The following is a 116,689-nucleotide window of genomic DNA, read 5'->3' as shown; positions in this document are numbered from 1 at the left end:
GGGGAGGGGAGTCTGCATTTTTACCATAGACCTGGGAGTTCTAGAGCTTCCCAAAGACAAGAATGAGAGAGATTTCTGCTCCCCTACCTCTCCAAGGGAATGTATTTGAATCTTTGGGCTGAAGGTGGACACGGCAATGGGCGTTTCTGCAGGGCCATGTGGGCCCCAGCGTAAGTCCTGTGGTGTGCTGGTAAGTCCTGTGGTGTGCTGGCCTCAGGCAGTAGCATTGCAGAGAAATTTGGTGGAAAGGCTGAAGCCTTTAGAATAAAGCCTTCTGCTTTAGAATGTCCTCAGGTGGAGCCCGGGGCATCGCAGGTCAAATGAGGAAAGCACACTGGTGTCCCCTCTGGGGCTTCCTCATAGCACCAAAAACTATAAACTTTTTCTATCACATACTAAGTAACAGGCATGGGTCCAAGTGCCTGACAGGATCTGACACATCAGTTTGTCAGAACTCAAGGTGATAGGATCATCGCTGGTGAATTCTTAGATGAGGGTTCTCAGACTGGGGGAGAAGAGGGGTCCGGGTGGATCCATAGCACAGTGAGTGGGGTAGAGCGATGACATAGTGGGTAGGGCACTGGCCTTGCACACAACTGACCCACCTGGGTTCAATCTCCAGCATCTCGTATGGTTCCCTGAGCACTGCCAGGAGTGATCCCTCAGAGCAGGGCCAGGAGTGAGCCCTGAGCACAGCTGCGTGTGATCTCCAAACCAAAACCAAACTAAGAGACTCAGGGAGAAGAGCAGCTGAAGGCCACAGTACCCCAGAAGCAGGCTGGGCCTGGCCTTCAGTGACCCTGAGGCACAATCACCTCCCTCAGCTCCAGGGGCCTTTCTCTCTCCTGCTTCTTCCCTCCTTTCTTTCCTTCCATTCTTCCCAAGCAGTGGACAGGATCCCAGGGCCGCTCCTAGGGGTACTTGACCCATGCAGACACTTCAACACTCCAGTGTGGTGATGTTGTGTCTTGGTGATACTGCCCCATGGTGGTGTCGTACTCAGGAGCCACCAGGGCTATACTCAGGGTGGGGAACTGGCATACGGTCCCAGGAATAGCACTCTGGGTCGCATGCATACCCGTCCTAGGCTCCAGTCAAGTGAGGTACCTCCCTGAGCCACCAACCAAAAGGACTTATTCTTCTTCTAGTCAGGATGAGAAGATCTCTGTGAAGCAACAGGCAGAAACAATTTTCCACTGTGTGTTGAGGCGGGGCTCTTCTTAAAAGACCACCTTCTTCAGGTCATACGGGGACTTAAAATAAAACCTGCCCACTTGTTTGAAAACCTCTAAAGTATTTGAATACCTCCCTCCTCACTCACCAACTCCATCCTTATTGCTTCTTCTCAGTTTCATTAGCATCAAAGTTCCTTCTTTGCCAGGGTAGGTGTGGCTACTGCTGGTCTAGAACATTCTTTCACCCTCCCCTTGCTTCAAATGATTCACCCCTCATGACTTCCTTTCTAACATTTCCTCACCAGTCCTTCTAGAACCATTTGCTGAAAGTATAGTGTTTTCTTAGTCTGTTTCCCAAGGCCTCACTTCCTTGATGTTGATGATTACGATTCATTAACTTCTTTATTCATGTGTCACTGTTGATCTCTGTCACAAGCTTGAGAGCACTCTGAGGTGGCAACCATGTTTGGTTGTTCACCCTCACCCAGTTCCTGTCAGGCAAAATAGTGAACACTCAATATTTGTTGAAGGAGTGTTTATTTTCTTCAACTGTGTACAAATGAGGACTATACTTAGCATTATGTAGCATTGTAAACTCACCTGACTGTGGCTTTGCCAGAGCAGGATTTTATTTCTGTCACATAAGGAGACATGACCTGAGGTAAGTAGTTCAGGCTACTTCTATGACTTCTTGAAGTACTGGCCTGGGTCACATCTCAATCCCTTGTCCAGCATTCTTCTGTCTTGGCACACCCATAGACCAGCACCATACCAGTCAACCAAGTCAGTTGACCAAGGCAGATTCCTTTTCGTGCCTGTGGACCTGTGGTTTAAGGCACTGCTCTAGTCTGCTATTATTGTAGGACTGAACTCCAGACAAAAGGGGTCAGGGGCATAAATTAGGAGCCAGAGGAGTTGGTGGATCCAGAGGCTTAAACTTACATCCTATTGATTGCTTCTGTCTCATGTGGCCACGTCCAGCCGCAAGGGAGACTGGGAAAGTGTTTTCTTTGTTGCTGCCCACAATGAAAGAAGCAGACATGGAAAACAGTTACTGGGAAGAGAGCCAGTAGAGTCTGCTGTAGCTTCTCTGAGGGCTGGGGAGGATCTGTAAGCGCCTTCAAATCTATTTCTTTGCTCCAGTTCATCATAATCATCAAGCCACAGAACTTTCCAGAAGAAAGATTCGTTCCAATGTTTTTAGTCCAACTCTCTCATTTTGTAGTTGTTAAGACTGGGGTTTCTGGCTCACCTGACTTGCACGGGCCTCCCCTGAGCCCAACAGCTGAGAGAAGGTTAAAGTCAGGTCGTCTGGCCTTCACAACTGAAGGGTCTCCTTTGCAAGTCCTAGGCAAGAGATGTCCATGTGTGCGTGTGTGGTTATTTTTATTTAAAACAAAAAACCCTTAGGCTTTCAGTATACAAGCTTTCAAGATATTACAGAATAATTTCTTTTTCATCACATCTGAAAAATATTTTTTATTTTCTTCAGTATAGAACTCTAAACAGAAGCTTGGTTTTCCTATGTTCTGCTTGGGTTTTTATTTTTTTCCCCTTTTTCCCTTTCCAACAAACTGCTCTTTTTAGGTCTATTTTTTCATCCTTTTCAACCAGTAAAATTTATGAGCATTTATTTAAAAGAAAAAAAACACTGGAAAAACTGAAGAGAGAAAGAGTGATTATACATATGGAAAGCTATAAAGAACCACAGTGAATGTGCTGCGGTTATTGCTCTCTTACAAAAACAAACCAGGCAGGCAGTTTGGAACGTGAAAGGGAGCTGTGTGAGGGCAGAGGCCCAGAGTGATGGGCTCATGGCCGGGGGCCAGCGAGACCACTAAGAGGCCTACTGGTCATTCCCCCCTCCCCCTCTCCTCCTCCACCTCCCCCTTGGTCATGCCAGACCGGGTCAGAAAATGACCTTATACAAAACAAAACAAAATAAAAATTTGAAAAAGCGTCTTTCGAAAACACCAGGTCCAACAGCCACTTTGTGTAGGCCGAGAGAGAGGCCAGGGAACGTGGGGGCCAGTCAGGGCTTCCCACACAAGGGAAAACCACAGCACCTCACAGACTTTGGGGGCTCAGGAAGCTCTCTGAGGGGGGTTCTCTGAGGAACAACTCTAAACTGTCTGGCCTTCAGACGTGCTCCATCCCTAATCTCTGGGACAGCCCTTGGGAATGTCCCTCACTAATCCCCCACATCCTGAATGTCTGGTCGGCATCTCTCTCTCTCTCTCTCTCTCTCTCTCTCTCTCTCTCTCTCTCTCTCTTTCTCTCTCTCTCTCTCTCTCTCTCTCTCTCTCTCTCTCTCTCTCTCTCTCTCTTTCTCTACCAGCTTTGCCAAGCTCTCCACCCAACCTTCCCACCCCTCCATTCCCCAGAGCAGAGTCCCAACCACAGAGTGACATGTCACAAATGTTACTTGGGAATACAGAAGGGGAATTCAACGTAGCCAAGTAAACACATCAACTGGAATCGGATGGTGGGCATTGGATGCGGTACTCGTGTGGATTTTTTTTTTTTTTGTAAAATAACCCCTATACTCTTCTTCACCTTGACCCTCTGACTGCTCCCCATGGCTGGGGCAGTTTATCCTGTCCCCTTGCCCCCACCTCCGAAGGTAAGAAAGCCCCTCCAAGTGCTTCCAGTTCCTCTCTCAGGCCTTATAAGAAGCAAATAATCCCTCCACTCTTTCCCCTTGTGCCTCATGGTATATCCCTTTGACGGCCACCTTCTTCCACATCTCTATGCTGAAGTTGAGGCTCTGATCGGATGTTTACTAAGGACTTCATGGTGTGCTTCTCTCTTCAGGGGAAGCGTCACCCCCACCCCAGCTGCAGGGAAAAATTCTGCCTCATTCTGGAGACAAACACCAGTTGCCACTTTAATGTGACAGTTCCAGGACTTCAAAGCCAACGGACAAAATAGGCTCTGCTGGATGCTTGGTTATGGGAGAGAAACATGAGGAGGCCACAGAGGAGACTTGTTCCACTCAATTTTCCTTGAGGGCCCCAAGTCCTGAGAGAGCCCCCCCCCCACTTATAGCCCTGGTAGGATGTGGCCCCACGGTGTGTTTGCCTCTCACACGTAGTTCTATTCTGAACTTTCCACAAGACAGATAGCTCTCTCTAAGCCCAGGGTCACCACAGCTGTCATGGGCTGGGAGAGACAAACACAAATGTCCTAGAACTGCGACACACCCCATTCACTTCAACTCCTTTCTCTCACTGCCGAGGAAACTGAGGCCCAGTGTGGGCAGGAACCTGCCCCCATCACAGAATGGGCTGGTGGCCCTTTGCTAGGGCAGGTGTCTATGGCCCCATTCCTTCACGTCTAAAGTTAGAGATATCTTTTTTTTTTCTTTCTTTCTTTTTGGGCCACACTCAGCAATGCTCAGGGGTTACTTCTGGCTCTGCACTCAGGAATTACTCCTGGTGGTGCTTGAAGGACCATTTGGGATGCCGGTGATCGAACCAAGGTCAGCCGTGTGCAAGGCAAACACTCTACCCACTGTACTATTGCTCCGGTGAAGTTAGAGATAACTTGGCATGAGTTCTGCACTTTTTACATAGTCATGTGTGACAGAAACAAAACACCAACCGAGAAAAGCTGAGGAAGAAACATGGACTTCATTGTCTTAGGGCTGGGGGGAATTCCTAAGGGAGAGTGGGGGGTGCTATCTGCTGGGCAGGGAAGATGTCCACTGAACCCCACCCCTCAGCTGTCCCAATCCTCACGGATTCCTTTTGTTATGGATAAAGGGCTACCAAATACAACCTAAAACACGCAGACTGAAGAGAACAAGGCACAGGCTCCCGCAACCAGCCATTCCAACTCTTCCTCTGTGCTATCTGCAAGGGCAGCTTTCCACTGCCCACCTTTGAGACCTGCCATGGACGCGAGGGAATGGCTCTCTGTATGCCTCTTTAATAATTCAGTCTCTAGACTAGGCTTTAGTTAGGGGAATGTTGAGCATTAGAGCCTCTACATTAGAGCACTGGGGCATTCTTCAACCTTCTCCTTCCCCGCCTCCTCCTCCTCCCCTTCCCCCCCTCCCCCTTCCCCTACCTCTCCCCCTCCCCCTCCTCTTCCTCCTCCTCCTTCTTCTTCAGATTTTATTGAGTCACCATAGTTACAAGCTCTTCAGCCATCTTCATCCTAGCAATGAGCGGTTGTCCAGTTTGTGTACTGCACAAAGGAGTTTAGCTACAAGGATGTGGGGTGGTGCCTCCCAGAGCTGGTGGAGTGTCTTTCTCCATTTCCAAGGCTAGGAGAGATGGTATAGTGGTTCGGGAGGAGCAGTCATACCCAGTTCAATTCCTGGCATCACCTGGTCCCCTAAACATCACCAGGTATGGTGGTCTCCAGCACAGCAAGATCTGAGCAGCACCACATCCTAGGACTCTCCAAGTTGAACTGTCAGCCCAGTTTTCCAAGAACCACCATGAGTGAAATTGGGACCTCCTGAGCACTGCATGGGAGGCCTGTCCCCTAAGAGGCCTGACCCTCCCAAGACTTCTCTAGGCTAAAATTATATTTTCTGCCTTTAGACAATAAAAACATTAAAAATTTTTAATTTTTTTTATTTTTTATTTTATAAGGTAGTTCACAATATTTGATTACATTTAATATTCAAATACCAATCCCACCACCATTACACCTTCCCACCACCATTTTTCGGATGCTTTCATCCTGAACCCCAACCCCAGCCTCAAAGTAGAACTGAAATAATAATTTTGTATTGTTTGTTATGAAAACCACTGAAAATGCTACAAAAAAGTTTCCTTAGAGGAAAGAATGAAGACTGTTGTATTTCACTCAGGGACTATTAAGTCCTTCTATAAAAGATCACTAACATGTTGTTAAAGATTGATATATATATAAATTTCCCTCTAAGATTGGTTGCCTCCTACTTTAAACTCCATCAAATGTGGTGCGATACTCTTGGAGTATGGGTAGTTTGTGGTACGAAGTGTCTTGCGGTCCAGGAATCGGTTCACTCATGTGTGAGGTTTAGCCTGAGTGTGTGGAGAGCGACCATAAGCATGGTGGCAGTTGAGTTCTGGATGTTTTGGCTTCCAGGGCTGGGTCCCTTGCCCCCTTTCGGGTGCCCTGAATGAAACAGCCTGGCGCAGGGCCTGGCAGTGTGGTTATGGCGAGTATCATGTTTTGCTCCTTTCGGGGAGAGAAGGACACGTGAACTGGTGGCTGATGATGAGGTTATCTGGCCACAGTCAGAGGGGGCTTATGGGCGTGACTGCTGAGTTGGGGGAAACAGGGGGATACGGGCAGAGGATCCCCATTCCCAGTTCTTTTAAAGCTTGGTAAGTCTCTCAACTCTTAGTTACTTAGTGTTTTTGTTTGGTTTTGCGGCCACAACTTGTTGTGCTCAGGGCTCTCTCCTGGCTCATTACTCAGGGATCAATTCTGGTGGGGCTTGGGGGACCACATGTAGTGCTGGGGATCAAATCCAGGTCAGCAATGTGCAAGACAAGGGCCGTACTGCTGGACTATTGCTCCAGTTTCAAACCTCTCCATCAAAATGTTTTGTTTTATATTTTTCTCTCACAGCAACAATAGCATACCCAAGAAGTGAAAACAAAACAAAACCAGGGCTGGAGCGATAGCACAGTGGGTGGGGCGTTTGCCTTGCTTGCAGCTGACCTGGGTTCAATTCCCAGTATCCTATATGATCCCCTGAGCACCACCAGGAGTGATTCCTGAGTGCAATGCCAGAAGTAACCCCCGAGTATCGCTGGGTGTGTCCCACAAAGAAAAAAAAAGAAAAAGAAATTAAAACAAACAAACAACAACCCTGTATTCTTTCATATCGTTCACTCCAAAGTGGAGCAGCAGACTTGACCCTATGTAGAGAGAAGCGCCTGGTATAGAGAGTGGAGAGAAGTTTCTAGAAGCTGCCCGACAGCTCTTCCCCCACATCTCCTAACAAATCTGGATCCTGTGACCACCTGTGCACAGATCACGTGCAGAAGAGAAAGGGATTCCTCCATGGCCTTATGTCACCCTGGACATTGTTCCCGTGCTGGGTGACCTTCCCAGGAGGGAGGGCCTGGCCACGGTCCAGGCGTGCTCAGCCAGTAGAGCAGAGGGAGGCCCCGGGAACACCGTCCGTGTGGCTGCTGCTAGCACCTCTTTTATTTGTGTCCTGGCCCCTGGGCCCTGGCCTTGATGCCAAGGCCAGCCTGGTGGTTTCTTTCTCATGCTCGCGGGGCTTGGTCTTTTGCCTGTTCCTTGGGCTTTCGGCGGCCGGCCTTCCTCTTGGCTCTGCTTTGGACCGATGTGTATGAAATGAGTCCGTGGAGGGTGGGGTGGGGTCCCAGCCGTGGTCTTCCAGATCAGGTTCCCGTTCTAGCCAGTTGGCCTTTGCCAGGAGGCAATGTTCTGCTCCCCTGGGCTGCTTTGGAGGGACCCAGGGAATTCGGCTTCTACCAGCAATCCAACTTCCCTCATCCACTTCCTGCCAGCACCAGCCTCATTTCTGAATGACTCTTTTCCAAGCTGGCACGAAAGTTAGATAAAAATGATTCTTGAGTATTTTTGTCCAAGAGCAGGAGGCCGGCTGGCAAGGCAGTGCCCTTGCCCTGCTGTTTTCCAACAGGCTTGTCTTCTCCCGAAGGGATTCACAGAAGGTCCAAGCAGAGCCTGCCTGCTCGCCCACCATCCCTCAGAGCACGTGGGAAACAGATCCGAAATGACGAGATGGCTTCACAATTCGGAATGCAGACAGAAATTCGGCTTTCCCAATGCAAATTCGAGAAAGGCTCTCCAATGTCTTCTTCCCTGGAAGAAACCAATGAGAACACGGCAGAGCACCAGGCCTTGAGAGAGGAGGGGAGGAATGGGCTGGAAGTGGCTCTTGGTCAGAGAAAAGTCAGAGTGTCTCTGACAGGCAGAACTGATACCCCAGGAGCAAGTATGGAGCAATATATAGCAGTCTGTGCTCAGCTCTGAGGACCATGATAAACACCCTAGCAAAAACCTTTTGGGGAGGGCCCAGGTTCAAGTGTTTCCTCCCTGGCAGAGTCCCTCCCAGACCCCCCTGTATGTGCACAGAGAGCCAAGGGCACAGACCCTGCAACTTTTCATGTTCAAACCCCACCCCGAACCCCGTCACTGCCCAATATCGCCGAGACCCCTGCATTCTCCTTTTGTCTTTTTCTATTTTCCTTTTCAGTTTGGGGACCACACCTGGTGATGCTCAGAACTTAACTCCTGGCTCAGTGCCCAGGAGTCACTCCTGGTGGGACTCAGGGGGGCTGCGCGGTACCAGGATGGAGCCAGGAATCAGGGTTGCCCCCGCAGACGTGCCTTGTGCCTACTGTTCCAGGAATAGCCTGTAGCACAATGAGCCCATGAAACATCATCTGACCTCTTTCCTTTCACCTCTGCTTTCCGACTGAGCCCTTGAGATCAGGGACATGCCCATGAGGATGCCATAGGCTGATGTTTCCGGTGCCCTGTGGTGCTGAGGTCACACTCACACAGCTGTCCCCAGCTAGAGGCTCAACTTATCCCTGGAGTGGGGATAACAGGAGAGGTCCCTGACTTGCAGTGTTGGCACCAAGTGTCTGCATCAGCCCAGAAGATGGTCCTCAGAACTCCCCGAGGCCACCCACCCCATCTCCTCCTCCCCACTCTCTCCCCTAAAGCACAGGGAGGACCTCCCGCCTTCTCCTGTGCCCCCACCCCCGCCCCCATCCTTTAGTCCTGGCTCTGCACTAAGGAATTACTCCTGGTGGTGCTTGGGGGACCATATGGGATGCTGGGAATCAAACTTGGGTCAGCCGCGTGCAAGGCAAACACCCTACCTGCTGTGCTATCACTCCAGCCCCCTAGAACATAGTTCTTTGACAGCATCTGTCTTCCTCACCCACCCCTGAGCTCCTGAAACCAGGTTCCGATCTGCTTCGGGCATCACCGCTGTATGGAGCACAGAGTCTACCCTGAAGAAGGGACAGTTGACTAAGCCAATGAAGCAAGAGACAAACAACCAGGGGGCCAAGGTGTGAGAGAGAAGAGCTCTGGGGGGGGGGGGGGGCGTGTTTCCCCAGGGGACAGGCCTGGCTGCTGGCTGGGTGAGGGACGTGCTGATGGAGGCCCACCGGCCGCAGTAGAGGGGTTTGGGGTAGCCTCTCTTTAGGGCTCTTCTCTGCAGAGAGTTATGGGGGCTGGCCAGGTGTGTGTACAGGATTGGGCAGATTAGAGCAGGAAGGGCCACCCTGGTGGTGGTGAGGGTGCTGGCCCAAAGCCCAGATGTGGCACTGGGTACCAGCTGGTTCTGGGGAGCCCACTGGGCCCTGTGGAGCAGGGTGGATTCTCATGAGCTGTCCCTGCAGTGGGATATCTTTTCGCCAGTTCTAGGTGCTTCTCTGGATGCTGCTGGTAGTGGTGGTGGTGGTGGGCTCTGGGTTGAGCCCTGGGATCTCACCACTGTGCTTTCTGGCTACGTTTCTGCTCCTTTCCAGCACCTTCTTAGGCAACCCCCAACATCAGGGCCCTGTGGCTGTGCGCGTGTGGGGATCCTGCCAGCACCCTACCAAGGTCACGGGGGCCGACAGTGGGGCTAGGGCAGACTCTGCCCAGGTGAGAGCAGCTCTGAACAGAGTCAGGGAGAGGGGTCCCCCTTGGCTCTGTGTTGAGGCAGGGGACGCAGAAGGCCCCTGTTGGTCCCAGTCTCTCCAGGTGCCCGGGACTCTGGGCTTTAGGGCCCTCAGGCCCCATCTGCCCCTCGAGGCCTGGCTTATCTCTCCAGATGCCCAGTTCCCTGCGCCTTTATCAGGGAGGGTGAGCAGGCAGCAGAGTCAGAACCCCGCCCCGTGGGACCGGGCCCAGGTGCTGGGGGGACCTGCCCCCAGTCCAGCCTGGGCACCTCCTCACCCTCCAGGGCACTCGGAACCTTTAAAAGGCTGCGGGAGGCCCTGACGGACTCACTGACTGACCTTCACGACCAACGGCAGCATGAGGGCGCTGCTGATTTTCAGTGTGCTGCTGGGGGCCGTTTTCGGCCAAGATGACTTTGTGGGGTAAGGGTGTTCCGAGGAGATCTGGGGAGAGCTCGGCCTCCAGCCAGGGTCTGGAGGAGACAGGCCCAGGGGAGGCCGCCAGCTGAGTGGGACAAGGGCTGCGCCAGGCTGGCCCCAGGGACAGTCTCCAGGGCCCTGGCGAAATCTCGACTCTGAGCAGCGGAGACACGAGCAGGCCGGGTGGGATGGGGAAACCGTCTATACAGGAATGGGGGCAGCAGTCCCGTGCACACAGTCATGTCCAGAAGGGTCCAAGTAACCCAGGCCTCCCATTGCTAAGAGTCGTCAGGTTTCTTCTTGCCTGAGACATATGTGTAGGTATGCGCATGTGTGTGCGTGTGTGTGTATGTGTGAGAGAGAGAGCATTGAGTGCGTATGTGGGCATAAGCATGTGTGTGTGCATGCATGTATGCATGTGTGTGAACACGTGTGTGTGTGTGTGTGTATGTGTGTGTGTGTGTGGACATGTGTGTGCTTGTATGGTGGTCAGGGTGGTCGCTACCGCCCCACACCCTCTCACTCCCCGCTCCCGCTCTGCCCAGGCACCAGGTGCTCCGAATCTCAGCGGCCGATGAAGCCCAGGTCGAGAAGGTGAAGGAGTTGGAGGAGCTGGAGCACCTGCAGGTCAGGAGGAGGAGGGAGGATGTGCTCCCCAAGACCTTAAGCACCCAGGGCTACGGGGCCCAGACTTTCTCACCTCAGTCCTCCAACCACTGTTAGCTGACCAGTGGGTGGGCTGAAGAGACAGGGGAAAGGTGCTCACCTTGCAGACAGCTGGACAGCTGACCCTGGTTTGATCCCCAGTGCCCCGGACGGTCCCCCGAACCCTGAGTGCAGAGCCAGGAGTAAGCTCTGAGCACTGCCAGATGCAATCCCAAAAGCAAACATAAAGAAGGATCACAGGGGCCGGAGTGATAATATAGTGGGGAGGGCATTTGCCTTGCACGCGGCCAATCCGAGTTCAATCCCTGGCATTCCATATGGTCCCCTGAGCACCACCAGGAGTAATTCCTGAGTGCAGAAGCAGAAGTAACCCCCAAGCATTGCTGAGTGTGACCCAAAAAATAAAGAAAAAAAAAAGAAATGATGATCACAACCCCCTGGCCCAGAATTTTATTGCCTCTGCGCACCTTCGGAGGGAGGTGCTCACAGGCAATAAAATGAGGGAGCCTCAGTCCCCTTGCACAGCCTAACGTGCCTCCACTCGGCTTCCTGGTCATTCCTCTGACCACACTAGACATCAGTGCCCCAGAAGGAATCTCCATCCCCCTCCTCCGTTCCTCAGACGCCCCCTCCCAGCCCCCCGCCAATCTTGACCCCCCCATCCCCCATGTCCTCCCGTGCTCCCAGCCTGCTCTGCGGACAGCCTGTGGTGACAGGGCTCTCTTACCTTCCGCAGCTGGACTTCTGGCGGGGCCCTGCCCGACCTGGTTCCTCCATCGATGTCCGAGTGCCCTTTGCCAGCGTCCAGGCCGTCAAGATGTTCCTGGAGAGCAGCGGGCTCAGCTACAGCATCATGATCGAGGACGTGCAGGCGCTGCTGGACGAGGAGCAGGAGCAGATGTTCGCCTTCCAGTCTCGGGCCGCCGACACCACCACCTTCAACTACAATACCTACCACACCCTGGATGAGGTGCGTCCTTCTACCCCCTCCCCCCGGTCTCTGCACCCCACAGGCGGGCAGCTGGAACTGTGGGGCTGGGTTTGTAGCAGGCCGAGCTGTAAAGGGAGGTTGGAGGTGTGAGGGTCCCCAAAGCCACTCAACTCACCTTCCACCTGCCCCTCCTTTCTCAGATCTACAGCTTCATGGACATGCTGGTGGCCGAAAATCCCAAACTGGTCAGCAAGATCGAAATTGGCAAAACCTATGAACAGCGCCCCATCTTCGTGCTGAAGGTAACGAGGGCCCCAGCCCTGGGAGCAGCCACGGCCGTGCTGGAGAAGATCTGGATTCCTGTGGCGGCACAAACAGACGCCCATCATGAATGTTAGGGGTCACCCAAGGGTTTCCCATCACTGTAGGAAGTTTCCCAGAGACACCCCAGAACTAGTGATGGAGCAGGCTGACGCCAAGAAGTCTGACTATGTCCTATGAGGGCAAGAGACCAAGCTTTGTGTGGTCCCCGTCCAACCCCCAGCCCCTGTATACCCCACCTGAGCCAGAGACAGCCAGTGTGTGTGTGTGTGTATGTCGGGGGTGGGGGCTTGTTACCTTCACCATGAACGTAGGGGGCCCAGGAGACCATCCACTGCTTTCTCTCCCCATCCAGTTCAGCACCAGCACCAAGGATGAGACACGCCCCGCCATCTGGATCGACACAGGCATCCACTCCCGTGAGTGGGTCACCCAGGCCAGCGGGATCTGGTTCGCCAAGAAGGTGAGCCTGGGGCAGAGCAACGGAGTCCTCGGTGCCTGTGCCCTTGGGGGTCCCATGCCGTGACACCCATCCTCCTGCTCTCCTGCCTCCCCAGATCACCGAAGACTACAACAACGATAAAACTCTCACCTCCATTCTTAACACCATGGACATCTTCCTGGAGATTGTCACCAACCCTGATGGTTATGCCTTCACCCACAGCAAAGTATGGCCGCTGCCTCCTCCTCCTCTTCCTCCTCCTCTTCCTCCTCCCCCTCCTCCTCCCCCTCTTCCTCCTCTTCCCTCTCCTTCTCCTCCTCCTCCTCCTCCTCCTCCTCCTCCTCCTCCTCCTCCTCCTCCTCCTCCTCCTCCTCCTCCTTCTCCTCTTCCTGGGCCCACAGAGCGCCTCACCCTGGACTCTCACTGGAAGTGGGAAGGGACAGACAGTTCTGAGCTCCGAGTGTGTCCTGCCTCGACGTTCCTCACACGGGATGCTGTGGCCCCGGGGGTGCAGCAGGAGCCTGAGCTCTCTCGATCCCAGTAGTCATTGGCTCCCTCTATCCTGCATCTTGCCCCATCTTCAGATATTGCCCCAGTGGCCCCAATTGGGGGGGGGGCGGTTCCTGCAGGGAGGGAACCAACACCAGATTTGCTTCCTGTCTGTGGTTTTATACAACCAGAGCACCCTGCAAACCAGCACAGACACACGCATGAGGTGGAGGTGGGGGAGATTCATGCCCTTTTTATACCCCACACGTGTAAGTGCCCCATTCTCTAGAACGACTGGTTCGTCTTTCTCCCTGACCTCCCGATCCAGGCTCCGTCTATGCCCGTGGTCCAGACCAGCATCTTAGTGTGACACCCTCTGGCTTGCGGGGACCTCCTTGTTCCCTAAGTGGAGACAGGCCCAGGGCTGGAACTCAGCGGGATGACATCTCCCTACTGCTTTTCTTTTCCCAGAATCGTCTGTGGCGTAAGACTCGCTCCCATTCTCAGGGCACCGCCTGTGTCGGGGCTGACCCCAACAGGAACTGGGATGCTGCCTTTGGAAGTAAGATCCTGGGACTTGGGAGGGGGACCCCCAGAATGGCTTCATCCCCATCTTTGGTCTCAACCCCCAACCCCTGCCACTCGCTTTTTTTGTGCCCTGCGGTGAGGAGAGGGCGGGGGTGTTGGTGGCCTCCTCTGAGGGGCTCAGACCTTTGCTTCCACCTGGACAAAGCTCCCAAGTGGGACATTGTGAATCCCACCTTGGGGACTTCTAGCCTGATCTCAGTCTCTTCCGTCCACGGCCACTTTGCTGCCTGAACTTTCCTACCCCCCTGCGCATGCCTATCAGCTCTGCCCACCCCCTCCCGGAGCCAGAGCATGAGCCACCCCAGCTCACCCTGAACTGTGCCAGGCTGGGTGCAAGCAACACCACCCCCTCTTCCCCCACAGAGCCCGGAGCCAGCGGCAACCCCTGCACAGAAACATACCATGGCAAGGCCCCCAACTCCGAGTCGGAGGTCAAGTCCATCGTGGACTTTGTGCAGAAGCACAAGGCCATCAAGGCCTTCATCTCCATCCACAGCTACTCCCAGCTCCTCCTCTACCCCTACGGCTACACCAAGGAACCCGCCCCTGACCACCAGGAGCTGGTAGGTCCCAACTCCCAAACTAAGGGTCTGGAGGGCCAGTCATCGGCCCTACCTAGTACCTCTGCTCTCCTGGGGATCCCCAAAAATGACAGGGCAGACTAGACTGCTGGAGGAGTCTGCTCGGGCATGTGGCAGGGACAAGGCTGGACTGAGTTTGTGCCACGGGCCCCCAGGACAGAGCTGCACGTTGGATGGGGAGGGCAGAGGTGGGGAGAGGAGAGAGCGGGTGTCCTGGTGTGTGTGGAGGGGGACCCTCTCGGACCCAGCAGACCTGGGTCTCTCAGCCAGGGGCTGGCTTCTGTAGACTTCCTTGCCCAAATCTCTTGTCCAGCCCTGCCCTCAGGACCCTGCCCCGGCAGGGTTCTACTGGTTATGATGGGTGGTCTTGCTCTGTTCTCTCCAGGACCAGTTGGCCAAGGCTGCAGTAGATGCCCTAACTGCAGTGCACGGGACCAAGTACAAGTATGGCAGCATCTACACCACCATTTGTAAGTGGTTGCAGGACCTGGAGGGGGTGTTTGTGCTATGGCCCCAGGTCAGGGGGCAGCTCCACTGGTGTTTCCTGCTCAAGGTGGTGGTGGTGGTGGTGGGGTCCCTCCCGCAGGAAGTAGCCAAACAAGGTTTGAGGCTGAGGGCATTGGTGAGAGGTAGGAGCTCCGCCATGTCTGGCTATGGTGCTGGCAGCTCTGTCACCCTGCCTTTCTTGGCAATTGGAGGGGGGGTCACTGTCACTGTCACTGTCCTCCACTATTGCTCATCAATTTGCTCGAGTGGGCCCAGTAATATCTCCATCGTGAGACTTGTTGTTACTGTGTTTGGCATATTGAATACATCACAGGGAGCTTGCCAGGCTTTGCTGTGCATACGAGATACTCTTGGTAACTTGCCGGGCTCTCCAAGAGGGGCGGAGGAATCGAACTCGGGTCGGCCATGTTGGCCACATGCAAGGCAAACGCCCTACCCACCGTGCTATTGCTCCCCCAGCCTTCGACTGCGGCTGGTTTGACTTGGGGTGACTTTCAACTTCATGCAGAGTGGGGCTGGGGAGTTCCGCTGCCTTTGCCCATCCATCCCCAGGAATTTCAGCTGAGAGCCACCCTCTGATGCTCTTCAGTGGGGGGATTGGATTTACCCCCACCCTCCTCCGGTTTGCTGGTCCATGCCCGGCCCCGTGATGTGCGGCTACGTAGGACGCCGCCACCTCCAAAGGGAAAATAGTCGCCACAAAAGTTTATTAAGCACCTGCAAGCCACCAGGCCTTGCTCCGTGAGCTCGCTCTGCAGAAACTGCTTGTCAGCAGGGACCCTGCCCAGAAACACCAGAATGCCACATGTTTCTGAGCTAAAAGCAAGGGGGAGAAAGATAATCTAAACAGAGAGTGGGTGAGGTGGATGGCGAAAGGGCAGGTCTCATGGAGGGAGTAAACCATGGCCAGGGGTGCAGAAAATGAGGGAAGGAGCTGAGACAGTCTGTGTGCGGAAGAGCCTTCAAGGCAGAGGAAACTTCTAGAACAAAGATTCTGATTCTACCTGTTTTGGTTTTTTGGGGGGTAGGGGTTGGGGCGATGGGGTGGGAGGGTGGGAGGGAAGGATAGGTAAGGAGACCCAATAGACTCTCAGAGAAGGGAGGGAATTGGGGGAGACAAGACAAGGGGTAGCAAGCCCTGGGTGACCCCCTGGAACAGACCAGGGAAGCAGAACAAAAGCATCTGAGGCCAGACAGATGCAAGAATGGTTACCGTCCTCAGACTTCCTGTGCACTCAGACATGGGGGAGTGAGGGTCACACCCTCACCCAGGGCTGGCCTCACAGTGGGGATTTTCTTGCAAATGGTCTCAGCCCCAAGTTCCAGTTGGCAGGTTTAGTGCTGATCTGAGGGCCTGGGACGTGGCTCAGCACTGGCCTTGCTTGTGTGAGTCTCTGAGTTCCACCCCAGCTCTGGAAAAATGAACGAACACACCCTGATGGGAGTCCTCCTTCCTCCCTGCCTCCCGAAGCCATTAGAAAATAGCTTCTCCCTCCCACCCCTACCCCCCATCTTTAAATGCAAATCTCAATGGTTTCCATTCAAGAAGGCTTTCTCTGGGCCCTTTGCACTTTCCCCTGCAGACCAGAGCTGGGGACCGATGGGGCGGGGGCGGGGGGGGGGGGCGCTAAATCTTGGTTACCAAAGCGAGTAACTCTTGGTATATTTGGAGGCTTGACTCAGGCATCTGTTAGATTAAAGTGAAATCCCATGGGGGGAGCGACGGGAGCTGTTGCAATCAGAGGAATTTCTTGCATGCCCAGTGTGAGGGGCCCAACTGGCCAGCCTGAGTCTCCTGGGCTGAGACCCTTTGGCAGGCAGGAGCTGCTTAGTCAACAGCAGGCACTTGGGAGAATCTGGTCCCAGGAGCCATGGCCTGAGGCGCCGGCCTTTGGACCATTGGCCTCACCCATAGAAATGTTTCCAAAGGGACTGACCCTTCCTCTCCCATTGACTGCTCTTGCCACAGACCAAGCCAGCGGGAATACTGTGGACTGGACCTATGAACAGGGCATCAAGTACTCCTTCACCTTTGAGCTCCGGGACACCGGGCGCTATGGGTTCCTCCTGCCAGCCGCTCAGATCGTGCCCACCGCCGAGGAGACATGGGCAGCTCTCATGACCATCATGAACTACACCCACACACACCTCTACTGAAAGGAGTCCGGGACCCTCTCGGCCTCCTGCCCTCTGGCCCTTATGGGGCAAGCAAATAAAATTTAGTGTACAGAGAGCAAAGTCTCGGGGCTGGCTTGTGGGAATGCGTATGGCGTGCCTGCCCTTTTCAAGCTGGGCAGAAGTGATTCCGCGTCTGCAGGCCTCCCTGGAAATGTGTGGGTGGTTGGACTAGATGACCCCGAAATTCCCCTGCATTCCAAGTCCTGTGAAGCTGTATCCAAGTGGCGGCTGGTTTAATTAGACCACCCTGAGCTCAGTTCGTCAGTGGGGTGATTTGTTCGGACCTTAGTAGTGAGCAGTAGCCACAGCTGCTAACCAAATGCCTGACCCCCCGAGGGGCAGAGGAATTCAGCTCGTACAATGGTCTAGCTGGCTGAATCCATTCCTCGACAAAAGCAATAACCTTGAGTATGAAATAGAATCATCCTGGTGGCCCTGGCTGTCCCAAAGAGATGTAGTCAGGCAAAGTAAATTTCTGTCCAGCAAAATATGACCTCCCACTCCCGAATTGAATAAGAATAAAACGATTCGGTTCCGTGCAATGGCCTGCTGGAGAGAGAGAACAGGACCTTTTATTAATTGTCACATGTCTTTAGGGATGCAGACAGTTTCCTATTTGTTCCTTTTATTGTATCTTCTCTGCACAGAGTCTGTACACCCTCTTCTGTTCCACTCTCCATTTCACGATTCTGGAACTTTCTTACACCAGAGGGTCTCCTGACACCTTCCCCAGATCCTATCTTGAACCTGACTTTCCTTCCTTGGCTTAGTGATTTGGAGGAGGTGAGTTTATACCAGATGTTCACACTTTACTAGGGCATCTCAATTGTTTTCCAAGAAGAATCTTTTCCTTTCAAACATTATAAGATGTGACCAAGGAGCAGGACCTGAGGCTCACCAGAACAGTCAGGAAGTCTGTGTGTGTCTGTGTGTGTGTATGTGTGTGTGTGTGTGTGTGTGTGGTGCATGTGTACATGTATATGTTATATTGTCCATGCGTATGTGAGGGAGGGAGGTCCATGGGGTATGTGCATATATGTGCATGTGTGGGGAAAGGTGGTGCATGGGGTATATGTGTGTGTCCAGGAGCAGTGCATGAGGTGTGTGTGTGTGTGTGTGTGTGTGTGTGTGTGTGTGTGTGTGTAATGTGTGTGGGGGGAATCCATGGGATATTTGTATATGTGTATGTATATGTGTGTGTGCAGGAGGGGTGCATGAGAGGTGTGTGTGGAGGGGACTGCTTGGGGAGGTGTATATCCCTGGGCACAGAGGGGTGTCTCTGACTGTATATACCAGCAGAGCTGTTACCGGCAGCTTCACTGACCGTAGGGAGATTTTTCACCTTGAAGTTTATTTGAGTTTTGCTTTTGCTACCAAAGACAGCATATTTGACTATATGGTATACACGACTACACACACACACACACACACACACACACACATGCACACACACACAAGAAAATAGTGTTTCCATCATTAACAGAAAAAAATGACCAAAATATTTCATAATTCTTCCCCTTTAAGTCATCCTTTGGGAAATATTTCCCTTCCATCTATTTAGCAAGAACTTGCTGAGAAGCTGAAGTCCATTTTACTGCACAGTTTGTACAAATGAAAAGCTGGTCTTATTTATTTGTTTTTGGTTTAATAAAGACTAATAAGCAAAAAATATTAAGTTAGCAAGACAATCTATCATTTCACGAAACGAAATGACATTGATGCTTCAAAGAGCGGAATTGCTTAATTGAGAACAAGCTGGGCTCCCTGATAGCGGGGAACACGTTGGCATTCTGGCTCCAAACCCATCAGCGGAACCGGGTGGCAGCGGTGCTCGACAAATATTTGTTGAATGGATGTTCTCCACTTTTACTAATGAATTCATACATTTTATAATCTGCATATATTGAGACTTGCAAGTTATTTTGAATCCCCAAAAACGTGGTTTAGAAAGGAAGGCCCTGAGCAAGCCAGAGACTTAGGAAAGCTGACAGGAGCCAAGGAGCAGAGTATCAGAATGAAAAATCCATGAGTGGCAACTGCATTATTTTTTTTAATTAAAAAACAAATTTTTGGGCCATACCTGGTGGTGCCCAGGGCTCTGAACTCAGAGGTTGCCTCTGGTGAGGATTGGGTACCAAATGGGGTGCTAGGGATCAAACAAGGGTCAGCACCTTACCCACTGGACTATCTCTCCAGTCCCATCTGCATTATTGTAACACTTCATCCCACCCAAATCCATGGCCAGTCCTGGGCACTTAAAATTGTAATACATGGTTGTTAAATGGAGACACAGAAATAATTAATGCTTCAAAAAAATTTTTTCCCAGTGTGGGAAGAGTTGTACATTTTACTCACAGACATTAAAAAACATATTTTCTTTTTTTAAAAAATAAATCTCTGGGATATATATATATACACACACACACATATATACATATATATAAAAGCATAAAGCTGAAAGAGAAACAATACTTTTAGAAAAGACCACAGCACATATGAAAAAGCATTAATAACCTTGAGGGAGAAAGCACTCTTGGAAGTAAAAGGGGTTAAAAAAAAAAAAGACTAACGATTCAAAAGAAAAATAGGCAATTCCCCCAAGAAGAAACACAAAAAGCCAATAAAAGTATGAAAGATACTGATCCTCTGGGTGATTTTTTTGCACATTAAAGAAAAACAGATATATCATTTTTCTCCCATCAGATTGACAAAGAATAAAAAGACTGACAAGCCAGTGCTATCCAGGGGATGAAGAAATAAGGGCTGTCGTCCGCTGCGTGGTGGGGGGATGGATTCATCCCACCTTCCTGGAGGGCAATTTGGCAATATAAATCATCCCCTTCAGCGTGCTGCCTCCCCACCTTCTCCCCCAAATCCACTAGCAAGACTTCATGTACGTGTATGATGTTAAATGTAAAAAAATTAAATGGGAGGAAAAGAAGATGGCTAGATTGCTGCATCGAGCTCAAGATGATGCATTTTGACTAGGGAAGGCTGTGAAGCCGTTCTGGCCCGAGCTGATGTGGAGAAATGGTCACAATATACTGAGAAAAGCTGTCGTGTGATGGAAACAGCCTCAAATTGGATGGTGATGATGGCCGCACGGCTCTGTACAAATATATGATCTCTCTAAAAATCATTGACTCATATGCTGAAAATGGGGGAATTTTATGGTACGTGATTTATACTTCCGGAGAGCTGTTAAAACTAAACCAAAACAAAAAGCAGCTGGCTACAGCATAATATGTTGAGGATATATGCCATTTTTGGATTTGAAACCCATGCCACCCCCCCCCCATTTCTTTGTTAGGAGACAGTGCTCCAGTAATCACCATTCTCTTAAGTCATGGTTGGGGTGGGGTGTTCCTCTTCACGCTTTTCTGAGTTTCTTTCAGGAGGTTGTAGAATCCCACACCAAAACCACTGTTTCAAACACACAGAACCATCTGTGTCAAGTTAACACAGCCGCTCACCCACCATCTCAATGGTCGTCTTCATTGGTGCCTCCATTCTCTTTTTGTAAGTTGTCGGAAACTCACGTCTTCTGCTCTGAGTCCTATTGACTCACCTTTGCCAGAACAATGCAGGCGGTCGTAGCTTTGCAAACACAGCCGAGTCTCCATCACAGAAGAAGACACAGCCAGTCCCAGGTCCTACACGTTCTGGGGCAGTTCAGGGCAAGGTTCCCTGCTGCCTTTTGGACTCACATTCAGTCCCATCAGCAATCTGGGGACTTGAGTATGCTAATGCCTAGTCTCCAGGCTTCTTAACCATCTTTATTTTTATTGATTTTGTTTTTACTTTTTTGGGTCACAACTGGCAATGCACAGGGGTTATTTCTGGCTCTGCACTCAGGAATTACTCCTGGCAGTCGGTGCTCAGGCTGGAGTGGTAGCACAGTGGTAGGGTTTGCCTTGTGTGCAGCCAGCCCGGCTGAGCCGGGTTCGATTCCTCCGTCCTTCTTGGAGAGCCCAGCAAGCTACTGAGTATCTTGCCCGCAAGCTACCTGTGACATATTCAATATGCCAAACACAGTATGCCAAACACAATAACAACAAGTCTCAAAATGAAGACGTTACTGGGCCCGCTCAAGCAAAAATCGGGAGGACAGTGTCTGTTTGTTTGTTTTGGTGCTCTGGGGACATATGGGATGCTGGGAATCGAACCCGGGTCGGCTGCGTGCAAAGCAAATGCCATACCCACTGTGCTATTGCTCCAGCCCCACCATCTTTATTTTTAAATGAACTCCTCTGACTTTTTACTTAGCCCACTGGTCCTCCAGGTGAATTGTTCAGGTGGTCTCCAGCTTTCTGTCCTGAAGTTCAAATGGAAATGTTCATTGAATACAATCCAGATATGACCTCACCCGCTCCCTCACTCAGTACAAGGTTCTGCATCATCTTGGCAATGGTTGCAAGGATAAGTGGGACGAGGTGAATTTGAAGATGAGCCCCAACTCCAGCTCTGAGGACTCTAAGGACAGAAGCATCATTCTGGGAACGCACTCAGAACCAGACGCCTCTCCAGAAAACCAATATAACCAACCACAACATTCAAATGGGCCAGGCAGAGAGCTCAGAAAAAGCGGCTCTGCGCGCCCATCAACTCTGAAAGACCATCAAGGGGTAATGAATGCTCTCCGAAGCTCCAGGCTCGGCATTAATCTGGCCACGCAAGCTGTGAGCATCCTCTAATAACCCCAGAGACAGAGAGACGGCCCAATGTTTATGGCCAATTTCAATGGTGAAAATTAAAAGTCTTCTACTTAACCACAGAAGTGGTGCTGAGCGGTGCACGGGGAACAGTGCTGGAGAATAAGAGCTCCGTTAACAAGGTCTGCAGCCTGGATATCTGCCCTGGAGTCCTCCTGGGATAGCCTGGCTAGCCGCCAGGAGCCAGTTCCCACAATGTACCTTCCGGCCTGAAGCAGGAACATCAGCTCAAAGGCAAGAACAGACCCAAGGCCACTCATATCAGTGTTGGCTGGCTGGCTGGACCGCTCTCCGTGGTTTATTGAATGAGTGGCCTATTATCTGCTAGTAAATGGAGCAAAAAAGTTTTTGACTCAGTTCCTTGAGAGAGGCCTCAGTGGTGTTTTTGGTACCAATGACAACCTCAGACACTCAGCAATTTGCTGTTCTCCAGACAGTGCACTTAGACAGACACGCAGTAGAAGGGTGGCCATCAAGCATTCCCCGGAGCAGATGGTTCCGTGGCTGCCTTCCTCGGGAAGTGGAACCTCAGGGACAAAGAGAGAAGAGCAGCCAACAGCCCAGAGAGTGTTCCGTTCTCCTCAGCAGACTGGGGGCGCCGGACCAGCGGCGGGGAACCAGGGCAGACTATAAGAGGGACATCCCTCAGCGCCATCCAGGCTCTCACCTTCTCACTCCGTGACTCACTGTGGGGTGAGCTTTAACACCCAACTGGGCCCCAGTCTCTGTAATCCACTGAAAATGGGGGCACCTTCCTACAGTGAGGACTGTAGGAGTCAACACATTGTGAAGACTCTGGGAAGGCTGATGCAGAGTGGGTCATCCACAAATGCCTGTGTGTATTATTAGCACTCAAGAGCTGGAAACCTCCAGGATTTGTGGGGAGGGGTGGGGAGAGAGAGAGAGAGAGAGAGAGAGAGAGAGAGAGAGAGAGAGAGAGCGACAGAGACAGAGACAGAGATAGAGAGACACAGAGACAGAGACAGAGGACAGAGAGACAGAGACAGAGACAGAGAACAGGGCAGGGGCAGGGGCAGGAGGAGAGAGGAGGGTGTGCAGACTGGATTTGATGGATTATGAAGGCACCTCAGAGCTTGAGGGGCATGTGAAAACAGCTCTGGCAGACACGAGAGCCACAGAGCAATAATACTAAGGCTCTGGGCGCCTTCTGCTCTGGGTCATCGGAAAGTCTCCGGTCCTGAGAGGCTCTCCCTCCATAGCAGGACAGAGGAGAGGACAGAAGAGGGAGCTTGGTGGCACAGCCTCTCAGGCTAGCTCCATCCGTTCCCTCATCCCTCATGCCCACACAGCAAGGGCTGGCAGGAAGGGCTGAGGGTCTCTGGAAGTTGATGGTCGATAGTGTTTCAACTCTAAGACACAGTGACCTTCTTCAAAACAGGCAGGCCAGCCACTGACATCTTTCCTGTTTTGCTTTTGGACCCCACCTTAAGATGGTCAGGGCTTAGTCCTGGCTCCCTGCTAGCTTTCTTGTTTTTGTCTTGGGGCCACAGTCCACGATACTGAGAGGTTACTCCTGGCTCTGTGCTCAGGGATCACGCTTGCATATGGGATGTCGGGGATTGAACCCAGCTCAGACAAATGTAAGGCAAGTGCCTTATCCACTGTGCTTTCCTGTCCCTGAATTAGCTTTTAATAAATGACCTCCATCTGCCCTGGGACTGTGCTGGAGTCTCAGGTTGTTATGTGTAGGGAAGTCCCTTCTGCTTTCAGAGTAACGGCATCAGAGTGGGATGGAGGTGTGACAGACGGAGTTTGGGAAACACCCCTAAGATCCCCCACTCAAGCCACCCAGAATCTAATGTTGACCAATGTCCGGCTGCCTGGTTTGTGCCGTCACTGGCCTGCGAACCACTTCCTGGGCATTCCAACAAGGCCGGCAACTCCAGCCGTTCCAGGAAAGCCTTAATACCCAAAAGCACTCTGAGCACTTAAACACTGCTTATTTATGGGTTTTAATAGGAAAAATGTATGCTAATTGAAAAAATTAAAAATGCAGATGAGGTACCACCACCATGTCCACAGAACTAATGAATTTGAATCCACATTTCAACGTTCCTTAAAAAACAGAAAAATAGGGGGGTGGAGTAATGGCACAGCGAGTGGGGCATTTGCCTTGCGTGTGGCTGACCCGAGCTTAATCCCTGGCACCACATACGGTTCCTCCAAACACTGCCATGTGTGATCCCTGAGACAGAGCCAGGAGTCAGTCCTGAGCACTGCCAGCCCCCCCCAACTAATTAAATAATAATAATAGTGATAATAATAATAATAACAACACCATCTTTGGAAGACTTGTGAAGAAAATAAAATGTCCATGAAAGACTGAGAACATACTGGAACCGGGGAAAAGAAGGCTTGTAATGATTAACTTTCTGTGTCGAGTGCTATGGCTCTGAATCTGGGCGGACAGAAATTAATTATTCCCCCTTAAAAAAGTCAGATCACATAAAAGACAGAATCTATAACCAATATGGAACATGACAGAACCCAAAACCCACACAAGAAAAATTACCCACATATTTCTTCCTAGCCTACGACTCTGATTTCACTTCTATCCCACAAGGGAATGAAGAGAAAAGAAGGTCTTCTGTTTTGTTCTGTTTGCTTGGTGAGCAGCCTAAAGACTTAGGAATTTTCATGCAATCTAAATGGCACCATAGGAAAAAGGAAAAAAAAAAAAGCAACTCATGAACGCTCTTTGTGTCTGCTGAACTCTGATTTCTAGCTCGGTCTAACTGGTGGTGGTGCTGGCTCTTTCTACTAGAGGGGCAATGGTAAAATTGCATCAAAACCACTTAAGACACTCAGATCACCCTTACCTTTCAATAGATTCAACTGGACATCATTACAGCCCAAGGCACCCTTCCTTCCTTCCTTCCTTCCTTCCTTCCTTCCTTCCTTCCTTCCTTCCTTCCTTCCTCCCTCCCTCCCTCCCTCCCTCACCCCCCTCCCTCTCAAGTCAATGGCCCTTGAAAGCATCAGGCATAGGATTTAGACTCTAGTCTTCACGGTGGCTTGGATAGAGCCAGAGCTGTGATGGATAAAGGACCTCCTGTGTGCAGGACTGGGGGGGTGTTGGCACCAGTGTCCAGGTAGGTGGGGCTCCTGGATCCCCCAAACACAGACTTGTCTCATGTATGGTTTTTAATAGGAAAAATGTATGTTAACTTAAAAAAAAAGAAAATTCTGGGTGTGCAGATGCTGGCTGCATCCGGGCTGCTGCCCTTTGTACCTGAACATGAAGAGGAGGTCAAGGTGTCTGGGCCACAGCATGCTGCCCCCCCCAGCCCCCGCCACCCCACACTCATTACAACCATTTCCTGGTTGATCCACTGATATCAAGTCTCCAGGCCTTTCTAGGAGCTGCAGCACGAATGGGGGGGACCCTTTCAAGTCTCCTCCACCCCATGCTCCCCCCAGGGGGCTGACTCGAAGAGCAAGAGACCTTTTGGTTGGGACCTTTCAGATGAATTGACACCACAAATGAGTGACTAGGTACTTTAATTTTCAGCATTCATCGTTGCACAGAATATCATACATCACTTAAATAACACATATCAATGAATCCCGTGAAGAAACTGTTGGTGAGAACCGTTGGAGCGACACCAGGTGCATGGCAGGGTAGAAATGGTCTAAGTGCGACACTGCACAGGACTTTGGGGCACAGACACTAAGAATCCTCACTCAAAGGGCGTTGCCACTACGGACAAGTGTGGAGAAATAGGCCCTGCCCACTGCCCCATGTGGACACACACAGGGACGCTAATAGGTGCGTGACAGCCAGTGCCCACCTGGACACAATCGTTTTTCAACACGCTAGTGTCATTCGGGGCCGGATGGGAAAGCAGAAAAGGAACAAGGAGACGGGAACCATTTACTTTCAAAGTGGAATCCAGTGTGGGGAATCTAAACTCCTGTCAACTAGAAAATGAAGTTTATTCTAGAGAGACAGAAAAGAAAACAAACAAACCTGCTTTCTTCTTAAAAACAACAACAAAAAAGTACAAGTATCTAAAATGGCTGCAAATCTTGTCCCTGCTAGGGGGAAAAAAATCAAATGTGGAAAATCTGCATTCCTCACCCCCCCACCCCCAAACCTCCACTGGAAAGAAAATAAAAAGCCAGAGCATTTGGCATTAGCAAAGGCCTGCGCTAAGTTCTCAGGCAATAAATTTATGGGAAACGTGAAGGCTGCTCATAAAAGCTATGTGTACGTTGGCTGAATTTTGCACAAGATTCTTGAATCTTGTGGAAAACTGGGCGCGGCTTGACATCCGAACAATGTCCCCGGTCTGTTTGATTTCTAAAGCTGCGGGAAATGTTGCACTTTGGAAGTCAGGGAGAGAAGAATGAGCAGACTCAAGCAGGACTGGGCTGAGTCCGAACGTGGTTTTTCCACAAGGCTCGAGGAAATATTTATTATCTTTACTTCTCTTACACACACACCGCCCCCCCAACCCCCGGCCCCTGGAAATACTGTGGGACCTTTCTTCTTTTTTTTTTTTTTGATGGAGGTGAGAAAATAGCCCTGCTCGGGCGGTTCTTACCCGCCGCACTCACCACCCAAGGATAGGCAATTTTCAGTTGGCTTTTCAGACACGGGTTGCCATGACAAAGAGCACAATTTATTCCTTAGTCCCTTATCGCAGCTACAGATCACAGACCATAAAAATTAACAAGGCTCTTTCCCTTTTCCCCGATAATTTCAGAGTTCCTCATCCTCACCTGAGGTCTTTTGTTCCCCCAATTAAATGGAATGAATGTCAGTCATCTAGCAATTCAATTAATGCTGATTTCAAAATTCTGGCCCAAACCAGAATCTATAATCACAGCCTCCTAATCACTGCTCAGTCTCGAGAATGAAAAGCAAGCAGGAAATTGCACTAATTACTCAATTAGACTAATACTGTATTTTAAAGCGAGGGCTTAAGGGGTTGTCAGCGCTGACAAAGGACCCCGGAGTCGTCCTCACCTCCGTGGCGCTGCCGCCCGCCTGGTCCAATTGAAGGCGATGTTTTCAAGTGGCCATTTCATTTCTGCTCATCTCCCGGGGACCCAAGCCCATGGCTGATAAATGGGCCTCAGATGAGAGAGTGGGGAGGGGTGGGGTGGGGGGCTCTCCCGGGGCTCCTGCAGGATGGAAATGCTTCCCTGGGATGGGGGGGTGGTGTGAGGTCCCCCTACAGAAGGCAGGGAGGGCAATGGGCCACCGGAATGGCTCTGGGAACTGGAGAGCAAGAAGGAACATTCTGGAAGCCCAAGCACCATTTTCCGTCTTAAAACCAAGCCATGCTGGCTTCCAAATTCCTGACAGAGAGTGTGTGGGGGAACAGGGCATCCGTCCACCTGGCAGGGGGCCCGGGGTGGTGGGGGGAGCGGGAGGCTGAGAATCTCCCACAGCCCTTGGATGGCTTCTTGGAGGTGTGCAGGGGTGGGCGCGAGGCCTTCCCGGAGAAGGTTCATGAGACGGGGAACAGGGAGAGGAACAGGGCCCGGTAGGTGGAGGGGCGCAAGGCAGAGGGCGTGAAAGGGTTTCTAAGACAACACAGGCTCGGGGGGCCCAGACAAGGCCGAACCTTATCACAAACAACGACACCAGCCTACAACTAGGATCCTTTTGGTGCCCCCATCTTGGCGCCTCGGAGATGCTGCACACATGGGGCGGACACTCGAGCCCGTCGCGTCTGTGGTTTCAGTGAAGATCCTTCCCCACGCTGCACGCGGCGCAGGAGGCCACAGGGAGGCGGGCAGCGGGGGCCCGTGGTGAGGCCGGGGTCTCCCCCTCCGCGGCAGCTCCCACAAATGACCGACTTGGGGGATGGCGGGGAGGTGGGGTTCCAAAAGGCGACAGGCGTTTATTCGACCCGGACAGGCGTGGTCTCTACTTCCACGGCTTGCCTTGCAGGTGGCCACTGCCCAGCGACCGGGCACCGGAGCCGCTGGAGGACAGGCTCTGACTACAGCGGGAGCCTGGCCCCTTCGTGTCTCTCCCATGGGTGCTGGTGTGGCTCAGCCGGCCTGCAGGGAGCAAGAAAACAGGGGGCAGAGCTGCAGGGTGACTCGGGCGGCAATTGGCCGAGGGCTACTCTTTCGCGGAGGCGCTATAAACCCTTTAGGAGGTCGAGTGGTTCTCGGCCTCCATGTCAGGCTAAGGCCTCCTGTTACCCATGGAGCCACGGGAAGAGGGATGTGGCAGGGAGGAGGTGCTCACCACTCCTGTCCCCGGCTGCCTGTGGCTGGCTCTCTGTCCTCCCTGGGGAGCAGGGGCCACCGGAGGAAAGACCGGGACAAGCTGTGAGCCCCCATGGTTTGGACTAAAGCAGCCGGCAGAAGCAGGGCATCTGAAGGCCTAGGTTTTACCTCAGACACGTTTTCTGCAACTGCTAACCTCTTAACTCTTCCTCTCCTTCTCTCTGTATTCCTAACACATCCTCCCCTACACTTATCTGCAGAATCCAAATATATTAAACACAATCTGGGGTCGTCTGTGTGCACACACACACACACACACACACACACACACACACACACACACACACACACACACACCCATGTTCCCCTACACTTATCTGAAAAATCTAAATATATTCTTGGAGTCAAACTTTCCATAGTACTCGAGTGAGGGGACGCTTAAAAGCCGCAAATCCCTCGCTTCAAAGAACATGGGGGCCTGAAGGTCCCAGGGGCTTACTGGGATTGTCCGTGAGCCCCAGGCCCTCTTCCAGGTAATACTCGATCTTCTTTAAATCTTCAGGGGTGAATCTCCACTTATTCTCGGCGGGGAGAGGAGGTACTTTGGGGCTGGCTCTCTTCCGGGCAGAGCCAGGAGGGTGGGTCTGCAGGCAGGACACCGGCAAGGAACCCGTGATCAGTCCTTCTGGAAACTTCTGAGCTAAGACTTTCAGACCTGGGTTTGGGAAAGCGTCCGAAGAGAGCATGAATACGGGTGAGGCCACAGCGAAGCCTGTGTGTCTTCCCCCTGCCCTGTCTGCTGCCCCGACCCCCCGGAAAGAGGCAGTGCGTAGGCAGGAGGCCGAGCCCAAGGGGATCCAGTGCCCAGAGTATCTAGCACCCCAGCTCCTGCACAGAGCCCAGCAGGAGGGGACCCTGGCCTGGGGCTTCCTCTCAGCGCACACCTGGTTCCTCTTTCCCTGCAACTCTGAGGGCTGAGCTGGGTGGGGAGGCCGGGTGGGGTGCGGGCCGCACGGGTCAGGGACTCACCTCCGGAAAGCATGAAGAGGTTCTCAAAGCCCCGCTCGCACATGGTGGTAGCCGCCTGGCTGGCCAGCCTCTCGTCATCGTCATAGAGAATGATGATCTTGCCGTGGGCATTTTTCTGGGCCCAGAGAGTCAAGGTTCCCCAGTGTTGAGCTAATCCAGGCAGGTCAGTAAGAACCATCCCCAAGAAGCCAAGAGGGCGCCAGCCCAGCTTTCTGAGTTTGGGGGACAACTGAGGCCCAGCCCACCTTTTCCCCATGGAAATCACACTTTTTTGAGCTGGTCTTTCCTTCTGTAAACTAAGGTTGCCTGGCTAAGAGCACAATTTCCAAGCTTCGGATACTCTTGCCTTTTTAGCCACAAACCCAGAGAAGTACGGATGACAGGCTCCACCGCACAGCAGAGGAAAGAGGAAAACCAATGGGCCTCCTGCCTCCTTATTACAAGGGCAAGGAACCGAGCCACAAAGAGTTCAAGAGGGAGGAATGGTTGGCGAAATCCAGTGGATCTGAAGATGGAGATTCATGTCAAAAATGGAGCAAGAGGGAGCTCATACTACACTGCAATGTGAAGAGTGTGTGTGTGTGTGTGTGTGTGTGTGTGTGTGTGTGTGATTCCAAAACCCAAGACACTGAATTATATACACCATGTTTCTACTTTGGAGAAACAAACTATATTTAATATATTATATTTATATATATTATATATGTCTAATTTCAAGATTTCAGAGCATCCTTGATTTTCCTTAGGCCACAAACGCAATCAACCTAAATGCCCATTGTTATAGTTGGTTGGATAAAGAAGTGGTAGAAAGGGTCAGAGCCATAGTACAGTGGGGAGGGCACTTGCCTTGTACACGGCTGACCTGGGTTTGGTCCCTAGCAACCCAAATGGTCCCCCGAGCACTGGCAGGAGTGATCCGAGGGCAGAACCAGGAGCAACCGCTGAGCATCACCGGGTATAACCCCCAAATGAAAAATGAAACAAAATCAAGAAGTGATAGAGGACAGAGCACAATGTGGCCTGCCTCTACAAAAGAATGGCATTATGCCTTTGAGGGCAAAATGAATGCAGCCTTGAGGGGATGATGTTATGTGAAATAAGAAAGGAAGTGAAAGGGCATGCTGGTTTCACTAATAGATGATAAATAAGCACAGAAAATGAACTGGCGAAACCCCAACAGGACTGAGTCCATGGGCTGGTGGAAACTATGGTGGTTGCTGGGGTGGGTGGGAGAAATGCGCAGGGAATGGGGGTTTGTGATCTCAGATGGCTCTGATTTTCGAGGTGTTGAGTTATATATGCCCCTGGCCTCTATGATTCTGTAAATCAATAAAAAGGAGGAATTCTTTTTTTCAATTTTTAAAAAAATGTTACAGAGAAGTTAGGCTGTATTTTTTTTAAATGTTTCAGAGTAATTTTTTTTTTTTAATGTTACAGAAAAGTTAGGCTGGATTAAAAATATACGAATGTATTGAGTTGTTCAGATGCATGATTTTTTGGAGATTACAAGTTTTGTTTTTTAAAGAATATTTTTAGCTTGTATGATTTTTGATGAGCAAACACAATTTTAAGAAGAAAACTTTTATTTTGGCTTTTGGGCTTTGGAGGTACTTAAGGGGCCACTCCCAAAACTTGGTGCTCAGGAGTCGCTCCTGGGGGTGTTCACCTGGGTCTTGTGTGGTTCCAGGATCACATGGAGGTGTCCTTATGTAACACATCTGTTCCAGTCCTCCTCTCGGATATATGCCAAGCCCCAAAAGAAAAAATAATTCTAACGGAAGGGAAAAATAATCTTGGGACTGTCATTGGATCATAACCACTAAACTAGACTGTTTAAAAATTTTTTTTTTTAATTTTGCCTTAATTCATCAGATACTCAGCAACACCCTAGAATCCAAATCCTCAAACAGGGATACCAGAGAGATGGTACTTGCCTTGTCTGTGGCTGACCCAGGTTCAACCCCCAACACCACATATGGTCCCAGAGCATCACCAGGAGCACAGATCCCTGAGCACAGAGCCAGGAATAAGCCACCAGGTGTGGCCCCCAAACCAACAACAACAGCAACAAACAAATCCTAAAACAGCCTAAGCTAATAATAAATATCAAAAGACGTTTCTTGCTAGGAGTGTGAAATCACGATAAAATTCGATTCTTACAAGCCCCACACCACCCAGCTCTTTTTAAAAAAGACAACAAAGGATACGTATTCAAGAATATCATTTGAGTAAGGATTCATTGTTCTAGAGAGAGTCGCAATTGGGTAACTGTAAGCTGCAAAGGAGAAGTAAAAGCTTAGGCGGTGGGGCGCACAATTCCTGGCTGGGTCAGGGTCTAAGGAAGAGCGAAATGCAATTCCGAATGCAATTCCGAAAGCAGTGAGCTCTCATCTAAATTCTTCTGTGAAGGAAAAGAAACAGGACACCACACAGGACAGGAAGCTCCCCATCACCTCCTGACCCTTAGCCTCGGGGCGGGTTCTCTAATGGATCCCCCTAATCTAAGACTTCCTGAATAGCCGGCTGAGGATGGGGACAGCCACAGCCCCGGCCGGCCTGGACCAGAGGCGGGCTCTGCCCCTACACAAGTCCCTGCCCTGCCTGTTCTCACCACCAACGATGTGGCACAGCTGGTAGGAGTCTCTGTCCCGCACGTCCAGCAGCAGGAAGGGGCAGTCCGGGTAGGGTCTGTCCTTGGCATTGGGTTCCTCTTTCTTCACCAGCCCTTTGTCCAAGTCCAGCTCCCCAACGCCACTGATGACGCTGCAAGTGACAAAGGAGGTCAGCAGACTCGGGGGAGTGGCTGACGGCCAACCAACAGCACTTTCCCCAGGGAGCTAGAGGAGGGCTTCCTGTCATGTCCCAGGACCTTAGGGTGCAAGGGAAGAGGGGACATGACAAAAGGAAAATGGACACGGGCGGCGCTGTGCTGTGCTTGCCTCTGAGGACAAGACATGACGGACGCTGAGTCTATGACCTAGGCCCCTCCGAGGGCTCAGAGCAGGGCCCCAGGATACTGGAGTGTCAGGGACTGCTGGGTGTCTGCTGCTCCCAGCGACGAGGCCAGTGTTTTGAGAGGATAGGAGGAATGCACGGTCGGGCCAGTGGGATTTTGAAGAGTGTCTGAGCAAAAGGAGAGGGGCTAGAGCGATAGTATAGTGGGTAGGGCATTTGCCTTGCACGTGGCCGACCTGGGTTCAATCCCAGGCATCCCATATGGTCCCCTGAGCACTACCATGAGGTGCCTTTGACCCTATTCAAGAGCAATTCCTGAGTACAGAGCCAGGAGTAACCCAAGCATTGCTGGGTATGACTCAAAAAGCAACTCTGCGCCCCCCCCCAAAAAAAAATTAAACAAAAAGTATGAGGAAAAGAAGAAAAAATAAGGCTGAGAGGCTGGAGAGATAGTGTAGCGGGGAGGGTGCTTGTTTTGCAAATGGCCAATCTGGATTTGATTCCTGGCACCACATATGGTCCCCTGAGCACTGCCAGGAGTTACTCCTGAGTACAGACAGAGGAGCAAGCTCTGCTCATCAATGGGTGTGGCCCTGCCTCCAAAAGAAATTAAGAAGTAGGTTGATAGGAAGGGAAAAGGAAAGGCATTTCTATGTGGGATATATATATAATGTGAACTAAAAGGTCTTCAGGATCTCAGATACACACAGTGATCAAACATAGAGTCTGAACCTTAGTGTCTTCAATAATTACCTGCAGTTAACAGAATTTTTATAGGTTACTTATTTTGTATGTTGCAAAGTGATGCAGGGAAACGCTTTAATTTTTCATTTCAATTACTAAGGGTTCTGGCCCACACCTGGCAAGTGCTCGGGGCTACTTCCAGTGCAGTGCTTGGGGAACCGTGTGGCACAGAGGTCAAATCTGGCCTCCCACAGGCAAAGAACATGCTCCAGTCTTTTGAGCCCCCTCCCTCACCCCAAACAGAATTTTTGATCTGGTGACATTCATAATGAGATAGAAGAGAAAATCAAGAGTTGAACATGACTTCAGTATGGAGAGTTTCTAAAGGCCATACGTTCCACGTAATGAGATGGGGTGGAAAGATGAATCAGAGCAGTGTTAGTAAGGGCATCCTTCCCAACAAACGGCAAGCAGTGAAAGGACTGCAGTGGCCTAGGAGGATGATGTCTAGCCTATGTGGATAAGGAGATGCACACGCCCATCCCCATCAGTGTCCAGTGGAGGCCCTCTCCCAGCAGATGCGGCTCCGCACTGCGCTGGACACACACGTCGGCAGTCTGCATGTCTGCAGTGGTGTTGTGTACAAACCGGGCTGAACTCACGGGGAAGAGAACCTACCTAATGTGAAACCACGACTGGGTGGCAGTCTTCTTGGTTTATCCTGCTTTAAATGCAATTTTAGCATTCCTGCACAAAAGCTGCCGTGATACGAATGACAACGGTAACATCAACAGCTGCAACCACAGTGGTCTGGATGATACCAGTTCTTCCCCTTTGTCTTTGTTTTGCTTTTTTTGGGCCACACTGGTGGGGAACATATGGTGCCAAGGATCAAACCCAGGTCTCCCTCATGCAAAGCCTGTACTATGGCCCTCTGAGCTATATCCCGGGCTGAACACACTTTTCCAGCAGAACTGCTTTACGTGTAAAAGGGACAGACATGTGCTGAACACTGGCAGAGTCTTATAGTTCAAGCTAATCTTTGCCAGAGGATGCAGCACTCAAGAGCACGGAGAGAGGAGTAGCAGCTGTGTGGAGTTTGAGGACTGCCGCCAACGGCTGAGCTCAGGTGCCTTTGACCCTATTCAAGAGCAAGTTCCAAGTGAGAGACTCAAACTTTCTTCTGGTTCTGGATAGGGGCTGATAAGTTGCATGGATGGAAATACGGGTGTGGGTGGGCAATCATTCTATTTTTTTTGGCTTCTTGGGTAACACCTGGCGATACACAGGGGTTATACTCTTGGTGGTGTTCAGGGGACCATATGGGATGCTGGAAATTGAACCCGAGTTTGCTGCATGCAAGGCAAATGCCCTACCCACTGTGATATCGCTTCTAGCCCTGCGATCATCTTCTTGAGGTCAAAGACAGTTGAAACTATAAGGCTTTTTTGTTTGTTTTGCCTGGTTTTTTGTTTGTTTGCTTTTTTGGATCACAACCAGCAATGCACAGGGGTTACTCCTGGCTCATGCACTCAGAAATTACTCCTGGCGGTGCTCAAGGGACCATATGGGATGCTGGGAATCGAACCTGGTTCAGCCACGTGCAAGGCAAACGCCCCACCCGCCGTGCTATCACTCCAGTCCCGAAACTATAAATCTTTTTTTGGGCTTTTTTGGGGTCACACCCGGCAATGCTCAGGGGTTACTACTGGCTTTGCACTCAGGAATCACTCCTGGCGGCACTCAGCGGACCATATGGGATGCCGGGAATCGAACCCAGGTTGGCCGCGTGCAAGGCAAACCCCCTACCCGCTGTGCTATTGCTCCAGTCCCTTGAAACTATAAGTCTTAATAGTGAACAACAACCTATAGAATGGGAAGGAAGAGTGAATGTGAGCATTCCCCTGGGCAATCTATTCTCTCATTAACTGAGAGTGCTGAGAATGGATCTAGGAGGTGGCAGGGAGAGAAAGAGGGAGAGAAAGCACAAGGCAGGGAGGAAAATGGGAGCATTCACCGCTGCCTGTCCCTTTCGAAGGTCTCGAAATCACAGAAATTGGTTTCTGAGGCTCATTAGCAGGAAGGTAAACGCGGAGGAAAATGGAAGGGAAGGGGCTTGTGCTGAGCCAAGTGAGTCCAAAGGACAAGGACAAACCCTGAGCAACCTCACTCCTGTGTGGGACAGAAAGGAACAGAGGGAACAGCCCATGGCTCATGAAAACAAACCCCGAGAGTCTGTCTGTCGAACCGAGGGCTGACTTGGGGGTCGCAGCTGGGTGGTAGTGGGAAGTGGCAGACAAAACATTCACACCATTGCCCATCATGACATCTCCATACCAGAAAAAAAAAAAGTCTGGCATGAAAGAAACTCAACCAAAACATAAGAAAACATGCATGCAGCTGGCGCACCTCTGAAGGGTGGAGCGGCCGGAGTCCCCAACACTTGAGCTGTTGATGAACTGGACAGGGCTCGGTGCCTGCTCCCCGGGGCTCTCTTTCCCGTTGGTCCTGGCTGCGATTTCTGCGTCAGGTTCTGGAGTTGCAGAGTCGTTGTCTGAAAATGTGCAAATAAACACAAACACTTCAACATGTATTTAGTCACAGCATCCGCGAGGACTGCTACTTCCCTGTGAGGTGGTCCCACTGGGGGCTGGTGGATAAAGCCCAGGGTCATGCCCAAGCGGCTCCGGGGGTGCCCTGCGTCTAAGCTGGGCAGGAATCGCCACTGTCCTCTCAGGGGATGGGTGGTGGGAATTCTCTCTCTTTACCCTATAGGGAGTGATTTGTCATTTCTATCGGACGGGGACAGCTGGCTCGATGGCACGGAGGATTTGTGTAGGGACTGGCAGCATCTCAGCAAGAAGTAGGGTGGTGGTACCAAGTTTAATTAGTGATTGCTCTATTTTTCACCAACGCACACAGTTGATACAGTAGTCACATTAAAAAAAAGTTTCTGAGAAAGAAATATTAATGAATAAGTCTTAGTTTTCACCCTTAAGCACAGACAGCTTTAAGTATTGTGATAAAATGGGAGGTATAGGCACAGCAAGCTTGCTAAGTATTAAGTGTAATCTTCACTGTTTTGGTCATACCTATTTTGGGGAGGACAGGCGATGGTGCTACTCCTGGATCTGTGCCCAGTGGTCACTCCTGGCAGTGCTCTAGGCACCATATGTGATGCCAGGGATTAAACTGGGATGGCCAGATGCAAGGCACTAATGTGCCTATAAATTCCATGGATAGAAAAACTAGTTATTTACACTCCTGCATTTGGCAGACATTTCCCCATGAAACAGCCTAGCTGAAACTGTTGTTTCAAGGAAAACCACTGATGATACGCTTATGGCCGTAATTAAAAATGTGCACAAGAATCAGAATTTTGGAAACTACTCGCCACCACAAGTTTCTCTCTAGCCTGGATAGCTTTTCAGGTAAGAGAGGCAGTGAGAGTAATAAATATACTTTGGGGGAATGCTCTGTACTGAAATTTATCAACATCTGGAAGGTCTTCATAACTCTGCAAACCAGTATTTTCCAAATGGTTAATGATCGATGCTGCAAACTAAGTGTGGTAAAATCTATTCAGGAGTGCAAGGCAGACGTGGATTTTATGGGAACAGGATATGAAAAGTCCATTGATATGGTTTCAGAGTCCAAATTACATACAACTAATCTCTAAGCAGCTACCAGCTGTCAAGTTTTGGTACCATAGCAAAGAAAAATATCCACAATTATCTCAGAGGAAAATGAAAATGCCCCTTATTTTTCAACTTCAGGCTTCCCGAGGTCAGGTTCTCTCCTACTCTTTGACCCTCAGACAGAATTTGCAATGGATCCCATGCAAGACATGGGAACCAGCTGCCTTTTATTAAATTTACAAAAAAGGCAGAACATTGCCATTCTCAGTGATTTGTTTTGGAAATGTAGTACTTTTACATAGAAGCATATTATATTTGTAAGGGGTTAGTGCTGTTAAAGTGAAACAGTATATAGATATTAAAACTTTAAAATTTTAAGAACAGAACAAAATTTCTTTGAGATCCTTAATTTTTATTTAAAAACTTAATAATTGTAAAGCCAGTGAGGGAGATTGACACTAAAAAGTTTGAGAATTTATTGTGTTAACCAGTATAATGAGAGAGGAAATAAAAATAAGGGGCTTAGTTATTAAAGAGGATACTGAAATTTAATTTGCATCTGATATAATGTGCTAGAAACTACAAGAGACTCCTATGAAAATAAGAGTAGTATGTTATTAGATTAAAAAATGTACTGACAAAATAATCAGAAAACAACATGAACAACCTTTTGCTTGTAGTAATAACTGCAAATATGAAATGTACTCCCTTAGAAGAGAAATCTGGTAGGAAGTGTAAAGGATCCGATAAAGCGCAGAAGCCCTTTAGAATAGTCTCATAAAAATTTTACTAAAGAAGATGTAAATAAAGAATGTGACATACCTTGCGGATCCCTGACTAATGACTAAAGGTAAAATGATGTTAATATTTTCCACATTTAAATTTTAGCCTTAATTCAAAAAACAATGAAGTTTTTTAAAGGTTTAAAAGGATTTCAAACATGAAAAGAGAAACACAATACATACACACAAACACACACACACACAACTTAGGGAACTAGCCTTATCATCTAATTAACATTTATTGAAAAGATATGTCATTGAAACAAAGCAGAACTATGATCAGAACAATGGAATAGTGAATACAGTAACTAATCCTAAACTATCTGTAAAGGCAATACTTTTTCTTTTTGGGATTTTTTTTTTTTTGGCTTTTTGGGCTACACCTGGTGATGCTCCGGGTTTACTCATGGGTCTGCACTCAGGAAGTACTACTGACAATGCTCAGGGGACCTTGGATGCCAGAGATTGAACCCAGGTCAGCCGCATGCAAGGCAAACACCCTACTTGCTGTACTGGCCTCTACTGTGTTGTACTGCGGCTCTGGCCCCCTATTTGTTTTTTGGAGGGCCATATCCAGCGATGCTTAGGGGTAACTCCTTGCTCTATGCTCAGGGATGTTCAGGGATCACTCCTGGAGGCTCAGGGAACCATACAGGGTGCCAGGGATGGAACCTGGGCAGTCATGTGCAAGGCAAGTGCCCTACCCTCTATACTATCGCTCCAATATAAATGTTAAAAATGAGATCACAATTAGAGGGAAAAGGGAAGACTATTGAATAAGTGGTTCCGCAAGCTGTCAAATAGCTAAAAAATCGAATTTAGGTAATCCCCTCACCATCATTATCTAAAATGCTAGAGGATGGATTAATGTAGGAGGCAGGTTTAAAAAAAAAAAAGAACCAAACAAAGAACTAGAAGTCAACATAGATAAATACCTCCTCTTATTTGGGATTTTGTGAATCTAGTGCCATCAAAGGAAACACACGAAAGGCTAATGGGTTTACCCGTGTAACAAGACAAACCTCATATATATTGTCAAAAACCCACACAAAGAAAATTAGCAAGTGAATAACAAATTAGGAAAAATACCTGTGACACAGAGACATGAAGAAAGATTAATACACGTAATTTATAAGAGGCTTTTTAATAAATCAGCTCTTTAATTGAAAAGGGATCATGTGTACAAACAAGGTAAAAATGAAAAGAAGATGAAACTGTTATTAAGGAAAGGACGTTAGCTTCTTCCCTGGGCAGAGCTGTAGGCCTGAGGCCTCATACTCTGAGGGTCACCTTCCGAAGCAGCTTCCAAAGAGAAAACTACCGTATTTCTTTTTTTTTCCCCTTTGGTTTTGGGGCCACACCTTGGGTTACTCCTGGCTCTGCACTCAGGAATCACTCTTGGTCATGCTCAGGGGATCATAAGGAATGCTGGGGATAGGATCTGGGTTGGCTGTGTGCAAGGCAGGTTTTAGTTCCTCCTCTATTTAGACATTCAGGATAATGCCATACATAGCTCTATACTTTGGCTTCTGTTTTTTTTTTTTTTTTTACATAATAATATTGCTTGGACACTGTTTTAAATCACCAACTAAGATATGTTTTAGTGATGGGGCACAAGGGTTAGGGCTTTGATTGTACTGGTGACATGGGTGAGGGGTATAGCCATATATCCCAAAACACAGACTCAACTGCACTGAAAACATGAGACCTAAGCTCAACCAGAGAACTTGGTAAAGTGCCTGGTGGGGAGGTGTGAGAGGGAGTATGGAGACACTCCTGGAGGGGAGCTGACACTGGTGGTAGGATTAGTATTGAATTATTATATGCCTAAAATGCAACTATCAATACCCTTGTAAGTCATGTTTCTTTAATTACATAAAATACTTCCTGGGTATTAAAAAAAAACTAGAAAACGGAAGAAAAAAGATGATTTTAATAGTCATTTTCAAAGCTGTATTGGTTTCCACTGAATAAAGAGCTCATTATCATAGTGGCGCTTTCACAAATCAGGAAGTCTAAAGACAAACATCCCATTAGGAAAAAAACAAAACAGGAAAGGCAAGTAATGACTTCAAAAGAAAAAATATATACAAGCAATTAATACATACATTCAAAGCTTAATTTCTCTATCAAAGAAATAAAAAATAAAACCATTAGACACCAACCTAGCAATTATTTATCAAACTGGTAAATATGCAAGATACACTAAGATGGAAGAAACAAATCTCATCCACTCCGTCTGGAATGCAAACTGTTAGTAGAACCACTCTGAAGCCACTGAGGCACCAGCAGAATGTCTAAGAATGGATTTAGGCCAAGGGTCCAAAAGCACAATGCAGAAAAGACATCTGCACTCTTAGGTTCATAGCATTGCTATTCATGATAGCCAAAGCCTGGAAAGAACCCAAGCGCCCAAGAACTGACTGATGACTGGAGAAAGAAATTATGCTCCATATACACAAAGGGATACTATTTGGCCATCAGAAAAGACGAAGTCATGCAACTGGCTGCTATGTAGATGGATCGGAAGAGTATCACGCTGAGTGAGATCAGTCAGAGGGAGAGAGAGAACCGTCAGACTCAGAACCATCTCTCTCATACGTGGGATATGAAGAAACTTCCTAGGGGAATAACAAACGCCAGAAGGCTGAAAACAGGAGAACTGGTCTTCAGCAGGACGCTTGCCACGGGGACAGGGGTTGGAGGATGGTTAGGGAAGGGAACACTAGGGAAATGGGGGAAGGGAAAAGTACCTCTGGCGGGGGGGGGGGGGGGGGCGGGAGGGTAACTGGAGACATTGGTAATGGGTAGCGGACTCTGGTGAAGGGATCGGTGTTGGAACATTGTACAGGAGATGGTCAGAACCATTCGAACAGCTATGGATTATTTTATATGAGTAAATATTACACAAAACCTGCAACCCCTAACAATAACTAATATGTTATGATATAATCAAATGACAGGCATTATATGACTACAGAACCTGACCTTCAAGCTTCTCAAGTGTATTTAAGAGCATAGGAAAGTAGGCCTGTTAAAATGTTCACTGAAAATAGCATGATACAAATCTAGAAACAAAGAGTAATTACTTGCATTGGTAAGTAATTAGATAGCAGGAAGAAAACCAAAATGTTAACACTGATTTTATTTTCTTCTTTATTTATTTTACAGTTTGCTGGGGAATTTAATTTTTTTATTTGTTTTTAGGAAAAAACAAACATCATAAAAGGAGACTCTTTTATTCCTTCAATGATAGCTAATATGCATATAGATACAATCTATTTTCCAGGCATTCCTGAGTGAGTTATTATTCTGTGTACAGCACTAGAAAAACACTAATATTACTCACACATTATGGTGTCCGACTTTACAAGAGCCTATTTTGCTGAGCAAATTTATTTCAGAAGAGAAAATTGCATGTGCCCATATGTTCTGGCACTATAATCTCAACAATGAATTAAAGGACAAGTCCAGGTTAACCAGGTTAAAATTGGGAGTGCTCAGATGAGGAGACTCGATTATCTCTGTTACAAAGAGCCCTTCTTCCTCTGCCTGGTGAGAGGCATCTGTCAACGATAAATTCCTGTCTTTTTCAGATTCTCTTTATCCTGCCTAACAAAAACAAGCCAGGGAGATGACAGCCGAGTTGCACAAATCCAGCGTTCAGACTTCCTGAGAAACTTGTCTTGAAATCAGAAGTCAAATTCCTGGCCTACATCAACCTTAACAAAACACATTCCCCCGTCAGTAAACAGCCCCATATTGATGGCTGAGAGCTCTGGGATCAAATGAAGACCTTAACTCTGGGAACTCTTTTCAGGCGCAGACAACTAAGGGGTTTTGTGTTCGGCTGGCTCGGTGCTGGAGAAAGGAAACCTACCTCATTTGCTCACCTTATCTCTTAGCAGACATCTCCTCCTCCTCACACAATGGTCGGACAGGACTATGCAATGCGCCAACCACGCTTGCAGTCTGCTCTCCTCTACTTCTTTGCTCGGGCGGCTCTTCGACCCATCGTAACCTCACCCTTCCCTGGCGCCTGTTGAGAATCCGCACTCCCCATCCCTGACCTAATTCAAAAGGCAGCCACCCTCCGTCCTGAGGTGGCTTTTCGTTCCCCAGAACTCCCACTTGCTGCGACATGTGGCGGTCACATGACCGGAAAGCTATATATTTGATTCCTACAATCATTCTCCATGGGCTTTGGTAGCTGGAGCAAGCATCTGAATCTCTAAGGTGTGGGAAGGCCTCTCACCCGGGAGATCTAACTTCCTTCTGGAGGTATAGAGAATAAAACTTCCCGTGAGAAAACTCAGATGAAGCACCCTAGTGGAACACATATTCAACATGTGATTCGTCATCTGTCAGTCTTTTGTTATGAATTTTTGCTGTATTAGTTATTCCTAGTCTGGGGTTCTGTTATCATCCCCTCAATCAATATTCATGTGTGCACATGTGCGTGTGCATGCGTGCGCGCGCACACACACACGTACATGTGGACTGACAATAAAGTTTTGACCAACAAAGAAAAAAATCGTCTGTAAGCAGAGCCGTGCTTTATCTGTATTTGCAATCACGTGGTATCCAGTTCTGTGACCTGCACACAGAAGGTACTAGAAATATGACTGAAGAAAGTAATCAGTTACAGGAAATACATCAAAAACTACCAATGCTCCAGCCAGAAAACCAGATGGTTGGAAGAAGAAAAAGAATTAACAAGGAAAAGTACCAGCTAGCAAGCAACTTCTTGGAGAGGAACATTTCATTACGAGTAGATACATCAAAGTTCCCAGGCCCTGTGAACACTGGGCACATGTGGCCAGGGTGGGTTCTCCCCACCCTCCATCCCCCCCGCCATCAAATGGTCAGTCGGTTACTTCCCCCACACCTCAGTCCTCATTACCTTCTAGCCTTTGAATCTCCTCAGCTGTCACTTCCAGTGTTTGATCAGATAGGGAGGCAACTTGGATGACCTGATAGAAAAAATAATGAAACGTGTGGTTGAGTGTTAGGTTTGCTTTTAGACAGAGACGTTCTGTCTTTGACAAAAGAGGAAACTTCAAACATCAAAGATCTCCTGCGGCAGAGCCTCCACTGGAAGAGGTGCCTCGGGCCTCCTTCCCTGGGAGGTGCAGACCATGATAGTGCAGACCATCCTTCCAGACAGCAAAACAGTGAATAAGATACTGAATGGATAATTCAGGACGAGATAATAAGAGCTTTAAAAACACATCTACAAATATTCTAATTCTGACAATAGTTATTTCTTGAAAAGCAATGTTTACAACAAGAGAATTGTATTAGAAATGCTTCATGCAATGAAGAAATAAAAAGCAATAATGGACACATTGTCTTTGACTATGTACACTTATAAAAGGTTTTTGAAGCACTTTTCACAAGTTAGCTCAATACCAGATCTACTTTAAGTAACAGACAACAACAGATCGTTGCTGTAGTTTTGGGGCCAAACCTGGCTGAGCTCAGGATTGACTCCTAGCTCTGTGCTTGGGGGACCATATGGGAATAGAACCCAGGTCAGCTGCATGCAAAGCAAGCATCCTACCCCTTGTACTACTTGTCCCAGCCCCAGAACTTTTGTTAAAGGTCCAGAAAGACACTGTGTCCATCATTTTTCCAAGTCTTTTATTTTTTAAATGTTTATTTATTTATTGCTTTCTGGGTTACACCTGGAGATGCACAGGGGTTACTCCTGGTTTTGCACTCAGGAATTACTCTTGGTGGTGCTCGGGGGCCCATATGGGATACTGGGAACCAAACCCGGGTCGGCCGCATGTAAAGCAAAATGCCCTACCTGCTGTATTATCACTCCAGCCCCATCATTTTTCCAAATAAGAGAATGACTTGCCTGAGGTAACCAAACAACTCACCAACAGAATGACTTTGGGAAGTAAAGTGCAATTACAGAAGGGAAATTTCCCACAAACAAAAATGTCCAAATAACCTGGAGTCCAAACTCCTGGATTCTAAGTGAGCAAATTAAATGAACAATGAAAAATAAAACTGTCCTCCCATTGTTCATTGATTTGCTCCAGCGGACCCAATAACGTCTCCATCATGAGACTTGTTGTTACTGTGTTTGGCATATCAAATACGTCACGGGTAGGTTGCCAGGCTTTGCTGTGCGGGTGAGATACTCCCAGTAGCTTGCCGGGCTCTCCGAGAGGGGCAGAGGAATCGAACCCACGGTTCACCCGGATCGGCCGCGTGCAAGGCAAACGCCTTACACACTGTGCTATTGCTCCAGCCATCAATTTTATTATTCAAAAATTGACTGCTATATCCTACTTATAAAATTTAGGGGCCTAATTTTGGAATTTGAGTAGAGAGGGTGGGGTCTTTCCTTGCCACGTTGGCTCTAACTTCAATCCCCGGCACTCCATATGGTCCCCTGAGCCTGTCAGGAGTGATCCCTGAGTAAGAATCAGGAGTAAGTCCTGATCACTGCTGGGTATGACCCCAAACCAAAAACAAACAAAAAATCTTACTAATGAGAAAAATTTCACTCCACCCTCAAGAATGAATATATCTGACACATCAATTCATCCTCCCATAGGTAGCACTGTAGCACTGTCCTCCCGTTCATCGATCTGCTCGAGCGGGCCCAGTAACGTCTCCATTGTGAGACTTGTTACTGTGTTTGGCATATCGAATATGTCACGGGAAGCTTGCCAGACTTTACTGTGCGGCGAAATACTCTCAGTAGCTTGCTGGACTCTCCGAGAGGGGTAGAGGAATCAGACCCAGCTAGGCCGGGCTGGTGGCTTGCAAGGTAAACGCCCTCCCATAGGTGAATTATGGAAAATCCTAAGGAACCTCTTTGCAAACATTACCCAGCGTTGAATTCAGAAACACTAAAAGAAGCACAATGACAGTCCATAGTCCAGCGGAAGATCATGAAACTCACCAGCTGGGCAAAAGTTGTAACTTTAAGTCTCTTGAAAAGTTCATCTTTTTTGTATCTATAATCTGAAAAGCAAAACAGGACAAATATGTTTTTTGGTTTATTTTGTTCTCAGGAGTGGGAGGACTTCTTTCTAGTCATCAAAGGGATTCAGTATACTTTTCAGGTTTTACAAGCGTTACATCATCTGATTCTCACTAAAGCCTCAGAAGGAAGTATGGCAGGTATTATTACCATCTCTTCATTTTGTTCCCTTTGCTTTGTCTAAAGTAGGAAACCGAAAGTCGAATTTATTAAGCCACATTTTTTTCCTGTGTGTCTCAGCCTCTATTCCTTGCCTTTAATCTCCTCCTCTACCATTATCCTTTCATTATGCCTCACTTTGACCATCCTGTAGAGCATGCATTTATGTAAGATGCTTTAAATCCCTTCCAGAACAAAGAAGGAATCTGCATCTGCAGTTTACAAATGAGGACAGAGACTGGGAGAAGTTGAGCTGCCCAGCTCAGAAAGCGGTAAGATACTTTCATCCTACTATTAAAACTCTGCTCTGAACAGAGAACAACTTTATATCTGAGGCTACAATGACAGCGATCCAGGGCAATGCTCCCCGACTTCCGCCCTAGGACACACACCTGGCACAAAACTATGACTGCTCCAGATCATCTCCTATGCCAATAAACCAACCTGGAGACCGGCAATGTGAATGGTTATTCACGACAATGTGAAGACTTAAACACAGCTGAAAAAATGCTGTTAAAAATGGTCAAGATGGCAAATCTTATATATATATATTTCAAACCAAGATTTTTTTAATTTTAATTTTTTAATTTTTATTAATGAAACACCATGAGGTACAGTTGTAGACTTACAAATTTTTGTGCTTGGGTTTCAGGTATACATTGATCAAGTACCCATCCCTCCACCAGGGCCCATTTTCCACCACCACCAGTCCCAGTATCCCTCCCACCCCCATCCTCCCATCCCACCCTACCTCTGTGGCAGGGCATTCCCCTTTGTTCTCTCTCTCCTTTTGGGTGTTGTGTCAAACCAAGATTTTAAAAAACAACCTAAGGCTTGCTCTTCAAGCCCGTGTTCTCCCTTGAATCCATGTCTCGCTTGCTTGTCCCGATGTTTCTTGGCTTGTCCACTTCACCGGGAGAAGCCCATGATCTCTCTTGAACACATACTCTCTCTCTCACCTCACATCTTTCCAAATAAGTTTCCATTAAAACTACCTTGCTTCACACACAAAAACCCAATCTGAAATATCAACTTTGATGCTGGTCACTGCTATCTTCACAGTTCTGAGCCAGGACTCAAATGGGGGGATTTTTTTTTGCACTTGTGTTCACGTCACATTAGTCTGTTTTTTTTTTTTAAATTTAGCCAATCTCAATTTGTCTAATATCTGTCCCCGCCCCGGCCCCCACAAGAGCAAAGTCCACAGTTAGTGTCCTCAGACTTCTTGGAAACTGACTGCCATTGCTGAAGAGCTTTCAATGCGACCCTTCCATCTGCCCTTACCTCCTCCTCTGGGTTTTAAAATATGTATTTAAATACAGCCTCATTATTTTAGAATTACTAAAGATTAGCTGGATAATGACTATGACCTTCACAGCAGAAATGCCTCATAAACCAAGACTCCTAGCAACAAAGGAAAGGATTAAACATACTCTAGATTATTTACCTGGCGTTACTAATCGTTGCCATGAATTTTCACAACTAGCACGGACTAGAGCGTTCCTTCGGAGGACGTGCTTGAGGGGCTTACCCCACCCCTCCCCCCTCAGACAGTGTGCCACCTCAAAAACTTGCCATCTGTGAACATGCCAGGATTCTCAGGGGGAGTCAGAGCCTCTCTATTCTAAAGTGTCTTCAAAGAGAGGAATGTAGTGGTGAACGGGCCCGTTATTTCTAGAAAATCCTCCGAATAGCTTCTTTTGGGGACAACAAGGTAACAGACCTGGAAACCAGGGCGATTCGAAAACCCGCCAGGATGCTGCTGACTCAAGTAGGCCAGAAAGAGGTTTAGGAAAGTGCAGCTGAAAAGCACCAGCCTCCCTCTGATTCCCACCGAGAGGCCCTGACAGAAACCAAGATGGCAATACGTCAGCCAATGAAAACAGCTTTCAAGTAGTTCTGCACTGTGGCATCTACCCGCTGATACTCTTCTGGTGTAATGACACAGTCTGAAATCCTTCTCCACCCTAATAAGTACACATGAAAAGTCCCCTTAACCAAAGAGAAATCACTTGAAGCAAATATACACAAAACCAAACCACCAGGCTCGGCTGGGTACCAGGATGACGGGCGGTTTAAGGTCCTTTCCCGGACGCTGGTGAGGCCTGAGCCCGACATACCTGGTTCTGGTTTGGAGGGACAGCCATCATGAGGACTTTCTGACATCCTGCCTTGGAGATAAGAGGTCAGACCGGACGCCTGGCAGTGCGTTTTAATCTTATTTAAAAAAGGAGGGCTTGGACAGCTGTCGGGCAGTGCTCGCGCGGGCGTTTGGAGCTTTAAGGATGGAGCTCCGGCCACTTTGCCTTCGCCCGGCCACCACGGAGGCCAATCATCCTTGTCTCGGGCCTGGTGTCAGGTTTTGCTTCTCCGGTAAGTTGGGACTCAAGAGTCTGCCTCTCTCGAGTTACTGGGAGGACAGAGGCCTGACTATCTAGGATGCCTCACACTGGGTCCAGGGCACGTTATCGAACCACCAGCAGCCAAGAATAGGCTTTGTGATGGTCAATAGGCCCCAGTGTCTCATTTCTCCGGGCAGAGCTGAAAGAATCTTCAGGTTACAAAGGAATTCTGAGTGTTGTGGGGGAGAAGGGGTTCTGTTCAAACAGTTTAGCCCGGGGAAGTTGGGGCTCACGGTGGGGGGGGCAATCAAAGGAAGGAGCAGGGGCAGGTCTGTGACTTCACAGAAAGGTAACCCAAGAATGGGGAGGGTCTAGGGTATCACAGAACAAGGCAATGTTCACCTCCCCTTCGCCCCAGTGGGACGCCTCCAACTAATGGAAGAGAAGGAAATCTCCAAAGCACAGACGTGAAGTGACTCTAGCCAGGCGGGCATAGAGTGTGTGAGCCCAGGTCATCGGAAGCTCGGTCTCAGGGAGGCAGCCCTGCAGCTTGCATTTCCTGGGACTCTGCCCCACAGGGAGCCCAGGGGAGAGAACCTCCCTTTAAAGGGCCTTGAGCAAAGAAACCACACTGTGCTTTTAAGAAATGTTCTACACGGGGTTTGAGCGCTCAAGGGTAGAACAGGTAGTTTTCAAGGGCCAACCTGCAGGTGGGGGAGGGGGGAACTCCTGTGCTGGCGCTCGATTCCAAATGGAGAGGAGGCGACAGAGATGGCAACCCCAAATAGAACCTTGCCTGCCCTGGACAAATTAAGGACGACACAGTGGAGGGAGGTGAGTAAGCAAGGTGCCTCCCACCCCCACCTCCCCCACTCCCCCCCATACAGTTAAAGGTTTCCATGCATCCTTAAGTATCTGTGCTCATCTGTATCGCACAGCTGACAATAGAGAACATGACAATGCATAGAAGGACTATGAAAAGGATACCGTGGTGTGACCCATTAAAAAAAAGGAAGAAATGTCTATTACATTCATCATGAGAGTAAACCTGGCTGGTAACAGAGTTGGTGTCAAGCTCTGTCTTCTGCATTTTGGGGTTTGTTTTCTTCTTCCTTTTTCCCTTTCTTTCTTTCCCACATCTGAAGGTGCTCAGGGGTTACTCCTGGCTCTGCACTCAGGAATCACTCCCAGCACTGCTCAGGGGACAATATAGGATGCTGATGATCGAACCCAGGTCAGCTGCATGCAGGGCCAGTGCCCTATGGGGTCTCTCTCTCTCTCTCTCTCTCTCTCTCTCTCTCTCACACACACACACACACACACACACACACACACTTTTAATCTTTGGTGTCATACCTGGCGTTAGGGCTTACTTCTGGTTCTTTGCTCAAGGGATCACTCCCGGGGGCCATAGGCTCAAGGGACCATATAGGATGCCAAGGATAGACCCCGGGTTGGCTGTGTGCAGAGGCAAGCACCCTCCCTGCTGTGCTATCATTCCGGCCCCATGCAGTTTGTGGTTTCTTAATCCTGCAGCAATTCCAATGGAAAAGAAACATCATTCTTTATACGGAAAGTCCTGGTGACTTCTGGATCAGGAATATTCTCTTCCCAGAAGATGTATCGAATCAGAGCCAAGTCTGGGATGGTTATTAATCGGAGACCCTCTCCATTAGCTAAATACTCCCCGTGCATTGAGTCCTCCTACTGCAGATGGGAGCGGATCCATCTTAGAAAATAGCTGTTTCTATTTCTCTGTAACGGCGGCCTTGGTGGGCACATGTTACATTCTCTTTGGACAGAGATTGAAAAATTATGATTCTGTGCAAGGGCAATGCACTTGAGGATGAGTAGCATATCTTTGCAGAAGATTAGTTTTTTTAAAAGGATGTGCATGAAATATGATTTTTAATTAAAAGAAAGCAGACTGCAATGAATTTATAATGCAGAAATCTTTTTTTTTTTAAAGAAGCAGCTCTCAAACCTCTAAGTCTTTCATGAATATCGTCTAATTTATACTCAAAACTCGAAGGAGTGGCTGTTAACAAGAGAAGACATTAATACTTCCACCTCAGGTCTAGAGAAAGTAAGAAGGCAGGAAAGTAAAAAGGCCATGAAGACCACAATGAAATGAGAAGCTGGGCTTTTGTTGCTTAACAAATGCTCACCCCCCATCCCAATGTGCACATCCTAGGGGCTGAATCAGCCCCCACCCCCCAACAGCCCGGCACAGTATCAGGCGCGAGCCCAGAGGGGCCTCTGTGTTCCCCACATCCAACTGCCGCCTCTCCAAGCACCGGTGTGGTGGAGCACAAGTGGGGGTGCTAGTCACCTGCTGGCGGAACTACAGGGTCCCATTATCCCCCAAACCATCAGAAGCCGTTACTCACTTTTTTTGATTTCTTCTAGCTTCTCAATGTACTTAGTCATACTGTTTCCTGAAAAGAGAACGAGGATTTTTAGATAATGCTTCGAAGGAAAGAAAATGAGTAACAGTGCAAACAATGGAGAACAAGTACTCCGTACCGCCACGGCCCTGCCAAGAGCCTGTTCCTAGGGAGTTATAGTAGGCAAATAGTAAAAACTATTTACTCCCAAAATACTCTCTGTACAACACAGCATCATTTACGGGGGGGGGGGGGGGGGGTGGAGGGGAGGATGGGGGGGGACGGGGGGGGGGGGGGACGGGAATCAAGGTAAATGTTTTGCTTGGATATGTTTAAGCTAGCCCAAGTTCCAGGCAGTAGAGAAGATTTTGTGTGTGTGTGTGTGTGTGTGTGTGTGTGTGTGTGTGTATTTTCAATGCTCAGGCAGCTGTTCTCAGCCAACCAGGCTGGCAGCTCGAAGCTCAGTTCCACGGATGTGGTGCTGATAAGACCCTGTGGCATCATGGATAAGCTGGGCTACCCGGGTGGGGCCTCCAGGACCAACCACACCCCATGGTGCTCAGCAGATGAGGTGGTCCCCGGGACTGAACCAGGCTGGCTGCACACAAAACATGTGTCTTCCACTGTACTACCTCTCTGGCCCCCTTGTTTTTTGTTTTTTTAAAGTCAAGGCTTTCTCCTTCTTTCCCTCCCTTCCTAAGTGTATAATGGGAAAAAATATACAGAGATAGAGAAAAAAGAAAAGCAGCAACGATTCCTACCCCACAGTCTAAAGTGTGCCATTAAAGGCTCCCACTGCCCCCAAAAGCCATCTCTCCTCTCTCCGGCTTGGCAGTTAGCTTCTCTTTCCTGAGCTTGGTCTTCCACGATTCATGCTGATACTGCATGCTGAACTAGACCACACAGCCTGTACACTGGGCTGCGCTGTGGATTTGAATTGCTGAGAAATTCAACGTTTTATAGTTTGGTTCTACAATGCTTGGTCCTCGCCAAGGTGGTTTGGAGAGCGTTCCGGCACTGACCCTGGGCCAGGATGCCTCGGTTTCTGAATGCGCTCCAGTCCAGCTCCCAAAGAGGGCCTCCTGCTCCTGGCGAGCCCGGCTTCGAGCTGCCTTGAGGCAACCCGGCAGGCTCAGTGGGGGCACCCAGCAGGAACAGCCAAGGAGGGGCCTTCCAGATAATTTCTCATTTTCAAACGGTGCCTCCAAATTTTCGGCCCCAAGAGGATCAGAAGCCAGATTCAGTCCCCACTTCAGACAAAAGGAATGCTTCTAATAGGTGGCACGGACCTGATGTTTTTAAAAGGACTATTCTGAAATGTCCTTTAATGTTCAGGCAGAAGCGGAGAAGGAAAGCTCCTGCTCCGAAACCCAAAATACATTTTCAAAAAACACAACTGAGGTCATTTGTTATTATTAAATCTTTACCATGAATTCATCATGGAATAACATTCCACTGAGTAAAGAAAACAAGGGTTGGGTTTTTGTTTTGCTTTAAAAAAATAAATAAAAAATTAAGATACACTCTGGGAAAGGGCTAGAGAGCAGAACCGGTATAGTTGGACACCCAGACCATGTATTCCGGACGCCCACGGCTGCCTGGAGAGCCGGCACCTCTCCCAGACATACCAGGAGGATCTACACAACATCCAGGGGCAGGAGCAGAACCCTGAATGGGTCCTGGCTGAGCTGTGACCGTCCCCTTAGGGGAGCCCATGTCTTCTTCCTACCCCCCACGTACAGCCAAATAAGTCGGGAAGCAGCAGAGACAAACAGTGCATCACTGGGCCTTGCAGAGCCTTGACACAGCTTCCGGTCTCTTCTGGAGTCCCCCACAGTCACGTGCTGTAGAGGCAGCGGAGAGTTTCCCTCGAGGAGGGCAGCTACGGACAGGCTTCTCTTTGGGGGGGCTCACACCCTGCAGTACAGAGCCAGGCCTTGTTCCTGGCTCCGAGCTCAGGGACCACTCCTGGCGCGGCTCGGGGGAACTATACAGGGGTACCGGGGATTGAACCCAGGTCGGCTGCATGCAAGGTAAGAGCCCTACCCAGTGCATTAACCCTTGGGCCCAGCTCCGGGTGGTCCTGCCAGAGAACTGAGCCAACAAAACGATGAGTGACTTGTCCAGGGACACAACTGTCAGCAACAGAGTCGGGACTCAATTCCTGACTTGGGAGAACACGGGGCTGCTCTGCTTGTGGTGTGGCTGGTGCTGTGAGACAGGGTTTCACTGTGAGAAGGCTCACTTTTCTCACACAGCAGGGGGGTAACCATTATGTGTTCTGCACTCCATCCAGGAGGCCCGAGTTGCAAGGGAGAGGGAGCTGCAAGCCTTTATCACGGACACACTAACTCCTGCCAGAGTCTACCATCCTTTCTCAACTGATCATTAGCATCTTCAGGGGATTTTCAAAGCACTTCCTCAAGTGCCTGCAGAGCCACACAACAACCCTGGGAGGTGGGCTGTTGTTTGTACTGTTTGCTTTTCCCACTAATGGAGCAGGTAGAGAAATGAAGTACCTTTTCAGACTAGACATGCATTCTGTCCAGTGGGGGTTGGGGAGGGGAGAAGGGAAGAAAAGGGAGGATTGCTGAATTGCTGTAACTGGAGAAAAGAAGGGCTGGCCAGCAACACACACACACACACACACACACACACACACACACACACACACACACACACTCTAAATGTGATTTCAGAAAGCATGCAAACCAATATTCATCCCACTTCATACATGATTTACACAGTAACTCTACACCTTACTGCACTGATTTAATTTCACCTGGAAATCATTTTTTGATTACCTTCTTAAAAGGCTAGAAATGAGTCAATTCTATCACTCCCTTATAAACACATCTTTAGAAGGAAAGACACGATGGGAGAATCAATGAGTTTTCCTGAAAACTGAAATTACACATCACTGCCAGATCTATTTTTCTAGAGGAGATATTTAACAAACAAACAAACAAACAAACCAGCATCAATGGCTCCCCGTGGCTTACTGATAAAATCCTCACTCTAGGGCTGAGGGTGCCAACGTCTTGTCTTGCCTACCTCTTCAATCTTGCCTTAATTACTGAATTTGACAAACTCTCTGCTAGTCTCCGGTTCTCAGACATGTCACCTTGTCCACATAATCATAATAGCTCACCCGGCAGTGAGTGACCTTTCCCTCCACTGAACTTCCACAGCGCTCAACTTCCTACTCACCAGGCATCTATCATCGCCCTGCTTATTTGTGTACAAGTCTTATCCATCTTATTATTCTGAAAGCCCAAGATTATTTACAAATACACACATCCGAGCAGTGAGCATGCACACACACACAGACTAGCTTAGGTCTTTCACTGTCTATTAAAGGAGGCATTAAAAATTACTTGCTGGGGCTGGAGTGATAGCACAGCGGGTAGGGCATTTGCCTTGCACGCAGCCGACCCGGGTTCGATTCCCAGCATCCCATATGGTTCCCCGAGCACCGCCAGGACTAATTCCTGAGTGCATGAGCCAGGAATAACCCCTGTGCATCGCCGGGTGTAACCCAAAAAGCAAAAAAATAAAAATAAAAAAAATAAAAATTACTTGCTGACATGGCCGACCTGGGTTCGATTGCCAGCACCCCATATGGTCCCCCGAGCACTGCCAGGAGCAATTCCTGAGTGCATGAGCCAGGAGTAACCCCTGTGCATTGCTGGGTGTGACCCAAAAAGAAAAAAAGAAAGAAAAAAAATTACTTGCTGAATAAAATATGCTATGAGGATCTAGCTAAAAAAAAAAAAAAAAAAAAAACAAGGGGCTGGAGTGATAGCACAGCGGGTAGGGTGTTTGCCTTGCATGTGGCCAACCCGGGTTTGATTCTCAGCATCCCATATGGTCCCCGAGCACTGTCAGGAGTAATTCCTGAGTGCATGAGCCAGGAGTAACCCTGGTGCATTGCCGGGTGTGACCCAAAAAGCAATCCCCCCAAAAAAACAAAAAAAAATCTTATAATAAAATAGTTCTTAAAGTACTCAAACCCAATTTGGCTTGAGCTTTCCATATACCTCATTTTCTTAAAACTAGGCACAACACGGTAACACGATTTTTTATACAATATCATCCCACTTAAGGATTCAGGTAACCTAGAAATTTCCATGGCAATTTTTAGTGTCTACTTAGGTCATACTTTAAGTTGCTACAAAAAAAATAGATAAAAAGAGCTTTCCGGTTACAATCACGAGCAAAAGGTGCTATGCAAAATCAGAGTACAATCATGAGTGACTTCTTCACTGGATTTCTCCCTTTTGTTTTTCTATAATTTAATAACATATTTGTACTGAGCCAGTAAGAAAAGCAAGTGATTCTGAGCAGCAGTAATCTAAAGTGGGTAAGATTTATAAGGTACAAACTCAGTTGCTAAGAGACAACTCTATTGCTTTATTTTTCTTCAATATTCCCCTCCTCCGTGGAGAAGTTCTTTGGGCTCAGAAGGAGCAGAAAGCATGAAAAGAGACACAGTGGTCTTTTGTTAATCTCAATAAGTTGTACGAGGATATAGTGCTTTCTGGTTTATAAAGGGCTTCCCCCTGCTCCCCCCATACACACATATATTTCTACCTTTTGACACAAGAAACAGAATTAAATACCAAATGAAAATGAAGCGTGCCTAGTCGGGTAATGGGTCTGAGTGCTTCGGACCCAGGCTATTAGCAACTATTCAGAAAAAAAAAAGGTCAAGACTAAATAGGTGGGGAGGAAGGAAAGGAAATGACTCATTTGTGTGAAGGCAACAAAAGATGAATTTAGAGGAGGAGGAGCATGGTAAGACTCAAAATCTTCAGAACTGCAGGTAGCGAAAGAAATGGGAAATGAGCTTGGATCTGGGTTGAGAGGAGAGGTAGCCAGGAGCTCAAGGAGTGCGGGAGACGGCAGGGAACGGCCCTGGCACAATACCATAGGGGCCAGAGTGGGGCTCATGGGTACTCAGGACATCCTGCAGTGGAGCCTGAACAAAACACCGTCGGGGATTTAGTCAGAAGCAAAATCCATTCACGGCACAGCCGGGCAGCACTGGGGCCCCGGCAAGATATACGCAGGCACCTATGGAACCAAAGAGACATTGGAAGCTCGCAGGGATCCGTGCTGCCGGCCACGGTTATACGTGGGTGACCGAGTTTATGAGAGAGGTGGAGACAGGGGCAGTGAAAATAAAAATCGCCTCTTTGCCCTGGAAGAAGAGAGCAGTCCTTGAAGAATCCGGATTTAGGTGAAGACAGAAGATACCAGAAAAATCTTGATTTCTCGTGACTAACTGAATTGCTCACTGTTTGGTAAGGAAAGGCGCCTAGAAAATGGGAGATGCTCATTGTCGCCTTTGCTCGTTTCCCTGCTCCGATGGCAGAGCTCAGAAACAGCCCTCAGATGGGAGCGCCTCGCGCGGACGTGGGTCTTGGGGTCACTTCTGTATTTTCTTAAGCAGGCCTCATTCTTTCACCTTATGGCACTCGTAAAAATGATGGGATTTGTGTAAACACGGGGCAGTGGGCTGTGCCAGGCCCTGGTGGCGACTTGGAGGGCTGAGAAGACCTATGCTTAGTCCTTAACCCACAGGCGGACCAGGCGGGAAAACTTGCTCTGCACACAAGAGGCCGGATGTCATAAATGCAAAAGGAAACAATGTTCGGTATTTTCTTTAAGGTGATCATAGTTCGTTTCTGAGTTTCAAACAACAACAAAAAATACGATTTCTCTTTCCCACGGTGACCCAGTGATGTGAACATGCCTTGAGTCTGAAGCAATGAAGCTGCCTTTGGCCTGTCCAAAAGCGATTCTGAAACTAGTTTGGGAGATTCTGATTTCCGGGGAGAAGAGGGAAAGGTACCTCTCGCGCCTCCTCCAGCTAAGGACCCACCCCCCCCAAACCCGGGCTAGTACACAAACTGGGAGGATATTTAAGCTGCTATGTTTCTGGCTAAGGACACCTCTTTATTCAGAGCGTATAAAGGAACTCCTAACTCAGCAATAATCATTTTTCAAATGGGCCACCACTGACTCGGGCAGCTATTTCTCCATATGAAAATGTGCTTCCCCGTCATTAGGAAGGAGCAGATCAGAACCACGACAGGGCTTCCCACCTACAGTGCGGCTCCCATGGAAATGACCCCAGCAACCAGCACAGTGGTGGCCGCGGAGAAAACCTCCCACACTCCACCACAGAAGGGAAGCGCCGAGGCTAAACGGGGAGACAGTCTCGCAGCGCCTCAAAGAGTGGAGCGGCGAGTTAAGATCGGACCAACAATTCAACTCCTAGGTTTGCAACCAAGAAAAATCAAATGCATGTGCTCACCCCACCCCACCCCTAAACTTGTCCACGAATGTTTACATAGCAGCATTAGTGTCCTCCAGAGTGAACAAATCAAATGCCCTCAAACTAAGGGGTGCATAAACAAAAATGAGGAGAGTGTTATTTCTCAGTAAAAAAGTGATGAAGCTGTGATCCACGTTACCAGATAAACAGAGTGAGGGAGAGCGGGGCTAAAAGAAAGAAACCGGACACAGGCCAGGGGGTGGGGGGTTGCCAGGGAGAGGGGGGGAGTCCACTGAATGTAAAATGTTCAGGACGGGCAGACCCACAGCTCTGGAAGAGATGAGAAAATAAAAAGAAGGGAATAAAAAAGGATGGGGGAAGGAATGGGAAGGATAGTCCCTGGGCATGGGATTTTTTTTTTTAACTGGAAAAATGTCCTACAATTAGATGGAAGGATGGTTTCACAGCCTGTGATTATACCAAAATGCTCTAAACTTGGGGCATGAACTCCATGGTATTCAAATTATATCTCAATGTATGGGGGGAAAAAAACCTCACTTCAATTAGAAAAAGACTGGACAAAAATCAAACGAAAGCACTGGACATTCCATATAAAGCAAAGGGGAGGAGATTCTGAAGGTAGGAGAGGAAGTCGGACCAGACAGGGGCCTGAGGGCCTGAGGAGGCCGTGGTGGCCCATTTATCCACAGTTCTGTTCGCTTTCGTGTTCGTCTTTTGCCCCTTCTACACTAGAATTGGAGTTAAAGAAGCCAGGAACTCAGAAACACCAACAGGTGGACAAAGAACCCCAGACAGACTCTCTGCAAAGATGAAACCTGTCACCTAATAACCACCTTATTCCAGGCAGCACCACTGTCAGCTGAAAGAAGGCTCCATTTCATCCTTGGGTTGGGTTGAGGTGCCATCCAAGTTCCAGAGAAAGGAGGAAGAGGGTGGGCCCAGAAAAGGGCTCCAACTTTAATAGCTAAAGACACCCCAAGGGGGTTGAGCGCTAGTACAGCAGTAGGGCATTTGCCTAGCAGAGAGCAGACCTGGGTTCATATGTGAACGCAACCCTGACCACCGCTGCTGGGTGTGGCAGAAAAAGAAAAACAACAACAAGAAAATCCTCTCCAAATGTGGCAAGTGGCGTGCCTACAGATGGATACAGAAGCCAAGGACTCGCCCAAGAAAGCTGCACAGTGCTGCATCACAATAAAAGTCCTGAAAACAAAGGAAGAAAAAAATCATCTTTAAAAGCAACAAGACCAGAGCGACAGTATAGCGGGTAAGGGCCTGGCTGACCTGGGTTCGATTCTCAGCATCCCATATGATTCCCTGAGCACCGCTAGGATTAATTCCTGAATGCAGAGCCAGGAGTAACCTCTAAGCATCATCGGGTGTGACCCAAAAAGCCAAATAAACAAACAAACAAAAACCAAAAAGCAAGACATCCTGGCTATATGGGGAAAATTATTAATATGACATCAGATTTCTCATCAGAAATCATGGAAGCCAGAGGAAATGGTACAATTATCTTTCAGGTGCTTTGAGCAAAAAGCTCTTTGCCCATAATCCCCTACCCATTTTTTTTTAAGGGCCCTTTAGGAATGAAGGAAAATCAAGACGGTCTCAGAAAAAGGAAATCTCGGAGACTGTCTCCAGTCCTCCCACCCCACCCCACGTCTTAGAGAATGGTTCAAGGAAGTCTCTAACCTGAAGGTAAACAAACCATAAAGAAAAGGAGTCGTTGTTATAGGTCAGTGGATGTGGCCTGTGGCTTGGTGCAGCCTTGGCCAGGCAAGCATGAAGAACAGCAGGGGTCGGAGAGAGTGTGTGGTGGGTAGGGTCCTTGCCTTGCATGCAGCTCATCCAGGTCTGATCCCCAGCATCCCATATGCCCTGAAGCCTGGCAAGGCATAATCCCGAAGCCCAGAGCCAGGAGTAAGCCCGGAGCACTGCTGGGTGAAGTCCCCAAACAAAAATAAAATAAAAAACAACACGTCCCCCAAAAGAAGGAAGAAAAATTAAAAAAGAGAGAAAAGCAGGAGTATGTGTATATACATTATTTTATTATTATATATTATCTCAAGTGACCATGAGACTTAAAAATATATCAAGACAAGCCATGTCCTGGGCACTAAAATGACTATCAATAATTTTTTTTAAAGGGAAATACACAGAATGTGTTCTTTAATAAAAAAATCAAATTTGGCTAGTATCAAATCAATAACTGAAATCTCCAAATACCTGGAGCAAAACAATACATTTCTAAATAATCCATGGGTCAAGAGAAAACTTCAAGGAAAACTTTTAAAAAACACACTGAACTGAATAAAATTTTAAAATACATTGTGTCAAAATTTGTGGGACATAGCTAAAGCAGTGCAGAGAGACAGTTATGGCACTAACTGTATGCATTAAAGAAGAGAAAAAGTTTTAAATCAATTATGTGGGCTTACTTCTAAGATCTAAAAAGTAAAGCAAAGTAGAACCACAGCAAACAGGAAGGAAAAAAATAAAGATAAGAGCAAAAAAAAAATCAATAAAACTGTAAACAGAAAATAGAGAAAATTAATAAAACCAGGACTTAGATCTTTGAGAGGATCGATAAAGTAAACAGACCTATAGGAAAGAAAAAGAGGAAGAAAGACATAGATGATCAATATCAGATAAAAACAGAAGGTATTACTTCAGACACTACAGGCATCAGAAAGATAATAAAGGAATGCTACAAATAACTCTCAACATATACATTTAAAAAGTTAGATGAAATATACTGATTCTTCAAAAAACAACCATGACAACAAACCCAATGTAAAACAAATAATCTTTTTTTTTTTCTTTTTGGATCACACCCGGTGATGCACAGGGGTACTCCTGACTCTGCACTCAGGAATTACTCCTGGCGGTGCTCAGGGGACCGTATGGATGCTGGGAATTGAACCTGGTCAGCCACATGCAAGGCAATCGCCCTATCGGCTGTGCTATCACTCCAGCCCCAAAACGACTAATCTTAACACACTCCCATAACCATTAAAAAAATGAATTCAAAATTTTAAAACTCCCAACAGAGAAATCTACTAATATATACAGTTTGTTGGTGAGTTTTGCTACATAGTAATGAACACCACAATAGAGTCTATTCTAGAAAATCAAACACTTCCCAACTCATTTGAGATCAGTATTACCTTATTACTAAAACAAGATGGTCAAAATAAAACTACAAAGCAGCATTTCTCATTAATACAGATATGAAAGTCTTAATATAATTCAGCAGGATATAACAAGAATTATACACCAAGACTAAGTGGGGCTTATCACATAGAAGCACATCTGGTATTGGAGAACCCCCCGGTACAACCCATCAAATTGACAAGCTGAAGAAAATCATCATCTATCAATTGATGCAGTAAAAGCATTTGATAAAATTTAACAATCATTCATGACAGAAACACTTAGAAAAATAGTAATCGAAGGAAATTTCCTCAACCTGACATAACTAATATTATATTTGATGGAAGGCTGAATTGCTTTCACTCTAAAAAGACAAGATGTTCACTCCTACTACTCATCTGACATGTTTCTTCTACAAGTTCCAGCCAGTACAATACGGCCACGAAGTAAAATGAAAGACTGGAGAGAAACAAAATTGTTCCTTAAGTATGGAAAGGACATAATCGTCCATGCTGAAAAGTCCAGGAATCTATTTTAAAACTTCCTGTGCTTATTAAGTTAATTTAGCCAGGTTCCAGGACACAGATAAGCATATAAAAATAAACTGCATTACTCTATACTAGAAATAGCACATGGATACCAAAATTTAAATACAGTATCATTTATAATCACCATCACCCACCCCCAATTAACTGCTTATGTATAAAACCAACAAAACTTGTACATGACTTATATGCTAAAAAACATACAATGCTCATGAAAGAGACCAAATAAGATCTAAATAAAGTAAAGTAAAGTAAAGGCCCTCCCGTTGATCATCGATTTGCTCGAGTGGGCCCAGTAACGTCTCCATTGGAGACTTTGTTGTTACTGTGTCTGGCATATCGAATACTCTCGGTAGCTTGCCGGGCTCTCTGAGAGGGGCGGAGGAATCGAACTCGGGTCGGCCATGTTGGCTGCGTGCAAGGCAGACGCCCTACCCGCTGGGAGACACATATGTAAATGGATTGAAAGATACATAGTAAAGATGCCAATTTTCCTCAAATTTATGCAGAGGTTTAATCATAGCAATTAAAAATAAATCTAAGTATAATATCCTAAAACTTGAGTGGAAAAGCAAAAAAAAAAAGGTTAAAATAATTGTGAGAAAAAAAGAAAAGTGGGAATGATCAGTCTAAACAATGCTCAACATCCCTGCACTATATAGTTTCAGTAGTCAAGACTGTGCTGTTGGCAAAGTAAGGGTACATGGATCAATGGGATTGAAACAGGATCCCCATAAGAATCTCAACTGATTTTTTTACCAAAGTGAACATGCAATTCAATGGAAGAAAGGTAAACTTTGTCACAAGGCTAGGGTAAGTGGACACTGGTAAGCAAAAGTCAATCTTGATCTAAGTCAAATACCTCATTCAGAAATACGTCAAAATGTATCATGGGCTTCAGTGTAAATCCAAAAGCCATAAGGCACTTAGAAAAAAAATACATAAAATCTTTGGCATCTAAGCTAGGCAGAGTCCTTAGAGTTGACAACAAAAGCATCATATAAAAAACAAACACAGTGTGTGAATAATATCCAAAGACAGTAGGAACAAGGGCCAGGAGGACTGGTACACGGTAGGAAGCTTGACTCAGTGAGGGACCTGGGTGGCAGTTAGGACAGATGAGGGACCACTATGACAATGATAACTGGAAATTACCACTTTGGACAAAAACTGAGGGCAGAAAGGAGGTAAAGTGATATGCATGATAACCTTTCAGTAACAGTATTGCAGACCACCATGCCCAAAAGGAAAAATGAGAAGGGGAGAAGAGGAGGGTTGGGGGTTAGGCAGGAGAGAAATTGGGGACATTAGTGGCAGAAAATGCACACTGGTAAAGGAATGGACATTGGAACATTGCATGACTTGAAACTCAATCATGAACAATTTTGTAACTGTGTTTATCTCACAGTGAGTTAAAAAAAAACACTTTTTTTAAAAAAGCATCATCCATGATTTAAAAAAAAAAAAAAAAAAAAAACAGCTCCCGGAAGAAGAACAGTGCAGTCTCCTGCCCCTGCGCCTGACTGTCCTCGCCGCCGGGGCCCCTTGGAGGGGAGCAGGTTGAGCTTTCCTCCCCGCCCTGACCAGGGCTCCAGCAGCCAAAGACCTCCAGGACCAGCCACCATCATGCTGAGACCACTCTCCGCACACATGAAGGTACTGGCAGAGGGACAAAGTCACGCGGGTTCCGGGGCCAAGATCTCCAAGCCTACTCGGATTTGGGCCGAGCATCCTCCACCCAGATCCTCCAAATTCCAGTAGGCGGGGGTCACACCCACCAACTGGCCCCCAGGCGCCGTGTAATCCCATCAGCGGCCAAGACTCAGAGACTATAAAAACCAGCTCCCAGAAACGCGAGGCCGCGAATGCGCCCGCGCATTTGGTGTTGGCACCATTGTTTTAGTTTAGCAACTCTGATTGATGGTATAGCACTGCAGCTCTGATTTGCATTTCCCTAATGGTTAATGATGTTGAATGTCTGTTTGTATGCCTGTTTGCCATCTGTAGCCCTTCTTCAGGAAAACCTCTGTCATGTCTTTTACCTGTATTCTAATTTTTAACTGTTGAATTTTCAGTGTTCCTTATATATCTAAGTTGCTAGGCCTTTTGTTTGGTACAGGGTTTTCTGATTGTTTACTCAGCGTGTATCTTGTCTTTTCAACCTCTTTAACAGGGCTTGGTTTTGTTTGTTTTAATTTTGGTGAAGTTAGTTTTTTTTTTTTTTCAGTTTTTCATGGATGATCACAAATCACAAATCATCCTGTTAATCGTCGATTGCCTCGAGCAGGCCCCAGTAACGTCTCCTTCATCCTAGCTCTGAGATTATATTCAAGGCTCTTTAGGAGAATGAGACATCTTATTATCTCATTCCTACTTTGGACAAACTGGCAGGCTACTGAATGTAGCCTGCCCACACGGCAGAGTCTGGCAAACTCCCTGTGGCGTACCCAATATGCCAAATACCAGTAACAATGATGGGTCTCATTCTCCTAAAGAGCCTTGAATATAATCTCAGGGCTAGGATGAAGGAGACGTTACTGGGGCCTGCTCGAGGCAATCGATGATTAACAGGATGATTTGTGATTTGTGATCATCCATGAAAAACTGAAAAAAAAAACTAACTTCACCAAAATTAAAACAAACAAAACCAAGCCCTGTTAAAGAGGTTGAAAAGACAAGATACACGCTGAGTAAACAATCAGAAAACCCTGTACCAAACAAAAGGCCTAGCAACTTAGATATATAAGGAACACTGAAAATTCAACAGTTAAAAATTAGAATACAGGTAAAAGACATGACAGAGGTTTTCCTGAAGAAGGGCTACAGATGGCAAACAGGCATACAAACAGACATTCAACATCATTAACCATTAGGGAAATGCAAATCAGAGCTGCAGTGCTATACCATCAATCAGAGTTGCTAAACTGAAACAATGGTGCCAACACCAAATGCCAGTGAAGATGTAAAGAAACTGGATCATTCTTACATTGTTGAAGAGAACATAAAATATGGTGCAGCCAATATGGATGAGTTTGGCAGTTCCAGGGCCAGAGATATAGTACATGGGGAAGCAAGGAGCCGACCTGGGTTCAATCTCTGACATCCTACATGGTCCCCCCAATCTTCCCCAGCGGTTATCCTTGAGCACAAAGTCAGGAGTAAGCCCTGAGTATTGCAGGGTGTGGTCACCAAACAAACAAACAAAAAAATCTGGTAGTTTCTTAGAAACAAAAATAAACTATATAAAATATAAATGCAAGTAACACATAACCAGCTGCTGAATTTCTGGGAATTTATCCCAACAAAAAGAAGCCAAATTCACATAAGCTCATCCATACCTGAATTTTTACAGCACCCGTATATGTTATAATGAAGAAGAGATAATCCAGATGCAGGTAAATGGTTAACACGTAGTTCCTCCACTCCATAGGAATGTCAGCAAAGGAGTGAACCACAGATACACAGAACCACCAGGACACCTCTCCAGAGACTGAGGCTGCAGGAAAATGCCAATCCCAAACACTGCATACCCTCTGATTCATGGATACAGCTCTTGTGAAATGACATGGTGACAGATGCAGGAAGAGATGAGTGGGCTCAGGAAAGAGTGTGGGTGTGGTGGGCGGCATATGTGGCTTTCAAAGGGCAACACAAGGGCCTCTTGGAGGGCTTGACCCATTCCATAATATAGGCTCAATCAAGGGGCAGCATCACAGCTATGGTCCTATGCTTCTGGTTTGTAAGAAGTTACCAAGGGAAACAGTGTGAAGGTACGTGGAATCTCTGTGGAATTTGGTAGTATTCCATGTACCTCTGCAATGACCTCCACTGCATCACTGTCACCTCACTGTATCACTGTCATCCCATTGTTCACTGATTTACTCGAGTGGGCACCAGTAACATCTCCATTCGCCCCAGCCCTGAGATTTTAACTCCTTACTCATCTTTCCCAACACTGCCATATTGGAGGCTCTTTCAGGGTCAAGAGAATGAGATCCGTTACTGTTACTGGTTTTGGCATATTGAATACGCCACGGGTAGCTTGCCAAGCTCTGCTGTGGACCTCCAAATAAGAGGGTTTTTTTTAAGAAAAGTATCAGTTTAAAAATCTCACAATTCAAAAGGAGATAGATAACTGTGATTCATAATTTTAAAAGACACAAAATGAAGTGGTCGAGCCTAAGCCCCTTTAAGAAAGATGCCTTAGTTCATCTTTTGAGGAGTTGGGCTCAAATACCTCAATTAAAAAAATTAATTTCAGATAGGGCTGGAGCGATAGCACAGCGGTGGGGCGTTTGCCTTGCACGCAGCCAACATGGCCAACCCGAGTTCGAGTCCTCTGCCCCTCTTGGAGAGCCCGGCAAGCTACTGAGAGTATCTCTCCCGCACGGCAGAGCCTGGCAAGCTACCCGTGACTTATTCAATATGCCGAACACAGTAACAACAAAGTCTCCAATGGAGACGTTACTGGGCCCGCTTGAGCAAATCGATGAACAACGGGAGGACAGTGACAATTTCAGATATTTTGATAGATGTGTTTTGAGTCTAATTTGGTGACAAATTAGGCACTGAGGAGAAAAAAAAAGTTTTCACTTACAAATCCCAATTCAACTTCCCAAAGAAAACAATATGAAGGCAGAGACAAATCTATATATTTGAAATAAACCTCAGCTTTTAAATTTTTTAGTTTTAAGAAGGAATGAAAGATTCTAAAGAAATGCATTCCCTATTCCTTGGGGCACTTTTCATCCACGTGTTTATATCAAAGAGTAGTTTATTCCCAAAGGGTGGGTGACAGATGGAGAGAAGAGAGGTAGAGCTGGAGGTGTTTGGCGGGATCTTTGGAGAAATGAAGCTGGGGAATGCTGCAGGGACAACAGAGAACTTGGGCCAGAGCTCCCCAACCTCATCCTGCATACAAATCCAAGTTCGAGCTCCTTTACTGAACCTCAATACATCATGTCATTCCTGTGCTACAATTTCCTCCTCAAAGATAGAGTGTATGTGTATATATATATATATATTTACCTCTCATTAAACAGGCTAATTGCAAGGATAAATATCTGCACAATGCAGAAATGTTTGGGGGGGGAGGCCCCAAGAAAAGGTATCTGCAAAATGCAGTTCAATGAAGCACTTAATTTTAGTCTGTTTTATGTGAGGAAATATGCATCATGGCAGATAATGATTTTGGAGGGAACTGGAGACAGAAAAAGACAAAATGAAGGAGATGTAGATGGAGTCAACATCCCAGTCTACTTTCTCAGTTGTCCTGCAATTATCGTTGGGAAATTCAGGATTGCTAAAGGCATGCAGTACCACCATCCTCTAGCAAACCTGGTGTAATAGAACGGATTTTCTCCAGCAGGCTTTAGAAGATTGTGCAGGGGGTGGGGGGAAGAGGAGGGAGACACCTACACTAAACAAATAAACAACTCAAAACCTCACAAGATTACAAATCCACCAGGGACCTGGGGAGTGGTCTTTATTATGGCACTGAAAAATGCAAAGGACATAAAAAAATAAGCAGTAACACACTCTCAAATCTCATTTTACCTGAAATGCAGCACTAATTTAATTTTGTCTGGTATTTCAGTTACTCACTCAAGTCCATCTGCCTCCACTTGAAGTTAAGCTCTTTGATTGCAAAAATCATGATTCACACTCATCCTTATACATCCCATAATCCATAACTTTGCATGTAATTGGCACTCTTCAAACACTGAATCAACAGACGTGCACATGTATAATCTACTCCCACCATTCACGGGAATACTCTTACATGCTCCAAAATGGAGACCACCCCTTCTGACTCTACTAAGCCTTAGTCCCGCAACTTACTGAACAACATTTCTTCGGGATTTACAACAAGATGTGAATTATGGGAGTGGACATGCTTATGTGAGTGGACATGTTTCAAAGGTAAATCCTCAGGCAAGACAGTACGAAGCTTTGGGCTACAATTTATGGCAAATCAGGCATTACTGACCTACTGTTACTGTTAATAAGGGTCGATTGGTTTTTTGTTTGTTTGTTTGGTTTTTTTTTTTTGCTTTTTGGGTCACACCCAGTAATGCACAGGGGTTACTCCTGGCTCATGCACTCAGGAATTACCCCTGGCGGTGCTCAGGGGACCATATGGGATGCTGGGAATTGAACCTGGGTTGGCTGGGTGCAAGGTAAATATCCTATCCGCTGTACTATCACTCCAGCCCTCGATTGAGTTTTTAAGTTTTCATTAGTATCGTCTTTACTCACCAGTGTCCAGTCTTGTCTTGACATGTTGGTACTTTGGGTTCCGTGGTATCCTTTTGGTCAGATACTGGGGGGGGGGGGGGGGGAAGGAAAGAAAATTCACAATCAGTGGGGAGTGGGGTTAATGCCCAGGTAAAGGCTGGCCACACTGGGAAACTGAGTCAAATACTTAAAAAAAAAAGACAAAACTGAACAAATGTTTAAATCCCATCAGGTGTGGAGATGGAAGGGTTTGGCTCGGTCCCACTGTCCCTTTTGGTTTTCTCTCAGTCTCTCCCTGGGTGAAGATGGTTATCCTGCTTCTGTCAAAACACTTCAACATTCGGTGCATGGCATTGTGCAGTCAGGAACACAGCTCTTCGAAACGACTTCTGACACACAGCCCAGTGGCTCTCCCAGGAGTCCCCTCCAACCCACTGCGGCCACCCAGGACACACCACCCACTTTGGTCCAGATGCCACTGTCCCTTGGGTACATTTTATTTTTCCTAAAACAGCTTTTGAGGTCACCTTCTCTGGGAGCCATCTTGGCCTTATCCACAGTTCCCCTAAAATGGGGTCCAGGGTCGCAGATGTGCCAGGCTGGGCCCCATCCGGCAGCTTCCTCCCGGGTGGCTGAAACCTGAGGCCCCACAGATGTCACTGGGATAGGAGCTGCTTAAGCAGCTGCTTAGGCCTGGCGTACATTCGGGGGAAGTTTACGGTTCACGGAAATGCCTCTGCCCAGGGTGTCCCTTGGTCTGTGCTCTAGGAGTGAACCCCAACTCCAAGCAGAAGACAAAGACCCAGATTGCCAGTGGCCTTGTGCATGCCACTGGGGGGGGGGGGGGGGGGCGGAACGAATGCAGACATTCCCAAGCATTCTGTCCTGCTCAAGGTCTTCTTGGGTTTTGCCCTGTTTGTTTCTCCTGGCCTATGTATCAGTAGTGAACTCCTCCCAGCAGAATTGGGAGCTGTGGACTAGAGAAAGTTCAGAGTGGATTCATCCTTTCCCACATATTTCCATGCGCATTTACCCTAATGTCCCCTCAAATGTCCCACACTCATCCAGTGCTCGAAATGTTAACCAAGGCCTGCCTGGAGTGCCTTCCGTCAATTCTTCCGTGGGCAAACCTGACCTTCCTGGGCCAAGCTGCCCGCAGGGGGGAAGGCGGCACTTTCTTTCCTGCCTCTCAGGCTGCTGACCGCCTGGTACCACTGTTTCTTCCTTGGCCATCTATCTGCCTTGGTCTCAGTTTCCTCAGAGGCAGGGGCAGGAACTTGCTTCAATCTGTATTCACCCGGAAGGAGAGCATCGATGCTTTTACTGATACTCAGTCCACAAGAGAATGTTGAGAACAAAGACTGTTTCAGCTAGACCAGAACGTCAGACTTCAAAAACTGTTTCGGTTGCCCTTGCAAAAACATCATTAACTGTAGTAGGCCATGCTAGGAGGATGGAACAACAGTTTATTGACAAAAATACCAGGGTACAAGCTCTGCAGCTTGCGGGAGGTCCAGGCTCAATGTCCAGGAAACACAGTTATCCCCAGCACTGTCAGCAGTGGCCGCAGAGGCCCCGACCTCCCAAAAGAAACAACTTGTCCAATGACCCCAAAAGTAGTAAATACAAAGGGTACAATCAATGTCTTACAAAACATGTTGGTCAGATTTTGGAAGAATTTTCTTTTATTGGGAGCCTATGCAGAGTGACTTTCTAAAAAAATTCATTTCTTTTTTAATTGAATTACTGTGAGATAGACCCTTACAAAGCTGTTCATGATTAGGCTTCAGTCAAACAGTGTTCCAACACCCACCCCTACACCAGTGTACGTTTCCCAGCACCAGTGTCCTCAGTTTCCCTCCCATCACCGCCCCCCGCCCATGCCAACCTGCCTCTATGGCAGCACTTTTCTTCTCTCTCTCTCTGAATGGTTTTTTAATTTTACCATTAAGAATATATATTTAAAAAAAAAAAGGAGCCAGAAAGATAGTACAGAGGGTAGGGTGCTTGCCTTGTATGTAGCCAACCTAGGTTCAATCCCCGGCATCCCATATGGTTCCCCAAGCACTGTCAGGAGTAATTCCTGAGCGCAGAGCCAGGAGTCATCTCTGAGCACTGCTGGTGGTGACTCCAAAACAAACTGAAAGACCACCAAGCTCCTTTCTCCATCCCATCAGCAGCTGTTGTCTGACAAGACAGTGTCTCTCATCCTAGCTCCAACAACTTCCTACACAATGAAGAAGAATTAAGACGTCCTCAGACTGAAAGGCGAACTGTAGGGTGGGTTCCCCCGCAGAGGACAATCTCTGGGCAAAAAGAAAACAAAACCGAGCCAGCACACACACAAGAAAGCATGTGCCTGCCTGGTAAACTGAGTCAAGAAAAGCGAATAGTCAAATTCCACGAGGCAAAGACATTTTCTTTTCTCCTTCTGCGTGCTCTTTTTTTTTTTTAAAGAATGATTTCTATATGCTCTTCCTGTTTTTGCTTGTTTGCTTTCCCCCTAGAGTTTTTCCTAGCAAAGCAATTCTTGAAAACTTCCAAGCTCCTCTCTGCTGAAGCGGGGTGGGGGGTTAGTTCTCAGACCTCAGCCAACATAGCTGAGGAATGAGGGCGTCTCGGGGGAGCAGGTGTGGCAGCAGGAGAATGATGGGGGGAGAGAGTGTGGACAGCTGCAGGCTTGGCTCCCCCACCCCCGCCCCCGGTTTTCCCTTACAGTCACTAATGAGAAATCCATATGGCAGGGCCTCCCCTTCGGGTCCCACCCCGGCGTCCGAGCGCGAGGAGGTGGCGCCCAGCCTGCCTTCAGTCTTGCTGTGGGGCTGGACTGTTCCTTGACCTACTGACCAAATGACTTTCCTTTCCCCCATCCAATGACACACACAGGATGGAATGGTGGCGCGTGGAAGAGCTGAGAAAAGTGGCAGCTCCTGGGAAGCCCACCCACTCGTTGCCTAGAGCCTCATTCTGCTGACGCCGTGCTCGGGCCCACGGGGAGTGGGTTCCCTGTGTCGGAAAATAATACCATCCTGGCCTTCCAGTGGCTGGCACAGATGCAGGGGGAGAGGGGCACGCTAGAGGAAGATGCTGCATGCATGACGGGCACAGGCTGGGTGCAATCGGGAACAGTGAAGTGGGCACCTGAATCTGCAATTAAGACAGCCCAGAGCCTGTCCAGAGGGCTGGCCTCCGAGAGAGCCAGGGATGCCAGTGGCTGAAGGAGTCTGGGTGGGAGGTAACTGGGTCCTGGCAAATGGGGGACAGAGCCACTCTCAGAGGGTCTGGGGTCCACGTGAAGAAATCTGGAGGTGGGGCCCGAAAGCTCGTTCAAGGATCAAGGTATTCCTCTTGCATTCCGCAGACCCAGGATTGGAAGGCTGGTATGCTTACCAGTGTACCACCAAGGCCAATGGCCCCACAGATGGTCCCGAGCACTGCCAGGATGACCCCTGAGCACAGAGCCCGGAGGAGCCCCGAGCATTGCAGCGTGTGGTCCCACCACAAAAAAAAAAAAAAAAGAGAGAGAAACCTGAGATCCATGGCCTTCAAGCATTCCCACTGCCAATGCTGGAGAAATATCAGGCTGTTGGGAGTGAGGGAGAGAGGGGAAAGGTGGGCTGGCTGCTAGTAGGGTCTAGTTTGGAGGAGACAGAAGTGCCCATAGGAGTGATGCCCATGACAGGAGAGGTGTCCACCACCAAGAATCAGCTGGCCCCACATATCAACCGTGGTTCATTTCCGAAAGTGGGGAGGATGATTATGTTTGGGAACTAGTGGTGTAGACGATTGGAAGTCATGGAAGGAGCCCTGAGAAGGGTTCAAGGGATTCTATTTCCATTCTAGCATGGTTACTTTGCTGGTCAGTGGAGAAACAAGCCAGACCCTGGTCAAGGACAGAGGTGGGTAGCAGACTGCTGTGGGGGGAGGAAGGATGGTCCCCGGGAAGAGACGGGAGAGTTTCCCAAACCCTCTAAGCTGTACAATCACTTAAAACTGGCATAACAGAGATGGAAGGGGACCAGAGACTGAAGGGAAAGCAGGTAGGTGTGTGTGTGTGTGTGTGTGTGTATACGCACACGCACACACACACACACACACACACGCACGCACACGCATGCATACACGATAAAAGAAGCAACAAACTGGCCATCTGGACCTGGAACTCGGGAGAGGGGTCTGTGCTAGGAAAGACAGGAGGACTGGGAGCTGCTGGCCTGTAGACAGCAGACAGGAACAAGATCACCCTGGAGTGTGTAGATCAAGAACAACACCCCCCCAATAAGCCAGTTTGGATGAAGAAAAGCACCATGGATGAGACTCTCAAGAGATGAATAGAGCATGCATTGGGAAAAACAAAGTAAGTTTCAGGAACAAAGAGGCGGGTTTACCTTGATGGATATAGTCAGGTCAGAGAGCACAAGGTCAAATAGGAGCAAGCAAACAAGAAAGCAGGTTGGGGCTGGACCACTGGACCACCAGGTGTGGCCCCCAAATAAAAACAAAAACAAAGAAAACCCCCCAAAAATCACAAAAATAAGAACACAGGTAAACTAAAACAACAACTGAGAAATGGGCTTTAATTGAGCAAATCAGGTCACTGCTGATTAGCTGGATGAACACCGATACTGTAAATGACAGGAAAACCAGCAGACTAAATGAATGAGAGGAAGCAAGCAAAGAGAACAGCAGCCACGTAGTCTCTGGTTTTCCTTCAAAAGTTGCTGAGGGGGTCGAGAGAGAGAGTACAGCATTTGCCTAACACGTAGCAAACTGGGGTTCAATCCCCAGCACTACACATGGTCCCCCAAGCTCCACCAGGAGTGTTCTCCGAGCACTGAGCCAGAAGGACCCAAACACAAGAAACAGAAAGTGGCTGAGGAGTAGCTTTTGTTGTCTGGCAAGAAAGGAGAAACCTGTGGATGTTCAGAGGCTAATGGGCTTGATGAGAGCTTGCAGAGAAGGTGGGGAGGATGAGGGAGGCCCAGGGACAGGCAGAAGTTCAATTTTAAAGATACATAGTTCTGGGGCTGGAGCAATAGCACAGCGGGTAGGGCGTTTGCCTTGCATGCGGCTGACCCGGGTTCAATTCCCAGCATCCCATATGGTCCCCTGAGCACCGCCAGGGGTTATTCCTGAGCGCAGAGCCAGGAGTAACCCCTGTGCATCACCGGGTGTGACCCAAAAAGCAAAAAAAAAAAAAAAAAGATACATAGTTCTATACAAACACTTCTACAGACACATCTTCATGCATGTACAAGCAGATCAAGACCCTGATGAAAACTCATCAGGAGGGTGGAAATGGAGAAAGTTCCTATTCTTGATACCATCACTTGCTGGCCAAGAGAAACTGCAAATGCCAATGACCTCTTGAGGGTTCCCAGCTCTAAGAAAGGGGGACAGGAAATAATGTCCTCCAGAGGAGGAGAGGAGGGAGGGAGCCCTGAGCACTGAGTCAGGAGTAGCCCCTGAGCACTGCTGCTGTGACCCTAAAACCAAATAATAATTAAAGCCCCTCAGGTTTCCACACCCTGCTGCAGCTACTTAACTTTTCCTCTGCTTTCAAGACCCAACACCCCACGTCTTCTAGGAAGATGCCTCCCAAGAGCCCGCTGGGTAGATCCTTACACACTGTGCTTTAAAAAAAAATTTTTTTTAAACTGAATCACCATGAGATAAATTAAAAAACCTTCAAGGTCAGGTTTCAGTCATACAATATTCCAAAACACCCATCCCTCCACCAGCCTACATTTCCCACCACTAATATCCTGCCATATGCCTCCTGCCACATTCCCAGGGTTTGATCCTCAACACCACATGACATACTGAGCATCACTGGGTGTAGCCCGGGCGATCCCAGAGCATCACCAGGTGTGGCTCGAGAGGAAGGTCTTGGTGATTCTATCACTGTAGAGACCAAACAGCCTTGCAGACTCGAGTCCTAGCAATCAGTCACTTGACAAGGGTGTCTGAGTAGCTCTGAGAGTGGGCAACATATCCTTGAGAAACACTTTGGCGGTCCCTCGCCCCCTCCCTTTCTATTAAAAGAGAGAAAAACAAAATTACAAAATGAAGATAATATAAGCACCATGGAACAGCACTGATAGAAACATTTGCATCACTGGAGATCCAGAAGGAGAGGAGAAACAGAAACAGAAGAAATGCTGGTAGGAGAAATAATAGTTGGGAATTTCCCTGACAACAATACAAGGATCCAACACTCGTTTTTGATTTAAAAAAAAAAAAACTTGGAAAAATGGGAAGAAAAGGAACTATGACAATATAGTAAAGGCGATATACAATAAACCCATAGCTAACTTCATAATCACTGGTGAAAAACCCAAATACCATTTCTTCAAGATGGAGCACAAACCAAGAATGTCCATTCTCACAGCAATGATTCAAGCAATACTCAAAGTCTTGACAATAGCAATTAAGCAAGAAAAAGAAACAAAAGGGGTTCAGCTGGAAAAGAAGAAGCTGAATTATCAGTATTTTCAGATGATAATATATACAAAATCCTAAACACTGCAACAAAAATCTTAGAAAAAATCGTTACAGTAAAGTAGAAGTTTACAAAATACACACACAAAAATTAGCTGCATTTCTACATGCAAACAATTAACTAGAAGAGAAAAAGAAAAGACAAAACCAATGCCACTTGCAATTGTGTCAAAAAGCATTAAGAAACTTAGCGGCAACTTGACAAAGAGGGTGAAAGACACATCAAAAACCATAAGCCACTATAAAAATAAATAAAAGACACAAGGAAACAGAAAACATTCCATGTTTATGAATTGAAAGAATTAGCACTGTTAAAATGACATCCCTACCCAAAGCATTTATACAGATTCAATACAATCCCCAACAACATTTCTAGAGCTTTACTCAAGGGCACAGAACAGATACTGCTAAATTTGCATGGAAACCATAAAACTCCCCAAATAGCCAAATCAATTCTGAAGGGGAAAAAATGGAAGGTAGTGCTCTGTTTGACTTGCAAACAAATGGAATAGAATTAAGAGCCCAGAAATAAACCTTCAGATTGTATTCATTTACAAGACAGTTAATTTACAAGAAGGAGTTAGGCACAATGAATGGAAGAGGGTAAGAAATCCTCTTCAACAAATGGTGCTGGGAAACCGGTAGCCACATACAGAAAAAAAAAAAAAAACGGGGGGAGGGGTCGGCGGGGAAAGGCATGAGATAGAGATCTCACACCACACAAAAGATTAATTCAAAATGGATTAAGACTTTGACATTAAACAGAAATTCATAAAATACATCAACAAACACAGGCAAAACTCTCCATGATAATGACTTGAGAGGTGTCTTCAATTATTCCACTCTATTGGCAAGGAAACAAAAGCAAAAAAGAAACAAATGAGACAAGCTAAAAAAAGTTTCTGCACTGTGAAAAAGAAACAATGAAAAAATGAAATGTTCTCCTTAATGAATGTTAGAACATACTTATTTACCAAAAGTCTGACAAAGGACTCTCATCCAAGATATATAAAGCATTCACAACAAAATTCAACAACAAAACAAACAACCCCATTAGAAAATGGGAAGAAAAGATGGACAAATGTTTGTCCAGTGAAGACACAGAGATGGCCAACAGGTATACAGAAAAAGGGTTCATCCTCACAAACTATCCGGGAAATGCAAATCAAACAGACCATGTGATACCGCCTCAGACAGTGAGAACAGCTAGGTCAACGTCTAAAAACCACCAGTCCTGGTGGGGTTCGATGAAAAATGAACCCGATCTATCTTGCTCAACCGTTAAAACAAACAGTATAGACACATTCCTAAAACTAAGAATACAACTTCCTTAGAATTTCCAGCAATTTCTGAGGAAAGAGGCCAGAGAGACAGTACAGCAGGTAAGGCACTTGCCTTGCACACAGCAGACCAGAGTTCAGTCCCTGGCACCCCATAAGATTCCCTGAGTCCACCAGAGTGACAATGAGTGCATAGTCAGGAGTAAGCCTTGGGCACTGCGAGGCGTGGCCCCTAAAATGCAACAACAACAAAAACCAACCCCCAAAAAGAAAAAAATATGATTTCACTCCTGGGAGCTACCCCAAGAACACAAACACATTAATATGAAAAGATATTTGCATCCCTGTGTTCATTGTAGCACTTCATCTAGTAGCCAAGATGCTGAAACCACCTGAGTGCTTGACAATAGTGAGTTGGTTAAAAAAAAAAAAAATTAAAAAGTGTATGTGTACACAATGGAATAGTATTCAGCTGTAAGAAGAAACCCAACTTGGATGAAAGCAGAGGGTATCATGTTAAGCAAAATCAACCAATGGAAAAGAAGGAAAGGCTGCCAGCAGGAAAAGGATGCCAGCAGGTATCATTTGTGGCACACATAAATAAAGCCAGAAAGTGGACAGTGTCCAGTGGAAACAACCCCCTGGATGCTGACAACAGAAGTGAAATGACCAATGAGGGTTGGGGGTTAGGATGAGGAGTGCCAGAAGTAACCTGGAGACCCAGGGCAGGATTTGGGGTATTTTGGAGGTAGCAGAGGCGCAGTAACTCAGTAACTAATCACTAAAAGTGTAAATATTAACACAAATATTAACACTATTGTGAATAATGTTACATCGATTACTATAATAAACATTTGTAGGAAATCTCAAAATGTAACACATTGGTCCCATTTAATGTATCATTCTCAAAATGTTGAAATTACAGAAATGGAGAATACAGAATAAGTGGAGGCCAGTGGTCAAGAAAGACGGACGGGGAGGAATATGGATGGGACTCGGGAATGGATGGCACTAGGGAGATAGTTGTGATAATAGTTTAACGGCGTATGCTGACTGTAACTCTACCCATTTGCAAGTTAATTTTTAAGTTAATTTTCAAAACAGAGCTTAAGAATTAGAAACCTGACTGCGGAAATTAAAAACCCAATAAACTGGCAGGTGAAGTGAGATCTGTCAAAATGAGCAAAAAGACAAAAAATGTGGAAAACAGGTGAAAAAGTCCACGAGTCAATCACACAGATGCGATATCAAAATAATGCATTTGAAAAGAGAAGATGGAGAAAATCAACATTATTTAAAAGGTAATTCAAGATGACCTTTAAAAAACCTTTCTGGAGCCACTAAAACCAGTGATTATAGAGCCCAATCAAGGAGTTATCTTTGTGAAATGTCAGAACACTGTGTTGTAACACAAAGAATCCACAAAGTTCCAGAAAGAAAACAAAAAAATCAAGTGATGCACACCAAGGAGCATAATTGACCCTGGCCTTCCTGGCAACACTGCATGGTAAAGGCACACGGCATGATGCTTTCCATTGGCCGAGGACTCCAAGAATCTGTGCTCTATCAAAATGCCACCAAGTAAGTAAATGTGAAGGTAAATAAGAAATATACGTTCTGTATACTTGAAATTCAAGAAACCACTAGGAACTGTGTTTCACTAAAACCAAAAAGTACGTGGGACCTCTTCATCCAAGGACACAGAAAATGTCTCCTTGCTCCTCCTCCTTCCCTCTTTCCCGTATTACTGATCTCAGAAACAGTTATGGCACCAATGAGCAACCCATGTGGAGAATCTGTCGTCCCTCATACCTTCATTTCTCAAAGCTGATGGTATACCCAAATTAAGCACTATTTCTTAATTTGGTCCATCATCCTTAACTGGGCTGGAGCGATAGCACAGCGGTAGGGCGTTCGCCTTACAAGCGGCCAACATGGTCGACCCGAGTTCAATTCCTCCGCCCCTCTCGGAGAGCCCGGCAAGCTACCGAGAGTATTCGATATGCCAGACACAGTAACAACAAAGTCTCCAATGGAGACGTTACTGGGCCCGCTCGAGCAAATCGACGATCAACGGGAGGGCCTTTACCTTTACCTTTACCATCCTTAACTATCCCCTCTCGGAGAGCCCGGCAAGCTACCGAGAGTATTCGATATGCCAGACACAGTAACAACAAAGTCTCCAATGGAGACGTTACTGGGCCCGCTCGAGCAAATCGACGATCAACGGGAGGGCCTTTACCTTTTTATCCTTAACTATAGATTGCCAGGGTGCTAAGTATCCTAACCAAACTCCCTCTTTCCAATCCTGCCTTCCACACATCCAATCCTCCACCCTGTGGCTTGCAATGCAAATCTGATGGTGTCACTAGTTTCCATAAACTCAAAAACTTCTGAAAACCATGACCAGCAGGCAAGGCAACAAGTGGTCATCACACTGTTGCTGGCCACAGCTACTTCCCCTACCGCGCCATTACTGCCGATGGGGTGCCTGCTGGACCTATATCCGGTCTTCTAGTTTGCTTCAGTCCATGCATGCCCCCTGGGAGATGAACCAATTAGCAACCTGTGTCTGGCCTAAAGGGCCAGAACTTCAGCCATGTGCACAAGGCTTGATGGCGGTCCTTGCAATCCAGAAAACTTCATACTCCCTTACTCCCAACTGTCATTGGGCAGTTCTGCCTGGGAGGAGGAGGCTTTTGGGGGTTTTGTTCCAAATTTTTGGTTTGGAGCCTCACCCCGGGGTGCACATGTGCATGCAACTCCCATGTTATTACTCTGAAGTCACTCCTGGTGGTGGTTTTGGGGCTGGTTGTGGGGCTGGGTGGGGGGTAGGGGAAACTACACAGGGGCTGGAGATCAAACCCCCAATCTGCATTCCAGCCTTTGGAGCTATTTCCCTGGTGAGGGGATGCTTCTGCCTAGGCTAATAGCCCTGCCCTTTCAGGCCTTGTCCGGGGCCCTCGCCTCACCTCCTCCAGTGGCGTCTGACCTCCTCCTGGTGCTCTCCTAAGACCGTGGTCGCCAGGTATCTTGTAACCTGGGCTGTTCGCAAGTTTCCTTTGCAAGACCAAACTTAGGAAAGGACAACGGCATTGTGCCCTTCACTTTTTGTTCCTAGCACCCAGTGCACCAGATGAATGCAACAGGCGTGACTGAAATGGAACAAGCACCCAAGAAACAGTCAGGGAAGTAAAAGGTTTGTCAGGAGAGAGAGGGGGGCCGCCGAAGGCGCATAAGGGATGGTCTGCTGGATCCTGCTCTTCCTGCAACCCCTAAGTCGGCAATGCCAGCAACTTTTAGGCTTTGCACCTTTTCGATGTTTTGCTCTTTTCGTGTTGGGGCTTCGAGGGCGCTGCTGTTTCTCACTCCCAGATCAGCTGCCCTGGGCGGGAAGGGACTGTCTTTATGCACTTCGCTCCTCTGGGGTGGGGGACAAACCCCGCTTTGCAAGCAGCAGCAGGGGCCGGGGGGGGGGGGGGGGGGGGGCGGTCTCTCGGTGGCACCGGCCCCAGGCCCCGGGTCCGGCGTCCCCCTGCGCCGCCCCGCCTCCCTCGCCTCCCAGACCCCTCCTCACGCCGGCCGCTTGCTTCCCGCCTTCCGGGCGGCGGAAGTCGCCGGCTCCTCGGCCCTGCCCACGTGGAGCCCTTTCCGGTGCGCCCGCCCCCGCCGGCTCTCCGCTGCGGACCTGGCCCTCACCTCAGGGTTCCCAATGTGCCTCCGGACAGACATATTTGCTCCAACCGACCACGCTCGGGCTCCTAGCCTCGCCGGTTGCCGCTAACCCTAGCTTCCTACCCCCCCTCCCCGCGCTCTCGGCCACCTCCCTGCAACCTCGTCTCCGATTGGTCGGCTCTGCCCGGCCAGCCAATGAGAATCCCTTTTGCTCTCTCTGGGCGGGGGTCAAAGGAGAGCGCGGAGCGGCTGAAAGGTTGCCTTGGCAACGCGGGACGCCGGCGGCGGAGGCCCTTTGTGCGCTCTGGCTCGGGTCCCGCGGGCTCGGGGCTTAGCGCGGGAAGAGAGGCGCCCGGGTGAGGGGGGGCGGTGGGGGAGGGCCGGCGCCTGCGCTCGGAGAGCGGGGGGGCGAGGAAAAGACCGAGTTAGACCCGAATCCCAGGCACCCCGCCCCTCACTTTTAAGGGCCCCTTTCACCGCACCATCCAGGCATCTTCTGGAGATGGGACGGGAGCGTTCAGCAGGAATGGGAATCAGTAGCTTATTATTTTCAGGTTAAGTTAATATGCAAATTATGCAAAATATCAGGCGTAAATACAGTAATTATTGTTGCTTGAAAAGCTTTTAGCCAGCTAGAGAATGGCAGGCTTAATTGCAAAGCACACGCACCATTCTGTGATTCATCATTCATTTAACAAATATTTAATAAGCACCTTATGAGAAAAGCTGCACTGGGTTTTGTGGAGGATGGGAGGATGACTAAGACCCAGTCCCGTTGTCACGGCAACCATTGTGACTCCTGCCACCAGCCACCACCTGTTCTTATTCCCGATCTGAAAATTAAGTCTTAGCACCTTTACAGAACAATCACATACACAGAGTTTGGCTTGGCTCCAGAATGTCCCACTAAATCCATCAAAATTAGTATTACTGTTATTTTGCATATGAGGAACAGCACAGTAACCCTTTGTCCTTTCCCTCGGAGTTGCTTTTCCAGGAATGGGGAAAGGTTATCCCGAGCTGACTCTGAATAATAACACACATCTGAACGACAGGGTCTGTGCAGGTGATCCCCTGCACAGCCTCGCCTGCCCTTTCCTTCTGCATCCCACCCTTAGGGCCATACCTTGAATCCTGCTGTGGCTCACAGTGGCTTGACCTTCAGGATCTTAACCAGATCCCAGTCAGTCTCTCACACTTTCCTGCCTCCTGTGGTCCACTCTCCTATTCTTCAGCCTCTCCGTAATCTCTTTTCTCAGCTCTCCACCAGATAAGAGTTTGAGACACTGAAAAGTGGAAGGGAGTTAATGGGGAGGATATTTATCTAGCAGCTTTTGCCCTGCTAGTAGAAGTTTCTAGATTGATTACTACTTAGTCTGTGTATGCTTACCTACTGTAGCAGTGTGAGGGGGGTGATGAAAGATATTAGCAGTGGAACAAACGAGAGAAAGAAAAGGAGAGGGAGATCATCAGGGGCGGAATTAATTCCTTTTAAAAGGGAGAAAAAAGCAGAAAGATTTAAAGACGTTGTTGGGAAAACTTAATATACAGGAAGAGAGGCAAGATGTTCAAGTAGTAAGAAGACATTGAGGATAGCTATAAACTCCCCCCCCCAAGTATTTAGAAGAGGCAAATAATAAATCATAAAAGAAAAACATTGGCTAAATATATGAAGACATGTCCTGCTAATACTGAAAGGAGCAAGTTGCCACTCCCCCACCCCAAACAATTGGACAAAGATTTTTTTTGTTTTTTTCTTTTACAAATAATAATGCTCAGTATTGACTATTGATTCATGAAACCAAGCTTTTACGTTGTTAATGTGAATATAAAGGTTGGTGACCATTTTGAAAAGCCATTTGAGAGTGGGTTGCAAAGCCCTCAAATATTCTGAGATTTCCTCCTGAGGACAAAATCCAAAAAATGCACAAAGATAATTATTTTTACATCTGTTCACTGGGATCTTATTTATTCAAAATAAAAAATTAAAACCACCTATTTGATCATTTTAAAACATGATCAAAATAAACAATAGAATATTTATGAAAAGTAATATGGGATCTTGTAAATTTTGTTTGAAGGAATAATTAAGGTAAATGAGAAACTGAGTGTAATATAGTAAGTGAAAAGTACAAGAAAAGAAGTCTTTTAAATAATACAGTCCTGATTTGTGTGGAGGTGTCCAGGAAAATACAGGTATCCAACAAGAAAAACAATTGAAAATAAGATTCAACATGCAAACAACCTCTGGGCTTGTAATAGAAATATTGGTTTTTTTTTCACACTTTTGTGTCGTCTGCAGATTTTCTTTAGTGACCACAAATTTATTCTACACACACACACACACACACACACACATATATATATGTATGTATTTTCTTCCTAGGAAACAAAAGACCCTGTTCCAACTTCAGCCTGAAATTGTCTCTGGCCTTTGTCTGGGCCAGTTTGTAGCGGCGCTGAATGCGGTGTAATTCCTCTTCTGAAGTGCTACCACTCTCCTCTTCTTGGCAGTAAAAGACTCTCCAGACACTTGAGTAAGATCCTTGCAATCAGATGGTGATTGCTAAGAGGTTCAAGCTTTGTTCATAAGAGAAGAAGTTCTGATTCCTTTCTTTAAAAGTTCCTACTTCCACTGATTAGTCGTATTTTTCGCGAAGTTAGAAGTGCTCTTGTAAACTTCCATTTGTTTGATGTCTTCCTTTTAACCCTGCATGCATTCCAGAGGGCTCTGGTTCCTGCAGCGTTGGGGGGAGAGGGGCTGGCCTGTGGGTGCTCCTGTTCTGGATTCGTCCAGACCCCCACCCCCAGTCTTCCTTCTTTGAACCTAGATGGGCATTTGGGTGTCCAGCTGTCGGACCCTCTGCAGAGTTTCTTCCTTCTGACCTGCCTCTGTTCCAAATCCATCTCACCCTGCCTCTCTCTGTCCAAATGAACTCTGCAGCCCTCACTCTCAGCTCTCTGCCGTCGAAGGGTCAAAACTCAGACCTGTCTGCCTCCTGATGTTGCTCTCCCACATGGACCCTGACTTCTTTCCTTCTGTGGGTGCACATCCTGGGGTTTCAGGGAAAATTCTGCTCCATCCAATCTAGTCCTAGTGACCCTTCTCTGGCCTCACACCCCCACTTGAGGCGAGCTGTACTTGAGGCGAGCTCCCAGATCTGCAAGCCCTGCTCTGTAATGCAGCTCCTGTCATTCTGGTAACCATGTGGGGTCATTCTACCTGGTGATGGAATGTACCCTGGGGAGCTCCTAGATCTCTGAGTAGAGGGCCAGCCCTTGCCCCCTCCAGCTTAGTCCAAAACTGAATTGAGGGCATCCAAAGGCTTCAGCCATGTCTGTCTCCCTTCCCAGGATGTGACAATATTTCCTCCCGGGAATTGTTGCGAACTGACCCTTTCAGGCTGCCCAGTTTTCTGGAGGAATTAAGAACTCTGATACTTACCTGTTACTTAGTGGAGGTGGCTTGGCATCCCATGCATGCAATTCTGCGACCATTCCTGAGAGCCACATGAGGCTCTTGCATGTGAAAGGACATCTGCAGTCCAGTCCCAGGCTATCAAAAATATTTACTTCCTGTCATCAAGTTCAGAGCATTTGCTACCACAGGCCACCTTCTGCTCTGGGCTTGGATCTGCATTGAAGATTTCTTTGCCACACACCCAGTTTCTGAGGGCCTCTGAGGAGCCAGCCTGGGCCGGGGGAGGGGGGGGGGGGGATGTGGGGAGAGCCAGCATTGGAGGTGATCAGATCTATTTGAGCCCACTGGACACCTGGTATGCCTGTTCCCATGAACATAAACACCCTGTCCACCCTCCACGCCGCCCCCCCTCCAAATCTGGCTCAGATATGTCTGAGATGCACATTTCTCAAAATAATCTAAAATCTTAGGTTTCTATGCGAAACCTACAGGTCATTAATTTGCAACCCCCCTGCTAGACTGCAACTATAATGCCTGTCCTTCATGGTTTTGAACTAATCAAAATCATATCCAGGGTAAAAGCAAACAAATATTAGGGGGAGTTCTTTCTGGGGACAGAAAAACGCTAATGGGCTGTCAGTTCTTTCTTAATAAGGAAAAAATGAAAAAAAAAGATAACTTCACAGTGTTTTAACAATAAGAAAAAGGTGAAAATTATATCTACAATATCAGAAGTTTTCTTGAATCCTTCAGAAGGCTGAGATTTCAAAGCTGCCCACCACATACAATTGCCCAAAGGAATAAGAGCCACTGAAGACTGCAGGGACACAATGGTTGCTTCCTCTTTGGTAGTGCTAGAGAAAAGGTGCCAGAATTTTTTGTTGTTTGTTGTTGGTTTTGTTTTGGGGGTCACAGCTCTCTGGAGCTCCTGGGGTGCTCAGAATTGAACCCAGGTTTCTCCATCCCAAACCTTCACTCCAGCCCTTTGAGCCATTTCCCCAGTCCCCAGCCTTAATCTAACATATCATTTGGGGTAGATATCTTATTCTAAGATGTTTATGGAAAGGGACTTTTCAGGTGAGATTAACATTTACGTTATAGACTCTTAACAAAGCACATAGATGTTAATAGCTTAATGGGTTGAACACAAGCTTCGCGCGCAGAAGCCTCAGCACTGTGTGGTCTCCGGAGCACTCCTGGTGGGCTGCCTCCCAGCACAGAGAGAGCAGAGAGTATACCCCGAGCATGGGCAAGTGTGGTCCCCAAACCAAACAAACAGAAAGATTGAAGTCTTTGAAGAAGAGGGAATTCTGACCCCAATATGCCTTTAGGTTCTAGCTATGACATCAACTTTTCCCCAAGATTATACCCGCGCTCCCACCCTCTGCCCAGGCCTACTTTTACCAAAATATTAATAATGATGATGATGATAATAATAATAATAATAATAATAATATCATCGTGGTTTCCTTCCAGTGCTACAATGCACAGGAGAGAAAGAGAGAGAGAGAGAGAGAGAGAGAAAGAGAGAGAGAGAGAGAGAGAAAGGGGTGGACTTCTCATCAAAAGATAAAATAAAACAGTCTCATCAATAAAGACCTATCAGACAGGAACTTCTGAATAACCATGACTAATATTAAAAAATATAGTGATAAAGAATGGAGAATTGAGGCAGATAGATGGGGAGCTATAAAAAGGAAATGAGAGAAAAAATTTTTAATGCTGAGAAAGAAAAAAGGATGAAGGGGGGAAAAAAGGGTGGAAGGGAGGGAAGAAAAATGTGAGAGATCTTAAGAATTCAATGTCTATGATGAAGAATTCGCACACTAAAATCCGACCAGTCTAAATACTGCTGTCAGTATCTGGAATGTGAAGATTAGTAATGATCCAAAATGATATACAAAGGGAAAATGGTAGGGAAAAGAGGTTCAGAAGATAAAATTGCAAAACTTGATAATATAAAGAAGACAGAAAATGGATGGGGCTGAAAAGTAAAATTCTATTGGCAAAAAAAAATAAGTAATCAAAAAAAAAACAAAAAAAGTAATCAAAATTGTAAAAGACAATGTAAAATCCAAAAATTCAGAGAACCTCACGCAGCTTAAATATAACTGAACTAAAAATCAAAGTAAAATCCAGCTATTCATCATAGTAAATCAGCTAAAAACCAGACTTCTAAGAGAAAATTTCAAAGGCAGACAGAAAAAAAGAAATATAACCTACAGAAGAAAAGGAGATTATAGCAAACATCTCACCCATCATCAAACAGAGTAAATGACAATGAGGGACATATTTTTAGTGCAAAAAGAAGGACAAAAATACTCAATCAAAAGTCTATGCACGATATAAATATCTCTTAAAAGTAAAGAGGATATTGACTTTCCCAGAATTCATTGCTGTAAACTATTAAATGAAATGCGAGAGGCAGTTTTTTGTTTGTTTGCTTTTGTTTCCTTTTGGGTCATTTTGTTTGTTTGCTTTTGGGTCATATTGGGTGGTGCTCAGGGCTTACTCCTGGGGAGGTTCAGGGACCATACATACATGGCGCCAAGGATTGAACCCGAGTAATCCAGCCCAGAAAGGCAGTTTTTGACAAGGAGAATATGACACTAATGGAAATTTGGACTGTTGGACTGTTGGACTGTAGCACTGTCCTCCCGTTGTTCATCAATTTGCTCGAGAGGGCCCAGTAACATCTTCATGATGAGACTTGTTGTTACTGTGTTTGGCATCACGGGTAGCTTGCCAGGCTTTGCTATGCGGGCAAGATACTCTCGGTAGCTTACCGGGCTCTCCGAGAGGGGCAGAGGAATCGAACCCACCTCAGCCAGGTCAGCTGCGCGCAAGGCAAATGCCCTACTGCTGTGCTATCGCTCCAGCTGGTACCTATTTTTTTTAAATAAATTTTATTGACACCCATTAATTTTTGTATTGTTTCTGGCTTCTTTCTCATTATAATGACAGAACTGACCTTTTGAAACAGAGACTCCATAACTTGCAAAGCCTAAAATATTTAGATTAGGATCATTTGTTGGAAAAGTTTGCCAAGCCCTGATATACACACCAAAGATAGATCACAAGTCTGAATACAGCAAGCAAACCACTTGTTACCAACAAGAAATATACTTTCAGTATAAAATTACTGATTGATTAAATTCAAATGGATAAAAGTATATACCAAGCAAACAGAAATCACAAAGATGTTGTAACTAGGGGAAAGTAAAGTCTGTTTAACAAAGCGTGCTAAGAAAACTGGATATTCACATATCAAAGAATGAAGCAAACGCTTACACCATGTACATTTATGAACTCAAAGTGGATCAAAGACCTTACTATAAGAACCAAAACTATAAATCTCTTTGTAGCAAATGTCAGAGGATGTTTTTGTGATGTTGAAATTGGTTTCTTAACTATGACACTAAAATATTTGGCAACCAAAGGGGGGGAAAGTTGTATTTCATCAAAATTAAAAACATTTGTATTGCAAAAGAAGATATCAAGAGATTGAAAAGATAGCCTACAGCATGGAAGAAAATATTTGAAATCATATATCTGACAAAAATTTGTATCCAGAAAATAAAAAGAATTTCTAATTGCTCCACAACAACCACACACACATACACCACAAAAGAATAGAAAACAACTTGAATAAGCCATTTCTTTAATAAAGATATACAAATGACCAAGCACTTGGAAAGATGCTCAGTATCATTATTTATTATAAAAATAAAAAAATCAAGATTCAGTGAGGTAGCTTTTTATCTCCAGCAGAAAATGAGGTTTGGTGATGGAGAGAATTTGAAACCCTTGTGCATTGCTGGTAGGAATGTAAAATGGCATGGCTGTGATGGAAAAATAATTTGGTGATTCCACAAAAATGTTAATATAGTTTTGTCATGTGAATTAGCAATTCTACCTTTCTATCTAGATATATACTAATATCTATAATCTTTCTGAATGTATGTCTATGAATATATATGTGTATTTAAATATATATTCATATGTACATATATAAACACTCTAAGAATTGGAAACACAGACTCAAACTATTTCTGTATACTAATGTTCATAGTAGCATTAGTTACCCTAGCCAAAGGTGGAAGCAACTCATGTCTAGCAACTTATGAGCGTTCAACAAAATCGTGTTTGTGTGTGTGTGTGTATGTGTGTGTGTGTTTAAGGTTTTTAAAACTCCATGTTGTCTATATTTTACCACAATGAAAACAAAACAACTTAATGGGTTGCATAATTTTAGACAAAGTATACTTTAATAAGTAAAGCGATAGCACAGCGGGTAGGGCGTTCGCCTTACAAGCGGCCAACATGGCCGACCCGAGTTCGATTCCTCCGCCCCTCTCGGAGAGCCCGGCAAGCTACCGAGAGTATTCGATATGCCAGACACAGTAACAACAAAGTCTCCAATGGAGACATTACTGGGCCCGCTCGAGCAAATCGACGATCAACGGGAGGGCCTTTACCTTTTATACTTTAATACTCCTGTGATTCTCTGTAGTCTTGTGGTCACAGTTCATATTTTCTAGCATGACATATAAGGACTTTGGAATTCCATCCTCTGCCTTACTTTTCAGCTGTACTGTCAGTACAGTGAGTGCTCCTGCCATTTGGAAGTACAAAATGGTTTCAACTGTGCTATGTTGTCTTTGGTCCCCAAGGCTTTGTCCCTGCTATCCTTTTGTTTGGAAAGTTCTTTTTTCACTCTTCATTTGTCCCTGGGATGAATAATAGATTGCCTCTTTTTTTCTTTTTGGGTCACACCCAGCAATGCACAGGGGTTACTCCTGGCTCATGCACTCAGGAATTACTCCTGGCAGTGCTTGAGGGACCATAGGGGGTGCTGGGAATGGAACTCAGGTCGGCCACGTGCAAGGCAAGCGCCCTGCCCACTGTGCTATCACTCCAGCCCCCAATAGATTGCCTCTTTCCAGAAACCTTTCCCAACTATTTTCCTTTCCCATCTTGGGCTAGAGCGATAGCACAGCGGTAGGGCGTTTGCCTTGCACGCAGCCAACATGGCCGACCCGAGTTTGATTCCTCCGCCCCTCTCAGAGAGCCCGACAAGCTACTGAGAGTATCTCGCCCGCATGGCAGAGCCTGGCAAGCTCCCCGTGATGTATTCGATATGCCAGACACAGTAACAACAAAGTCTCCAATGGAGATGTTACTGGGCCCACTCGAGCAAATCGATGATCAACGGGAGGGCCTTTATTTTACTTTACTTCATCTCAGAATGCTAGAGGTGCTCTTTCTAAATGCCTTCATGGTATTTTGGGTCTACCATGCTCTTACCAAGACGGCTGATTTCCTTGCCTTCTTTCTTCATGACCCCATCAGCTCCTTGAAAGCAGGGATACCGTATCTCATTCTTCTCACCCCTAGAATCTGGTATGGTGGCTAGCTTAGAGTTGGCACGCTATAAATATTTATTCAACGCATACAATTCTGCAACAGGGCTCGTGAAAGCTGCTGGGAAACCAAAGGATGAGAACTTTCTCTCTTTTAGCCCACAGAGCATTTTCAACATTTTTTTTTCTCTTTCTGGTGTCTGGTGTATCAGTATGTAGGACAGAGTGGTGAAGACTCCTCCAAACTGATAAATAACATGATCTTGTTCAACTTGTGTAATCCACACACAAGGAATGTGAATGAATGTCTGTAAATGTCATCCTAAAAAACAGGATGTAACAGCGCCTGGAAATCTAATCAAGGCATGACGGAATGCAGGGGAAAACTGTAACCTAATCAATGGCCTTAACAGCTGAAGAAAGAATATGTGAGCAGAAGGGGGGGTGGTCTGTAGGGAGTGCTGAAAAGTGGAGCCAAGGAACAAACATTTGTCATTATGTCTCCAGCCCTGTCAAGGGAAAGAGTTGCTTTTTGACCATTAGACTCAAATATGCAGTCCACCCTGTGTCCCTATGGATGCTGCAGAGCTCATCCAATTCCTTGCCTTTGTTCTGATTTCATGCTCACAAACAACCTCTTGATTGTAATTTGGCTTTCCATGTAGATTTTCCAACAGGAGAGAATGCGCTGACCAGTCAACATGAACATCTGGTCCATTTGGCAAGGAGTGTCCTCTTTGTATATGAAGGCATCAGTGTCCTGGTTTATACATCAGTCAGCTCATCCACCCCCGTGGCTTCAGAGGTAGGTGTGCATTCTCTCCACGCTCACTGAGATTTCCAACCAGGGCCTTTTCCCCTTTGTTTGTCTCATCACTCAGCCCACCGAGGATGAAGTATCATAAGTCAGCCATGGCTCCTCCCAGGTTTGATCCCATCTGGCTTCAGGTTTTTATCTTCCTTGTAGAGGAAAAGGACTTTGGAGCTACAGTTGGTGCTGTTGTGCACAGTCTGTTGTCAGGCCCCAGTTAATACTATGGGTCTCATTTTCCCCAACCACAACTCCTTGCCAGTGTGTATAAACTTATCTTATCTAAATCATTTAGATCATTTCTAAAGGTCCTTGGATTGGGAAAAGTACTTTCAGAGAACAGGGTAAAGATGAGAGCAGTCTGACCAGGGCTTACTCTGTCAAGGGCTTGGAGTAGAAGAAAGTGAAGACCAGCCTCTACTGGATAGAGATAGTGTTGCCGAAATAAATGCTTAAACAATTTTAGTGGACCCTAAAACTTTAACCTTATGTTTCTGGGACCCTTCTTGGGTGTTCTTCAGGTGCTTTGTCTTGATAGGTTGCTTTGAGCTCTAGGAAAAGTTAGAAGCTAAATTTATGGGATTGAGAGGTAATGCCAAATGGATTAAATCTAAATGGAAAAGATGACTTAATTACATTTCATGCTGAAAGGAACAGCAACAGATAATAGAGAAAGTAGGGGCTGGAGCGATAGCACAGCGGGTAGGGCGTTTGCCTTGCACACAGCCAACATGGCCGACACAAGTTCGATTCCTCTGCTCCTCTCTTGGAGAACCCGGCAAGCTACTGAGAGTATCTCGCCCGCATGGCAAAGCCTGGCAAGCGACCTGTGATGTATTCTATATGCCAAACACAGTAACTCATCTCACAATGTTACTGGGCCCACTCGAGCAAATCGATGAACTAGTACCATGTTATTTTATTTAAAATATTACATGTTACAAGAGCCAGGAGAAATCCCTGAGCACCACCAGATGTGCCTCAAATCCCCTTGCTCAAATAAATAAAAAAAAATTACATGTTACACATAAACGTAGAGAAACTTTTTAAAAGATGTTAATGTGGATATTAACTGTAGAATGGTCTCTTTTATTTATATTTGGACTGGAGTGATAGCACAGCGGGTAGGGCATTTGCCTTGCATGCAGCCAACCCGGATTCAATTCTTCCGTCCCTCTCGGAGAGCCCAGCAAACTACCAAGAGTATCTCGCCCGCACAGCAAAGCTTGGCAAGCTACACTTGATGTATTCGATATGCCAAAAACAGTAACAGCAAGTCTCACAAATGGAGACGTTACTGGTGCCCGCTTGAGCAAATTCATGAACAACAGGAGGACAGTGCTACAGTGCTACACTCTCACTGGCAATGGATAAAAGTCTAAATTCATTCATAGTCTTGTCAATATATCTTTTGTCTAGTTTTGTTTTGTTTGGGGGCCATACTCAGCAGTGCCCAGGAAATATTCCTAGCTTGATGTTCATAGGGTACTTCTGGTGGTACTCAGGGGACCTGAAGATTAAACCCTATCCTTCCACATGCAAAACCTGAGCTCTAGCACATTGAACTATCTCTCCAATCCCATTACTCATCTTTTTGGGTTTTTTTCTAATTTATTTATTTTATTTTTAAATTGGATCACTGTGAAATACAGCTATAAAGTTATTCATGATTGTTACCCATCTTTTTGAGAATTAGAGTTTTCCTAGTGTGTATGAAATGGTATCTCACTGTAGTTATGTTTTTCATTTCCCTGGTGGCTAATATTTTTTTTCCTTATTTTTGGTCTTTGCACCACACTAGGTGGTAGTCAAGATATGCTCCTGGGTCTGTGCTTAGGCATCATTCTGGTGGGCTCAAAGGATCATATGGGGTCCCGCGGATTGAACCTGAGTCTGCAACATGCAAGACAAATGCCCTTCCTACTGCACTATTACTCTGGCCCTAATGGTGGCTAATAATTGTGAAAATTTTCATGTGCCTTTGGTCATTTGTATATTTTCTTAATAGAGATTTTGTTGCTCATTTTAAAGTACTTGTTTTTATAATGTTGAACTTCAAGGGTTCTTTTACATATTTTGTCTGTTAGGCCCTACTCATGCATTTTGTAAAAGTTCCTTCCTTTCTGTGGATGAATTAATTTCCCCCCACTTCCTAATGGTGTACTTTAAAGCACACAAGCTTTTACTTTTGATAAGGTCCAACTTTTCTTATTTTTTTCTTTTGTCATTGTTTTAGCAGTTTGGTTTTAGCAGTTTGTCATTGTGTGAGCCTTTTGGTGTAATGTCGAAGATACCATGCCTAGTATAAATTTAGGAAGATTTACCCTTTTATTTTCTTCTAATAGGTCTATAGTGGTTATAGTGTTTATAGTTAGGTCTTGAATCCCTTTGAGTTGGAGGCAGGCATGTGAATATATATTACACATATATCCTGAGGTAAAGTCCAGCTTCATTCTAGGTCATATGAGTATTCAGTTGCCCCAGTAACATTTGTTGAAAGGACAAATCATCTGACAAAAATTCTACCCCTAAGTATGATATCCAAAAGAATCAAAAACATATGTTTATACAAAACTATTGCACACCACCCTGCTGAATTGTCCTCGTCATTTTTGTCAAAGATCAAATGTCTATCAATTTATGATAAACTACTCCATTTTATTCTTCTAATATGTCTATGCTTATGGTAAATCATTCAGTCTTAAATATTGTATTGTATGAATCCTCCTATTTTGTTCTTTTTCAGGATTATTTGGCTACTCTGGGTTGTCTTGAGTTGCCTTTGTTTGGAATTTTAGGATCTTCTCTCAATTTGAACCAAAAAATGCATTTGTGCAAATTTGGTTGAATTGCTTAAAATGTGTAGATCAGTTTGAGAAGTATTGCAATCAAAGCATTACTAAATCTATCAACACGTGAACACAAGAAGGTTTTTTATTTATTTAGGTATTTTAAAATTTATTTCAATGAGATTTTTTAGTTTTTACATTTGCTGGAGCTGTCGCACAGCAGGTAGGGTGTTTGCCTTGCACGAGGCCGACCTGGGTTTGACTCCTCTGTCCCTCTCGGAGAGCCCAGCAAGCTACTCAGAGTATCCCACCCACATGGCAGAGCCCGACAAGCTCCCTGTGGTGTATTTGATATGCCAAAAACAGTAACAACAAGTCTCACATTGGAGACGTTACTGGTGCCCTCTCGAGCAAATCGATAAACAAAGGGGAGGACAGTGCTACAGTGCTAATTTCATTCATGCCTATGCATTTTTTTTGTACTTTTATAAATGGAATTCTTTCCTCAATTTTGTTTTTGAGGTTTCTAAAATACAACTGATTTTTGTTTTGTTTTGTTTGGGGGCCACATCTGGCAGTGCTCAGTGCTAGCTTCTGGCTCTGTACTCTGAGGTCCCTTCCACACTTGATGCCGGGATTTCAGAGGGATGCAAGGCAAGCAACTTAATTCTTGCCTTATCTCTCTGACCCCTTAAAACTGATTTTTAAAGCTAATCCTCTACAATTTTGATGAATTCATTTATTAGAGTTTATAATATGTGTGTATATTTCTTAAGATTTGTTGTATTCAATGTGATGTCTTCTACAAATAGAGATAGTAGCACTGTCATCCTGTTGTTCATCGATTTGCTCGAGCAGGCACCAGTAATGTCTCCATTGTGAGACATATTGTTACTGTTTTTGGCATTTCTAGTACGCCACAGGTAGCTTGTCAGGCTCTGCAGTGCGGGCGGGATACTCTCAGTAGCTTGCTGGGCTCTCCGAGAGGGACAGAGGAATCGAACCTGGCTCGGCCGCATGCAAGGCAAATGCCCTACCCGCTGTGCTATCGCTCCACCAAGAGTATACAGTTTTTAATTGTCAAGAAATTGATATTCAAATGTTGGTGTCCCTACTTTTTTCTATCCAATATGGATGACTTTTATTTATTTTTCTTGTTGAATTGTGCTGGATTAACACCCCCACCTCAGTGCAGTGTTGAATGAAATTATCAAGAGAAAATACCCTTAATTTATTCATAAACTTATAGGCTAAAGGTTTTAGTGTTCAGTATGAAGTCTGTTATGGATGAGGTTTTTGTATCTTTTGTCAGGTTTAAGAAATTGCTTTCTATTTACTGTTTGTAGAGTTTTTAATCATGAAAGGGTGTTTTTAAAATTTGTTCTCTGTGTTTACTGAAATGATAATGTAGTAATGTTTTATTTTATTAACAGAATATTTTACACATATTTTCATATGTTAAAACAGTGATGCATCCTAGTCATAGTTTATAATCCTTATATGTTGCTGCATTGTTTTCTAATACTTTATTGAGGATTTGGGTTTATTTTCATAAGGGACATTGGTTTTCAGTTTTCTTGTTGTTTTTTTTTTATGTAGGAGTACTGCTATTTATTCAGCCACTAATTAGCTGATTGAATTGTGCATGAACTCCACCTCACTTTTTTTTTCATTTTTTATAATTTTATTTATTGAATCACCGTGAGAGCAGTTACAAAGCTTTCAGGTCTAAGTCTCTGTCATACAATGAAACACCCATACCTTCATCAGTGCCCATTCTCCGCCCCAAACAACCCCAGTATGCCCCCACCCAACACTCTCCCCCTACCTGTGGGGCAGATGATTTCCACATTAGTTTCTCTCTATTTTGATCACATTCAATATTTTGACACCAGACCCACCGTTATTATTTGAGATTTTACCCCAAACACTCAGATCTGCTGAAAAGGCAACAGTAGACAATTTGTTTTCTATTGCTGATTATGAATAACATATGATGTTGCATGGCTGCAGTAGTGGCCATGCGATTTTGAAATTCCGAAATTTTAACATTTAAATCTGGAGGAATTTCTGCCAAAACCTGCTGGGTTCCGAGATTTGCTCCTGAATCTCTGGGATCATGGCCGTTAAACAGCTTGATCAGGAGCCAGAAAGGCTGTTCGTGGGAGATGACTTGGGGTCTCATTGGGGTGGGGAGGACAGGACCGGCTCCATCCCGTGAGACCCTGCGTGTTTAGTCACTGAGGACCCAAACCTGACTGTCCAGTGGCCTCTGGAGGATGGCAGCCACCGAGCCTCCAGGGGGAAGCATGCGGAGGGAAGCACCCTTTCCCCCTTGGGGTGGCCTGGTGACAGTAACCTACTGCGTGGTCCAGACTCATTTCTGCCAAAAGCCGCTGGGTTTTGAGATTTGTTTCTGAGTCTCTGGGATCATGGCCATTAAGCAGTTCAATCAGGAACCAGAGAGGCCATGCCTCCAATTATATAGCTGAGCCAGAGTTGGTTTGTGGGTGTGTTTCACACATACCTAACTTTTGGCCATTTACTTTCTTGGTAAACTTTGCCCCAAGTTTTTGGGTCTGGCCAAAGGCACAGCAGCAATTTTGGGGTATCTGGAAGTCTGAAGGTGCCATCAGGCTGCTGATGCACTCGCCTCACAGGAATGGATTGATCTGCTGGCGGCACCATACCCCCTGGTTTTCAGTTTTCTTGTAGTAGTATCTTTAAATTTGGGGTCAGTTCAATAATGGTTTCGTATGTTAGGAAGTATGCCTTCGTCATCTATGTTTATTTAACAGCTTATAAAGAATTGGGATTAATTCTCTAACTCTGATAGAATTCACTAGCGAGCCCATCTGATTCTGAATTTTCTTTGTTAGAGGTTTTGACTACTGAGTAAATGTCTGTCTCTGCGTCTCTGTTTCTCTCTCTCTCTCTCTCTCTCTCTCTCTCTTTCTCTCTCTCTCTCTTTCTCTGCGTCATCTCTCTCTGCATCCCTACAGGAATCAAATCTAGGGCCTCACACATACCAAGGCATTCTACCACTGAGCCCCACACCCAGCCCCACAATCTGTTTGTCATAGTTCTATTCAGAACTTCTATATCATCTTGATCAATTTTGTTAGTAATTATCCTTATGTGAATTTGTGCATTTTATCTATGTCATCTGATTTATTGGTATACAATTGTTCGTGGAATTTCTTTACCTTCCTTTTTATTTCTATTAGGTCACAAGTATGATTCTCTATTTCATTTCTGATTTTAGTAATTTGAGTTTTATATCTTTATTTTCTTGGTTAGTGTTGCTAAAAACTTTGTTGTTTATCTCGTTAAAGTACCAACTCTCAGTATCATTAATTTTATCTATCATTTTTCTATCCTCTATTTCATTATGGTATTTATGTTAGTTTGCTTTGTCTGTTTTTTTTTTAATTTATATTGAATGATTGTGAGATACAGTTACAAAGCTTTCATGTTTGAGTTTCAGTCATACAATGATCAAACACCCATCCCTCCACCAGTGCACATTTTCCACCACCAGTGTCCCCAGTATCACCCCCCTCCATCCCAGTCCTTACCCTGTTTCTATGGTAGACAAGTTCCCCAACACTCTCTCTACTTCTTGGGCATTATGGCCTGCAATACAAATACTGAGAGGCTATCACGTTTGATCCTTTATCTACTTTCAGCACGCATCCATCCTGAATTACCCCTCCAACCATTGACTTAGTGATCCCTTCTCTATTCCAGCTGCCTTCTCCCCAAGCTCACGAGGCAGGTTTCCAACCATGGAGCAATATTTCTGGCCCTTGTGTCTGCTGTCCTTGGGTATCAGTCTCATATTATGTTATTTTATATTCCACAACTGAGAGTTTGATTTGTGTTTAGATTGCTCTTCTAATTTCTTAATATGGAATATTATATTATTGACATGAACATTTCTTCTTAAATATAGCAATTTATAGCCACGTATTTCCATTTGAGCACATTGTTTTTACTATATCCCATAAGGTTTGGTACATTTTTTATTAGTCTCAAAGTATTTTATTTTTTTCCATGTGATATTTTCTTTGACTTGGTGGATATTTAGGAGTGTGTTGTTTAATTTCCAAATATTTATGAATCTCCCACATTCCCTTCTGTTAGTGATTTCTAATTTCAATCCATTTTGATCAGGACACATACTTTGTATGATTTCAATCCTTTCAAAATTATTAAGGTTTGTTTTATGGTCTAACATATGGCCTATCCTGGGACTGTTCCATGTGCATCTGAGAAAAATGTGCACATGGAAAATTCCCAGGGTAGACCATATGTTAGATTACAAAAAAAATCTTTATGGTGTTGTTGGGTGGGGTTTCTATAGTTCTCTATGATACTTAATTGATTTAAAGTGCTCCCTAAATTTTCTATTTTCTTATTAATCTGTCTAGTTGTTTTGCCCATTATTGAAAGTAGATTGTTTAGGTTTCCAACTATTGCTGAATTGTTTATGGTCCCCACAGGTCCATGAAATTCATTTTTCTTTCTTTCCTATCCTCTGTCTTTCTTCTCCTCAATACAATTGAACTATTTTCAATTTTTCAGATTCTCTCTTCTGCCTGACCAGATCTATTTTAGATCCCCTTTCCATTATAACATTTTTATTTGGTTCTTTTTTATTTATATCCAATGCCTATCTCTTTTTTTTTAAATTTATTTATTTATTGAATCACTGTGGGAAAAGTTACAAAGCTTTCAGGCTTAGGTTTTGGTCATGCAAATATCAAACACATTTCCCTTTACCAATACTTATTTTTCACCATGAAGAACCCCAATAAACCCCCACCCCCCCAATCCTCCCAATGCCTGTGAGGCAGATGAATTCTAGTTAACACTCTATCTACTTTGACTAGATTCATTGTTTTGATAATAGATGCACCATTATTATTTAGAGTTTACACCCCCAAAGCAGACATGCTGAAAAAGCATTATGAAATGATTTGCTTTCTACAGCTGGGTTCAAGAATTAAATGCAGCCGCGCGGTTTTGGATTTCTGTTATTTTACTTATTAACCCTGGAAGTATTTCTGCTGAGAGTCAGATAATTAAGAGATTGGTTTCTGTGCTCTGGAGCCATGGCCGTGCAGGAGAGCCACTCGTGGGGTGCAACTGGTGACCTTGGTAGGGCGTGAAGGACGAGCCGGGAACGCCCCCCTTCCCATGAGGTTTTAGTCGCCCCATCATGACCAGTTCGTACCTGGCTTTCCACAAAGCTCCCAAGCGGCTGCCATCTTTCTTTCCAGAGGGAAGAAGGCAGAAGGGACCAACACCCTTTCCCCTCTGGGCAGACATGAATGCCTATCTCTTTATTGATGTTTTCTGTTTGATATAACATTATATTCCTACTTTCTCTTTTCACACATAAATTCTTTCTATTCTTTGAACATATCTATAATAGCCAACTTAAAATATTATCCTTTTATTCATTCTTTGGACTTCCTCAGAAAATTTCTCTTGATTGGTTTTGATAGTCTTTATTCACATCTCATATTTTTTGCCGAAAAGTGGATATTTAAAATAATATGATAGGGGGTATGGTGTCGCCAGCAGGTCAATCTGTACCTGTGAGGCGAGTACATCAGCAGCCTGATGGCTCCTTCTTAACTGCTTAATGGCCATGATCCCAGAGACTCAGAAACAAATCTCGAAACCCAGCGGCTTTTGGCAGAAATGCATCCAGTTCCTGCAGTAGGTTACTGGTGCTGGGCCAACCCAGGTGGGAATAGGTTTCGTGCCTTGGCCTGTTCCCTCTGGCGGCCTAGTGTCCGCCATTCTTCAGAGGCCACTGGACAGTCAGGTTTGGGCCCCCAGTGACGAGACACACGGGGCGTCACGGGATGTGGGTGGAGCCGGGCCTGTCCTCCCCACCCCAACGAGACTCCAAGTCATTGCCCATGAATGACCTCTCTGACTCCTGATCAAGCTGCTTAACAGCCATGATTCCAGAGACTCAGAAATAAATCTCGAAACCCAGCAGCTTTTGGCAGAAATACGTCCGGACCCTGCAATAGGTTAATGTCACCGGGCCACCCCAGGGGGGATAGGGTGCTGTCCCTCCTCCTGCTTCCCCCTGGCGGCTCGGTGGCCGTCATCCTCCAGAGGACATTGGACAGTAAGGCTTGGACCTGCAGTGACGAAACTTGTTGGACCTCACGGGATGCGGGTGGAGCCGGGTCTGTCCTCCCCACCCCAACAAGACCCCAAGTCATCGCCCACAAATGGCCTCTCTGGCTCCTGATCAAGCTGCTTAACGGCCATGATTCCAGAGACTCAGGAGCAAATCTTGAAACCCAGTGGTTTTTGGCAGAAATGCGCCTGGATCCCACAGTACTTTACTGTCTCCGGGCCAACCCAGGGAGGAAAGGGTCTTGTCACACCGCCTGCTCCCCCTTGGTGGCTCGGTGGCCGTCATCCTCCAGAGGCCATTAGACAGTCAGGTCTGGGCTTGCAGTGACAAGACATTTTGGGTATCATGGGATGGGGGTGGAGCCGGTCCTGTCCTCCCCACCCCAATGAGACTCCAAGTCATCGCCCATGAATGGCCTTTCTGGCTCCTGATCAAGCTGCTTAATGGCCATGATCCCAGACACTCAGGAGCAAATCTCAGAACCCATCAGGTTTTAGCAGAAATCCCTCCATATTTAAGTGTTAAAATTTCAGAATTTCAAAATCGTGAGGCCACTACTGCAGTCACGCAACATCATATGTTATTCATAACCAGCAACAGAACACAAATTGTCTACTGTTGCCTTTTCAGCAGATCTGAGTGTTGGGGTAAAATCTCAAATAATAATGGTGAGTCTGGTGTTGAAATATTGAATATGATCAAAGTAGAGAGAGAGTAACGTGGAAATCATCTGCCTCACAGGTAGGGGGAGGGTGTGGGATGGGAGTATACTGGGGTTTTTGGTGGTGGAGAATGGGCACTGGTGAAGGTATGGGTGTTTCAGTGTATGACCGAGACTTAGACTCGAAAGCTTTGTACTGCTCTCACGGTGATTCAATAAATACAATTATAAAAAATGAAAAAATACAATATGGCAATCTGGAATTCATTTGGAAATAGTGCCATACTAGAAGTTAGATTCTCTTTCCTCCCTACGATTTGTCATTAGTTAGTTGTTTGTTTAGTGGCTTGAAGGAACAAATCCCATGAAGTCTATATTCTTTGTTATATAAGACCATTGACATCCCTCTTCTGTCTGTTCTGTTTGCTTAGTGATCAGCTAATAAAGGAAAGAGATTTTCTTGAATGTTTGGAACCAATAAGTCTTCCAGTCTTTGTTGAGGAGTTCAGTGTAGATATTGGATATTAGCGCCTAGCCAGTGTTGAAAATTCATCCTTAGCCTTCACTTTCTGCTTTCACAGAAGCTCAAGGTCTTGCTGATCATGTATGAAACCCTGGGAGAAGCACAGCCTCATGAATGCACGTAGTCTTCTTTAATATCAGGACTGCATAGACGTTTTTTAAATTCCCTTTGGACATTTCATTCTCCGATTTCTTTTTAAAGCTTTTGGGTATTTTTTTTTAAAGATTTTGGTCTATTATTTAGTTCATCCATTACCTAATGACTCAGATAGCTGTGATTTAAATAATTACCTCTAATTGTTTTTAACAAAAGTCTGGGGGAGAGGGCAGGGAGAGATTTTGCACTGGATTAATTCCGACTCAGTCAAATCAAGCCAGTCTTGCAAGTGGGATTTCCAGGGAACCATGGAATCACCATATATATAGGTCAAATAATGATAATTCATTTTGAATGAGATGATTAAGGAACCATCCAACTCTATTCTCCTTTGTGGCTGCCAGGTGACTAGTTTCCTGTAATTGTGGACTGTTGAGTTTGAAGGCCACTGTGAAGCTTGAAAGAGGTATATGAGAGTAGAGCAAATTAAACTATTGCAAAGCTCGAAATTCTGATGATATTCAACTGTTTCTCTGGAACAAAAGTTTTTTGGACTCCTACAAGTCTGTAATGATGAACAATAATTGTTTCTGGTCATTCTAGGTAGTTTTCTCACTGCTCTTGTGGGATAGAGGGCTTTGCGGTTCTGAGCCTGCTCCTATTGCTAACATCACTCAGTAATAACATCACTCCTAGTGATTAATGTGTTGTTTTTGGTGTATAGTTTCAATTTAGCTATAGTTTATCATTTCCATCATATGCATGCAATATGTATGTGGTAAAATAAAGGGTCATTTTCATAAATACAAAAGTCTAAAACTAAAGCCAATGAAATTTTCCATCTCTGCAAATTTAGCTGTTCAAAACAGAGAGGTAGGTTACAAACTTTAACATTCTTTTAACTTTCCTTGTTTTTTCTTTTTACCTTTTTTTTTTTAAAAGTTATGATTGTCAATTAAGCCCCAACCAACTGGAAATAAAGCCTTTAAAATTCTGTAGCAAAATTTTCATGGGGCTTATTAGATATTTTGTTATTGAGCTTGTGAGTATTTTATCTATCTTGGGTATTAGTCCTTTATCCAATATGCTGTATGTGAATGTTTTCTCATTCAGTGGGTGTCTTTTTATTTTAGCTTGAGATTCTTTGCTAGGCAAAAGCTTTTCAATCTGATATAGTTTTATTTGTTTACTTTTGTTTGCATTATCTTAGTTTTGGAGTCAAGTAACTGAAGACATCTCTGAGCTCCATTTCCTGATGAATTCTACCTATATTTTCTTCAACGAATGCTCTGAATTCTTGTCTAAGTTTGGAGTCTTGAACCTACTTAGAGTTAACTTCTATGACTGCTGAAAGACACAGAAAGACAAAACAAGAGAATAGGAACTGAAGAGAGAGTACAGTTGGTTAAACACTTGCCTTGCACACAGCTGACCTAGGTTCAATCCCCCAGGACCCCTTATGGTTCCCCAAGCTCGTCCCAGAAGTGATCTCTGAGGAAGAGCCAGAAGTAAGCCCTAAGCAGCAATGGGTGTGACACCCCCCAAATAAAAACAATAGCAACATCAACAACAAAAAAAAAACCTAAGAGAATAAACTGTACTAAATAATGACAAGTACTTGGAATCAGATTCCAAGTATACCGATGACCTAGTAGTAAGGCTGGAGCAATAGCACAACGGGTAGGGCATTTGCCTTGCACGCGGCTGACATGGCCAACCCAGGGTTGATTCCTCCGCCCCTCTTGGAGAGCCCTGCAAGCTACTAAGAGTATCTCGCACGCACAGCAAAGCCTGGCAAGCTACCCGTGACGTATCTGATATGCCAAACACAGTAACAAGTGTCACAATGGAGACTTTACTGGGCCCACTCGAGCAAATTGATGAACAAGGGGAGGACAGTGACAGTGACCTAGTAGTGGGGGGAGCAGAAGACAGTAAGATCAATTAGAGGTGACATAGGGAAAGTTATGGTGGAATGCTGTGGGCATTTTGTATAATTTTGTATACCAGTAATGTAAACTTCAACCCTATTATAATTTCTTAAATTCTAAGAAAAATTTTAATTGAAAATAAAGTCTATAACAAAGAGAAATCTGTTTTGGCTGTGGTTCTACAGAGAGATAGAGAGAGAGGAAGACAGAGACAAAGAGACAGAGACACAGAGACAGAGACACAGAGGATTCCTTGGGATGGAGGTGTTACTGTGAGAGTGAACATAGGTCCTGTTGTTTCTGGTGTAATCCAAATTCATATCTGTTCATTTCCAGGGTAATACTTATTTGCAGCAACTTTTATGTTCTCTGAAGAGCCCCAGTTTGGATGACACTAAGCTATCGGGGCGTGCTAGTGACTGACAGCAGTGGAAGCTAGGAGGCCAGCAGTTGACTCAGGGAATAGGATAAGAGGAGAAAACCTGGAGAGTTAGGCTGGCATGAAGAAGGGCCTGGGAACGGAAAGGATTGTGTCTGGCTTCGCAACCAAGTCAGAAGCGATTTCCACTCCCCTTTCTTAAGTAGCTCTAACACCACCATCTTGGATGAGTTTTGGGTTTAAGTTGATTCTCCTGAGGTAGTTCAATCACGAGAGCCTGCTCTCACCTGCGTTGGCAAGGAGAGGAACTCAGTCCCACCTCCATCAACGACTCACTGGGAGAGCAGACAGATGGGAGTGCTTGTCTGGATAACGTGAGCCAAACTAGGGCTTGGAATCAGTGGGGCTGAAGCCTAGAGAAGGGATTGCTGCTGTCCAAGTCTTTGTGAGTTTGGCCGGACCTTCTTTAAAAGTGCAGACACACACACACACACACACACACACACACACACACACACACACACACTCACTGCGGATAATAGCGTAAGTGATAGGTAAGTTATCCGGCTGGAAGCACAGACGTTGACCCTGCTGCCCAGGAATGATTAAAAACCTTCTTAGGATCCAGGGCAGCTGTGAAATAAAAAACCTGGTTGAGGTCAAGAGTCACCTTTCACCATGTCTGGTAGTAGGAAGGACGGCACTCTTTGCCAGAGTCTCAAATATCTGGAGGAGAGGAGCACCAGACAGGAATTCTTGTGGGGGATAATGCTCACTAGAGAAAAAAGACGAAAAGAAATCCCAGAACTCAATATGATTGTCATAACAATATAAACCCTTAAAACAAAAGAAATCCTTCACCAAAGCAGTCATGCATCAAGGGTGATGGCACTGTCTGGATGCCAGTTCCAACACTCACCTGTGATCAGGTTCCTATGGGCCTGGGATGTTGACAGTGCAAAGATCTTTCCCCCAAGAGCTGGTGATCAGGATATAGATTGGCAGGTGGGGTTAAGCGATCAGATAATTCTAACTCATTTGGACAAGATTCAGCTGGAAAGAAATTACTCTACAAAATTGTGTCACTCATGAACGAACTGTTTCTTTTGCACACCCAGTGCTGCTCAGTAGCTACTCTCAGCTCACTGATCAGGGATCATTCATGGCAGTGCTTGAAGGACATGTGTGTAGGGAATGAAACCTGGGGCTCCAGCATGCAAATCTTTTGCTCTGGATGTACAGCATCTTTTCTTCTTTGGGGGTGGGAGGGTCTATAAATGGTGCCATGTATCAACCTGATTTGGCAGCATGTAAGGCAAGTCTCTAACCTTCTATACTCTCTCATTTATGTATTTACTCATACATTCAGTTAGTATTGGACTGTACCAATTGATTTTCAGCTGTTAGGCCAGTCTTTATTGGGGGGAATATATTCCTCTTGCTCATGAGGTATCTTTATAAACTTTGTATATTATTTATTTTATATAATATATACATGTGTAATCTTGATATATATTTGCACTAATTTATCAATATTTTGTCTGTGCTTATGTGTCTATATTTGTGAGAGATGTTGGCCTGGCATTTATTTTTTATAATGTTCTTGGTTTCAGTATGAGAGTATTGCTGGCTTCATAAAATGAGTTAAAAAAAAGTGTTGCCTCTGTTTTCTGAAAGAGTTTGTATAAGCTTGGTATGATGTCTTCCTTAAATACTTAATAAAAACCAGGGAAACCATCTGGACCTGGAGTTTTCCTTGTGGGAAGATTTTTTACACTCAGCTTTTATTGAGTTATAATTTATGTGCAATAAAATGCATCAATTTTGAATAATCTAGTGAATTTTGACAAATATATATACTTGTAACCACATCTGCCATCCATTCGTCTTCCTTAAAAATTCCCCTATGTCCAGACCAGGCAATATACCTTCCCTTCATCCTGGACTGTACTCATCTGCTTTCTGTCACTGTAGATTAGATTTGCATTTCCTAGAATTTCATTTAAATGAAATCTTAGGGCACAAATCATTCTGTTTTTCTCCCCTCTGATTTATTCATGTTGTTGCAGCTATCAGTACTGAATTCCTTTTAATTGCTGTGTGTAGACATACCACAATTTATGTATCTATTCATCTGTTAATTGACCTTCAGGCTGTTTTTAGATTTTTAACTATTATGATAAAGTTGCTATGAATATTCATCACAGAGACATGTGTTTTTATTTTTATTGGGCAAATAGGAGTACAATAGCTGGATTATGGTTTTAGTGTATGTTTAACTGTAAAAGGAATTGCCAAATTGTCTTCTAAAGTGGTTGTACCATTGTTACATTCTCACCCATAACATATGAGTTCTAGTTTCTCCACATCTTTTTCAACACTTGGAGTGGTTACTTTTTAAATCTGTAATCATAACAGTTGGTGGGTAGTGGTAAAGTATTGTATCCTCAGCTTGCATTTCCCAAATGACTAATTACATCGGGTGACTCTTTTTGTGTTGATTTACTAATTATGTGAAGCTCTTTTCAAATCCTTTGCTCATTTTTAATTTAGGTAATTTGTTTTCTTATGAATGTAAGACCTACATATTTACAGGCACAAATATTCTGGACACAATATTTGTGCCTGTAAAGTTTTGTGGGGTATCAATTGTTAACACAAACTCTATTTTTCAAAAGTTTTCTCCATTTACATCTCAACATTATTGCTGTAAAATTTTTATGGTGTTATTTTATCATCTATTTTAGTGAATGAAAATCTTGTTCAATCCTGATATTGATGGTTTGTATTCTTTATTCGTCGATAGGTCTAGCTATGGGGTTTTATTGACTTTGCTGATCCTTTCAAAGAAACACCTTTTACCTTTGTTGATTTTGCCAATCTCTGTTTTTTTTTTAATTCCTATCCTTATCTTTATTACATCTTTCCTCTAAAGATGATGTGTGTTTACTTTTCTCATCTTACTTCCTTAGGGTGGAAGCTTATGTTGTGAATTTCACCTATTTATTTTTTTGATCATGTTTCTTTATAAGTACTGCCTTAGTTGTATGCAGTTAGATATTTATTTATTTAAATAAATAAAATCTTATTTAAATCTTAGTTAGATATTTATTTATTTAAATAAAAAATTTGTTGCTTTACTATAGGTTTACAATACCATAAATTTTTAGGAGTACAATTTCACACCCTAGAAATTTTAATCTCTTGCATTTTTACTGTCATTCAGTTAGAAATATTTACTCATTTCCCTGGTGACTTCATCTTTTAACTATGAAATATTTGTATCTTTGATGTTCCGCTTCTGTCAATTTGAGGTTATGATGACCGTATGAAAGAACTTTGAACTCCTGCTGACATTTGGTTTAATGCAACCTGTAAGCCTTATTTATTATCTGCTGTGTTTGTTCTCTCTAGCAGTGTTCAGACAGACAAAGCGCATGCATTCACACCCCCAAAGCACATGTGCCCTCTTGCTGCCTTTTTGAAGTTTTTATACTGTGTGGAGGGACTTCTTTCAAATACTAAGACTATTGGGACTTTTCCTTTAGAAACTGTTTCACACTATTTCCTTTGCCTCTTTTTTGGACCTTCTCCCTATGATAACAATCCTTCCCCCTTCCTCCCACTTACTTTGGAACTTCCACTTCTATGTGAACAGTGAATATTCTTTTGATTATACCCAAGGGTTTGTGTCATGTTGAGTATGTCTTCTTGTCATTATGGAGCTCCTATCTTACAGGTTTTATTGAGTTTAACTGAATGCCTTTAGAGCCAGAGAAAACGTGCTGCATGATTTCCATTCTTGTGTGGTTGTTAAAACATGTTCAATGATCCAATAGACGTAGTTGTGACTGTATTGCATGAATGTGAAAAGGATGGTTATTCTAAAGCCTCTGTGAATAGTGCTCGACAAATGTCAAGTAGGTAGATTTGGTTAATAGTGCTCAAATCTTACATCTCTTGGCTAATTTTCTGCCCATTAGTTCTCTCCATTATGGAGAAAGAAAAGCTGAATTCTTCCACTCTAATTGTGAACTTGTGTAATTTTTTAAGTTCCATTAGTTTTTGCTTCATCTCTTTTCAAGGTCTGTCATTAGAAGCAAGCAATACTTACTTTCACTGTCTTGAGATGTATTATTTTACCATATATCATAATAAAATGTCCTTCGGCAGGAAGAATTCTAAGATGACCCACAAAATTTTTTTCCTACTTTGGACTACATGGCTTGAGTAATTCAGGACTGTTAGTGTGAAAGATCTCACGCTAAGGATTAGGTTAGGATGTATGGGAACTATTGACCTTACATAGCCATATTCACACTTGGGTCATGAGAAAGATTTAGTGTTCTACTGCTGGCTTTACAAGTGATGATACCACCATCCCAGGTAAGACTTGCCTCCAGCTTATATCACTGGGCCTATTGCAAAATGGAATGTAGAATCCCTCCCTACCAGGTGGGTCCCAGCAGCCTCTTGCACCATATTAAGGCTTATGTGACCACAGACAGATCTACTCAACAAATTATATGCTGCTCACAGTTATTCTTCTTGTCATTCTGTGAGTATGGGCAGAGAAGACAGAGAGCAATCTCCAGTTTACTCCCTCAGCATCCTTCAGAGGGATAGCTACAAAAACTCTCTCCTAGCATGACAAGAACACTAGAAAACAAACAAGAAAAACACAGAGAAGCCCACCAAGCTCAATGAGCAAAAACATGATCACCAAAGATGTAAACAACATCAGTAAATCCTCAGACAATGTCTTTAGTGACACTGTGATGAGGATGTTCCCTGAGTTCAGAGAAACAATAGCACAGGTAGTCAGTAAAGCATGGGAAAGTATGAGAGTCAAAATGAAAAAAACAACTACAGTCAGATATGACAGAAATGAAGAACATGGTAGGTGATATTAAAAAAAATGTCAACAGAAGCTCAGAACGGTAAAATAATAGCAGCTGAGCAAAAGATCAAGGAGCTCCAAGATGACAAGGAAAAATCTGCTAAGAAATAGCAGAAGGTAGAAAATAGCCTGAAAGAAATGAACAACATACTGGAGAACTATGAGATGAGTTCATGAGGAGCAATATAAGAATCATCAGAGTCCCTAAAGAACAGGAAGACAAATGTGATGAAGAAACATTAGTTAAATAAATCATCAATAAGAACTTCCCAGAGTTGAGGGTTATAGGCATTGAGATACAAGAGGCCCAATGGGTCCCAGTGAACATAGACCCAATTAGGAAAACTCTAAGACACATACTCAAGATGACAAAATCCAAAGATAGAGACAGAATATTGAATGCAACAAGATAAAGAAAAGGAACTTATATACAAAGGAAAGTCCATTAGATGTATATCAGATCTATCAAATGAGACTACATGAACCAGAAGAATATGGAAGGATAGCACTGTAGTACTCTCCTCCTGTTGTTCATCGATTTTCTCAAGTGGGCACCAGTAACATCTCCACTGTGAGACATGTTGTTACTGTTTTTGGCATATCGAATACACCGCGAGGAGTTTTCCAAGCTCTGCCATGTGGGCACAATACTCTCGGGAGCTTGCTGGGCTCTCCGAGAGGGATGGAGGAATCAAACCCAGGTCGGCCACATGCAAGGCAAATGCCCTACACACTGTGCTGAACAAAAACTTAACAAAATGAACATCTCACCAAAAATACACCATCTAGCTATATTACCATTCATATTTGTAAGAACTATTCAGAGCTTCATGGACAGGCAACAGCTCAGGGAATTTGTAGCCTTGAAACCATTTTTCAAGAAGCTCCTTTAAAGTACAGGAGAAACTTCCCATCATGTGACATTGAGTATGCATGCTGTTGTCCTTTACTAAATTAAGAAAGATTTTTAAAAAGATAGCAATTAATCATCATCAATTGATCATTACATATTTGTTTTCTGATAATTTTATTTGCCATTCCTCTCAGTTTTATTGGCCCAAGTAATATGAAATAAATTTGTTAAATGCCTGCTAAGGAGACTGACAAGGATAGAAGGGAGCCTCAGGATGTTGGTGGAAGAAAGGGGACATTGGTAGTGGGGTTGTTGTTAGAATGCTGTATGCCTGAAACAACTCTAACAAACAAATTTGTAAATCACCGTGTGTCAATAAAAATTCCTGAAAATAAAATAAGGTGAAGGATAGTGTCAAAGACTGAGGGCAGTTTGGGAACCTAAACTGACCCCTGATTGAGAGCGTGCAAAGTATCAGGAAAGTCATACCATGACAAGGAATGAAAATTCTCCCAATGAGAACATTATCTTGAGAGCAGATTTTTTTCCAACCATGCCAAGTATAGAAAATGAGTTAAGAAAGGGGTGATTTTAAGTTGCCAGTCTTGTGCGAATTTTTATGCAGCAATAGAAAACCAATATATTCTTTCTTTATCTCTGACAATTCTTTACTCTGAAGTCTACTTTCCTTGATACTAATCTCAGATAAGCACCACTCCAGATTTATTATGACTGGTGTTTGTATGCTCTATTTCCCACTTCTTATTTTAGTTTGTGTCTTTATATATCAAGTGTGTTCTTACAGTCATATAGCTGGGTCTCATTTTATGATTCACTCTGATAGTCTGTATTGTAATTGAGGTTTTCATTTATTCAGATTTAATTTAATTAAAGATAAATTCTGGCTTTTATCTGTCATTTTTTAATTACTTTTCTATTTAATTTGTGTCATCTCTTTTCCTTTTTTGCCTTTTCCTTTAATTGGGTATTTTGGGGTGGGTTCCTAATATTTCCTTAATTGTATCAGTACTTATAGTTTCCTATGACTTTTCTAGATTGTAAAATGTACATCTTTAACTTATCACACTGCACCCATAAACAACAGTATGGAATCTGGAGTATGAAACTCCAGATTTCAAAAAAAATTAAAAAAAAAAGAAAGAAACTCCAGATTTCTATAAACCTCTCCTGTCATTTATTTTCTGTTGTTATAAATTTCACTTCTGCATATATAAACCCATTCTACATTGTTAATAGTTTAAGCAGAAAAATACACATCAAAGAAATTACAAAAATGAGAATATTTATTTATCTCATCCCAAACATATCTGATGCCCTAGTATATGGGAACAGTTTTCCTTCAAATTAAAACTTTTCATTAATAGTTTTTATAAGATAGTCATCCTAGAAACAGATCATTTCAGCTTGTCTTTGTCAGAAAGTGTCTTGATTTTACCCTAATTTTAAAAATTAACCTTTTGACTTTGAAATATGGTAGACTCACAAAATAGTTGCAAAAACCATTTTTAAGTCCCTTATAGAGAATTTCTAGGGCACTCCCCATTTCCTCTATTATTAACATCTCACTTTTCTGTGGTATGTTTGCAAAAACTAAGAAATAAACATTGGAGCATTTCCATCAACTGAACTCCAGAATTTTTCCATGAATGGTCTCTTTCTATACCAGAGTCCTGCCCAGGCTCTCTAATGTCCTTAGACTCCTCTCCGTGTGATAACTTCTCAGTCTGCCCTGGATTCTCTCTCTCTCTCTCTCTCTCTCTTTTTTTTTTTTTTTTGCATTTTTGGGTCACACCCGGAGATACTCAGGGGTTATTTCTGGCTTTGCATTCAGGAATCACTCCTGGCAGTGCTCAGGGGACCATATGAGGTGCTGGGAATCGAACCCGGGTCAGCCTTGAGCAAGGCAAACGCCCTACCCGCTGTGCTATTGCTCCAGTCCCTGCCCTGGATTCTCTTGACCTTCGCCTGTTTGAAGAGCTCAGGTAGGGTATTACACTCTTCAACTCAGGTTTTTCAAATATTTTTCTCAGAACTAGACATAAGCTATGAACTTGGGGAAGAAAGCTTTCCGTCATTTTATCAGGATAATATAAATGTTCTCATTGGTGATGTTAGTCTTGATCACTTGCTGAAGGTGGAATTGGCTTGTTTCTCCTTTAGAGATGAGTCACCCAGTCATAGGAAAAAGGAATTAAATTTTTCTGTTCAAATGAGGAGGCTGTCAAGCTATCAATCTGATCCATATCAGTATGGATTCGTGTATATGCATTTTCTGGTTAAAATCCAATATGGTTATCTATTTTATTGCCCACATTGTTTCGGATTTTGGCACTTGGGAATTCTTTGTTTGCTTATTGGCTACACAGGTGATGCTCAGTAACTATTCCTGACTCTGTGCTCAGAGATCACTCCTGGCAGTGCTTGAGGACATAAGATAAATATTTTTAATCATAAATTTTGGCAATAGAGTGTTTGGCCTCTATTGGGACCAAGGGTGATCTAGGCATTCCCTCTTAAAATCATTGCATTTCTTCATTAGGTTACTCTAAATACCACATATAAGTGATATTATTCTGTGTTTATCCTTCTTCTGGCTTACTTCATTTAACATAAGATTATCTTTCAGTTCCATCCCTATTGCAGCAAATTGCATGATTTCATCATTTCTTACTACTGCATAGTATTCCACTGTGTATATATACCACATCATCATGATCCACTGATCTATTGTTAGACATCTGGGTTGATTCAAATATTAGCTATTGTACTGAGTACTGCAATGAATAGTAGTGTGCATACATCCTTTTGAATGAATGTTTTTCTGTCCTGGGGTAGTTTTAATTGACTCATTTTATTAATGTATTTGGATTCATAAACCTAGAGCTTTTTTTGTAATGTTGTTTAACTATGCTTAACTATGCTTTTAATATGAAAAGGATCTTTTATTCTAGCTATTGGTATATTTTAAAGATTTTATCTTTTAATTATTTATTAGCTAGACTAATCTTTGGTTATTAATAAAGAACAAGCACCAATGTGTCCAGAGCATTGCCATATGTAAAATTCAGTTCATAAAATCAAATATGTTTTAAAAATTAGTGGCTTATTTGATATAATCTAGATCTCAACAAAGCTACTAAAAGCTAACTAGGGCTAGAGAGACAATACAGCAGATAGAGGAGCTTACCTTCATGCAGCTGACCTATATTCAATCCCAGGCACTCTGTATTATCCACAGAGCCCTGCCAGGTCTGATCCCTGACTTCAGAGCCAGGACCCCAAGCATGGCCGGCTGTGTCCATTTCAAACAAAAGAAAAATCAAAACAAAACACTGAAAAGGGAAAATAGGAAAGCTTTGAAATGAACTTGGTCTTTGAAGCCCGGGTCATCTCTGGCTCATCTGCTTGCCTTGTTCTCATTCTTGGATCTCCTAGCATTTATCCATCATTTAGCTTTTATTTCTTATCACTGCTGAATCAGTAGATTGTGGGATTAAAACTCAGAGATGGTTCTGGGTCTTTTTATTCTTGCCCCAAAGATCCTATTAAATCCCTAGTTCATCTTTCATCATTCCCAAGCTAAGACCATTCCCAGAGCAACAGGTTTTTCTCTCACTCTCATCTTGTCTAGAGTCACTGCCCCTATCTGCAACCCTTCTGCTGCCTCTGTAAAGCCTAAAAGCTTAGTGGCAGAAAAAAATTGGAAATCAAGTGGGATTTTTAAAAAAATGTTATTGTTTTGGTTGTCTCGCAACTCTCACCTTGGATTGCAGAGGCATGAAGACTGTCTCGTCTCTGAAGACCTCCCAGGAGCCTCTGCCCAAGGCTGTGGGCACCATCTCTTGTGAGAGAGACAGAAGACCTCTGATCGTCCATATTCAATTTTCTTTCTTTCTCTAGGAATCATTTTAACCAATTCCACTGCTTCCAGCTGCTTGTCTTGAAAGCAGAGTGCTACACTAATAGCAGGCAGTCCTCCCAGAGCAATTTATGGCTTCACAGCTCTGAAAATTACAGTCATTTACAGTCTTCTCCATTAGTGCCCTGACCCCATCCAGTTACGTCTGCATGTTTTTGGTTCCCGATGTCGGAAGTTTCTTATGCTTTTCTACCTGCTCTCTCCAAGATGAAAATGTTCCCTTTCCATTTCCGGGGGGTCTTCTCATCTGCAGTTCTGCTCAATATTCAGAATGTAGGGTCATCCGTATTGGGTGTTGTTGTTGTGGTGGTGGTGTTCACTGATTCTTCCATTACAAACCTGTGATCTTCTGGAGTTAGTCCTCTAGTAAGTTGACATTACAGTGATTCTTATTTTGCCTGAAGTCCTATTATTCAGACTCATCCTATCTTCCTTTCTTCTATGAGGTGAGTAGTTTTGCTTAAAATATCTCCTACTGTCTGTCTACTATTAACACCATACATAGATGCTGCTTCTTTTATGCTAGTTTCACCATTTCTCCACTGGTCCAAGGGTTCAAGGGAGCCCAACCTCCTGGCACTCCTCCGAAGATGCTTTTTTTAGGTTTGTGCTCCGACTCCAGTGTGCCTGGTGATTGCTTTGAGGACCTGTTGAAATAGGTTTCTAAGACTCCATCCCCAGAGCTGCTGAGTCAGGGGGATAGCTCATTTCCATTCTAGCCCTCCCAGGGGATAGTCATGCTGTGAGTTGGGGGATCCCATCTGGAGAACCATTGCTTTAGTTGGTTGTCATTAATCATTTGAGTCCCGGACACTATCCTGCAACTCCTATTCTTTGTTTCTTTGATTAATGATATTATCACCACATCCCTTTTGTTTTGTTCTGTTTTGGGGCCTCACCTGGTGGTGCTCAGGACTTATTCCTGACTCTGTGCTCAGGGATCAATCCTGGCTAGCTCAGGGAATTATCTGAGGTGCTGGGATTGAACCCAGGTCGACCATGTGTAAGGCAGGCACCCTAACCTGCTGTACTCTCATTCTAACCCCTCCATATGGCTTCTTAATACTCATCCAACCTTGGTTTCCTCAATTTTTCCCTATTCAAAGTGAGCCCCTTGACCTATCTTGTAAGTTCTACCTCTTCCAGAAAGTCCCTTCTCTATGTTCATGATTCTAAATGCTGTGGTTGAACCTTTGGCCACATTCCAGGACAGTGTCCAGACCAACTTTTACCAAGACCTAATTTTGACCTATGGGTTATACCATGCCATCACTCCACATCATTGCCTTTCTTCGAAACTAGCCTCTTACTATCTGTGAATTTTATATTCACTAGCTCTTCCCTGCTCTAAAACCAGCCACCTCAAGTAATTCTTCTGAGTACCAAGAAGGAAGTTCTCTAAATATTTTTATGTATATTTCTCTTTCTATGACTCTGAATCTGCACATTCCAATAACACCTTATCCCACAGAGGCCAGGAGAAAGGCAAGTACACCTATTTCTGCCCCCAACCAATTTCCATCTTCCCTTTTATTTAATCTCTTATGTGCCGGACCACCTAGCCTAGCCTAAAAACAACGAAAATAGGTTTATCCTTTCCATCTTTATTTTTCAAAGCAGTTAAGTCTGCATTTGCCCTTTCAGTACATTTCTTTTATGTAGTCTAGTCTGGTTTCTAAGATTTCAACCATCTTAAGTAGATCCTTTCCCCCTATTCTTCCTTAAGCCCCTGTTATTTTCCTATTTGCCATTTCTAAGCAAAGACCGTCTCCAGGGCAACGGTCCTCAGCTCCTGCCCCCCTCAGCGAAGGCCCCTCCACTTTCAATGTGCAAATTGGATTTCCAGAAACTAATGTTCCAGGTGCAGGCTGACTGGGGTGGGTTTTTTTCTTAATCCCTTTCTTCCTGCCACCCTCCACTCCAGCCATTGGTGTTATAATGATTTAATTTTTTCATCCACTTCAGGCCAAAAAAAAATCTATATTTTCCACTTAATTCCCTCATTCTGCTCTATCCCTCCTGTTCAGGTCATCTAAAAACCTACCACAATAGCCAACAGGTATTAATGAAGGTTCTGGAAGTCCCAGGAGGGACAGAGCAGTAGTGTCCTTGTCTGTCCCACAGGTGGGCTGGAGGTATCTGATGAATGGGCATGAACTGGTCTTTTTAAAAATTGAGATCTAATTGATATATTGCCTCAGTGGAAGTGCCCTGCCAGGAAGTTGGAACCATTTATACACTATGCATGACAGTAACTAGGGAAGCATGAGCTAATCTCCCGTGAGTTTTAATAAAGTCTTGCTGGGGTCATTTTTGTGCCATCCCAGAAAGCATGAAAGGCAGAACCCATTCTTGTCTTTCACTGATTCCCAGTTTCTCAGAATGATGCAACCTGTAATAAAGGCTTTCTTTTCCTATCTTGTGATGAAAAGAAAAAATATATAATGAGACCAGGTGCCAGCTATTAGACCTTGTCCAAGACATGTTGTTTTTAGCTCTGTGGTGCTAAGATGTCTTTTTAATTTTGATGACCCTTTGTTGATCTCCTTTAATTTATTAAACCTATAAGCTCAAAATCCCTGGGCTCTCTCTATCTCTTTCACCCATGCTAAAGCTAAAAGCTGGCTCAGGAAGCGCTCATTCTTTGGAGATGAACTTCCTCTGACCCCAGAAATGAATTTGCCTCTCTGAGAACACTCCCAATCTCCCCTTACCAAGGGACCCTGCCTGAGACCCCGAGCCAAGGCAGGATTCCATACTTTCCACATGAGATGCTACCCTGGAATGCAGCTGCTCTTTGGGCTGCTGAGAACAGCTTCTAGCCTCGGTCCCTGATGCATAGACTTCTATCCACCCTGCCACCCCTCCAGATGTTCGTGCTGACCTCAAACTCCCCAGTCTTTCCATTCTGGATCCTTCTGCTTCTGGCAAAGGCTTTGGACCCTGTAAAAATCCCAGGAACATCCCTTAGCCTCAGTCCTTATTCCTTTAGGAAATATTTCTCAGAACTTTCCACCGAAACATTTCCAATGGCTAAGAAGATTGAATTCACATGAAAGAGAGAGTGAGTGGCAACAGCAAAGGTCATTACCAGCAAGGAGCTTGTATTTTATCTTTAAAATGTATGCAATTGTGGTCCTCTGTTTCATATGCATTCCTCCTGGTAGGAATGAAAAGGGGCTTAAAATTATTATTGCTCCAGTGAAATGTGGGTCTGCTACTTCAGAAGTGTAGTCTCTTTATCCTAGAGAACAGGTTATGGGAAAGTGACCCAGGAGGGTTTCAGCCACCTCCAGACCCCAGAATGATCTCACGTTGCCTTGATCCTCACTATCACTTGACTTGAAGAACCCCTGTATCATCCCTTGTTAACCTTCTATGCCATCCCCTCGAAACCACTACCAAATCCGCTCCAAGCCCAGTCTTACCCTTATGTCTTTCTACAAATTGCCCTCAATTTTGGCAAGAAGAGGAACATCCACTGGGTGACTTCTTCCCAAGTTCCTCTTTTCCAATCAGCCACAGAAAAATGTTGGCATGTGGTTGGGGGTCTTAGCTAGGGCAGCTAGAACAGAGATTATAGACTGAGTGGCGGAAACAATGTTTATTCTTCAGCGATCTGGAGCCTGGGAATCCCAGGATCCAGGGGCAGGCAGATGTCGTGTCTGGTGAGCCCCCTGCTAAGCTGAGCGCTGGTGCCCTTCTCAGATCCCCTCTTGGGTGGAGAGTGAGTGAACTCCAGCCTTTTCCTCTGCTCAGTAACACACCAGCCCATCAAGGACGCTCCACCCTCCTGAACTCATCTAAACCCAATTCCTCTTCCAGAGAGTCTGTCTTCCAGTATCCTCACATTAGGGTTATCGGGCATCAGCGTATGGGAAAGATGTGTCCATTAAGTTAATTATAAGGAATGGGTCTCTCTTTTACCATCTGCTCTTCTCCTGGCCCCAACACTAAAGACTATATTGCCTTGGACTTAGTTATTCTAAACAATGAAAACAAAATTCTGCGCCCCTATGCTTACACACCACTATACCACCAACGCTGGAGCGATAGCACAGCGGGTATGGCGTTCGCCTTACAAGCGGCCAACATGGCCGACCCGAGTTCGATTCCTCCGCCCCTCTCGGAGAGCCCGGCAAGCTACCGAGAGTATTCGATATGCCAGACACAGTAACAACAAAGTCTCCAATGGAGACGTTACTGGGCCCGCTCGAGCAAATCGACGATCAACGGGAGGGCCTTTACCTTTTATGCTTACACACACACACACACACACACACACACACACACACACCTACACCGCACCTAATCCCAAAACCAGAGACTATATAGTCGGCCACATTTGCCTCTTATCAGACTCTCTCTTTGATTTCTCCTCCTGGGAAGCTCTTTTCAGTGAGGGGGTGAGGTTACCTGCACCCTGCTTGGTGCCATACACGGTCTGGGGACCCACACATGCCCAGCAGAGTTTTAGTACACAGGGAAGGAAGAATGTCCCAGGTTAGGTCATCAAGATTTTTCCCAGTGTATCTTTTCTCCTAGGATTGCTGAGTTTATAGACTGCTTGGTCATCACCACAGGGAGAGAGGCAGCCTAAGCATCTAGCCAATGGAGGAAGGAAAGGCCAATGAGGATGGAATTATACAGGGAAAGCTCATTGATGCAGATTAACTGGAGCACCTGGACTCAGCCGTGTCTGAACCTATTCCCTGAATGCAGGCATATTCATGTACAAGGGCCTCCTTTTCTTTCTTTTCTTTTTAAGTTATTTAATTTATTTTTGGGCTGGAGCAGTAGCACAGTGGGTAGGGTGTTTGCCTTGCACGCGGCTGACACGGCCGATCCGAGTTTGATTCTTCCGCCCCTCTCAGAGAGCTCAGCAAGCTACTGAGAGTATCTCGCCCACACGGCAAAGCCTGGCAAGCTACCTGTGACGTATTGGATATGCCAAACACAGTAACAAGTCTCACAATGTTACTGGGCCCACTTGAGCAAATCGATGAACAAAGGGAGGACAGTGACAGTGACGGTGACAATTTATTTTTGCTTTTAGGGACACACCCAGCGATGCTCAGGGGTTACTCCTGGCTCTGGTCTCGGGAATTAGTCCTGGCAGTGCTCGAGGGACCATATGGGATGCTGGGGAATGAACCCAGGTCGACTGTGTGCAAGGCAAATGTCCTACCTGCTGTGCTATTGCTCCGGTCCCTTTTCTTTTTTTTTTGAACTGCACCTAGCAGTGCTCAGAAACTATTCCTGGCTCTGTGCTCAGGTGTGACTCCTGAATTGAACTAGATTTGACTGAGTGTAAGGCAAGCACCTCACCCATTGTACTATCTCCCTGGCCCAAGGGCCTTCTTTTTCTGAGGTAGTTTGAAAGGGTTTTGGTCACTAGCCATCATAGGACTCCAGATTAAAACAGAACTCTTGCTATCATAGGACAAAACATTACAGAATGTTTTATTATAGAACGCTGTCAGATAATTTTTATATACAGACCCTCTCTTGTGATCTCATCTCCCTTATTAAGAATTTAATGTATATTCTCCTACATTTTTTATTTTGCACAAATAATATTTTATATAATTAGAAATGGAGCCAGATTGAGGTATAATTTACATATACTAAAATTTAATAAATTTCTGTGTATGTAGTTATTTCACCGCTGCCGTAATCATTATATAAAATGTTTCAATCTTCTCCAATATTTCCAGGCCATCTTGTGAATTAATTTTCTCTTTTGACCCCTGGCCTCCCGCCACCACTGGTTCATTTTCTAGCTGTAGATCTTACAGTTTTGCCCTTTATGAGATGTTCCATAAATAATTTAGATTGTAGTTTTGTTTATTTCTGTTTGTTTCTTTTGGACCATATCCAGCAGTGCCCAAGGCTTACTTCTGGCTCTGGGTTCAGGAATCACTCCTGGTGGAGCTTGGAGAACCATGTGGGGTGAGGGAATCGAATGCAGATCTATCACATGCAAGGCAAGTACTTTACCCTCTATATTATTTCTCCTACCCTCTTGTTGTCTTTTGTGTATGATTTCCTTCCCTTATAACAATGCTTTTTACCAATCCACATTGTCGCATGCATCAGTAATTTATTCATTTTTATAGTGGTGTGCTGTTCAATTAAATGTATGTTATATCCACTAATTGTATAGGGACATTGGAGTTTTTTCAAGATTTGAATGCTATAAATGAAACTATTGAGCATCCAACTAATCTTTGGGCAAGCATATATTTTCATTTCTCTTGGGTCCCACCCAGGATTGGAGTAACTGAGTCATAAGGGAGGTTACCACATTGCATTCTCATAGCGATGTGTGAAGAGTTTCAACGGCTCCACATCTTTGCTCCCACTTGGCACCATCCGTCTTCTAAATTTCATTCACTTTGCCAGAACTGAAGTAGCATTTCACTGTGATTTTAGTATGCATTTCCCTAATGGTGGATGATGTTAGAACATTTTTGCATGCACCTCTTCACCACTCTGGCATCCTCTTTAGTAAGGTGTCTATTCAAATGTTTAGCTCGCTTTATAATTGGGTTGTTTACATACACACAAGCCCTTTAAAAGTGATAAGTATTGTGAACACCTCCAGTCTGCTGTGGTTATTTATTTTCTTTTTCTTTTTCCTTTTTTTTCTTTTTTACTTTTGTTTGTTTTTTCGGTCACACTTGGCGGTGCTCAGGGCTTACTCCTGGATCTGTGCTCAGGGATCACTCCCTGTGGAGCTCCCAGGAACTTGTGGGGTGCTGGGGATAAATCCAGGGTAGGTTGGGTGCAAGGCAAGTGATTTACCTGCCTTACTCTCTCTCTCTCTCTCTCTCTCTCTCTCTCCCCCCGACCCCATTCTTTTCATTTTTATCACAGTGTCTTTTGGGGAAAAATAGTTAATTTTTGGACATACCCATCCCATGCTCAGTGCTTACTTCTGACTTCGTGTCCAGGGATCGCTCCTGGTGGAACTCAGGGAACTGTACACCTTGCACGGAATCAAATTCAGCAGATCCAATCCAGGTAGGTCACGTGTAGTGCAGAGCCCTTACCTGCTGACCCCCCCCCCCCCCGCAATTTTAAATTTTGGTGAAACCCAATTTATCATTTTTTCCTGTTATATTAGTATGTGTGAGTTAAGAAGTCTATTTTTGTTTTTAATTGAACTTTTATTTTATTTTAAAATTTTATTTGAGGCATTGTGATTTCCAACACTGCTCATGAAAGGGTTTTAATGCATACACGAGTGGAGAAGTGATTGCCAAACCAAAGACAACTGAGTTTTCTCCCAGAACTATTATAGAATTCTTAAAACTTTTGGATCTGTGACTCATTTGAACATATTTTTAAGCAGCTTATAATTCATAATTTTAGATGTTGCTGTAAACAGAGGTCCCCAAAATTTCAAGATTTGCCACCCCCTTTCAGGAAAAAAAATTCACTCAGTGCCTCCTGGAAATCTATATTCTATAAGTGAACAAAAAGAAAGCACCCCCCCCCCCGCCCCCCAGTTGCTCTGCAGGCTATTATAGCCCCCTGGATTGTTCCAGCGCCCCCTAGGGGGAGACAGTGTCACCCACTTTGGGAAACACAAAAAGGATTGTTCAAAAATTCAATTTCTAATAGCTCATAGTTAGTAACTAGACATACAATTGATTTTGTATATGGCTATGATATTCTGCGTTCTTAGTAAACTAACTTCTTGGTATTGGTAGTTGATGCTTTGCCAACCAGGGCAAGGACCAGAGAATATGGTGTTGCACAGGTCCTGCAGTGCCTGGGAGCCCTGGGACCACTTGCCACTGTGCTGGGGGACCTCCAGGGCTAACCCCTGAAGCTGATGGTTGGGGCTGGGGGTAGCATCCAGTGCTGAGATCAAACCAGGGTCAGGTGCAGGTGGAGAACGCTCCCCCATTCCCGTGCTATCTCTGGCCCTCACAGAGTCTTTAGGATTTTCAATATACATAGTCATGAGAATATAAAGTGAAACATTTTTTTCTGTTTCCATTTTCCACATCATTATTTCCCCCCCACCTTGTATTATGTCACCGGCTCGGGCATATAGTATAGTATAGTATAGTATAGTATAGTATAGTATAGTATAGTTTAAGAAGAGAACTCCCAGAACGACAACCAACTGGGAACTCTTTGGCACTATCGTGGCAACATGGGAAGATGCCGTCATTGATAACAGTGACAAGGAATACGATTGACTGGTTCAGCACCTCCATGATTGTGCGAGGAAAGCCAAGAGAGAGATAGCCACAAAAAAATGCCTGTCTTTGAAAACTCTTGAGCTTATTTGCCAATGTGGCTTGGCGTA

The 116,689-nt window shown here is 45.4% G+C and overlaps 2 protein-coding genes across 2 annotated transcripts; one reads left to right on the top strand and one right to left on the bottom strand.

The window, feature by feature from the left end:
* Positions 1 to 10,149: 10,149 nt before the first annotated feature.
* On the top strand, positions 10,150 to 16,946 carry CPA1 (carboxypeptidase A1). Its single transcript, XM_056118473.1, has 10 exons — positions 10,150 to 10,222; positions 10,765 to 10,846; positions 11,622 to 11,855; positions 12,017 to 12,118; positions 12,493 to 12,600; positions 12,695 to 12,805; positions 13,540 to 13,630; positions 14,020 to 14,219; positions 14,623 to 14,707; positions 16,714 to 16,946. The coding sequence occupies exons 1-10, from the start codon at positions 10,158 to 10,160 to the stop codon at positions 16,899 to 16,901; spliced, it is 1,266 nt and encodes a 421-aa protein (XP_055974448.1). The 5' UTR covers positions 10,150 to 10,157; the 3' UTR covers positions 16,902 to 16,946.
* Positions 16,947 to 27,295: 10,349 nt separating this feature from the next.
* CEP41 (centrosomal protein 41) lies at positions 27,296 to 76,669 on the bottom strand. The gene is made up of 11 exons (XM_056118392.1): positions 76,552 to 76,669; positions 65,093 to 65,156; positions 48,833 to 48,880; positions 43,861 to 43,922; positions 41,839 to 41,908; positions 34,925 to 35,069; positions 31,488 to 31,639; positions 31,084 to 31,151; positions 28,877 to 28,991; positions 28,347 to 28,562; positions 27,296 to 27,673 (listed from the first exon to the last, which is right to left on the bottom strand). The coding sequence occupies exons 1-11, from the start codon at positions 76,582 to 76,584 to the stop codon at positions 27,537 to 27,539; spliced, it is 1,110 nt and encodes a 369-aa protein (XP_055974367.1). The 5' UTR covers positions 76,585 to 76,669; the 3' UTR covers positions 27,296 to 27,536.
* Positions 76,670 to 116,689: the final 40,020 nt, after the last annotated feature.

Source organism: Sorex fumeus, unplaced genomic scaffold (assembly GCF_029834395.1).
Source record: "Sorex fumeus unplaced genomic scaffold, SorFum_2.1 ptg000037l, whole genome shotgun sequence".
Lineage (NCBI taxonomy): Eukaryota > Metazoa > Chordata > Mammalia > Eulipotyphla > Soricidae > Sorex > Sorex fumeus.
This window is presented reverse-complemented; position numbering and strand designations above follow the sequence as displayed.

What these genes read in the sequence shown, in the direction of transcription:
- CPA1 (XM_056118473.1), top strand. Translation starts at nt 10,158, where the DNA reads ATGAGGGCGCTGCTGATTTTCAGTGTGCTGCTGGGGGCCGTTTTCGGC. An exon ending in GGCCAAGATGACTTTGTGGG is followed by an intron (nt 10,223 to 10,764) that starts GTAAGGGTGTTC and finishes CGCTCTGCCCAG; the next exon opens with GCACCAGGTGCTCCGAATCT. An exon ending in GGATCTGGTTCGCCAAGAAG is followed by an intron (nt 12,601 to 12,694) that starts GTGAGCCTGGGG and finishes CTGCCTCCCCAG; the next exon opens with ATCACCGAAGACTACAACAA.
- CEP41 (XM_056118392.1), bottom strand. Translation starts at nt 76,584, where the DNA reads ATGTCTGTCCGGAGGCACATTGGGAACCCTGAG. An exon ending in CCTCTTCATGCTTTCCGGAG is followed by an intron (nt 28,563 to 28,876) that starts GTGAGTCCCTGA and finishes TCCCAAACCCAG; the next exon opens with GTCTGAAAGTCTTAGCTCAG. An exon ending in GGGGCTCACGGACAATCCCA is followed by an intron (nt 27,674 to 28,346) that starts GTAAGCCCCTGG and finishes TGCTCCCTGCAG; the next exon opens with GCCGGCTGAGCCACACCAGC.